Source organism: Cydia strobilella, chromosome 1, assembly GCF_947568885.1.
Source record: "Cydia strobilella chromosome 1, ilCydStro3.1, whole genome shotgun sequence".
In the NCBI taxonomy this organism is placed as follows: Eukaryota; Metazoa; Arthropoda; class Insecta; order Lepidoptera; family Tortricidae; genus Cydia; species Cydia strobilella.
The window spans coordinates 18,940,110-19,084,288 of NC_086041.1; the positions used below are offsets into that span (position 1 = coordinate 18,940,110).

Here is a 144,179-nt window from a genome sequence, read left to right on the forward strand (position 1 = left end):
GTGACAATCTAACACTAAACTCGCGTTTTGTACAAATAGACCCGTTGGGGCCACTTGCACCATCCCACTAACCCGGGGTTACCCGGTTAAACCTGAAGTTACGAAATCGATCCAGCAGTTTGGCTCATTTCCAAAATGATGTAAGGCATTTTTAGCATAAAATGGTTTGTTTTTGCCGTTTTTGACATATGGCGTAAGGGTCTTTTTATTAATTTTTAATTTTTAATTTAAATATCTGGGAGACCGAGCTTTGCTCGGAAAATATAAAAACTCAAAAATGCGGCGTTCCCAGAGATAAGAACTAGCTAGATGCGATTTTTCGCCCCCGAAACCGTAGCAAATTATATTTTATCAAAAATATCAAAATCGTTAGCCGTTTACGAGATCCGCGAAATATATAAATATAATTACACGGTGTTACTTGAGCCACTGAAAACCTGAGCCACCCCAACAGATTATTTTTATTTTAAACTCATCTTGAGTATTTATTCCTTGATCCGATAAATATAAAAAAAAATATTCGTTGTTTAGTTTCCTTAACAATTCTATTCGACTGGTAATTCTACACTAGATACTTCGTTTTAGTGACATCAAACAATTTTATAGCTAGTTACCATCGTAAACACTGTTAACTGACCATTTGCATACCTTACTGCAACGAGATAAGGTTTACCAATGGCCAGTTAAGGGTGTTGCTCATTGACAAATAACGTGTCAAATGCTAGTTATTAATGTTGTGGCATTACAAACTTGTAGACTGAGCGTGTAAAAATAATAATAAAAAAATAAAAAAATTACCCCCATTAAAATATAGCGCAATCGATTCTCCTATCGATTCTGAACAAAGTGTTTTTAGGTTTTCAGTGGGTCATGAAACACCGTGTATATACAAGAATTTGGTCGTTTAAAGGTATAAGATTATTTTCAGTTTCAATTGATGTTTGCTTTAAACTATTGTTTGAGCCAAAACCGGTGTGAAGTTAGCGGCCAAAGTTATCGGCCAACGATAACCCGACCAAATTAAGAAGTCAACATTTTTTACTTGTGCATTTCTATTAAAAAGAGCTTAAGTCGGATATTAAATGGTCAAAAGTGAAGGAAAAAGTGAGGCATCATCCTATTAATAACATATCAGGATACATTTAACCAACTAGGTATCAAAAATGACTTGAACAGATCCCGACATAATGTACTATACAAACCTACTATAAACGCATTTTTAGACACAAAAACGCTTCAAATATATTATTTACAGAAATAAAAAGCTTTTATCAAAGCTTTTAAAACCAATTAACCGCGCTTTTCAGAGTTGTTACACGAAAACTATCCATTGGCCGAGTCAGCGGCCGAAAGCTTCACAAATCACCAATTTTACCCAACTTCTAGAAATAAAGACACTTTCATACTTACTTCAACGTACATAGCTGTCATAAGCTTTCGAAAAAAGCTTTCCGAACCGACTTTCCTCGCTAAATATAGATATTGCAAAAGAAAAATCGTTAGCGGCGGAACGATTCTGAAAATATTTTTTTAAATGATAATAATTTCTAGATATGGAAAGTAATTATTACATCAATGTAAACTGTAAATCAAGAGCTTTTGTCAAAGCTTTCCAAACCCAATAACCGCGCTTTTCACAGTTGTTTAACGAAAAATATCCACTGGCCTAGTCAGCGGCCGAAAGCTACAGAAATCACCGATTTTACCCAACTTCTAGAAACAAAGACACTTTCAAACTTACTTCATCATACACAGCTGTTATAGGCTTTCCCAAAAAAGCTTTCAGAACCGACTTTCCTCGCTAAATATAGGTATTGTAACTGAAAAATAGTTAGCGGCCGAACGATTCTGAATTTTTTTTTTTAATGGTGATACACATCTAGATATGGAAAATAATTATAACATTAAGGATAAATATAAATCAAGAGCTCTTGTCAAAGCTTTCCAAACCCAATAACCGCGCTTTTCACAGTTGTTTAACGAAAAATATCCACTGGCCTAGTCAGCGGCCGAAAGCTACACAAATCACCAATTTTACCCATCTTCTAGAAACAAAGACACTTTCAAACTTACTTCATATTACACAGCTGTTATAGGCTTTCCAAAAAAAGCTTTCAGAACCGACTTTCCTCGCTACATATAGGTATTGCAACTGAAAAATAGTTAGCGGCCGAACGTTTCTGAAATTTTTTTTATTTAAATGGTGCTACACATCTAGATATGGAAAGTAATTATAACATCAAGGAAAAATATAAATCAAGAGCTTTTGGCAAAGCTTTCCAAACCCACTAACCTCGCTTTTCAGAGTTGTTTTACGAAAAATATCCACTGGCCTAGTCAGCGGCCGAAAGCTACACAAATCACCAATTTTACCCAACTTCTAGAAACAAAGACACTTTCAAACTTACTTCATCGTACACAGCTGTTATAGGCTTTCCAAAAAAAGCTTTCAGAACCGACTTTCCTCGCTAAATATAGGTATTGCAACTGAAAAATAGTTAGCGGCCGAACGATTCTGAAAATATTTTTTTTAAATTGTGATACACATCTAATAATGGAAAGTAATTTTAACATCAAGGATAAATATAAATCAAGAGCTTTTGTCAAAGCTTTCCAAACCCAATAACCGCGGTTTTCACAGTTGTTTTACGAAAAATATCCATTAGCCGAGTCAGCGGCCGAAAGTTACACAAATCACCGATTTTACCCAACTTCTAGAAACAAAGACACTTTCAAACTTACTTCACCGTACAAAGCTGTTATAGGCTTTCCAAAAAAAGCTTTCAGAACCGACTTTCCTTGCTAAATATAGGTATAGCAACTGAAAAATAGTTAGCGGCCGAACGATTCTGAAAATATTTTTTTTTAATTGTGATACACATCTAATTATGGAAAGTAATTTTAACATCAAGGATAAATATAAATCAAGAGCTTTTGTCAAAGCTTTCCAAACCCAATAAACGCGCATTCCACAGTTGTTTTACGAAAAATATCCATTGGCCGAGTCAGCGGCCGAAAGCTACACAAATCACCGATTTCACCCAACTTCTAGAAACAAAGACACTTTCAAACTTACTTCATCATACACAGCTGTTATAGGCTTTCCCAAAAAAGCTTTCAGAACCGACTTTCCTCGCTAAATATAGGTATTGCAACTGAAAAATAGTTAGCGGCCGAACGATTCTGAAAATATTTTTATTTTAATTGTGATACACATCTAATTATGGAAAGTAATTTTAACATCAAGGATAAATATAAATCAAGAGCTTTTGTCAAAGCTTTCCAAACCCAATAAACGCGCTTTCCACAGTTGTTTTACGAAAAATATCCATTGGCCGAGTCAGCGGCCGAAAGCTACACAAATCGACGATTTTACCCAACTTCTAGAAACAAAGACACTTTCAAACTTACTTCATCGTACACAGCTGTTATAGGCTTTCCCAAAAAAGCTTTCAGAACCGACTTTCCTCGCTAAATATAGGTATTGCAACTGAAAAATAGTTAGCGGCCGAACGATTCTAAAAAAAAATTTTTTTAAATGGTGATACACATCTAGATATGGAAAGTAATTATAACATTAAAGGATAAATATAAATCAAGAGCTCTTGTCGAAGCTTTCCAAACCCAATAACCACGCTTTTCACAGTTGTTTTACGAAAAATATCCATTGGCCGAGTCAGCGGCCGAAAGCTACACAAATCACCGATTTTATCAATCTTCTAAAAACAAAGACACTTTCAAACTTACATCATCGTACACAGCTGTTATAGGCTTTCCCAAAAAAGCTTTCAGAACCGACTTTCCTCGCTAAATATAGGTATTGCAACTGAAAAATAGTTAGCGGCCGAACGATTCTGAAAATATTTTTATTTTAATTGTGATACACATCTAATTATGGAAAGTAATTTTAACATTAAGGAAAAATATAAATCAAGAGCTTTTGTCAAAGCTTTCCAAACCCAATAACCGCGCTTTTCACAGTTGTTTAACGAAAAATATCCATTGGCCTAGTCAGCGGCCGAAAGCTACACAAATCACCGATTTTACCCAACTTCTAGAAACAAAGACACTTTCAAACTTACTTCATCGTACACAGCTGTTATAGGCTTTCCCAAAAAAGCTTTCAGAACCGACTTTCCTCGCTAAATATAGGTATTGCAACTGAAAAATAGTTAGCGGCCGAACGATTCTGAAAATATTTTTTTTAAATTGTGATACACATCTAATTATGGAAAGTAATTTTAACATCAAGGATAAATATAAATCAAGAGCTTTTGTCAAAGCTTTCCAAACCCAATAAACGCGCTTTCCACAGTTGTTTTACGAAAAATATCCATTGGCCGAGTCAGCGGTCGAAAGCTACACAAATCACCGATTTTACCCAACTTCTAGAAACAAAGACACTTTCAAACTTACTTCGTCATACACAGCTGTTATAGGCTTTCCCAAAAAAGCTTTCAGAACCGACTTTCCTCGCTAAATATAGGTATTTCAACTGAAAATAATTAGCGGCCGAACGATTCTGATTTTTTTTTTAAAATGGTGATACACATCTAGATATGGAAAGTAATTATAACATTAAAGGATAAATATAAATCAAGAGCTCTTGTCGAAGCTTTCCAAACCCAATAACCGCGCTTTTCAGAGTTGTTTTACGAAAAATATCCATTGGCCGAGTCAGCGGCCGAAAGCTACACAAATCACCAATTTTACCCATCTTCTAGAAACAAAGACACTTTCAAACTTACTTCATCTTACACAGCTGTTATAGGCTTTCCAAAAAAAGCTTTCAGAACCGACTTTCCTCGCTAAATATAGGTATTGCAACTGAAAAATAGTTAGCGGCCGAACGTTTCTGAAAAAATTTTTTTTTAAATGGTGCTACACATCTAGATATGGAAAGTAATTATAACATCAAGGAAAAATATAAATCAAGAGCTTTTGGCAAAGCTTTCCAAACCCACTAACCGCGCTTTTCAGAGTTGTTTTACGAAAAATATCCACTGGCCTAGTCAGCGGCCGAAAGCTACACAAATCACCGATTTTACCCAACTTCTAGAAACAAAGACACTTTCAAACTTACTTCATCATACACAGCTGTTATAGGCTTTCCCAAAAAAGCTTTCAGAACCGACTTTCCTCGCTAAATATAGGTATTGCAACTGAAAAATAGTTAGCGGCCGAACGATTCTAAAAAAAAATTTTTTAAATGGTGATACACATCTATATATGGAAAGTAATTATAACATTAAAGGATAAATATAAATCAAGAGCTCTTGTCGAAGCTTTCCAAACCCAATAACCGCGCTTTTCACAGTTGTTTTACGAAAAATATCCATTGGCCGAGTCAGCGGCCGAAAGCTACACAAATCACAGATTTTACCCAACTTCTAGAAACAAAGACACTTTCAAACTTACTTCATCATACACAGCTGTTATAGGCTTTCCAAAAAAAGCTTTCAGAACCGACTTTCCTCGCTAAATATAGGTATTGCAACTGAAAATAATTAGCGGCCGAACGATTCTGAATTTTTTTTTTAAATGGTGATACACATCTAGATATGGAAAGTAATTATAACATTAAAGGATAAATATAAATCAAGAGCTCTTGTCGAAGCTTTCCAAACCCAATAACCGCGCTTTTCAGAGTTGTTTTACGAAAAATATCCATTGGCCGAGTCAGCGGCCGAAAGCTACACAAATCACCAATTTTACCCATCTTCTAGAAACAAAGACACTTTCAAACTTACTTCATCTTACACAACTGTTATAGGCTTTCCAAAAAAAGCTTTCAGAACCGACTTTCCTCGCTAAATATAGGTATTGCAACTGAAAAATAGTTAGCGGCCGAACGTTTCTGAAAAAAATTTTTTTGCTACACATCTAGATATGGAAAGTAATTATAACATTAAAGGATAAATATAAATCAAGAGCTCTTGTCGAAGCTTTCCAAACCCAATAACCGCGCTTTTCACAGTTGTTTTACGAAAAATATCCATTGGCCGAGTCAGCGGCCGAAAGCTACACAAATCACCGATTTTACCCAACTTCTAGAAACAAAGACACTTTCAAACTTACTTCATCATACACAGCTGTTATAGGCTTTCCCAAAAAAGCTTTCAGAACCGACTTTCCTCGCTAAATATAGGTATTGCAACTGAAAAATAGTTCACGGCCGAACGTTTCTGAAAAAAATTTTTTTTAAATGGTGCTACACATCTAGATATGGAAAGTAATTATAACATTAAGGATAAATATAAATCAAGAGCTCTTGTCAAAGATTTCCAAACCCAATAACCGCGCTTTTCACAGTTGTTTTACGAAAAATATCCATTGGCCGAGTCAGCGGCCGAAAGCTACACAAATCACCGATTTTACCCAACTTCTAGAAACAAAGACACTTTCAAACTTACTTCATCATACACAGCTGTTATAGGCTTTCCCAAAAAAGCTTTCAGAACCGACTTTCCTCGCTAAATATAGGTATTGCAACTGAAAAATAGTTAGCGGCCGAACGTTTCTGAAAAAATTTTTTTTTAAATGGTGCTACACATCTAGATATGGAAAGTAATTATAACATTAAGGATAAATATAAATCAAGAGCTCTTGTCAAAGATTTCCAAACCCAATAACCGCGCTTTTCACAGTTGTTTTACGAAAAATATCCATTGGCTGAGTCAGCGGCCGTAAGCTACACAAATCACCGATTTTACCCAACTTCTAGAAACAAAGACACTTTCAAACTTACTTCATCATACACAGCTGTTATAGGCTTTCCCAAAAAAGCTTTCAGAACCGACTTTCCTCGCTAAATATAGGTATTGCAACTGAAAAATAGTTAGCGGCCGAACGTTTCTGAAAAAAATTTTTTTTAAATGGTGCTACACATCTAGATATGGAAAGTAATTATAACATTAAGGATAAATATAAATCAAGAGCTCTTGTCAAAGATTTCCAAACCCAATAACCGCGCTTTTCACAGTTGTTTTACGAAAAATATCCATTGGCCGAGTCAGCGGCCGAAAGCTACACAAATCACCGATTTTACCCAACTTCTAGAAACAAAGACACTTTCAAACTTACTTCATCATACACAGCTGTTATAGGCTTTCCCAAAAAAGCTTTCAGAACCGACTTTCCTCGCTAAATATAGGTATTGCAACTGAAAAATAGTTAGCGGCCGAACGTTTCTGAAAAAAATTTTTTTTAAATGGTGCTACACATCTAGATATGGAAAGTAATTATAACATTAAAGGATAAATATAAATCAAGAGCTCTTGTCGAAGCTTTCCAAACCCAATAACCGCGCTTTTCAGAGTTGTTTTACGAAAAATATCCATTGGCCGAGTCAGCGGCCGAAAGCTACACAAATCACCAATTTTACCCATCTTCTAGAAACAAAGACACTTTCAAACTTACTTCATCTTACATAGCTGTTATAGGCTTTCCAAAAAAAGCTTTCAGAACCGACTTTCCTCGCTAAATATAGGTATTGCAACTGAAAAATAGTTAGCGGCCGAACGTTTCTGAAAAAAATTTTTTTTTAAATGGTGCTACACATCTAGATATGGAAAGTAATTATAACATTAAAGGATAAATATAAATCAAGAGCTCTTGTCGAAGCTTTCCAAACCCAATAACCGCGCTTTTCACAGTTGTTTTACGAAAAATATCCATTGGCCGAGTCAGCGGCCGAAAGCTACACAAATCACCGATTTTACCCAACTTCTAGAAACAAAGACACTTTCAAACTTACTTCATCATACACAGCTGTTATAGGCTTTCCCAAAAAAGCTTTCAGAACCGACTTTCCTCGCTAAATATAGGTATTGTAACTGAAAAATAGTTAGCGGCCGAACGATTCTGAATTTTTTTTTTTTAATGGTGATACACATCTAGATATGGAAAATAATTATAACATTAAGGATAAATATAAATCAAGAGCTCTTGTCAAAGCTTTCCAAACCCAATAACCGCGCTTTTCACAGTTGTTTAACGAAAAATATCCACTGGCCTAGTCAGCGGCCGAAAGCTACACAAATCACCAATTTTACCCATCTTCTAGAAACAAAGACACTTTCAAACTTACTTCATATTACACAGCTGTTATAGGCTTTCCAAAAAAAGCTTTCAGAACCGACTTTCCTCGCTAAATATAGGTATTGCAACTGAAAAATAGTTAGCGGCCGAACGTTTCTGAAATTTTTTTTATTTAAATGGTGCTACACATCTAGATATGGAAAGTAATTATAACATCAAGGAAAAATATAAATCAAGAGCTTTTGGCAAAGCTTTCCAAACCCACTAACCTCGCTTTTCAGAGTTGTTTTACGAAAAATATCCACTGGCCTAGTCAGCGGCCGAAAGCTACACAAATCACCAATTTTACCCAACTTCTAGAAACAAAGACACTTTCAAACTTACTTCATCGTACACAGCTGTTATAGGCTTTCCAAAAAAAGCTTTCAGAACCGACTTTCCTCGCTAAATATAGGTATTGCAACTGAAAAATAGTTAGCGGCCGAACGATTCTGAAAATATTTTTTTTAAATTGTGATACACATCTAGATATGGAAAGTAATTATAACATTAAAGGATAAATATAAATCAAGAGCTCTTGTCGAAGCTTTCCAAACCCAATAACCGCGCTTTTCACAGTTGTTTTACGAAAAATATCCATTGGCCGAGTCAGCGGCCGAAAGCTACACAAATCACCGATTTTACCCAACTTCTAGAAACAAAGACACTTTCAAACTTACTTCGTTGTACACAGCTGTTATAGGCTTTCCCAAAAAAGCTTTCAGAACCGACTTTCCTCGCTAAATATAGGTATTGCAACTGAAAAATAGTTAGCGGCCGAACGATTCTGAATTTTTTTTTTAAATGGTGATACACATCTAGATATGGAAAGTAATTATAACATTAAAGGATAAATATAAATCAAGAGCTCTTGTCGAAGCATTCCAAACCCAATAACCGCGCTTTTCAGAGTTGTTTTACGAAAAATATCCATTGGCCGAGTCAGCGGCCGAAAGCTACACAAATCACCGATTTTACCCAATTTCTACAAACAAAGACACTTTCAAACTTACTTCATCGTACACAGCTGTTATAGGCTTTCCAAAAAAAGCTTTCAGAACCGACTTTCCTTGCTAAATATAGGTATTGCAACTGAAAAATATTTAGCGGCCGAACGATTCTGAAAATATTTTTTTTAAATTGTGATACACATCGAATTATGGAAAGTAATTTTAACATCAAGGATAAATATAAATCAAGAGCTTTTGTCAAAGCTTTCCAAACCCAATAAACGCGCATTCCACAGTTGTTTTACGAAAAATATCCATTGGCCGAGTCAGCGGCCGAAAGCTACACAAATCACCGATTTTACCCAACTTCTAGAAACAAAGACACTTTCAAACTTACTTCATCATACACAGCTGTTATAGGCTTTCCCGAAAAAGCTTTCAGAACCGACTTTCCTCGCTAAATATAGGTATTGCAACTGAAAAATAGTTAGCGGCCGAACGATTCTGAATTTTTTTTTTTTTAAATGGTGATACACATCTAGATATGGAAAGTAATTATAACATTAAAGGATAAATATAAATCAAGAGCTCTTGTCGAAGCTTTCCAAACCCAATAACCGCGCTTTTCAGAGTTGTTTTAAGAAAAATATCCATTGGCCGAGTCAGCGGCCGAAAGCTACACAAATCACCAATTTTACCCATCTTCTAGAAACAAAGACACTTTCAAACTTACTTCATCTTACACAGCTATTATAGGCTTTCCCAAAAAAGCTTTCAGAACCGACTTTCCTCACTAAATATAGCTATTGCAACTGAAAATAATTAGCGGCCGAACGATTCTGATTTTTTTTTTTTAAATGGTGATACACATCTAGATATGGAAAGTAATTATAACATTAAAGGATAAATATAAATCAAGAGCTCTTGTCGAAGCTTTCCAAACCCAATAACCGCGCTTTTCAGAATTGTTTTAAGAAAAATATCCATTGGCCGAGTCAGCGGCCGAAAGCTACACAAATCACCAATTTTACCCATCTTCTAGAAACAAAGACACTTTCAAACTTACTTCATCTTACACAGCTGTTATAGGCTTTCCAAAAAAAGCTTTCAGAACCGACTTTCCTCGCTAAATATAGGTATTGCAACTGAAAAATAGTTAGCGGCCGAACGTTTCTGAAAAAAATTTTTTTTAAATGGTGCTACACATCTAGATATGGAAAGTAATTATAACATCAAAGAAAAATATAAATCAAAAGCTTTTGGCAAAGCTTTCCAAACCCACTAACCGCGCTTTTCAGAGTTGTTTTACGAAAAATATCCACTGGCCTAGTCAGCGGCCCAAAGCTACACAAATCACCAATTTTACCCAACTTCTAGTAACAAAGACACTTTCAAACTTACTTCATCGTACACAGCTGTTATAGGCTTTCCAAAAAAAGCTTTCAGAACCGACTTTCCTCGCTAAATATAGGTATTGCAACTGAAAAATAGTTAGCGGCCGAACGATTCTGAAAATATTTTTTTTAAATTGTGATACACATCTAATTATGGAAAGTAATTTTAAAATCAAGGATAAATATAAATCAAGAGCTTTTGTCAAAGCTTTCCAAACCCAATAAACGCGCTTTCCACAGTTGTTTTACGAAAAATATCCATTGGCCGAGTCAGCGGCCGAAAGCTACACAAATCACCGATTTTACTCAACTTCTAGGAATTAAGACACTTTCAAACTTACTTCGTCGTACACAGCTGTTATAGGCATTCCAAAAAAAGCTTTCAGAACCGACTTTCCTCGCTAAATATAGGTATTGCAACTGAAAAATAGTTAGCGGCCGAACGATTCTGAAAATATTTTTTTTAAATGGTGATACACATCTAGACATGGAAAGTAATTATAACATCAAGGACAAATATAAATCAAGAGCTTTTTACAAAGCTTTCCAAACCCAATAACCGCGCTTTTCACAGTTGTTTTACGAAAACTATCCGGCCGCTAACTATTTTTCAGTTGCAATACCTATATTTAGCGAGGAAAGTCGGTTCTGAAAGCTTTTTTGGGAAAGCCCATAACAGCTGTGTACGATGAAGTAAGTTAGAAAGTGTCTATGTTTTTAGAAGATGCGTAAAATCGGTGATTTCTGTAGCTTTCGGCCGCTGACTAGGCCAATGGATATTTTTCGTTAACAACTGTGAAAAGCGCGGTTATTGGGTTTGGAAAGCTTTGACAAAAGCTCTTGATTTATATTTTTCCTTGATGTTATAATTACTTTCCATAATTATATGTGTATCACAATTAAAAAAAAAATGTTTTTCAGAATCGTTCGACCGCTAACTATTTTTCAGTTGCAGTACCTATATTTAGCGAGGAAAGTCGGTTCTGAAAGCTTTTTTTGGAAAGCCTATAACAGCTGTGTACGATGAAGTAAGTTTGAAAGTGTCTTTGTTTCTAGAAGATGGGTAAAATCGGTGATTTGTGTAGCTTTCGGCCGCTGACTCGGTGAATGGAAATTTTTCGTAAAACAACTGTGAAAAGCGCGGTTATTGGGTTTGGAAAGCTTAGACAAAAGCTCTTGATTTACAGTTTACATTGATGTAATAAATACTTTCCATATCTAGAAATTATCATCATTTAAAAAAATATTTTTAGAATCGTTCCGCCGCTAACGATTTTTCTGTTGCAGTATCTATATTTAGCGAGGAAAGTCGGTTCGGAAAACTTTTTATAAAAGCTTATGACAGCTGTTTACGTTGAAGTAAGTATGAAAGTTTCTTAATTTCTAGAAGTTGGGTAAAATTGGTGATTTGTGAAGCTTTCGGCCGCTGACTCGGGCAATGGATATTTTTCGTAAAACAACTGTGAAAAGCGCGGTTATTGGGTTTGGAAAGCTTTGACAAAAGCTCTTGATTTATATTTATCCTTGATGTTAAAATTACTTTCCATATCTAGATGTGTATCACCATTTAAAAAAAAAAACAGAATCGTTCGGCCGCTAACTATTTTTCAGTTGCATTACCTATATTAAGCGAGGAAAGTCGGTTCTGAAAGCTTTTTTGGGAAAGCCTATAACAGCTGTGTACGATGAAGTAAGTTTGAAAGTGTCTTTGTTTCTAGAAGTTGGGTAAAATCGGTGATTTGTGTAGCTTTCGGCCGCTGACTAGGCCAATGGATATTTTTCGTTAAACAACTGTGAAAAGCGCGGTTATTAGGTTTGGAAAGCTTTGACAAAAGTTCTTGATTTATATTTTTCCCTGATGTTATAATTACTTTCCATAATTAGATCTTTATCACAGTTTATAAAAAAAAAATTTTAAAATCGTTCGGCCGCTAACTATTTTTCAGTTGCAATACCTATATTTAGCGAGGAAAGTCGGTTCTGAAAGCTTTTTTTGGAAAGCCTATAACAGCTGTGTACGATGAAGTAAGTTTGAAAGTGTCTTTGTTTCTAGAAGTTGGGTAAAATCGGTGATTTGTGTGGCTTTCGGCCGCTGACTCGGCCAATGGATATTTTTCGTAAAACAACTGTGAAAAGCGCGGTTATTGGGTTTGGAAAGCTTTGTCAAAAGCTCTTGATTTATATTTATCCTTGATGTTATAATTACTATCCATATCTAGATGTGTATCACCATTTAAAAAAATATTTTCAGAATCGTTCGGCCGCTATTTTTCAGTTGCAATATCTATATTTAGCGAGGAAAGTCGGTTCTGAAAGCTTTTTTTGGAATGCCTATAACAGCTGTGTACGACGAAGTAAGTTTGAAAGTGTCTTTGTTTCTAGAAGTTGGGTAAAATCGGTGATTTGTGAAGCTTTCGGCCGCTGACTCGGGCAATGGATATTTTTCGTAAAACAACTGTGAAAAGCGCGGTTATTGGGTTTGGAAAGCTTTGACAAAAGCTCTTGATTTATATTTATCCTTGATGTTAAAATTACTTTCCATATCTAGATGTGTATCACCATTTTAAAAAAAAAATCAGAATCGTTCGGCCGCTAACTATTTTTCAGTTGCAATACCTATATTAAGCGAGGAAAGTCGGTTCTGAAAGCTTTTTTGGGAAAGCCTATAACAGCTGTGTACGATGAAGTGTTTGAAAGTGTCTTTGTTTCTAGAAGTTGGGTAAAATCGGTGATTTGTGTAGCTTTCGGCCGCTGACTAGGCCAATGGATATTTTTCGTTAAACAACTGTGAAAAGCGCGGTTATTAGGTTTGGAAAGCTTTGACAAAAGCTCTTGATTTATATTTTTCCTTGATGTTATAATTACTTTCCATAATTAGATCTGTATCACAATTTAAAAAAAAATATTTTCAGAATCGTTCGGCCGCTAACTATTTTTCAGTTGCAATACCTATATTTAGCGAGGAAAGTCGGTTCTGAAAGCTTTTTTTGGAAAGCCTATAACAGCTGTGTACGATGAAGTAAGTTTGAAAGTGTCTTTGTTTCTAGAAGTTGGGTAAAATCGGTGATTTGTGTGGCTTTCGGCCGCTGACTCGGCCAATGGATATTTTTCGTAAAACAACTGTGAAAAGCGCGGTTATTGGGTTTGGAAAGCTTTGTAAAAAGCTCTTGATTTATATTTATCCTTTATGTTATAATTACTTTCCATATCTAGATGTGTATCACAATTTAAAAAAAATATTTTCAGAATCGTTCGGCCGCTAACTATTTTTCAGTTGCAATATCTATATTTAGCGAGGAAAGTCGGTTCTGAAAGCTTTTTTTGGAATGCCTATAACAGCTGTGTACGACGAAGTAAGTTTGAAAGTGTCTTAATTCCTAGAAGTTGGGTAAAATCGGTGATTTGTGTAGCTTTCGGCCGCTGACTCGGCCAATGGATATTTTTCGTAAAACAACTGTGAAAAGCGCGGTTATTGGGTTTGGAAAGCTTTGACAAAAGCTCTTGATTTATATTTATCCTTGATGTTAAAATTACTTTCCATATCTAGATGTGTATCACCATTTAAAAAAAAAACAGAATCGTTCGGCCGCTAACTATTTTTCAGTTGCAATACCTATATTAAGCGAGGAAAGTCGGTTCTGAAAGCTTTTTTGGGAAAGCCTATAACAGCTGTTTACGATGAAGTAAGTTTGAAAGTGTCTTTGTTTCTAGAAGTTGGGTAAAATCGGTGATTTGTGTAGCTTTTGGCCGCTGACTAGGCCAATGGATATTTTTCGTTAAACAACTGTGAAAAGCGCGGTTATTAGGTTTGGAAAGCTTTGACAAAAGCTCTTGATTTATATTTTTCCTTGATGTTATAATTACTTTCCATAATTAGATCTGTGTCACAATTTAAAAAAAAATATTTTCAGAATCGTTCGGCCGCTAACTATTTTTCAGTTGCAATACCTATATTTAGCGAGGAAAGTCGGTTCTGAAAGCTTTTTTTGGAAAGCCTATAACAGCTGTGTACGATGAAGTAAGTTTGAAAGTGTCTTTGTTTCTAGAAGTTGGGAAAAATCGGTGATTTGTGTGGCTTTCGGCCGCTGACTCGGCCAATGGATATTTTTCGTAAAACAACTGTGAAAAGCGCGGTTATTGGGTTTGGAAAGCTTTGTAAAAAGCTCTTGATTTATATTTATCCTTTATGTTATAATTACTTTCCATATCTAGATGTGTATCACAATTTAAAAAAAATATTTTCAGAATCGTTCGGCCGCTAACTATTTTTCAGTTGCAATATCTATATTTAGCGAGGAAAGTCGGTTCTGAAAGCTTTTTTTGGAATGCCTATAACAGCTGTGTACGACGAAGTAAGTTTGAAAGTGTCTTAATTCCTAGAAGTTGGGTAAAATCGGTGATTTGTGTAGCTTTCGGCCGCTGACTCGGCCAATGGATATTTTTCGTAAAACAACTGTGAAAAGCGCGGTTATTGGGTTTGGAAAGATTTGACAAAAGCTCTTGATTTATATTTATCCTTGATGTTAAAATTACTTTCTATATCTAGATGTGTATCACCATTTAAAAAAAAAACAGAATCGTTCGGCCGCTAACTATTTTTCAGTTGCAATACCTATATTAAGCGAGGAAAGTCGGTTCTGAAAGCTTTTTTGGGAAAGCCTATAACAGCTGTTTACGATGAAGTAAGTTTGAAAGTGTCTTTGTTTCTAGAAGTTGGGTAAAATCGGTGATTTGTGTAGCTTTTGGCCGCTGACTAGGCCAATGGATATTTTTCGTTAAACAACTGTGAAAAGCGCGGTTATTAGGTTTGGAAAGCTTTGACAAAAGTTCTTGATTTATATTTTTCCCTGATGTTATAATTACTTTCCATAATTAGATCTGTGTCACAATTTAAAAAAAAATATTTTCAGAATCGTTCGGCCGCTAACTATTTTTCAGTTGCAATACCTATATTTAGCGAGGAAAGTCGGTTCTGAAAGCTTTTTTTGGAAAGCCTATAACAGCTGTGTACGATGAAGTAAGTTTGAAAGTGTCTTTGTTTCTAGAAGTTGGGTAAAATCAGTGATTTGTGTGGCTTTCGGCCGCTGACTCGGCCAATGGATATTTTTCGTGAAACCACTGTGAAAAGCGCGGTTATTGGGTTTGGAAAGCTTTGTCAAAAGCTCTTGATTTATATTTATCCTTGATGTTATAATTACTTTCCATATCTAGATGTGTATCACCATTTAAAAAATATATTTTCAGAATCGTTCGGCCGCTAACTATTTTTCAGTTGCAATACCTATATTTAGCGAGGAAAGTCGGTTCTGAAAGCTTTTTTTGGAATGCCTATAACAGCTGTGTACGACGAAGTAAGTTTGAAAGTGTCTTAATTCCTAGAAGTTGGGTAAAATTGGTGATTTGTGTAGCTTTTGGCCGCTGACTCGGCCAATGGATATTTTTCGTAAAACAACTGTGAAAAGCGCGGTTATTGGGTTTGGAAAGCTTTGACAAAAGCTCTGGATTTATATTTATCCTTGATGTTAAAATTACTTTCCATATCTAGATGAGTATCACCATTTAAAAAAAAAAAACAGAATCGTTCGGCCGCTAACTATTTTTCAGTTGCAATACCTATATTAAGCGAGGAAAGTCGGTTCTGAAAGCTTTTTTGGGAAAGCCTATAACAGCTGTTTACGATGAAGTAAGTTTGAAAGTGTCTTTGTTTCTAGAAGTTGGGTAAAATCGGTGATTTGTGTAGCTTTCGGCCGCTGACTCGGCCAATGGATATTTTTCGTAAAATAACTGTGAAAAGCGCGGTTATTGGGTTTGGAAAGCTTTGACAAAAGCTCTTGATTTATATTTATCCTTGATGTTAAAATTACTTTCCATATCTAGATGTGTATCACCATTAAAAAAAAAAACAGAATCGTGCGGCCGCTAACTATTTTTCAGTTGCAATACCTATATTAAGCGAGGAAAGTCGGTTCTGAAAGCTTTTTTGGGAAAGCCTATAACAGCTGTTTACGATGAAGTAAGTTTGAAAGTGTCTTTGTTTCTAGAAGTTGGGTAAAATCGGTGATTTGTGAAGCTTTCGGCCGCTGACTCGGGCAGTGGATATTTTTCGTAAAACAACTGTGAAAAGCGCGGTTATTGGGTTTGGAAAGCTTTGACAAAAGCTCTTGATTTATATTTATCCTTGATGTTAAAATTACTTTCCATATCTAGATGTGTATCACCATTTAAAAAAAAAATCAGAATCGTTCGGCCGCTAACTATTTTTCAGTTGCAATACCTATATTAAGCGAGGAAAGTCGGTTCTGAAAGCTTTTTTGGGAAAGCCTATAACAGCTGTGTACGATGAAGTGTTTGAAAGTGTCTTTGTTTCTAGAAGTTGGGTAAAATCGGTGATTTGTGTAGCTTTCGGCCGCTGACTAGGCCAATGGATATTTTTCGTTAAACAACTGTGAAAAGCGCGGTTATTAGGTTTGGAAAGCTTTGACAAAAGCTCTTGATTTATATTTTTCCTTGATGTTATAATTACTTTCCATAATTAGATCTGTATCACAATTTAAAAAAAAATATTTTCAGAATCGTTCGGCCGCTAACTATTTTTCAGTTGCAATACCTATATTTAGCGAGGAAAGTCGGTTCTGAAAGCTTTTTTTGGAAAGCCTATAACAGCTGTGTACGATGAAGTAAGTTTGAAAGTGTCTTTGTTTCTAGAAGTTGGGTAAAATCGGTGATTTGTGTGGCTTTCGGCCGCTGACTCGGCCAATGGATATTTTTCGTAAAACAACTGTGAAAAGCGCGGTTATTGGGTTTGGAAAGCTTTGTAAAAAGCTCTTTATTTATATTTATCCTTTATGTTATAATTACTTTCCATATCTAGATGTGTATCACAATTTAAAAAAAATATTTTCAGAATCGTTCGGCCGCTAACTATTTTTCAGTTGCAATACCTATATTTAGCGAGGAAAGTCGGTTCTGAAAGCTTTTTTTGGAATGCCTATAACAGCTGTGTACGACGAAGTAAGTTTGAAAGTGTCTTAATTCCTAGAAGTTGGGTAAAATCGGTGATTTGTGTAGCTTTCGGCCGCTGACTCGGCCAATGGATATTTTTCGTAAAACAACTGTGAAAAGCGCGGTTATTGGGTTTGGAAAGATTTGACAAAAGCTCTTGATTTATATTTATCCTTGATGTTAAAATTACTTTGTATATCTAGATGTGTATCACCATTTAAAAAAAAAAAACAGAATCGTTCGGCCGCTAACTATTTTTCAGTTGCAATACCTATATTAAGCGAGGAAAGTCGGTTCTGAAAGCTTTTTTGGGAAAGCCTATAACAGCTGTTTACGATGAAGTAAGTTTGAAAGTGTCTTTGTTTCTAGAAGTTGGGTAAAATCGGTGATTTGTGTAGCTTTCGGCCGCTGACTAGGCCAATGGATATTTTTCGTTAAACAACTGTGAAAAGCGCGGTTATTAGGTTTGGAAAGCTTTGACAAAAGCTCTTGATTTATATTTTTCCTTGATGTTATAATTACTTTCCATAATTAGATCTGTGTCACAATTTAAAAAAAAATATTTTCAGAATCGTTTGGCCGCTAACTATTTTTCAGTTGCAATACCTATATTTAGCGAGGAAAGTCGGTTCTGAAAGCTTTTTTTGGAAAGCCTATAACAGCTGTGTACGATGAAGTAAGTTTGAAAGTGTCTTTGTTTCTAGAAGTTGGGTAAAATCGGTGATTTGTGTAGCTTTCGGCCGCTGACTCGGCCAATGGATAGTTTTCGTGAAACAACTCTGAAAAGCGCGGTTAATTGGGTTTAAAAGCTTTGATAAAAGCTTTTTATTTCTGTAAATAATATATTTGAAGCGTCTTGGTATCTAAAAATGCGTTTATAGTAGGTTTGTATAGTACATTATGTTGGGATCTGTTCAAGTCATTTTTGATACCTAGTTGGTAAAATGTATTCTGATATGTTATTAATAGGGTGACGCCTCACCTTTTCCTTCACTTTTGACCATTAAATATCCGACTTAAGCTCTTTTTATAGAAATGCACAAGTAAAAAAATTTGACTTCTTAATTTGGTCGGGTTATCGTTGGCCGATAACTTTGGCCGCTAACTTCACACCGGTTGAGCCAAATGAGATCAGTAGGTAGTATACAAACAGTACCTATACAGGCAGTATGTAAAGGTGCGTAGTTGTCACTACACCTTATAAAACAAAGTCCCCCGCCGCGTCTGTATGTATGTATGTTGGCGATAAATTCAAAAACTATTGAACGGATTTTCATGCGGTGTTACTTATTAATAATGATTCTTGAGAAAGGTTTAGGTGTATACTTTTTTTAAGGTGTACAAAGTTTAAAGTAACCCGCGCGAAGCCGGGGCGGTTCGCTAGTATAAAAATAAAATCCTTCACCTATTTCGACGTCACATCGTTGATGAGGAAGCTGGGCCAATCTGTGGTCAATCATTTAATTGTAATTGTTCGGCGGAACAGGCTACTCGAGGGGGGCGTCCGGCCAACCCATATATATCCACCTAATAGTTATACCATTATTATAATAGTTATACTATTAAACTGGAGCCTGTACTTCTCAAATGTATAAGAGCTAAAGATACTATATAGATAGGCATAAGTAACTACCTATTGTATGTGCGAAAAGTTTTATATTTATTGTTTTTTTAACCCCCAACGCAAAAAGAGTGTCTGTCTGTATGTGGCATCGTAGCTCTTCAACGTATAGGCAGATTTCGATGCGGCTTTTTTTACGTGAAAGTGAGTTTTCTTGCGGTAGTTCTTAGCTATGTTTCATAGAAATCGATTCAGTAGTTTGAAGAGTATCAGCTCTTTTCCAAAATGATGTCGTAGGACATTTTTGGCATTGGATTTTGTTGGCATAAAGCGTAGGGAGTTTTTTAATTGAATGATTATAGTTTCTTGGATTCATTCAATAACGTTATTATCACGAAATGGTTTTAATTTGGTTTTAATTAAAGTTTTGAGAAGGTAGTGAGTGATTTTTTTCCCGGTTGTATCCCGAAGAAGGCCGGGGCGGTACATATCCCAAGGTGCAGACTGTTGAGCAGTTTAAAGGCGCAGGGCTTTGCGTAGGAGTTCGGCGAAGGAATGTAGTTATAACTTGTCGTCCTAAATAAAAATACATTTCAGCTCAAACAATCATGTATAATAATTATTCAGTCACATATTGGTCACGTCACATAACGGATGATTACAGATTATATACATAAATATCTTATCTAACTAATAATTAAAAGATCACATATTGGGTACGACTTCATAGAGCGAGCAAAGATCAAAAACAAACCGGAAGGGGTTGTAGAGCGGTAGCCATAGATAAATATCAGTGTTGCCTGTAATAATATTTGTAGTTAATGTAAACGGTATACACAATTTCCAACACAGACCAGTTTAGGTTAACAGGGTGGTACTTAGAGCGACTGCCGTATTATCTCCCATAGGTGAACAAGGTCTTGTTGGGATTAGGTATGTAGGTTTTCACAGTGTTTTCTGTGTTTTCCTTTAACGATATAGGAAATGTGTCTGTGTAAGTGTGTATTAACATCCAAAAGACCTTATATATTATTATTTGCCGCATTAATTGCGATTTGTATTACGATATGTAGTTAAATTCTACAGCTTTGGTTTAATTAATTTTTAATGGCAAAATTGCACATTTTGCCACCTATACCGGAATAATAATAAATAGGCGCTATTCAATTCGGAAAAACACAACGCCGCACGATCTGTCCAGTGTTCCCGAAATATTATAAACAACTCATCATCTTACTTGCATTGTCCCGGCTGTTTAGCTACGGCTCACGGCAGCCTGGGGTCCTCTTAGCAACTAATCCCAAGAATTGGCGTAGGCACAAGTTTTTACGAAAGCGACTGCAGAAGTAGAGGGGAAATTAAGTAGTCCAGTTACCTCACAATGTTTTCCTAAAATGCAAAGCGGCTCGTAAATATCAAATTACAATTACAAGTTTCGAAAAACTCATTGGTACGAGCTGGGGTTTGAACCAGCGATCTACGGATTGAAAGTTGCACTCTCTTACAAGGGGCAAACTGATTGTTTTTAGTTGTTATCTAGAAACGTACACGGCTCATTCTCCCAAAGTATTTTTATATGGCGATTTTAGGTCCTCAGAGGTTTAGTATGAAATTAATGAGGTATCCATCGAGATTTATGTTTTTCGACGTATAAATATTCATGTAAGATTTTTTTACTGATATCATAGGAATACTGAAAGTTGTCAGAATCTGCTGATTGCAACTTTTTCGTCTTTTTTACTCGTTATTCATATTTGACATTGCTATTGAATGACATACTTCTCTATGATCAACTGTTAAAGAATTACAAAAGCAATTAAGGTGCAGTAGGTTCATCCTGCAGCATAATACGCCGAGATCCACGTTCGACGTGTTGCCTCCCTGTCACACTTACGTACGAATTAACAAGTGCGACAGAAAGGCAACACGTCAAACGTGGTTCGCGGTAGGCCCTCTGAACCCACGGGTCTTAAATTATACATCGCACAGTAACATATTTTGGTTATAAACATTTAGCGTGAACTTCTTGAGGTTAGATACGTCGTCTTATCTAGTGTAGTAAAATTTATATTATATTTGAAACCTAAATTGCGTACGGGTAGTTAGTTTTTACGCACTTCAATGTTATAAATAGTTGTAGTAGATAAGCCAGATCAGCGACGTAACATTGGCACTTGGGCGCGTTGGCCGGCTTGGGCGGCGTTCACTCACCCGGCTTGGGCGGGCACTCGGGCAGGGAGCGTGAAATTTTAAAGTTTATATTTGAATTCGGTGTCTGTTTACTTGGCCGTTATTTCACTTGCTTTACCTAATTTTAAAGTGTGTGTTTCACAATGGGCACTGAGGACCCGAATCAGTTGTACTCTACGGAGTTTGAAGTATTTGGGCAGGTTCAAGGTGAGTGTTTACCTTACTTATAGGTACATTACTTATGGTGTACTAAGTATAGTAATTAATCTACACTATACCTCTCGTGTCGAATGATAGTCCCTATGACAGAACTTGCTTTAAGTCTCTTCATAATTATAGAAATACTAGCTTTTGCCCGCAACTTCGTCTGCGTGGAATTAGTAATTTGAGTACCTTAATTTTTAAACAAATCTGCTTTTAAATCCATCCTTTTTTCACCCCCAAATTGGTCCACTATAAATTTCCACTCCATTTTTACTCCCTTAAGGAATGATTTCGGGGATAAAATTATTCTATATCCTTCCCCACAGCTCAAACTATACCCATACCAAGTTTTATCTAAATAGGTTCAGTGGTTATTGATTCCCCATCCAAATTTCCACCCCCTTTTCACCCCCTTAAGGGGTGAGTTATGGTATAAAAAATATCCTATGTCCCCGGGACTCAAACTATCTGTATACCAAATTTCAACTAAATCGGTTTAGCGGTTTAAGCGTGAAGAGGTAACAGATAACATACATACAAACTTTCGCATTTATAATATTAAGTATGGATTTTTTTACCGTATTTTTATTACTTAAATGTTACCTACATTCTAAATAAATAAATGTGCCACTTCCAAAAAATGCCTACAAACATTTTATGTGACAGCTACTCCATATAAAAATGACTATTATGGCAGACCATCATTCGACGCAAGAGATGTAGGTACCTGTAGATCTACATATACTTATTTTCGATAGTTAAATTAATGTTATCATTTGTTGTTAATACGTTTTAAACTTAATACCTGTACATACCAGCCGACCTCATTTTCAAGTTTTTATTTGAAGTCTAAACGCCTTTCTAAAGCAAAATGGTTTGAAACATATATATATATATATATATCTATTTTTATTGAATATACTGTACCAAGGACCATATATCATTGTATATGGTCCTGGAATATACCTATTATCTCCTAATATCTATTTTTAGGGGTCCGAAGCCAAAATGACAAAAAGGGATCCGTCTGTCTGTCTGTCCGTATGTCAAAGCCATTTTACTCGAAAACTAGTTGACAAGCCATTTCAGTCAGTAAAAAACCGGCCAAGTGCGAGTAGGACCTCTAGGAAAGGTTCCGTGCCATTACGCAAAATACGGCAAAAAATCACGTTTGTTGTATGGGAGCCCCACTTAAAATTTATTTTATTCGTTTTTTAGTATTTGTTATTATAGCGGCAACAGAAATACATCTTCTGTGAAAATTTCAACTGTCTAGCTATCACGGTTCATGAGATGCCTGACACTGGTGACAGACGGACAGACAGGCAGAACAGACGGACGAACAGCGGAGTCTTAGTAATAGGGTCCCGTTTTTACCCTTTGGGCACTGAACCCTAAAAAAGGCGGCAAATAGCATACTAAAATTTGAATTTCGCACATTTTTCTACAAAAAAAAAGAACTATTTGACAGCTGAATGTTTAGGGTTAGTAAAAATGGTGTAAAAATATCGATGTGGAAGCAATGTGGTTTCAACAAGACGGGGCCACTTGCCACACAGCCCGAGAAACGATGCAATTACTGTATGAAACATTTCCTAGTCGTGTGATCTCTCGATTCGGTGATCAGAATTGGCCCCCTAGATCTTGCGATTTAACGCCTTTAGACTTCTTTTTATGGGGTTATTTAAAGTCTAAAGATGATTCCTATAATATTATTGACGTTTGTACTTTCGTATTTTAATCAACGCAGGCTTCGTCAAGTGGACACAAAAGCAAATCAGCAACAGGCTTCGTCATCTACTTACAAATGATGTAATCCGCAACAGGCTTTGTCAATCTTAACTATTTAGGCTATGGTGCCACCCCGGACCGTAGCCGGCCCAAACGTCCCCATGACACTGGCAGCGTTGCCCCGTTGAATTGCCAAGGAGATCTCTAAGTCTAAAGTCTATGTCAATAAGCCCACAACCACTCATGCCTTAAAAAAGGAAATTCGACGCTGCATCGGAGAAATTCAGCCGCATCTATGCAAAATGGTCATAGAAAATTTTGACAAAAGAGTGCGTATGTGCCAGCAAAGCCTAGGAGGACATTTTAGCCTGACGTATTATTCCACAAATAACCCTATTTTATGTATTTCAAGATTTTGTATACAAATATATTATAACGAAAAAAATATGTGTTTATCATCAATTTTAAATCTTGCGTCCTTTTTGGGACAACCTTTACTATATTTAACAAGGAATGCTTCATATTTTTTATTATTTCATAGAATAAAATTACAAAACTAAAGTTACCTGTTATTTGGCCAACCTGTATCTGAAGCTACATAAACTAATTACAGATCTAGATATAACTTATCTTATTGTAAGTACAAAGTTTCAGAGCAATCTATATGTATAGTCGTTTTAAAATGAGAACGTAACTACGTTTGTATGGAGAACCGAGGTTGCCGGGGACTCTTAAATTAATATAACTAGTATATAGAACTACCTAATTATTAAGCGATGGTTGATCGGCTAATCAGAGTAGTATTATTAGCCGCGGCGCGTACGCATGTAGGTCGGTGTCAGCGATTGGAATTGGGACATTCGATTTGATTAATTCAAAGCACGTGTTTCCTATAAACATAAACAAAAAGTTAAGTACATAAGTATACGAATAGTTGACGGAATATCCCAGTCAGCCTTTTCTTTTATTTTGCTGCAGACAGGTACCTACATAGCTCATTCAACAAAGCTAATTTTTAGGGTTCCGTAGCCAAATGGCAAAAAACGGAACCCTTATAGATTCGTCATGTCTGTCTGTCTGTCCGTCCGTATGTCACAGCCACTTTTCTCTGAAACTATAAGAACTATACTGTTGAAACTTGGTAAGTAGATGTATTCTGTGAACCGCATTAAGATTTTCACACAAAAAAAAACTATAAATTTTGGGGGTTCCCCATACTTGGAACTGAAACTCAAAAAATTTTTGTTCATCAAACCCATACGTGTGGGGTATCTATGGATAGGTCTTCAAAAATGATATTGAGATTATTATAATTTTTTTCTAAACTGAATAGTTTGCGCGAGAGACACCTCCAAAGTGGTAAAATGTGTGTCCCCCCCCCCTGGAACTTCTAAAATAAGAGAATGACAAAGCTGAAAAAAAAAATATGATGTACATTACCATTCAAACTTCCACCGAAAATTGGTTTGAACGAGATCTAGTAAGTAGTTTTTTTTAATACGTCATAAATTTTAAACCGTAAATTGCGGTTTCACTCACGTTTCACATAAAAAATACATTGTTAAAATTATGTAATGTACGGAACCCTCGGTGCGCGAGTCCGACTCGCACTTGGCCGGTTTTTTTGTTTAGTACCTAGGTACATTTTAACAATTAAATACCTACGAGCTACTGTGAATTTCAACGTCACTAATTAACACTGGTCGTCGACATAATCTAGAGTTGTGATAATAATAGCATAGATACTTAACAATACGTTGATTATTTGAGTTTGTCTAGGTTTAAGATAATATGGAGTTTACATTTCGCCATACCTACGAAACCTCCAGAATCTTCTACCAGTAAAATTGCTTAGGTACATATTTCATTATTTATGGGATCCTACATTTGGTGTACCTAGTTTATAACTTTTTTGTTAATTATTTTATAATACCCACATTGACAATAAAATGGTACTAATCATAATCAATCCTCAAGGAAAGACGTACGTAGGGACACGCAGGCCAGCTCGAACGGTACACTCATATCAGAATGAAATCTAACTGATGTCATTCAATTATAGACGCACGATAACTAAATAACATGATTCAAATATCATTCTGATGTCAGTGTACGTTCGAATTGGCCTGACAGTCCGGCTTTGGGATATTGTGAGATGTATTAGATTAGGTATCACAAATCACAAACTTCAGTCAGTCAATTAGTTATGTTCGTTATGTACAAAGACGTTAGAGTGTATTAATTAGGTAACTGACATGATTTAAATAAAATGGCTTCTTTAAGAGCTCCCCAGACCACCCACCTTGCAAGAAATCGCATGCGATTTTCGATACATTTCCGGCTACATGGGTGCAACAACCTACCATTAATGTTTGTGGTATTAAATAAAATTTCTTTCTCTCTCTCTCTTTCTCTCAACAAATTTAATCGATCGATCGAATGCCGTACTATATCAAATATCACTAGGGATTTGTTGCAATGTGAGTGGAGTTCTTTATGTAAATTTCTATCACTATTTCAGGTTGTTATTTCACCAAATACTGCAAAGAGATAGCAGAGACCATCGGCATCGTAGGATGGGTGAAGAACTCGAAACAAGGCACCATCGTGGGCAAAATACAAGGGGTTAAGCCCCTAATGGATCAAATGTCAGTATCTCCAGAGGTTTCTCTGTTTGTTGTATATTAATACAAAGGGTTAAGCCCCTAATAGTTCAAATGTGAGTATCTCCAGAGGTTTCTGTGGGTTTCTCTCTGTTTGTTGTATATTTATTTCTTGCTACAAACTCGCGCGCTGGTGCACACTGTGCAAAGTACAAAACAAACATATATTAACTTAGATCGAGTCTTAGGTCGAGCTAAGATCTTACATTCTAATAGGGGAGCATTGTCTCTTCTCACGACAAGCTTTGTAAGTACCTATAGTCTACTTCTAACTAATATAACATAAATCTAGGTACAGTATAGTTTGAACTAGGGGTATTGTTGAGACTAATATTTTTTTAGTTAATTTATTGTTATATTAGTTGAACTAGGGGTATTGTTGAGACTAACATTTTTTTTATTTCATTTAAGTATTTATTTCATTTATATTAGTAAGCCCAAGGAGTTTTGATACACTCTCTGATATACAACTCTGTTTTGAAGAAGTATGTTCGAGTGAGGTATTGCTAACATCATCCATTTATATCATGTTTTTGCCTGAGGTCTGCGTTATTTCAACTAATACCTACTTCACAAAAAGTGACACCTAATCGAATATTCTATTTAGTGTTGAGATTTTATAATAGAATCGAATGGTTTTACGGTACTTAACTTAATAATAAAGAAACATGTACCTATATAGAGCAGGTAATGAAAAAATCTGATACACGTAATTTTTTGTCATAAAATATGCGCCATTATTCGAATATATAAAATTTAAATATAGTAATTATCATTGAACTAGAAACATCAAATATGGCCAGTAAAGTCAAAAGTACGAAAACTGTAAAATTATAATTTTTCTTACATAAAAAAATTGTAGTTAATGACCTTCCAGCGGTAGTTTTTAACCGACTTCAAGATTTCAAAGGAGGAGGTTCTCAATTTTTTTTTTAAATGTTTGTTGCTCCATAACTCCGTCATTTCTGGACCGATTTTGGAATTATTTTTTGATTATAAGTATATACATACAGATTGATCCCGTTTTTGTCAAAAAGCAGTTCTGATGATGGGATCCATGAGGAATCGAGGGAACTGCTCAAATATTAAAGGCATACATATAGTGATTTTAGTATTTTCATCAAAAAATCAAGCACTTACATTTAAAAAGTGACATTTGATGAAGTGGAACTGCTGATGATGATCAGAACGGAACTCTTCTATGACGCATAGGTCACGTTTGGCGATTTGTCCTCTTCGTTATGTTTGTTAAGCAAGTTAGGATTTCAAGAAACATTTTTGTCGAGTTCGAGTTCTGATGATGGGATCCATGAGGAATCGAGGGAACTCCTCAAATGTGAAAGGCATACATATAGTGATTTTTGTATTTTTATCAACAAATCCAGGATTTCCATTTTAAAAAGTGGCATTTGATGAAGTGGAACTGCTGATGATGATTAGAATGGAACTCTGTAATGACGCATAGTTTACGTTTGGCGATTTTTCCTCTTCTTTATGTTTGTTAAGCAACTTAAGTTTTTAAGACATATTTTTGTCAAGCTCGAGTTCTGATGATGAGACCCACGAGGAACCGAGGGAACTCCTCAAATGTGAAAGGCATACATATAGTGATTTTTGTATTTTCATCAACAAATACAGCAGCCGTCAGGTCTGCTGGTACTGCCGCGGAGTATGCCGCCAAAATGAAGCATGCCAAGTACTCTGCCCTGGAACTAACGTACGACTTTGTGCCGGTTGCAGTCGAGACTGCGGGACCTTGGGCTGTGGAGGCTAGGGACTTTGTGAGGGATTTGGGTCGGCGGCTGAGGGACAGGGGGTGCGACCCTCGGTCCGGATCGTACCTGGTCCAACAGATCTCGTTGGCCATTCAGCGCGGTAACGCTGCCAGCGTAATGGGGACATTTGAGCCAGGTGCGATTCGTGACGGTTATTTTATTTAAACAAAAAAAAAGTGACGAAGCCTGTTGCGGATATCATCATTGGTATTTTTGGGACGAAGCATGTTGCTGATTTTTATTTGTGGCCACCTGACGAAGCCTGCGTTGCGGATTTAAAAAAAAATGATGTCACAAAATTAAATTGAATTAATAATATAAAAATCAATTTATTACACAAATGTTCAAAGGTAATAAAAATACAGCATTTACATTTAAAAAAGTGACATTTGATGAAGTGGAACTGCTGATGATGATCAGAATGGAACTCTTCAGTGACACATAGTTCACGTTTGGCGATTTGTTTTCTTCCTTATGGACCCAGACCTAAACATGGACCCGGACTCGGACTCGGACCCGGACCCGGGTCTGAACATGGACCTTAACTCGGACCCGAACTCGGACCCGGATCCGGACCGAACTCGGACCCAAACTTGGACCCGGACAGCCGGACACGGACCCGGACACAGATCCGGACCCAGACCCGGACCCGGAAATGCTACTAGAAAAGTGGGTTAGGTGGGTGGGTGGTTTTTGAACTGCGATTCTCACAGAACAGAACTGCTATCAGAAAAGTAGGTTAGGTTAGGTTAGTGCTGTGACCCTTACAGAAACCAAAAGCTATCAGAAAAGTAGGTTACGTTAGGTTAGAACTGCGACCCTTACAAAAACGAAATGCTACTAGAAAAGTGGGTCGTTTTACCTCCTTTTCTACATAATTAGGCAAAAGATGCTGTCTTTTTCATTTCATTGTCTGGAATCTAAGAGTGCACCATCAACAATAAGTGAACTTTCAGCGGCATCCCCCATTGAAGTCGGTTTTTTTTTTCTTAAAAATTATAAGTTAGTACATTTTTCATTTCAGTTTTTCTTTTTAAGATAATTCGTAACATTCATAACCCTCGGTGCGCGAGTCTGATTCTCTCTTGACCGGTTTTTTGGATTCGGTCCAATCCGTTGTAGTTGCAAAATTAACATTTTTAACACGTCGCAGTCATGTCCCTAAACAAGCGTAATTAGATGCAGCTCGTGCCAAATATACCTAATTAATTATGTTGCTTATTTTAAAATGTGGTCATTAATAGTTTTTAATTAAACTAGTTAATTAATTAAATACAGCACAATCGAAACCAAATTAATAGTCCAACCAAGCAAATATCATACTACTTACTGAACATTTATAAACTATTTATTTTTATCGCTGGTTCAATCTTTATCAGTAGTTCGTAAGGATCCAAATAAATGCAACATCTGTCTTTACAGACTGCTTTAAATAATTGCTGCATCTAATCGCAATTATTATGATGTCTACATCTCTAGTTTGTCTTTGACAGAAGTCGAATATCTCCTCAATAACAACCATAGCAATTATTTTGCTATGCCGCCTATGAGGCAAATAGCTTGTAACATACAAAAAGGCATCAAAATGATAAATTACTTATAAACTGCAATAAATGTCATATACGAAGGAAAAAATGACCAAAGCCTCCAGTGTCCAGAGCTGGAAACGAACCAGCGTACCCCGTTTACCGGACAGGTGCCTGAACAGGTGTCTGGTTTATTTCAGTTTATAGTTTAAATAGTAGTGTGTCTACTTGAAAAACCAAATAGAGAAATTACTTATATTTTATAACTGATAAATTTCCTAGGGCCATAACCTGTTTAAAAGGAAACATAGTGGTCTCAGACATGAAACCGTATTTAAGTTTTGTAATAAATACAACAGACATAAAATTATGTTGTCATAACTTTTCTGAAAGTTGCAGGTGTTGAACCTGCTATGCATGGCTGACTTTTTTATCATCTGTTAAGACTGTAAGACATTTGTTCCAGGACCGAATGGCTGAGCACCGTGGGCTCGCCCGGCAGCAAAATACAGAAGTGCGACCTCACAAATAGTCAGCAGCTGGCCCGCCTCGACTACCACGACTTCACCATTAGATTTTAAAAGGTGCAAACGAGGCTAAATTCTTACAGCAGTAAATTTAAATGTGTGGATTCTTTTAAAATAAACAAGAGCAGTTTATTATATTGTTCAAGTTGTCCAACTATACTGACAGCATTATAGATACGTAGGTACGTGGGCAAGAGACGTTACGCACGGCAGTAATCTACATTTACCGTGTGTGTGATTTTATTCGGTTCATTCATCGTTAGCATAGTCTGCATATTTCAAAATCTCTTATAGCAAAGTGACTTTTCTCTCATAAATATATGTATGTGTATGTTGTATTTAGGTATGTATTTTGTAAAGCTCTTTAACCTCTAATTGGATCCTATTGATCAATAAACTGCTGAACAAGTAACCGAAATTAACAACTCCTATTAAACACAGCCATCGATACGATTAAATAAATAAACACAGTAGGAAAACAAGCAAATGGCATTGGATTTTTAGTTCGAATCCGGTTCCCAGCGCTTAGGTTTTTCACTTTGCCATAGAAAATCAAGCTAATCATAGCATGTGTATTACCGAACTAGTGTATAAATTGCCAACAGTAATTCCTTTTTATATTTTTCTATTTATGAGTCATTTATGTTTTGATGAATATAATCAAATAAAATATATTTTATGAATCGTAATGCCTAGTATTTTTTTGTTGACCTCATTAAAATATTGTGATCAATGATCATTGTGTCTCTCAGGCTCAGCTCACGTCTTTCTCCTGGACTTCATACATTACCTATTCAATATCACACAGACTACATTATGCACTTTATGCAACGTTTACGAAGACGATCGATCACCATACTTTAGGCTTTTTTTTCCTCGCAAAATCCTACTATGCTACATAAACGGCAAACGAAGACGCATCCATCAGAAGACGGCGTCTCGTTTGCGTTTCTCATACAACTATTCGTCTTTATCCTTCACAATCCTTCATTCATGTGGCTTTGTTTATTGAGATATTTTGTTTGGAAGATTTTTATCCATCTAAGTTAATTTAGTCTACTTGTAGTAGGTAGGTTTTCAAGGGCCAAGCAGGCTACTTACAAACTTTTTTGGCAACATATATATTTGTTTAGCTGGAAATTAGATCGGCTTCTAGCACTAATTGGCCACACTGTATCACCTGCGCTAAGCCGCGAACGGACTGACACTACGGACAGACGGACAGGCAAAAAATTTGATAAAAGAAATCTAAAAATAACCTTTACTTTGTAAATAAAACACTTAGTTTTAATTTAAATATCCTTAAGACCACCCAGTTGCGACATTTATTGATGTATATAGGTACAATGGCACATAGCGCGTAAATCACATGTGATAGCCCTTATCACCTCGACGTTTCAATGAATATGCAAACATGTTGGCGCAGTACTAGATACCACTCTAATTTCAACCCTACGTATTTAAATATATGGAAAAGCTTGTAGAATTGAACATATTGTAAGGGCAAGGGCCATTGGGTTTCTTCCAGGATATAAGTATTAAGATTTGTTTTGTCTTTTGTTACTTAAAATCTTTGCGCTTGCACAGATACCTAGGCATATTTACGAATTCCGATGACAGAGCAGAGGGCCTACCGCGAACCTGTCGCAGTTGTAAACTCGTACGGTGTAAGTGTGACAGGGAGGCAACACGTCGAACGTGGTTCGCGGTAGGCCCTCAGGGAGGAAAATAATCTCAATAAACAACCCTTTTCCAGGCATACCTAGTACGATTTATCGACTACATACGCGCCAATAGAATTTCAACCTTAGCTATCCGCTTTAAGGTTCAAATTAGATTGGACTTTCGGAAAATGTAATTGGAAAAAATATAGATTTTATAGAAAAACCTTGTAGGTTGGTGCGGACTGGAAAAGAGTGAACAGAATTAAATAATAAAATAAATAGGCGAAAAGACGAATTCTGTAGTAAGTATGAATAAGTTACAATTAATACAATTAATTTTGTCCACTTTTGTCATTATCTAGGCATTAAATTAATCTGCATTTTATAACTACCGTTTTACTTATGAATAGAAATATCTTCAACGGCTTACGCCGCCCTGATTGTATTTTTGTTAATTGACAATAATGAATAAAACTTCAGATAACGTAATCATTTGTTTATTTATTATTTACTTTTGTCACAAGGACAGCTTAATAATTACAATAAAAATCTATGTACACGAGAGACTTAGCATTAGTCTGTCATAAATTTATTTGTTTACATAAATATAAATGTATCGACGTGTATTAGTTTTCCTTAAAATTCACGCAAATAGAAAACGGAATTTTTACAACACCCGACATTTTGAAATGGTTCCTTCTTTGCGTCAGCGTTAGTTTAGTTAGATTATATTTGTAAAATCATTTTCTTCTATTTTATTAAAATACCTTTTTACAAAATTTCAACTTACTATTTCAAAATAAAACTTGAACCCCATACAAACTTTCATCCCCTTTAACCCCCCTAGGGGTTGAATTTCCAAAAATGTTTAAATCCCTTTTCTTTTAATCAGCCTTTCTAACGCAGCGTCTTACGTTAGCGAACAACTCGCGAACGCGAAGCGAAGCGGCGCGGCGCGGCGGGCCCACGGCGTTCGCAACGAGATCGCCCACGTAGGACACTTCTATAGGTATTCACCCCGCGCCGCATATCGCTTCGCTTCGCTTCGCTTGATCTCCATACAAACTTTCAACCCCTTTTTCAGCACCTTAGGGAATGAATTTTCAAAAACGCTGAAATGTTTTTTTTTTTTAATAAAATACCTTATTATTTAATTTCAAGCTCCCAGCTTAAAATAAAAGTTGAACCCCATACAAACTTTTATCCCCCTTTTAACCCCCTTAGGAGTTGAATTTCTCAAAATCGCTTTTTATTTCTTGTACACATTACAAATGCAACCGTATGCAAATTTCAACTTTCTAGCATTTGTAGTTTCGGTTCTGGTATGAGTCAGCCAGTTAGTCAATCAGTCAGGATACACGCATTTATACGAGTATATCTTATACCTTTAAACGAGAATTCTTGTATTAATCTATCTATATAATTATATATTTCGGGGATCTAGGAAACGGGGGTTTTCGGGGGCGAAAAATCGATCTACCTAGGACTTATCTTTGAGAAAACGCGCATTTTTGAGTTTTTATATGTTTTCCGAGCAAAGCTCGGTCTCCCAGATATTATATATAAATATATATAATATGTAGAAGATAGATTAACATATGCTGAATTATGTGAAAATGCCAGCGGTTACTTACGTACAACTTACGTATAAAAATGTGTATCTATAAGAAGCAGGTAGGTACCTAATGTTTAGTTATGAGTTATGAGCAGGCATCGTAAACTGCGACTGCGAGCGAAATCCATTGAAGTACTAGGGTTGTCAAGTCAAGTCAAAGTCACAGAATAAGTAATAGTATTATCAATAAATTATCATCATATATCCCCGCGACACCAGATTGCTGGCTTTTCGCCGGCCGCTCAGTTCGGTTAGCGACGCGGTCACGCGATGACGGAACGTTCAAAATGCCGATGTATTGTGCGATGTATATGTGCCTATCAAATTGGAGAAATAAAGAAGTTTATTTTTATATGTACTTAATAATACTTATACCTACGTGTAGTGTACCTAACATGTACCTATATAATACTGATAATACATCAAATAACGCGTTTTCTACAATCACATTAATTTAAACTAAAATTTGTCGAAAACCCAAATATGTACCGTACGTCAATATAACAGTGTAAAAGGTGTGATAATATTTAGATAGGTACGTTGAACTTGTGAATGTTAGCTAACATTCAACTACCTATACTTAGGTACAAATATATTGTTCCTTCGTAAATATTTTGTTTTTTGTTACACTTTTATCGTATCTGAAAAAATATAATATCTATATGACGGGCAGAAATGGCAAGAATAGAACCGCGTAATGTAAGTTTTGCGAACTTAAAAATAGTTTCTTTAAATAAAAATATTTCTATTCCTTAGATATTTTTCATTACGAGTATTACGACAACGCTCCGTGAACTCAAAAACATGTGAGTGGCAGCCCTAAGCAGCTTACGCACACAAAGACGCGTGTACAAACGTGCCGTTCACACATATAAACGCAAGCGAGTTCAATGGATTTCGCTCGCAGTTTACAATGCCTGGTTATGAGTGAACGTATTGGGTATATTCAGGTCGTCATGTAAATCTACATAACAAGTAATACGTAGTTATTATTTGATAAATAAAAAATATAAACTATCCTATGAAAAAAAATGCATGGTGACAATAAAGTAGGCACTTAAAAGATGACTAGTCACTAAATTAGATTAATAAATTATAAATACATTCTTTGTGTACTTTAATTGAATAAGTCTGAAAATCAACATCAAAAAGGTTTTAAAACATGGATGTCAAGAAAATAAGCGATTTACAAGTAAATCCAGCTCAGCTGCCAATAAATATGTATAGGTACATAGGTAGGTATGTGGTATAAGATAATTTTATTCGAACTTTAAGAAAACGGAATTAACGGCAGATTAGTGTAGGTAGGTAATATTTTGACAATTTAGTATGGTTTGACATAAATTATTTACAGATTTTAAAAACAAAATGTCTGTATACAGGGAAGACTTAAATAACTCGGCTAACTGACCACAAAAATAAATTTTGGTTCTGATAAGCAATCGAAAATTTTCATTATCTAGTAGATGAAAACCGCTGAAATTAGTTTACGATACATTCCTTATTTTCCAAAATAAGCAAGTGAAATAATTTCTACTCAGACTGATTCTAATTACCTAATCTAATGTCCCTGACTGTAACTGCGCTGCTTTGTGATCCAAGGTATTGTTTAGAAAAAACTACTGAAAGAAATTTAATTATTTTGTTACAGAAAATACTAAACTATAATAACAGAATTTTATTTTGATAGAATATTTTTTTCAACACACTTGCTCGTAACATGCAAGTTATTGAACCGCTTTTAGGCTCATAATCCTAGATATTAAACACGCGTGACTGTGACTGATCCCTATCATTGCTAATAATATGTATGGAAAGGGAGCCTTCTTAAATTTGTCGAGCAGATTTTACAACACGGACTGGCGGGCACCGGCGCCCCGCCGACCGCCTGCCGCGGCCCGGCCGGCCCGCCAGCGGCAGGGCCGAGGGGCGGCAGGCAGTATGACAGATTTTAGACTTACTAACTGTTTTAAGAATTAAAATTTGAATAATATGACTTTCTTTTTTTTTCCTCGCAAGTGTGTTGAAAAACGTCGTATGAAACGCGTGTGCATTGGTCATTACACACATCGGCTTTCTTATTGCGCGCTCGCTTACAGCAAGCGCGCACAATATCGCCTCGTGTGTAATCGCCAACGTAGCATACCTACTTGTATCACAATGTACTATATTCGTAATATCGTCAGGAATACACATGTTCAAAGTCTTTCGGGTTAAATGTTCGAAGTCTTTCTGATTATTGACATAAAGTGTATCATTGAAAATACAATAATACTCTTAAAATACTGTTTTCCTATTTGAAAGAATTATGAATTTCTTATCTACATATATTCAAATAGTACCGAGCTCTCTTGGGAAACAAGAACACTTTGTAACCTATAGCTACATTTCATAGATCATATTTACAAATACCTACTTATAGCATAATATCTCACAAATGATTTATTTAAAATCTGGCTACATAAAACCAATTTAGTTAATAAAAACTATAACTGGTAAATTAAAAATAAGTCTTCGACCGATCTAGCTAATAGATCTGAAAACACTTTTTATAGCCTAGGTATATTAAATAAAAAAATATTTATTTAAATCGGTTCTGAAGCGAATGAGTGAATTGCTATTAAAACCCCGAATTATTTATTGAGTATCTTCTTCTACGATGCAAACATAACGAAAACGAATTACAATATTTATGAAGATGTTTTGATAGCAGACAAAATGAAGTGTAAAATATAAAATTTGAGGTATTCTATTATAAACTGAAATAGATGTCATATTATATTAAAGAAAAAGTGACAAAGCCCCCCAGTGGTTTGATTTGCTCCCAAAGTTGTGTGTAGGGTGTAGGTATTCTATTGTTTCACTGGGTAACTGACGGCTACAAATTCGTTACAACTAAACAACAATTATTTAATATTAATATTTAATAAGACCGACCTTTCGCCTTTCGTCGATAACCGAAATCTCAAAAAGATAAGTGTACCTAAGATTTGGCTGTCTTTTCTATACTTTTTCCTCCGGCATTTGTAAGGGTACGCTGGCTTCTTCTATCTTCCTGTTGGCCGCAAGAGCAGCCGCGGCTAGTGCTTGTCTGTGTCTCTTTTTGGTTCTCTCTTTGTGGAAGAAGAGCCTTAGATAGTGGCACGGGAAGACCACGCATTCGCCGGCAGGCTCCTCGCCGTCGATGTAGACGCCCCGCACTATAATGGAGTTGGAGCAGTTCAGAAGAATGAGGAGTGTGAGGCTCACGATGTGTGTGCACCAATTACTGATCTTTGGTGAATCTGTTGAAAAAAACATTGTTAATATTATTTGAAGATTTTCCTTTTTGTCCTAACCTGTCAGCAGCAAAAACCTAAACACGCTGAGTGTTAAATAGTAGATTGTTAACCAAGGGTTGAATGGTACCCGTTTCTGTCGAGGTAGTTTGGCGCTCTCACTGCGTTCGAGCGCCAATAGTCCGAGACGGAAATGGTGCCTTTCACCCGCGTTAAACACTCTATTTTTCATTTCGAATGCGAGGAAACAAAACAAGACAAACGCAAGAATTTTGCAAAATCAGTAATTAAAGTACCTAATAGACCTACGGCCATGATTTTTTTTCTTAGGACTTACTTACTTAGGACTTACTTAATCGGAGACTTTTCATGTGTGAAGATAAATAACCCCTAGCGAAAACATTTAGATTGCAATATTTACGAAAACACACATATTTTAACAAACTGCAATTTTAACTGTAATTTTAATAGTTATTTGTTATACAAGGGTGCAAAGTTGTATTTTACCCGCGAGTGTGGAATTGAAACACGAGCAAGCGAAAGGATTCTATAGTTGAACCACGAGCGAAGCGAGTGGTTCTAAAATAGGATCCTGAGCGTAGCGAGTATTTCAACACACGAGAAGTAAAATACATTTGCACCCGTGTGTAACACAAAACTTTTCCCCTCACTATAGCGAGGAAAGTGCAACATCCACAGGCGTTAACTTAGGTCACCTTCATCACTGGAATCACTTATTTCTGTACGATATTATAACAGAAAACACTGGAAATTCTGAAATTTTACGTGAGTCGGTGAGAAGTGTTTTTAAGTAAAAATTTTGTTGACAATGTTGACATTTCTGTTCTGACGTATGAAATGTCAACGATGCGTTTTGAAATTGCATCGACTCAACTTGTGCGTTCAGAATTATATTTAACATCATTATAAAAAATCTAACGTTTCTTATGGAATTTTAAGGTTTATGACTTAAAATCATTAAATAAAGCTAATTATGGTATTTTTTATTAGATTCTCAAACCATTTATTTAATGATAATTAATATCGAACGAACGATACTTATGAGCGTTTTACGTTTTGTTAACTGTCAAGCTACTTAAACACGCTCCATTCAAGGTCAAATTACTTTCCCCACTAGTGGATAAAATGCGTTTTTCCCCGCTTGTTTTAAAGGATAAAAGACGGCTTTCCGAGCTAGTGAGGGGAAAAATGATTTGTTTATAACACGAAAATCAGCGGATTAGCCTCTTAGTTTTTAATTTTTTACTTTTTCGGTCTAAAACTCCCAAAAGGTCAATGGCATCCCAGTCATTTAGCCAACATAATAAAAATATTTAAAAAATGTAAATATTAAATTACAATTCAATGAATAAAATAAGCAATTCATCTTATATTTTATTTTATTTTTATGAATTTTTTTTGGTGTATTCCTTTCAGGTTCCCTCCTTATGAAATCGAGTAAATACAATTCAACAAAAGAAATCAAGAATAACTTATTTAAACAATTTAGGTACTGTTGTAGGTAGTTCAATAACGAGGTATCTACCCGTTATTGTTTTAATAAACAGTTGTCATCTGAGCTCGGTGTTTGATTTACAACATGGTGACAGCGGTAAAAAATAAATATTTTTTATACAGTTATCGGTGACTGTTAGTGAAAATATTGGAAGTTATTGTGTTTGTGCTAAAGTGTGATTCAAATGGAACACGCGAGACCGCCATCCGAGCTCAACACCGACGGGAGCCTCGTCAGCCGGACTGACGCGTGGCAAACTTGGAAGATACAATTCAATTTATTTCTCAAGGCATCCGGAGTGGTTAAAGAAGACTCAGCGACAGGCCAGTTTACTTATCAACTTAATTGGACCCGAGGGGTTTAATGCATATCAAACATTCGAGTTTGACAAAGAGAGCAATCGCAGACATTTAATTAAGTGCGAGCCGGATGCGCCACCGCCACCGACCGCGCAGCCGCCGGACCAGGGTTCGAGTCCGCTCGATGTAAAGTGTGCGCCTGCGCCTGCGCCTGCTGTCGAGCAGGCTTCGAACCCGTGTACAAGTGATACTACCCAGACTACTCAGCCAAACGAGCCCAAAATGACTCGTAACAGAGCTCGTAAAATGGGTATTGATATCAATGCTTTGTTTTAGGTCTACCAATTTACTTGTACTCATTTAAAATAACTTAAATAAGTATAATTATAGTCTATAGGTATATTATGTAGGACTGTAGGTACGCTACTTTTATCTATAATATTATTATCCTCTCTTCTCTTTGTTTAAGTTTTTTTTTAAATTCCTTTTTCCTTTTGAAACAAAGAAGAGAGGAATGATTGTGTAATTCTTCTTGAGTTTACTTTAGTTATATATACCTACATAAGTTTATTATGCATGCTTATTATTTTTAAGGGAAAGATGTTGTAGGTAGTTCAATAACGAGGTATCTACCCGTTATTGTTTTAATAAACAGTTGTCATCTGAGCTCGGTGTTTGATTTACAACATGGTGACAGCGGTAAAAAAATAAATATTTTTATACAGTTATCGGTGACTGTTAGTGAAAGTATTGGAAGTTATTGTGTTTGTGCTAAAGTGTGATTCAAATGGAACACTCGAGACCGCCATCCGAGCTCAACACCGACGGGAGCCCCGTCAGCCGGTACCTTACATCATTTTTGATAAAAAACGGTTCAATGCGGGATTAGTAAAATTAGAACAATTACCAATTGTTCCAGGGGGGAAATAAAGACACTATTTTTCAAATTTGTTTCCACCCAGTTGCTCGTGGGACGGGGACGCAGAGGAGTACACCACTTTTCTGCACTAGAGGTAGAGGTAGAGGTATTACTTTCTGCGCACTTTTTAGAACAACAACGACCCACTTTCAGAGCATGAGATATGAAAAATAATCTACAGCTATAGTCTTTTGTTTTCAAGCTGGCGATGGCGGCTAACTCTTGTCTATTGTAAGCACGAGTAACACCGCACTTACCTGTATAAAAAAAGGTTGGGTCAAAAGTGATCCAACCTTTCAATAACCGGTTAGGCGCCAATCTAGACACGCGGTAGCGTGTCCAGCCAAGTTCATTAGAATTAAACGCCAATGACCGATCCTTTTATTGCAGGTAGAAGCACGTGCGGTTTTACTTACAGTAGACAAAGGATTAGCCGTTCGGAGCCAACTATAAAACGAACGACTATACACGGATGTTAAGAAAGAGAGAGTGCACTTCTGCAAGGGAACGCGTCGTTCACTTACCAACTTAGTCACACCAACTTTGCATAAAAAGGTTGTTTTTATGTCTGTCTTACCAGGGAATAGATATATATCTAGCAAGCCCCACACGCCGCGCCACACGTTGACCGTGGCGAGAAAGGACACGAGATGGTACACGTCGGCCAGCAGCAGCCGCGCCGCGCCGCGGAGCCGCGCCGCCGCCCAGCGCACCGGCGCCTGCAGGGCGAATGTGGCTACCACTAGCGCGTACCCCACCAACTGTTGGAGAATTATAGAAATTGTAACAAAAAGGAACCTACTTAACAACACACGTTACCATTTTACAATCAATCATTACTCATCATGACCCTTCATGACGATCTTGCTTAAAGTAGGTAGTTAGGTACGTGATTAAGAGACTAGTGGACGACCGCTTCTTCATACAATCGTAGACCCCATTTTCCTCTCAAGATATTGATATTATGGAAAACGTTTTTACACGATTATATTTTTTGATTATTATAAGTTAGGAGCGAATACAAATTTCATAAAAAAAATTAAAATCTAACATTTATAATAACTTAAAACTCTAAAAAATCAAATGAAAGGACAGAGCTCTAGTTAATATACATCAAATTGTGTAAAAATATTTTATACTAGCTGTTGCCCGCGACTTCGTACGCGTGGATTTGTATGTTGGTGGTTGAATTCTATTCTACATGAGCATAATATAGAACATTATGCAGCAAAAGATATCAGTAGGGACGGTTAATCATTTGTTAATAATTATACAACGCATGAAATTTGTCTTTCACAAACTACGAAGTTTCAAGACCCTAACTGAAAAAAAATTGTTCCCGATATAATCCCTCTCGACCCTCTTAGAAGATTTACAAGTCCACTATTTAAAAAAAAATTCTAAACTTTTCAAAAACGGTTAAGCTAGGAACTTGAAACTTGGTAAAAAGGGCATTATATTAAAATAGACGAAAACTAAGTAATCAGTTTTCGTCTATTTTAATATAATGCCCTTTTTGCCAAGTTTCAAGTTCCTAGCTTAAAAGAAAATTTGTACCACATATAAACTTACATCCCCTTTTTAACCCCTTTAGGGGTTGAATTTTCAAGAACGTTGAAATAACTTTTCTTGTATTCTAATAATATGCCTTTATACAAAGATTCAAGTCCCACACTCACAAAAATATCTGATCTCCATACAAACTTTCAACCCCTTTTTCACCGCCTTGGGGGATGAATTTTTAAAAACACTGAAATGAGTTTTCTTGTTTTTTTATTATAATTAATAAACATTTATATATTAAAATTTGAACCCCAAGACAAACTTTCATCCCCTTCAATGAATGAATTTCCAAAAACGTCAATTTTACTTTTTTATGTAATCGGCTATTATGCCTTTCTAGGAAGTTTCAAAGTATTTGTAATGGATTAAAACTTTCAACCCTTTTTTAACCTATATAGGGGTTGAATTTTTAAAAACGCTGAAATTACTTTTCTTGTATTTTAATAATATGCCTTTATACGAAGTTTCAAGTCCCGCACTAAAAAAAAATTATGATCTCCATACAAACTTTCAACCCCTTTTTCACCACCTTAGGGGATGAATTTTGAAAAACCCCTTCTTAGTGGATACTAACGTCATAAAAGCTATCTATTGTGAAAAATTCAGCTCTCTAGGTCCAACGGTTTGGGCTGGGCGTTGATTTAAGTGAGTCAGTCAGTTAGTCAGGACTGTTACGTTTATATATATAGAAGATATAGATAAAGTTAATATCCAGAGAGGAAACTGGGGAGAGAGGAGAAGGGTCGCGCGATCTTCCTTCTTGTCGTGGCGCCGTCATTGTACATTATGATAAAATGCGTAACCGGTTGAACCTTATAATCGCGGCAGTAATGTGCAAACAACGCTACTCATTTTCAAGAATTCTCTCGATTTTCAACAATTCTCAAGTTTGTTTTAATTTTATTTGAATGTGTTTATTAAGCACTATTTTCATGATTTTTTCATATTTTTTGGGTCGATGGTTCAAATGTTAGAAGGACAAACCCTTTTTAGGGTTCCGTAGCCAAATGGCAAAAAACGGAACTCTTATAGATTCGTCATGTCTGTCTGTCTGTCTGTCTGTCCGTCCGTATGTCACAGCCACTTTTTAGGGTTCCGTACCCAAAGGGTAAAAACGGGACCCTATTACTAAGACTCCGCTGTCCGTCTGTCCGTCCGTCTGTCCGTCTGTCTGTCTGTCACCAGGCTGTATCTCATGAACCGTGATAGCTAGACAGTTGAAATTTTCACAGATGATTTATAGACCTGTACCAATAACTTCTGAGGTTATAAGAATATTAATGTTGCTTATTTTTTATATATAGTTTCCAGACCATATACTAAACCTAAAAAATATATTTTGTGTCATCCTAGGTATTTGCTTAGGTAGAAATTTAGGTATTTCTTTTTTCAATCAGCATTCTGTAAAAAAAAAATTAGAGACGAAATCCTTTGTTTCCCTGTAAAGGCAAAGTGGCTTCCGACGTACACACGCATTTTGTGTCATTTTCATCCACGGGTATAATGGCATTTAATAAATACCTAATATTGATCCTAAAACGCCTAAAAAAATATTAGAGTCGGTAAGTGAAGTGTTGTACTTTACAGAATATTGTTATACGTTATTCAAACAAATCTGTGTCAAATTCATCCACCGCTTTTATTTAAAAAAAATTTTTTTCTAATTAACACCCTGTATCTGCCACAAAAAAAAAATCATATTATTAAGTTTACGTCTACAATATTATAATACCACATTGAGACATCATTCATAATTTGGGTCATTTTGATCCACGGTTTTTTTACTATCTGGCAAAATAAAACTCAATTGAGCAAGAAGGGCGTGCGCGGGGAAGGGTACCTACGCGGGTGGGGTGCTTATTATACTTACCGCAATATCAGCTTGCGACTGAGATCTTAATACTATCTCCTTTACCCTTGTTAAGACCAACCAAGAGTGAAAGAGATGGCATTATGAGCTGTCTCGCCACTTAGTTTTGCGATACAGTGTATTTATTTCATTCGGAGGCATAATTACATTGTCTTATCAATCTTACCGTAGTAGGTATATAAATATAATTAAAAATAAACTGTAGGCTGCACTCCTCATACTGACCAACATTTGTGACGTTCCTAATCAAAAGGTACCACTTTCACTGACAGGTTATTTGTATAAAGATATAATCAAATTTCGTCTTTATGGTAAACGACAAAGTGGTACCTACCTTTTGATTGAGAATGTCACATCAGCGACTTAAATTACTTTTGTTTCGATTTTTAGTAGACTTTTTAAGTTTATTTTAAGACGCAATTTATTGTGATTTTTGTTATGTTTAAGCGTGGCAAGCAACATTAATTACATTGATGATGATGTTCATTAAATACAATATTTTTTCATACTATACTGAACTGTCACCCTATACATGAGAATGAACAGCGCCCTCTTGACAATGATCATATATTACTGGTCAGGCTTTAATATGTGTCATAATTTAGTAAAGTCCCCTTTGTGGATTCTAAGTTTCCGAGTTACAGCAGTTTAGTGAAAGCGTTTTTTTTTTAAATATAAATTAAGGGTTGAATAAAGAGGAAAGAAAATTTGATTATTTTTGCGCTACGACGCACGGTTTAGGAGATACAGCCCTATAAAGTTTTTTTTATTTATTTTTTCTTTTTTTCTTTTTTACATTGTGTTTTTTGTATATTACTTTGGGGTTTCATAAAGGGGAACGAAAATTTAATTATTTTTGCGCTACGACGCACGGTTTAGGAGATCAAGCCCTATAAAAAAAATTCTCTTTTTTTTGCGTTTTTTTTGTATAAATTAATGGTTACATAAAGGGGACCGAAAAGTTGATTATTTTTGCGCTACGACGCACGGTTTAGGAGATACAGCCCTATATAGATTTTTTTCTTTTTCTTTTTTACGTTTTTAAATCTTAATTAAGGGCTTCTTAAGGGGAACGAAAATTTGATTATTTTTTGCTACCATGCACGGTTTAGGAGATACATCCCTAAAGTTTTTTTTGTTGTTTTTTTTTTTCTTTTTTTGTCATTGCGTTTTTTGTTATTACTTTGGGGTTTCATTAAAGGGAACGAAAATTTTATTATTTTTGCGCTACGACACACGGTTTAGGAGATACAGCCCTAAAATGATTTTTTTCTCTTTTTCTTTTTTGCGTTTTTAAATCTTAATTAGGGGCTTCTTAAAGGGGAACGGATATTGATTATTTTTGCGCTACGATGCACGGTTTAGAAGATACAGCCCTATAAAGTTTTTTTGTTATTATTTTTTTCTTTTTTTTTCTTGTGTTTTTATATATTATTTTGGAGCTTCATAAAGGGGAACGAAAATTTTATTATTTTTGCGCTACGACGCATGGTTTAGGAGATACAGCCCTATAAAGATTTTTTTTTTAAATTTTGCGTTTTTTTAAATATAAATTATGGGTTGCATAAAGGGGAACGAAAATTTTATTGTTTTTGCGGTACCACGCACGGTTTAGGAGATACAGCTCTATAAAGTTTTTTTTCCTGGTTTTTTGTTTTTTTTTTTTTAAGTATTAATTACGGGTTTCTTAAGGGGAACGAAAATTTGATTATTTTTGTGCTACGATGCACGGTTTAGGAGATGCAGCCCTATAAAGATTTTTTTGTTGTTTTTTTTTTTCATTGTGTTTTTTGTACATTACTTTGGGGTTCCGTATAGGGGAACGAAAAGTTTGTTATTTTTGCGCTACCACGCACGGTTTAGGAGATATAGCTCTATAAAGATTTTTTCCTGTTTTTTTTTAAAGTATTAATTAAGGGTTTCTTAAAGGGGAACGAAAAATTGATTATTTTTGCGCTACGATGCACGATTTAGGAGATGCAGCCCTATAAAGATTTTTTTGTTTTTTTTTTCATTGTGTTTTTTGTATATTAGTTTGGGGTTCCACAAAGGGGAACGAAGATTTGATTATTTTTGCGCTACGACGGTTTAGGAGATACAGCCCTATAAAGTTTTTTTTGTTTTTTTTTTTCATTGTGTTTTTTGTATATTACTTTGGGGTTCCGTAAAGGGGAAGGAAAATTTTATTATTTTTGAGCTACGACGCACGGTTTAGGAGATACAGCCCTAAAATGATTTTTTCCTCTTTTTCTTTTTTGCGTTTTTCAATCTTAATTAGGGGTTTCTTAAAGGGTTTTTTTTTTAATTATTTTTGCGCTACGATGCACGGTGTAGGAGATACAGCCCTATAAAGTTTTTTGTTATTTTTTTTAGTATATTACTTTGGGGCTTCATAAAGGGGAACGAAATTTTTATTATTTTTGCGCTACGACGCATGGTTTAAGAGATACAGCCCTATAATGATTTTTTTAAATTTTTTTTGCGTTTTTTTAAAATATAAATTATGAGTTGCATAAAGGGGAACGAAACTTTTATTATTTTTGCGCCACCACGCACGGTTTAGGAGATATTATATCTATATATATATAGCTATAATAGCTCTATAAAGTTTTTTTCCTTTTTTTTTTTTTAAGTTTTAATTAAGGGTTTCTTAAGGGGAACGAAAATTTGATTATTTTTGTGCTACGATGCACGGTTTAGGAGATGCAGCCCTATAAAGATTTTTTGTTGTTTTTTTTCATTGTGTTTTTTGTATATTACTTTGGGGTTCCGTATAGGGGAACGAAAATTTTGTTATTTTTGCGCTACCACGCACGGTTTAGGAGATATAGCTCTATAAAGATTTTTTCCTGTTTTTTTTTTGTTTTTTTTTTTTTTTTTTAAGTATTAATTAAGGGTTTCTTAAAGGGGAACGAAACATTGACTAGTTTTGCGCTACGATGCACGATTTAGGAGATGCAGCCCTATAAAGTTTTTTTTTTTTGTTTTTTTTTTCATTGTGTTTTTTGTATATAAGTTAGGGGTTCCATAAAGGGGAACGAAAATTTGATTATTTTTGCGCTACGACGGTTTAGGAGATACAGCCCTAAAAAGTTTTTTTTTAGTTTTTTTTTAATTGCGTTTTTTTTAAATATAAATTAATGGTTACATAAACGGGACCGAAACGTTTATTTTTGCGCTACGACGCACGGTTTAGGAGATACAGCCCTATAAAGATTTTTTCCTCTTTTTTTTCTTTTTTGCGTTTTTAAATCTTAATTAGGGGCTTCTTAAAGGGGAGCGAAAATTTGATTATTTTTGCGCTACGATGCACGATTTAGGAGATACAGCTAATACAGCCCTATAAAGATTTTGTTTCTTTTTTTCATTGTATTTTTCATGTATTACTTTTAGGTTACATAAAGGGGAACGTAAATTTTATTATTTTTGCGCTACGACGCATGGTTTAGGAGATACAGTCCTATATTTTTTTTACAATGCATGTGCTCGAAAAGTGCGTTTCCTACGGAGCCATATCGTGCGGAAAGTACTGCTTTTCCGCACTAGTGCTTTTTGTTTTCAAATTTTTTTTTACAGTACATATGGTGCTACTTTCTCGCACTAGTGCGGAAAAGAGCACTTACCGTGCATATGTCGAAAGTTTAAAGGGCCATATGTACTGTAAAACGTACGATACACGTGCGAATAGGTAATTCGCAACTCGTGTCGATTTAAAACACTCCTTTTAATAATTAAACTTATTTGCCATGATATGTTTTTTTATTTACTCGCACAATGCATAGTAAAACATTGTATGATACACGTGCGTAAAGATGATTTCCGCACTTGTTGCATAAATAGCCATTTTTTTTATCAAAGAATGAAAGAAAGTCACGGTATTAATAACCAAATTTTACTTTAGTGGTACCTTTTCCCTATCACTGTCACAAATGTATGTGGCGTTCACGTAAACGCGATATTTTTAAGATTTCCCTGCACAATGTTGCCAGCTTGCTCGCAAATCAAACATGTACTTACAGTTCTGTTGCATAATGGTGACATTGTACAATATCTATAAGTTTTAAATAGGTAAAAGATAATTCGACGCATTCTTTGCTTGCTTGTTGCTTGTTGTTGTGTTGTTTGCGTAACTTCTTTGAATAAGTTGCGTTAATTTGGCGCACAGGCGAAGTAAACATGCGTTGCGTACGGCAAGGTCACGCCACGGCCCCACCCTGCACGGCCTCCGTTGCCCATTCAGACCGCCCGCTAGCTTCGTTTGAACGCAAATAATATTTTTGTAATATTTGTTTATGCAGTGGATGCAAGTGACACAAATTCATACATCTTATTTATCCCGCATTACAAATTAATAAGATGTAAACTCTAGTATCTTTAATATTCTTTTGTAACGGTGACAGCCTGTTACGACAAAATCATCAAATATCTTATGAAGCTATGCCTTAATAAGACACAAAATCATTTAATGGACCTATTTAAACGATTAAATTCGACCTAAGTAATTTTTTTTAACTAATTTTTTTTTGTGTCATTTAGAATATTATGACATAGTATCAGATTGCAGTGGACGTAATTGACACAAACTATGTTTTCACACTAAAAACACTATCCTAAATGCAACACAGTTACATGTTTTCTCTCGAATATTTTTTTCTCCAAAATAATTCAAAATAAAAAATAATTACCACAAAATAACAAATTACTAGAAAAGCAAATTATATATATGACACAAAACAAAATGTAAGATTTACATCTTAACAAAGTATTCATAAGCGAAAACAGAATTGACTTTAATATTTTTATAACCTAGGGGTCAAAATATAGCCAGCGGTACAGGTCTATTATTTCTGTTGCCGCTATAACAACAAATACTAAAAACAAAATAATATAAATATTTGAATGGGGCTCCCATACAACAAACGTGATTTTTTTGCTGTTTTTTTCCGTATCGGTACGGAACCCTTCGTGCGCGAGTCCGACTCGCACTTGGCCGGTTTTTTTCTGAAACTATAAGAACTATACTCATGAAATAAAACTATGAAAACGGATTATTTCGCGTATATTGAATTTATAATACATCCCGACGTTTCGAACTCTTTACAGCGTTCGTGGTCAACGGGTGACTGAGGAAAAATTACAAAATGCAAAAATACCCACATACTAAAATAATGAACAATCATAGACTACAAACTTTAAGGCTGGTTGTACATGCAAAATCGGTTCATAAGGCTAGTTATACACTATAATTATTTTTCAAGTAAAGATATATATATATACGCGATAAAAAAAAAAAAAAAAAAAAATAAAAAAAAAATAAAAAAAAAAAAAATAACGCGAAATAATCCGTTTTCATAGTTTTATTTCATGAGTAACTATCGCGGTAACCGAAGACAATATTAAGAACTATACTGTTGAAACTTGGTAGGTAGATGTATTCTGTGAACCGCATTAAGATTTTCACACAAAAATAGAAAAAAAAAACTATAAATTTTTATAATACTTGGAACTGAAACTTAAAATATTTTTTTTTTCATCAAACCCATACGTGTGGGGTATCTATGGATAGGTCTTCAAAAATGATATTGAGGTTTCTAATATCATTTTTTTCTAAACTGAATAGTTTGCGCGAGAGACACTTCCAAAATGGTAAAATGTGTGTCCCCCCCTGTAACTTCTAAAATAAGAGAATGATAAAACTAAAAAAACTATATGATGTACATTACCATGCAAACTTTCAGCGAAAATTGGTTTGAACGAGATCTAGTAAGTAGTTTTTTTTAATACGTCATAAATCGTAAACCGCAATTTACCTTTCACTCAAGTTTTACATAAAAAATACATTGTTTAAATTGTGTAATGTACAGAACCCTCGGTGCGCGAGTCCGACTCGCACTTGGCCGGTTTTTTTCTGAAACTATATAAGAACTATACTGTTGAAACTTGGTAGGTAGATGTATTCTGTGAACCGCATTAAGATTTTCACACAAAAATAGAAAAAAAAAACTATAAATTTTTATAATACTTGGAACTGAAACTCAAAAAATTTTTTTTTTTCAAACCCATACGTGTGGGGTATGTATGGATAGGTCTTCAAAAATGATATTGAGGTTTCTAATATCATTTTTTTTCTAAACTGAATAGTTTGCGCGAGAGACACTTCCAAAGTGGTAAAATTTGCCGTTTGCCGAGCGATGAATACGCTCAATAAGCTCGGTGCTGTGCAACACTCCTGCGATCTGTTTGCGGACGGCTGGAAGGTTATTGAGAGGGATTGTTTAAAAATATGCGAGTCACTGACCTAATTATTGAAATGATTTAATGTATCTTTGACATGATCTTTATGTACTCAGTCCATAAATTTATTATTATTGTTTATTTTATTTTATTATTATTATTATTTATAATCGAACCTAGATATGTAATGACTTAGGCTAGTACTGTAAAATTGCATTTTGTTTTAAATAAATTGAAATTTAAATTGAAAATGTGTGTACCTTTCACTCACGTTTCACATAAAAAATACATTGTTAAAATTATGTAATGTACGGAACCCTCGGTGTGCGAGTCCGACTCGCACTTGGCCGGTTTTTTTTCTTTCCAAATGATATAGGGTAGAAACTATAAAAAAATTGTCACACAAAATGTTGTTCTAAAACCCCTGTTTATTTTCAAAGACCTTATATATAGGTCACCTATCCAACGACATCTCTCACATCATCGGGTTAAAACGAAAAAAAATCCTCACATACATTTTGTTTCTTTCGAGGCGATTATTTCCAAAAATATTAACTTTATTAAAAAATGTTCGATTAAAACCCCTGTTCATTTTAAAAGACCTGTCCAACGACATCCCACACCATAGGGTTAAAACAAAAAAAAACTTCACACATTTTGTTTCTTGCAGTGATTATTTCCGAAAATATTCAATATATCAAAAAATATATATATATATCAAAATATGCGAGTCACTGACCTAATTATTGAAATGATTTAATGTATCTTTGACATGATCTTTATGTACTCAGTCCATAAATTTATTATTATTGTTTATTTTATTTTATTATTATTATTATTTATAATCGAACCTAGATATGTAATGACTTAGGCTAGTACTGTAAAATTGCATTTTGTTTTAAATAAATTGAAATAAATTGAAATTTAAATTGAAAATGTGTGTACCTTTCACTCACGTTTCACATAAAAAATACATTGTTAAAATTATGTAATGTACGGAACCCTCGGTGTGCGAGTCCGACTCGCACTTGGCCGGTTTTTTTTCTTTCCAAATGATATAGGGTAGAAACTATAAAAAAATTGTCACACAAAATGTTGTTCTAAAACCCCTGTTTATTTTCAAAGACCTTATATATAGGTCACCTATCCAACGACATCTCTCACATCATCGGGTTAAAACGAAAAAAAATCCTCACATACATTTTGTTTCTTTCGAGGCGATTATTTCCAAAAATATTAACTTTATTAAAAAATGTTCGATTAAAACCCCTGTTCATTTTAAAAGACCTGTCCAACGACATCCCACACCATAGGGTTAAAACAAAAAAAAACTTCACACATTTTGTTTCTTGCAGTGATTATTTCCGAAAATATTCAATATATCAAAAAAAGGTTTTTTTAAAACCCTATATGTTCAATTAGGCTGGCGTCCATTAAAGTCGAATCGCGTCGAATCGAGCCACGTTGAATCGAGTCGCATTTTTTCCGTGTGCGTTCATCACAAACGAATCGAAGCGAGTCGAAGTCACGGGCGCCTGTGCTGAGGTCGTGCTTGTACAGTTTGTCGGTGATGGATAGTTCGGACGAAGAAATAGAATAGAATAGAATAATGTTTATTCAGGCAACACATCATTAGTTACATTACAAAATGCATTTAAACAAACATGTGAAAGAAGAAGTATACAAAACACAGATAAAGACAAAGATGTGAGGCTGAAATGGTCTCCACTCAGCATTGCAGTTGGCACGACTAGCGTTGTCAACGGTGCAGGTTTTCTGCGGAGCCAGCGAGGTGTGCAGTGCGGCGCGGGCACAGATTAATAAATAGTTGGCGCGGGGCAGCACACTACGCGATTAAACTTGTGTGTCAGAATAAATAATATGTTTTAGATAGGAATAATATAATAACAATTTGTAATAATATTATAATGTTTTACTTTATATCATCCTATGTAAAAATGAACATGGACGAAATAAAGATATATGAATATGAGCTACCAATACTTATTGTTAATATACAAGAATATCATACATATAATTTTATTATTTGGTGGTTAACTAATAGAAATCGGCTTTGGGGTTAAAGAATTGGAGCTAATACCGATATTTTAGAGACTGATCCCTTTAGGCAGCAACACCTTGTTGAGCCAATAGGTGTTTTTTTTAGTTTGGACTTGAATCCACTAACAGTAAAATAATGCTCTCCCAAATTGGTGGCGGAAGATTATTCCAGCACTTCGTGGCAGCATTGCGAAAACTGCCACGAAATGCTGCGGTGTTGTGCCTTGGGCAAATCAGTCGGGAATTACGCCTGATACGACGCTGATAGAAAGCCACCTTATCATGCAAATATGTGGGTTTTTTACTATTGCAGATACCAAATAAAAGCGTGGCAAAATGTAGGGTACGTCGACCATTCATATTTAAAAGTTTGTTAAAGTTTAGATGCGGAGTAATATGGGATCGAGGGGGTATTGGGAAGCAGAAACGTGTGCAGGCATTTTGCAGCGGTTGTACGACTTTCTTGGTACGAGAGAGTAGGCAGTCACCATATACTGTATCCGCGTAATCGAGTTTGGACAGGATGAGTGTGTCGCACAATTCCACACGCATATCTACACTGAGATAATTACGAACTTTGTAAAGGACTGTTAGTCTATAGAAACAGTTTCTTACAATTTCTAAGATGTGGTTTTCAAAGTGGAGAGAGCTATTCATAAGCAGGCCAAGGTTGCGGGCTTCCGAAACCATTTCCACATAAATGCAACCTAAACTCAAAAACGAAACCACCCATTATCACTCATCCGCTACCCCGCGTCCACTGAGGCGCGCCGAGTCGAGTCGAAACGCGTAGCCGCAGAAATTCGCCTGACGAGCAATGCGCGCGGTAGATTCGAATCGGCGCCCCGCGGCTCTTCGTCATGGACGCAGTTGCATAGAAAATATAGGAGGCGAATTATTGCGATTCCATTCGATTCGCCTCGGCGAGTCTAGTGGACGTCAAACGACATCCCGCAACATAGGTATGAAAAGAAAAAAATAATGTGTGTATTTTTTTTTCGCTTCAACCCTATGGTGTAAGCCGAAATAAATTTTGGCTGTTTCATACATTTTGGCTGGTCCATTTTCTATGGGAGGGTAAACATTTTTTCGCGATTTCGTGGTTGGTCCCATAGTAAAAGTTGCTCAGTATAATCCCAAAACCTCCCTGGCAACGGGAATGCACATATTTTTTGGCCATTCTGTATATGATAATAATTGTGTGTATAGAAATTTTTGACACGCTCTTTGTTCTCATGTATGTGATAGTTGCGTTTATAGATATTTTTGGCACGCATTTTGTTCTCATGTATGTGATGGTTGCGTGTATAGATATTTATGCCCCCCTATTTGCCTACATATATTTAACTCACATAGTCCATTTATTTATGGCCATGTGTCAGTCTAGATGTTTTTCACCCTTTAAATGCTTATTTATTTATTTATTTTATTTAAGTTCCACTCAGATTTTGTGACGGGTCGAAGCTAGCGCAACATATTATTTAATCTAGGTATATATATTACGCGAGGCCGATTTTTGTTCATCCCACCAGATCTACAGTTATGGTCCGATTTTAATAAATTATATGTCATTTGATTCGTCTCATGCTACAGATTTGCAATAAGCTCTTAGTTTTTTGATTTTTTGCCGAAAAAGTACTAAAAAGTTAATTTGAAAAAATGTACCACGTGACCTTTGTTCTGACTTGAGATTGAATTGAACTCAAACCTATATCCAATGTTGTAAGGTATTCAATCCATTTAAATATTTGTTTTGAGACTGTAACATGCATACACCACACTAAAAATTATATTAAAACACCATAAAATTTTATTATTGTGTTTGATAACATGTCAGACATGTGTCATCCACATCGTACTCATCAAGATGACACATGTTAATTTTATTGTTGCTTTGGCACATAGAGGTAGGATCCTATAGAAGTGGCTTACCGCGTGTGCCCGTGAGGGACAGGATTTGTAGCCCGCCAGCCCACCAAACCATACAAAACGGTGGGGAAAAGCATCTATATTTACTTCAAAAAGCACGTACGGCAAGGTTTGTTCTTATGAGGGTGTTAAATGATGTCGGATCTTTAAGGTAAACGGTCAGCCAATGGGGTTGGCACCTGTCAAAGGTTTGCAGAGATGGCGCCATCATAGCTTGCCCCTTTTTCTATGAGATTTGGCTTAAAGGGCTGGCATCCAGGGAATTTAAAAAAACAAAAATTTGTCTCAATTGTAGGGATTGACAGGGAAAGCTATGCTGGCGCCCTCTGCTAATTATGTCGACCGGCCAACCCCATTTTCCGCATCGGTCCGCGCCCTTGGTGCGGTGCGGCGTATGTGCGATCGTATGTAAAAGCCGTAACAGACTACCGCACCGCACCGCGATCTTGGTGCGCCACACCCATAAATGAGAGCGAGAAAGAGAATATTTCGAAAAGCCGTATTGGTGCGGTCAAAATCTCTTACTCGCTCTCACTTATAGCTGCGTCCTTAACGTATGTACAGTGACAACCTTGCACACTATCGATACGTGCGCCGCACCGCACCAAGGCCGCGGTGAGGTGTAGTAGTCTCTAACGGCTTTTACGATAGTCTGTTAAATACGGCTATAATAGTCCTTTCTCGCTCTAACTTAAAGCTGCGTCCTTAACGTACGTACGGTGACCACCTTGCGCACTATCGATACGTGCGTCGCATCGCACCAAGGTCGCGGTGAGGTGTGATAGTCTCTAACGGCTTTTACGATAGTCTATTAAATACGGCTATAAAGCGGCTAACACATTACCGCACCGCACCAAGGTCATTGTGTGACTTACTTATGGGTAAGTAAGACCGAGAAAGCAATATCACTTTCTCGCTCTTACTTATAGGTGCATCGCACAATGACCGGTGCGGTGCGGTAATGTGTTAGGCGCTTAAGGTGGGGGCCGTACGCCGAGAGCGAGAAAGAGATATTTTGACGATACCAAGGTCGCGGTCCAGTCGTTGTACAGACTTTCAAAAAACTAAATTTAAAAAAACTAAATTAGGTTCAAGGACTCTTTGATAGAGAAAGATAGTCTTATTGCGATTCCTATAAGAGGAAAGAGAAAATAGTGCCATGCTTTATTTTCATCACCGACTGGGCATTTTTTCATGGTCGGGTTTGCTATGATGGCATAACCCGACTATGAAAAAATGCCGAATGAAATGGAGGCGATGGCGAAATACCGAAACTTATAAGAGTGAAAGAGTAAAAACCGGCCAAGTGCGAGTCGGACTCGCCCACCGAGGGTTCCGTACTTTTTAGTATTTGTTGTTGTAGCGGTTCGTGAGATACAGCCTGGTGACAGACAGACGGACAGCGGAGTCTTAGTAATAGGGTCCCGTTTTTACCCTTTGGGTACGGAACCCTAAAAAGGATTATGCTGCCATACATGAAACTGTCAATACATGAATATGTCTTTCTCTTACCCCTGGTCCATGGAGACTATATAAAGGAGCCAAATCTCTATGTACGAAAAGTGTCCATCAAAAAACAGTAATTAGGCGGCGCCACCATACACCGAAATACTACTAAAAACAACCTACGTAATTTGGTCGGGTTATTTGTTGCCTTATATGGTTCATGTTATACACATGTTCCAGAGCCTAACTATCGACACCGGAGAGATTAGGAACTATTATTTAAAGCTGAAAGCGGTCACTTTTGCAACAATTCTGCTTCTCCTTTCTATACCATCCATACCCTGGTCCCTCGGTTTCATGGTTATAACTACGTGTATATACTATGTCTATTATTAGGTCAGAGGGTCTACCGCGAAAACCGAAATTCGCAAATTGCGGGGATCTTTCTCTTTTACTCCAATGAAGGCGTAATTAGAGTGACAGAGAAAGATGCCCGCAATTTGAACTTCGATTTTCGCGGTATAGCCCAGACACGGAATGTCACGGAATGTTTGTAAAATGTTTGTAAACTTCAGTCTCATGAATAATAGGAAAAAGAGAATTAAATATAAATTATACTCTAGCCCTATGAAATTTTAGGCATGCGAGCCAAATGACAAGAAGGCATCTTATCCACGAAATCTTGATTTACCGTATCATATCGCGGTCGCGTATCATGATTTTTAGTTTAGAAAGATGCGAAAAGATAGACAATAATTATGTCTTTTTTGCATCAAAACTAACTATCACAAAACATGCTGGTAGGTGCTACGCGACCGAAATATAATACGCTAAAATTATACAAACGTGTCGCCATTTTATAAGAAATAATTATGTGTAAGATTTCATATTCTGTGGGTATAGTCAGCATCAAATAGATAGTGACAGCCAGTGATTCATCTGAAGATGTCACATTTCCTGATTTCATTAAGCGTTCAGTCTTAGGCTGCCTGTCCACAGGAGCGGAGCGAGGTGGCGGAGCGATGAGCGAGGAAAAAATCCACCGACTGAATGGCATAAAATCTCCGCTCTGAAATTTTAATGAAATTCTATTGCTGGATTTTATCCCCGCTTACCGCTCCGCTTCAGTGGACAGGCAACCTAACTTTTAGAACCATACTCTAGCGGCGTTTTGACGCCGCAACAGGTCTCTAGTTATAACCTATTTGTACTCGGCACATACTGTTAAATGGTACTATACCTACAAACAGCAACACTCCTAACTGTCCATTGGTGGACCTTATTATAAAAGGCATAAGGTCCACCAATGCACAGTTAACAGTGTGGGCGATGGTACTAAAAAAAGTGACGTACTCAGAAAGTGACCTACTCAGAAAGTGACATACTCAGAAAGTGACGTACTCCATAAGTGACCTACTCAGAAAGTGACGTACTCCGAAAGTGACATACTCAGAAAATGACGTACTCCGAAAGTGACGTACTCCGCCCGAACCATATTTTAATATACCTACATTATTGTGATAAATTACTCATTTGCTATATCTATGTTATTGTTACTAGATTTTGTTATAAAATTCAACATGTGTCATCATTCCTATAATCATAATAACATAATTAGTTAGGGCGAGCGAAGCGAGTCCAATCACTATTCGACAATCTATGCATTCTTGTGGTACACTTTACAGAAAAACTATAGCACTGTTAGCTTTGATATTTAACATAGTCATTTAAATTAATGTCTAGATGTGTTATCAAACATAAAAATATCATCTTAAAAACATAAAAAAATAGAATAAAGGAATAACACTTTGTATGACTACTAACGCCATCTGTTAGAAAAATAATGAATTAACATTCGTACCTACTAATGTTAATTCTTTATTTTTCTAACAGATGGCGTTAGTATTAAGAAAACTGAACAAGTGCGAGTCGGACTCGCGCACCGAGGGTTCCGTACTTTTTAGTATTTGTTGTTATAGCTGCGACAGAACTACATCACCTGTGAAAATTTCAACGGTTCATGAGATACAGCCTGGTGACAGACAGACAAACGGACGGACAGAGGAGCCTTAGTAATAGGGTCCCGTTTTTACCCTTTGGTTACGGAACCCTAAAAAAGGCAAGGACAAAATAAAATCTGTAACAGACAGGCGTACCGGACAGCGACCGTGGTCCGGTCACTATATTTCTTTCTAGCTCTCAGCTGCGTCCTTAGAGTCCGCAGCAAGCTCGGTTCTCCATACAAACGTAGTTACGCTCTCATTTTAAAATGACTAGCTAGATTGCTCTGAAACTTTGTACTTACAATAGGATATGCCTGTAATTAGTTTATGTAGCTTCGGATACCATAGTTAAAAAAATACAGCGAATTTTTTTTTTTTACAAAACTTGTTTTTGCTCTATTTCATTTGTTTTATAAGCTGGAGCTATATTAACTATAGTTTGTCAAAGGACTGTCTCATTTCAAACATAGACAGAGAGAATTATACTATCTTTGTCTTACACTAGTACTAGCACCAACTATAATTACACGCATAGATATACCTTATGTCATTGTATGTGTCAAGTTTCGTTACGATTCAACACGTAGTTTTAAAATGAGAACGAAACTCCGTTTGTATGGGAAGGTGAAATTCGGCCGAACTTGCTGTCTCTATCACTCTTCCATATTAGTGCGACAGTAAGAGCTGCGTTTCCTTCGCTACGTATCGGAAACGATAGGCATGCGGGTTACGCACCCTGGTTACAATAATAAACAAATCGTTAAATATTTAAATGTGAAGTTAAAGGCGTTATAATTTTTTGGCGTGAAATAGAAAAACTTTCTATTGGAGCGTCAGTCATCATGAGGTACCTATCTATAAGTACCTTTAACAGAAGCATAGAAAACTGCTGTCTAAACGCGAAATACTTAAGGCATAACTTGGTGAAAACATGAAAAATTTAAATTATGCTCTCAGCCACCGCGGAACAATGGTTCTGGACACTTAGAAGGTTGCGTGGAGCCGAAGCCAACACGTAGATGCCCTTCTGACACTTACACCGAGCGATTGCTGGCAAAGTGGTACCTTTTGATTGAGAACGCCACAAATATTTATTTTATTCTGTTTTTATTAATATTTGTTGTTATAGCGGCAACAGAAATACATCATCTGTAAAAAAAACAACTGTCTAGCTATCATGGTTCATGAGATACAGCCTGGTGAGAGACGGACAGACAGACAGATAGACCGTTTTTACCCTTTGGGTACGGAACCCTACAAAGGGAAAACTCAACGTCGTCTTCGCGCCGTCGTATCAGGCTGACAAGGAGAAGGCAGAAAACCGACATGCATGGAAATCGCTTCACCGACAAGAGTCTAACTCTTAAATATATGATCATGAGGAAGAAAAACTCCGCGAGCCCTTAAAAAGCTCTGCTTTTTGCTAGTTATATTACTGGGAAGGCTTACAGACCAAAATTTATGGAACGTCAAACTTAAGCAGCTCTATGACTCTTGTTTATGGTAAAGCCTGACCAGAAATATAGTATGATCATGCGCCATGTTGCGGAATTTCATTGGAACTAATTTCTTACACTGGCAATATTTATAATGATAGGTTGTCACTGTTGTCAGTGCTCAGTGTCATTGTGGCGGTTTACTTGAATAATGCTTGAGTGTTGAATATTAAATAATAAATGACAAAAATGCACAAAACTATACATAGTTAGGAGCGGAACATTGTTAATAATGTAAATACTAAATGACTGGTAGAGAATGCCTATAATGGCATTAAGTCCGCCTGTTGTACACATTTTATGTGCAATAAAGTTTAAATTAATTAAATAATAAACTGCTGGAAAATAACAGTTCGGGAAATTAAACTATTTCGTTACGAAACATTTCCATATTATCATCAGAGCTGACAGGTAAACAAATCAAAATGTCATTATAGTCTGGTTACTACGACTTAGTTATTGTAGTGTTATGTCAAGCGTGGAAAGACTGGAAACACAGTAACAAAAAATTAGTTTGAGTGAAAAATATTTTCTATCATCATCATGGTGGCCTTTTGGTGATCCAATCTTGGATGTAGGGCTCTTCCCAGAATGGAGTAACATGATAGACGAAGTATTTTTTCAACTATAGAGCTGAGCTGAGCTGAGCTGATGGTGTGGCTAATAGTAATCACACCATCTGGTATGTTACGACTAAATTAAATACATATATGTAAATTTATTTAAATTTCTAGGTAAATCGGAGGCATCGATTACGCGGCTTACGAAAGGAGATACACCTCCTGAGGTTTTATACAAACCAAAAATAAAAAAGAAGATGCAATTAGACGATTTTGACCTATGTGTGATACGTAAGAAAATACATGCATTTTATACGGCAAAAAGAAGTACCGACTATTAAAAAACAGTGTAGACACCAAATAAATGGGTTCTGATTTTTATTAAGGTGAACAAAAGTAGATGTAAGTCAAACGAGTTGCCAATCCACATTGTTCAGACTATACTGAACTGTTGCCATATAAATGAGAATAATAGCGCCCTCTTGACAATGATCATATATTCCTGGTCAGGCTTTAAAATGTTGCCAGTGTTTAAAAACGGATGTTAAAGTCTATCAAGCCATTTCCGTCAGGCAAATTTAACAGGCGCGAAAGGTAATCGTCTCATTGAAAATTTTAACTTCGCGCCTTTGGCTACTGACAAACTTATTTGATAAATACTTATTTTATATGATTTATGAGAGGCAACTCCCACTAAGGGCGTTTACCTATTTGTGAGTTTATCACAAATATTTGTTTCTGAATTATTTTGCTGTTGCTTTTACTATTATTCAACTATCAATGAAGATTTCCCAAGTCTTACGGTTTTTTATACAATACATTTATTTTTAGGCATATGCAAAGGGAGCAATACCAGGTCAGTAAACTATTAAGACCAGCTATAAGACACCTATAATTAGCTGCCACAGGTACTTGGCATATATTTATTTACCCCTCACTAGTTAAAATCTATAAACTAATGGCGTTGTACATAAACGTAAATATATCTGTTTTAATCTGTCATTTTGACTTATGTATAGTATTTAAAGAGATTAAAAATAAAAAAAACTAATTTAGGCTGGTATAAAGTTTTATGAATAAATGGGGGTAGATATATGGCCAATTATTATGTGATATTTAATTTAACCTTTTGGTAAACATACCTAATAAAAGTAATAAATTAAATGATGACTTATATTAATAAGGTATGTTTAGGAGCCTGATAAGTCGTGCGACTTGTGGGCTTAATGATACTTAAGTAGGTAAATATGATTGCCTAATCCATGTTTGCACTTCTATAATAAAAAATGCTTCTATAATAAAGAGTAATTTTCCGAGTGCCTACTCAGAATTGATAAACATTTAAGTACATTTTTGACTAACTTGTTTATTTACCGCAAGACAATCTGGGGGCACGGCAGTGCCCCCGCCAAGACGAGCAAAGCGAAGCGCAAGGGCACTACCTACCTTTTCTCGAAGCACTTCGTCGTTTTTTTGAACCCTCATAACTTGGGTTTGGATTACACCAGATAAACAAAATTCTCGGGATATGATGTCAATAGTGGACTTATTAAGCATTAGTATTTTATACAATCGTGATATAATAGAGAGCTTTTCAGTCGAGTACCGTGTTTAAGCAACGAAGCTTGCTGAGTTGCTGAAGTTAAGGTACGAGATTGAAAAGCTTAATTATATCACTATTGTATACAATACTTTTTCTACAAGACAAAAAAATAATACTTTGAACTAGTAGAATCATATAGGTAAACAAACCAAAAGTATACAGCTAAGATACGCGAGCTACCGCAGGCCACGATACCTTCATACTCGTACGCGCCCCGGCCGCTGGGCCCGGCGCCCACGGCGGGTTGGTCAACGACACCTCCTCGTAACTCATGAGGCCCTTGTACCTGCTCCTTGCGAAATTCAATTTTAAGACAGTTTTTTTCTCGATTTTGGCCACCGTAGCCTATGGAGACTAACAAGCAACGCTAAGCGGTTTTCGTAGGGTATGGATGTTGCTATATGAAGGGTGTCACATGCGCGTTTCTGACTTATGAAGCAATTGTTTCTACTACAATATAAAATAAAATGTTTTTGTTGGCCACATCACATCACATCATCACACATCACAAAGCTGATGCGACGCAGCAGCGTGTTTAAGTAGGTTATTAATTTGCATTGAATCGAGTCTCCTTAAACAAGAAATATTTTATCGAAATGTATGAAGTTCTATTTTCAAAATTTTTATAATTGACTAAACCGTATCGATAAAATTCTTATGCTTGAGTCGGAAGTGCCATAGACTATCCAACGTTGAAAAGAGTAAGGTGTAGTGTTGCATATGAAGTTGTAATACACAGATTATACTCGACGAGTAGAAAAAAAAATCAATTGTATAGCTCTTATACTTTAGATTTTATTCATATCTAAAAAAATCCCGATTTCGTCACTCACTCACTCACTCATCAAAACCTTTAGGGTACTTCCTAAAGTCCTAGGAAGCTGAAATTTGGTATGTAAGATAGTCTTAGTACACAAACAACAAAAAAATTCAAAAAAATAAAATTTTTAGCCCCTAAGGGGGTGAAAAGGGGGGTGGAATTTTGTATGGAAAGTCAATAACCGCTATACCGATTTAGTTTAAATTTGGTATGTAGATAGTTTTTGTTATGAAGAATGATATAGAATAGTTTTCAACCCCAACATCACCCTGTAAGGGTAAAAAGGGGGTGGAAAAGGGCGTAATCAGTAAAAAGCAGATTGTATAAAAGATGCCCCCAGATATGAAATTTCAGGATTTTTAATAGTAAATTACCCCTAACCCTTTAAATTAGGAGATGGAAGATTGTCATAAGCATCTTACAAAAAGAAGTGAAATCCCATCAAAAATATTTCATGTAAAATGTTGCCAAGACGAAACCATAAGGCTCGCACTGCCAAAAAGTTATCAGATCTTTTGTAGAGCCAAGCTTCTAACTCTACAGGCCCTAACTTCGCAAACTCTACACCTTAGTTAAAATATGTGGCTTGGCCGTTTTGTTACAAAATAATTTATAGTGAATACATTTTACACCTTACGCCCATGTGACAGTAGCGAGGCTTTTCCGTAAACCGGTTATTTCCAAACTTAAAAAAAATACATTAAGCGATACTAACTATAATATTTATTAGTGTATAGAAGTCATTTATCTGACCATCCGTTGCTGTTTGCTCTTGGTGCTGTGTCGTAAGACTCGTAAGTGTACGAGTATGTGTGTTGTGATCAATAGGTATCAGAGCGTGTAGCCAACGTGCCAATCGTTAACGCTGTAAAGCCTAGTTCATATAGAATTGGCACATAATTAGTTGTTTTTTTTTTTCATGGCGGAAAAAAATTGACAATTACAGTTCAATCACCAACCTTCAAAGTATTCATGGTGAAAATATTATTTTGCTAGCTTTATGCATTTTATAGTTTTCGACCGTGTAAATGGAGAAAAAGAGAATGATCGTGCACAAATACCTCACAAATTCTTACTGGTGCGGGACGAAGACAGCAAAGTCGCTTAAGATGCTAAAAACTAGTGTCTGTAGGGTCATAAAACGTTGCAAGGAGACTCTATCCGCCAACAGGAAGATACAAACTAATCGGAGGCCTGGTACAAGTAATAAGATTTTGAAAAAAAGGGGTAAGGTCAGTCAAACAAAATCCAGGACTGCCTGATTACGATTTATCACGAAAATTCATAGAATGTCGTAGTACTGTAAAGATGATTCGCCTCAGAGGTGGCTATTAAGAGCTTTCGAGCAATTAAACATTCAAATTGGACTGTTAAATAGAACCAACAAGCTAAAACACGAGCTCGACTATTGTGCGACCGAGTTTTGACAAAATTCGAAGGTTGCTTGTTGTTGGACGACGAGACGTATGTAAAACTCGATTTTAATCAACTACTCGGTTCGAAGTTTTATATTGCCGATAGTAGAGGAAATGTTCCCGAAAAATATAAGTTCGTGAAACTTGACAAGTTCGCAAAAAAATATATGATAAGATTAGATGACAAGGAATTTGAAGTTGCGCCCTTAAGACGAAAAGTTTTATTACATCGTCAACAATGAAGTCGGACTTTTATATTAAAGAGTGCTTAGAGAAATGAGTTTTGCCATTTATTAGAAACCGATAACAGTCCCGTGAAATATTGGCCTGATTTAGCCAGCTGCCACTACTCAAAAAAAGTTTTGGCATGGTATACATATAATCAGGTTGATACATACCCCGCGAGATGAATCCTCCGAATTGTCCCCAATTTCGATCTATCGAAAACTACTGGGCAATTAAACATGACTAGTCAAATTGTCAAGGATATCAATTCGCTGTGATCTACATGGGATCAAGAATGTCGAAAAAAATGTTGTGCAGAATATGATGGGGTCCATTACGAAAAAAGTTCGTAATTATTTACATAACAAAGATTTTTTATTTATTTATGCATATTTAAAAGCTAAATACATTACTACTTAAAATTCACCCGTCATAACTTTTTTATATCGCTTGCTTAAAAAAATATAATTTTTTTAGTGCGTACCAATTCTATATGAACTATGCTTTAGCGTATCGTAGTCATCTCTCTCTATCACTCTTCCCCACTAGTGCGACAGTGACAGTTGCGTTTCGTTCGCTACGGAGCGTTAACAATTGCAGGTTGGCTACGCACCCTGGTTGAATTAGATACCTACCTATTGATCACAACACACATACTAGTTGGTGTGTCTGTTTAGTGTTTTTGAAATAACTCAGTATAGGTATATAACTTAAAATGACAAGGAGGAAAAACAAAAACGGCCAAGTGCGAGTCGGACTCGCGCACCGAGGGTTCCGTACTTTTTAATATTTATTATAGCGGCAACGGAAATACATCATTTGTGAAAATTAAACAGTTCATGAGCTGGTGGCAGACAGACAAACGGACGGACAGAGGAGTCTTATTAATAAAAAAGGCAAGGACAAAATAAGCTGTAACAGGCGTACCGGACAGCGACCGTAGTCCGGTCAGTATATTTCTTTCTAGCTCTCAGCTGCGTCCTTAAGGTGGGTCCACACTTGTGACAATTTACCGAACATTATCCCGTGACCGTATCAGAAACACGTGTCAGTACCATTAAGAGTCCGCACTGTCCGCAGCAAGCTCGGTTCTCCATACAAAAGTAGTTACGCTCTCATTTTTAAACTACTAGCTAGATTGCTCTGAAACTTTGTACTTACTATAGGTAAGTTACTCTATGCTATAGGATATGCCTGTAATTAGTTTATGTAGCTTCGGATACCATACTTAGTTAAAAAAATACAGCAAATTAGTTTTTTTTACAAAACTAGTTTATGCTCTATTTCGTTTGTTTTATTAGCTGGAGCTATATTAACTATAGTTTGTCAAAGGACTGTCTCATTTCAAACATAGACAGAGTTAATCATACTATCTTTTGCATTAAAACAAATACTGTGCACAACACGTATAATTTGATAAGCACTTCCGAAAGTCACTAAAAAAATCTACACATGGAATTAAAAAAAATAATGTAACCAAAACAAATTGTTTTTCTGACGGTCCGCTTTCCGCACTGGCGTGAACTGGTGTACGTGCGAAAGATTACGGCGTATAAATTTAGCTGTAGAATGAAAGAAATGGATTAATGAGATGGAGATTATGGACGATAATGGCTGTTTCAACGGGTGATAGGTACCTAAATTTATTGCCGAATATTAGTTTCGCCTGACAATTAGGGGCAATTAGAATTTTAAAAATAATGCCTTAAATAAATGCGGAATACGGATAACAGCGGCTTTACAGAATTAAAAGAAATATTGCACAAAAAATAACAATGAACCGGGATAAAAGATAACAATTAAACGGGAACCGATTCCAATACGTTAAAAAAATATTCAAGCTCCGTAGATGATGACAATTTGTTCGGCCAACCGAAGCTGTACCGTGACCTTTCGAACCGCGCTGTATGCGGGCTCGTGTCCTCCGTGGGTCTGATAGTTCCTTTCCAAAGCAAACGTTCGGCCAACCAACGCTATCGAACCACGCAGTATGCGGGCTCGTCTCCTCCGTGGGTCTGATACCTGACCGCTGACTGATGGGGTCGACGACCATCCACTGCCGACTGCACGTCGGCGGCTGCGCCTGTCGTTGATACGGCCACCACGCACCACCGGAGCACTGCTCCACGGTGGCTTTAAAAAGGTCCTGTTGCAGGCAACTGCGGCCAACAAGGCCGCGGAACGACGGGAAGTATATAAAGCGCACTTGAAGTTGTTATTAGCAACCTCAGAAGAAAACGTTCCTCTTCAAGCTTAAAAGGTTAACTTTGACGAAAAAAACCAGGAAAAAATCTAATATATCACAAACAGATCTTTACACGTCAATCCCAAAATCCATCTGAAGTACCCCGAAGAAAACAAATTTCTCTTTCCGAATCAGAATTGAAATTCAAAATTCAACGCAATTGTAACCTGCCAATCTCGAAAATATCATCGTCCAAAAAAGGTTCCATGTGTTTCTTTAAACCGCCATCTAACCGTAATTGCGTGAATCAATTCACACTATACGACACGACTAAACAAACAAGCAAACTAGACATGACTGACAAGCAAGTAGTTTCCAAAACAAAACGACAGATGTAGCGTCATGCTACACTTTGTCTTACACTAGTACTAGGACCTTATGTCATTGTATGTGCCAAGTTTCATTACAGTTCAACACGTAGTTTTACAATGAGAACGAAACTCCGTTTGAATGGGAAGGTGAAATTCGGCCGAACTTGCTGTCTCTCTATCACTCTTCCATATTAGTGCGACAGTAAGAGCTGCGTTTCCTTCGCTAGGTATCGGAAACGATAGGCATGCGGGCTACGCACCCTGGTTACAATAATAAACAAAATCGTTGAATATTTAAATGTGATGTTAAAGGCGTTATAATTTTTTGGCATGAAATAGAAAAACTATTCTATTGGAGCGTCAGTCATCATGAGGTACCTATCTATAAGTACCTTTAACAGAAGCATAGAAAACTGCTGTCTAAACGCGAATTATACTTACAGCATAACTTGGTGAAAACATGAAAAATTTAAATTATATTATTGCTTTCACCCATCGCATCACACTTAGGAGGCTTGCGTGGAGCCGAAGCCAACACGTAGAGGCCCTTTTGACACGTACACCGAGCGGTTGCTGGCAAAGTGGTACCTTTTGATTGAGAACGCCACAAATATTTATTTTATTTTGTTTTTAGTATTTGTTGTTATAGCGGCATAGCTGTCTGTTCATGACGATACAGTGACAGACGGACAGACACACAGACAGACACACGGACGGTCAGCGGATCTTTGGATACGAAACCTTAAAAAGGAAAAACTCAACGTCGTCGTAGACAGGCTGTCAAGGAGAAGGCAGAGAACCGACATGCATGGAAATCGCTTCACCGACAAGAGTCTAACTCTTAAATATATGATGATGAGGTAGAAAAACTTCGCGAGCCCTTAAAAAGCTCTGCTTTTTGCTAGTATATATGTATGTCGATATCATTTTTGACAGGTTAATAAACTAAAATCTGTTTGAACACAACTTGAAACCAAGTGGATCTATTTAAGGGAGTCGAGTCATAAATGTTCTTATCTGTGAACAAACTCGTGACGTAATTAGCATAATTTTCCGTCAACGTAGTTCGTATACTCTTTACAACCAAGCTTAGGCAGTAAACAGCTGATTCTATTAAATATATAAGTACGTTGTTTGCTAAAGAACGGAAACTCGCCGTTTATAGTCATAATAAACTTTAATGTTTTATTGTCACTGGTTTCAACGAAAACACTATTGTGAAGTGTATTTACAAAATGATTAAGAGCTAGAAAAAGTGTTGAAAATTGTAATTTCATCAAAGTTAGCGCGTATGAAATGATTTAAATAAAAAGAAGTGGTTTATTGTCATTTAACCTGCAAATATAAACATTAAGAGGCCGGTCGCCGTATTTTAGTCGCAAAAATGTAATATTGATAAATTTAGTCTGTAAAATTGTACACTTTTTGTTACCTAATTGAAATAACAAGTACTGGTTTCTATTAGCACGTCCTCTTATCTTGCCTTTTATTAGATCAATTTTTTGAAAACAGACTCACAAAATTAGTGATGTTTTTTTTTTCTGATGGACGTTTAGGTAAACGCGCATAAAGCACTGATTTTGTCGCTCTTATTTGTAAATTTCGTAGTTTGCACTGCTAAAAATGGTAAATTTGTATTACACATATTCTGTACTTGACCTTTATCAGATTACAGACTTAGAGTTCGAGAAAATGAAAGTTAAACGAATTCAATTTTCTCCAGAAATGACCTCAAAACAAGTGACAATTTCTCCGAAAATCTACTTATTTTCGACGTAATTTTGATACTTTAACAATCTAGAACATTTGCTGAAACTATTCTTGTACATCAATTTGTATAATTTACCACCATAATTTTTTGATGAATTTTTAAAAACTGCCCCTTCTCTTCATATATTACCGGCGACGCACGCTCGCGACCTCATTATTAAAAGGCAAGATGAGAAGACGTGCTAATAGAAACCAATACTTGTTATTTAGATATTACGTAACAAAACGTGTATAATTTCAACGACTAAATCTATCAATACCTAAAACTAAATCTAAATCGTTAAAAATAATCAATAAACTAAAACTAAATCGTTCTGAGAATGAGAACTGCAAAGGTTTTTAAAAAATCTTCAAGTTATCTTCTGCTGTATAAATCACTGGTTAGACCCCACTTAGAATATGGCTCTGTAATTTGGAATCCACTATATAAGAAATATGCAAATGCTATAGAAATGGTTCAAAAAAAGTTCTTACGGGCATTACATAGACGATTGACAGGAAAACGTCTTCCGTACGTTGATCTGTTGCGCTATTATTAATTGCAGTCATTAGATACCAGACGCAAATGCTGTGACGCAATTACTCTCTTTAATATCTGCAAAGGTCACTTTAACAGTATAGACCTGCTGGAGCTCATACGGTTCAGAGTCCCAGCTCGATGCGGCTCGCGCTCTAATGCTTTGTTCTCGGTTTCCACCGCCTCTAGTAACGCCGGTTTGCGAGCCCCCTTACGTCGTATTTGTAATACTTACAATAAAGAATTTACTTCCATCGATATATTCAATGTCGCCAAGCCCAAATATCGTAATCAAATACTCAATATTCTCAACGGCCAACATAGTGTTCGTCAGTAATGTGTCGTCATCATTGCTATAGTATCGCTTATTTATTAGTATCGCTACTGTCATTGTACTTAATTGTACTTAATGTTACATATATTGATTAGATTGGTTGTCAGTATTTCCAAGTTTTTGGTATTTTTGTTTTCTTTTCTCTTTCATTTTAATTGTAGTACCTATTTACAGTACACATACGCATGGTCTGGAACACTTGGTAAACTTGTATGTAAACATACCTCTTAGTTAAGTCCGTTTATTTTAAGTATGTTTTAGTGAGAGCGTTTAAGGAAGTAAGTGTCATCTCAATCATATATGTACCTAACAATGTAACCTATTATCCTGTCGCATACCTCTGTTGTTTCTCCAATAAAAAAAAATAAAAAAATAACATTTTTGCTCCAAAATCGACACCGGCCTCTTAAAGCATAGGTAGGTACATAGGACTGGCCGTCGTGTTTGATACGTTTACATTGTTACCTGAGTAAGTAAGTTACTTAAGTTTTTTCTACATGATGATGTCAATTATATTATTATTATTAGTATTTACCATTAAGAGTCCCCGGCAAGCACGGTTCTCCATACAAACGTAGTTACGCTCTCATTTTAAAATGACTCGCTACATTGCTCTGAAACTTTGTACTTACAATAAGATAAGGTATATCCAGGTCTGTAATTAGTTTATGTAGCTTCAGATACCATAGCAAAAAAAAATACAGCGAATTTAAGTTTTTCATACAAAACTTGTTTTTGCTTTAAGTATTTCGTTTGTTTCATAAACTGGAGCTATATAAACTAATAACAGACCTTGATATACCTCATGTCCTATATATGCAAAGTTTCGTTACAATCCAATCCGTAGTTTTAAAATGAGAACGAAACTCCGTTTGTATGGGAAGGTGAAATTCGACCGAGCTTGCCAGTACCGTGTTAAGGCCACGAATCTTGCTGAGTGGCCTTATTGGGTACGAAATTGAAAAGCTTGATTATATCACTATTGTATTCAATACCTTTTCTGCGAGTTAACAAATATAATACTTTAAACTAGTAGAATCATACAGGTAAACAAACCAAAAGTATACAGCTAAGATACGCGAGCAGCCGCGATACCTTCATACTCGTAGGGTAGACTGGGTACTGTTGTGACAGTTTTGGTTTGATCGCCCATAATTTTGTAAATTTACCAGTTAGCTGGGAGAAAAGTGACTTAAATCGTAATTTGAATATTTGCCTACGTAAAAATACTATAATATTGTCCTTAATTACGCTGTATTAGAGATTAGCTCAAATAAAAAAAAAGGGAAATTGTCACAACCAGCCACACCCCAAGGACGGTTGTGACAGTGGTTAAGGTCGGTAGTGACATGCATACAAATACATCCAAATAGTTTGTAATGACTTTTATTGTTAGAAATATTTAACAAAACACAACATAATCTTCTTCTTAACAAAGTGAACCATTACTTTGTGGCAAAAACCTAGAATCTGTGATCACTTCTCTTCTTAAAACTAATAATGCACTGTAACATCTAATGTTTTACAAAACATAACATACCTAATCTTCTTTTAAAGAAAGTTAACCATTACTTTATGGCAAAAAAGCTAAAATCTGAGATCACTTCTCTTCTTACAATTAATAATGCACTGTAACATCTAATGTTAACATGTAATATATAACATTTAACAGTCTTCTTCGTCACAACCGTACCCACAAAATTTGTCACAACGGTACCCAACGCACACTTTCGAAAACAAAAAATCACCATGACTGAGCCAAATGAACTGCGTAAAAAGTAATTACTCGTAAGTATAATATTCAACTATAATATTCAAGCAATAACAAAAAAAATACAAGGTAATCTATCTGTGTACAAATAACAGTAATTACAAAAAGAAATCGTACAAAAAGACTTACTTTTGACTGTCGAAAAGCAATGTGGCCTCCTGCTTATGTTACCGTCGCGCACCGGCTGACGCAATACTGGGACACGCGTTCAGACTTGCATGCTGGTTGTCTTTCCCCTTGCACCCCTCCCCGCGATCCATATAGTTTCGATGTTATAACGACTGTCACTACCGTACCCTGGCACAATCGTACCCAGTCTACCCTAAGCGCCCCGGCCGCCGGGGCCCGGCGGGTTGGTCAACGACATCTTCTCGTAACTATGAGCCCCTGGAACTTGCTCCTTGCTAAATTCAAATTTTAGACAGTATTTTTCTCGATTTTGGCCACCGTAGCCTATGGAGACTAAAAAGCAACGCTAAGCGGTTTTCGTAGTCTATGGATGTTGCTATATTAAGGATGTCACATGCGCGTTTTACTATACAACCTAAAATGAATAATTCATTTGAGCTATCGTTTTGTGTCGTCCTCTTGACCGCGGCGAGCTGTGATTGGTCAATTTCATAATAGTGACTAAACCGATTCGATATGAATATTTAGTTTAATTGGGAGCCCATACATAAATACTTTTTATGTAAATTTACAGTTTGGCATTCGAAATCTTAATTTAACCATTACAGTCGTCGAGCAGAAAAAGTGTTTTTTTTTTTTCATGAAGAGTTAGAGAGAGCACAGACATTCCATAGGACGATTGAAGGATGAATTTGAATTAGGACCGATTTGAAAATGATAATTTTATCCTTTGTGATATAAAATCATCCACGTATCGAACATTGTTCTAAAAAAAAACTTCCTAGTTCCAAAGACCCAGACCATCAAACCAAATAATGTTATCAAATGGGCAAATAAACTGCGAGGAATATTCTGTGACATACTTTGTGTATTGATAAATGCGTCGCATGATACATTCGAATTCCGTAGAGCTATGTTAATTAATCGATAACATTATACGCGAGTAGATAGATACTCTTTAATTACATATGCCTAAGTATTACTTAATGCTGCGAATGATTTCAATGTATTCTATTAACCCACCTACATCAAAGTAGTAAGCTGAAATTCATCAAAGTAGTAACTTATTTTACCTGACCAGGAAAAGTGTGCTACTTGTAGTATGAAACGGAACTTAAAAGTGTATCAATAAACCATGAAGTTATACCTAAGTCATACTTTATTAACTATCCTTACATCCGTGCAATAAACTTAAAACTAAGGTACTTTCGAGTGCCGCTTTTCAATTGTAGGGCCAGACAAAGATCACGCGTTATTCAGTTTCTTTATACGTGTAATTCGTGTAATTCAGTTTTAATTAATAATAAGTGTTGAAATCATGGAAATTTAACAACAGCGCACTAGTTTCAGTGTTATAGGCGTGATTGTATCACCTGCTTATTAATTTCACTCTCATAACAATGTTTCAAGATGAACAGGTACACAAACCTATCGCAGTGCGTCTAGTGCATAATCAAAACAATACATCATCACTGATGATTATCAAAACCTTTAGGGTACTTCTTGAAATCCTGCTGAATTATTGAATGCTTGCAAAGCTGAAATTTGGTATGTAAGATAGTCTTAACATAAACAACAGAAAAATTCAAAAACTTGAAATTTTTAGCCCCTAAGGGGAAGGGGGGGGGAGAATTTTGTATGGGGAATTCGGGTTAAAGATATTTTTTTATTTGTCTCAAAAGAAACATTACATTTCACTTAATGAGATAGGTCGATACATGCAAAAATTATGTTGGCTACTGAGCGTTAACAGTAAGTAATGCAAAATACATATTATGTTTGCTAGAGGGACAGTAATAACAAAATGAGCAAAACAATAAAAACCGACATAAGCTAATTAACAGATAATATCTTCTTGTGATGTTTTTATATTCCCAAGTGTGCGATTCTAAAACACGCGGCGGGTAAGCATAGATTCCTTTGTTACCGGCTCAAGGCGAATTCATAACCGATTTCGTTGAAATTTGGTATGTAGATATTTTTTGTTATGGAGAAGGATATAAAATAGTGAAAAGAGCGTTAGGGGGAAAAAGGGGGTTTTGTTTGTATGGGGAATCAGTAAAAAGATGCCTCCAGATACGTATTTCAGGATTTTTAATAGTAAATTACGCTGAACCCTTTAAATTAGCAGATGGAAGATTGTCTTAAGCAACTTACAAAAATAAGTGAAGTCCCACCAAAAACATTTTCAATTTTTCATGTAAGCGCGAACAAATGGACCCTAATGTCCCTAATCCCTCACCGGCGCCGAGATAACAGCAAATATCCAACGTGCAAACAAAGAGACAAATTTATCCCACCAAAAACATTTTCATGTAAAATGTTGCCAAGACGAAACCATAAGGCTCGCACTGTTAAAAAGTTATCAGATCTCTTGTAGAGCCAAGCTTCTAACTCTACAAGCCCTAACTTCACAAACTCTACACCTTAGTCAAATTATGTGGCTGAGGCAACGCCAGGTTACCCACGTGGCCCATTGTAAAGTCCAGCTATCGCTTTACAAGAGCTAATCGTCGAGCTATCGCTTAACCGTACAATATTCGTCGTATATATAGCTCCCAATACCTTGACACTGGCTAATTAGTCCCAATTAATTTAAAAAAAACCGGCCAAGTGCGAGTCGGACTCGCCCACCGAGGGTTCCGTTCTTTTTAGTATTTGTTGTTATAGCGGCAACAGAAATACATCATCTGTGAAAATTTCAACAGTCTAGCTATCACGGTTCATGAGATACAGCCTGCTGACAGACAGACGGACAGCGGAGTCTTAGTAAGAGGGTCAGGTTTTTACCCTTTGGGTACGGAACCCTAAAAAAACTGAATTACTACTTCTACTACATGCGAAAATTGCGAAAAGGTTACTTGTTGGGTTCTTCTAGCCAAAATTAGCATTAAATTTAGATCCCCATATTTACTAGAGGTAGAATTAAAAAAACAGTTTCGCGTTTTTCACTAAACATAGTGAGATGGGAAAATATCCGCAAGATAGGAAATATACTAAAAATATAGCAACCTATCTAGACCTCTAAGGAGCCAGTTAACCAGGATGCTTCTCGGTTTCACGTTCATTACCACGGTGACATTGAGCAGATTGCCACGTGGGCAGACGGGCTGACTCGTTTATTAGTAAACATGAGGACCGTTTACCCCATTATACTCTGGCTGGCGAATTGGATAATTGATCAGTGGAAAGTTATTTTTAGAAATGATACCTGACAGAAGCTGTTGTGAGGTTTTGAAAAAAGAAATTGATGGTAATAACCTAAATAATTGCGTTTGTTAATTTTGTTTGCGTGTGCAATTGTACGTACTACTAGGTATGTTTTAATACTTCTAACTATTATTCTCGATATCATTGAAAAACAAAATTGGCCAAGTCAGAATAGGCTAAACAGGGGCTATTAGTAAGTATTTACGAGTATCATGTACACACAAGCAAAAGGGAGTGTTACTTACAAGCTTAGCCTACAGCGCGATGTTAAGGTGACCGATGGATCAATAAGCAAGACAAAAACGGGGAAGTAAAGAGAACCTTGTTCAAGTCCTTCTGTCAATCGTTCTACACCAGCGGCCTGTGGGTTAGTTATACTCAGAGAGCCCTCAGCGCCTTACGAGTCCTCTATAATAACATGTTTAGGGTGCTGATGGGGCTCCCTAGATTCTGCAGTGCATCGGGCATGTTCGCCGACGCACACGTAGAGGACTTCCACGCCATTATGCGTAAAAAGATCATGTCCATCAGAAGCAGAATACAGGGGAGTGCCAACAGCATACTAAATATGTTAGCGGACAGGCCAGACAGTCTTTTACAAAGACATTGGATGTCCTAACTTATAAACCCCCATTCAGGGGATATATATATTTTAAATTAGTGTGTAATAAAAATAGTTTTAATATAAATAACCTAGCTTTTAAGTAACAAACTAACAAATTTGGAACACCGTATCTGGATAAAGAAATTATTTATTAATTATTATTATTTATTTAAAAACTGTAAATTAGAACGTCAATTACTAAATAAAAGTGGATAGTTTAGTCAATATTGACCTAATGTTACTATGTATTAATAGTTAAAACCGGACTTTACGGATATTGTTAATAATACATATAGAGTTAGACCAAGATAAGTCTGCAACGATTTTAATAGCACACGCAGACTGCCTGTGACCACGAACGTAACGTCACGTTCGAAACGTCAGGCCATAACGTAAGTGTAAATAAACGTAAGTTTTTACGCGATAAAGTCCCGTGTTAGTTTTAAAATTATGAGTGAAAATCGTGTTAGTTTAAATCAATATAAATATATACAGTGGTACTACGTAAACCAAATTAATAACTAGCTTTAATCTAAAATAGGCCCTTGGGCATTGTACCAAGGATGCTGGCGGCATTTCCTCGCTGTATCGCAATGCAGATACGTTGAATTATTATAATTATAAGTGCCAAAATATGGTCAGGTACTTATGTACGTTTATAGGTATTAAAATTTAGTATAGGTATGTATATTTTTTGCGTTTGTGGACAGATCACGATGTTGTTCATATGCAACGGAAGTCCCTGGGGTTTGCCTCAATGGTACCCCTATAGATAGAGTGGACCATTTTAAGTACTTAGGCCATGTGATCGCGACCGACCTCAAAGATGACAGGGACATAGAAAGGGAACGAAGGGCCCTGTCGGTCCGGGCGAATATGATCGCTCGCAGATTTGCAAGGTGCTCCAAAGAGGTGAAAGTTACATTGTTCAGGGCGTTTTGCACTTCCCTCTACACCTGCAATCTGTGGGCTCAGTATTCGCAACGGGCATATGGGGCTCTTAGGGTCCAGTACAACAATGCGTTTCGGGTGTTGATGGGGCTGCCTCGTTTCTGTAGCGCATCGGGGATGTTCGCGGCGGCGCGCGTGGACTGTTTCTACACTACCATGCGTGCACGCGCGGCATCCCTGGTGCGCCGGGTGCGCGGCAGTCCCAACAGCATTCTGCGATTGATAGCGGACAGGGTTGACTGTCCCTACTTGTCACACTGCGAGGGATTGCATTCTCCCGTAAGTGTTATTTTGTTTTAAATTTAAGTCTAGCTGTACCTACCTACTAACCCCTTAGTCTTGTAAGTGTTACTAATAAAATGTGTCTTTGTTACATGAAATAAATGTATTGATTTGATTTGATTTGATATGATATGAACCACATGTAGATATGTCCCGATCATTTACTTACATCGATTACCATTGTTTTAATACTCTAGGTTATACTTAATTATTTATTTTTACTATCCATGAACATATGTTATTATGATTTTAAACAACAGGTTGTACTAGATATTTGTTTCTGTTAGGGGACCAAGACGGCCGAAAGGAAAGAGCCAATTGTGCCGCTAGTAAGTGGTCACTGACTCAATGGCACGCCGTAGTAGATATGACCCACATGCGGAAAGGATTATAGGTATGTTAAAAATGTTGTGCGACACCTTATTATGCAATATAGATGGATTGCATGTTTTTAAAGATATACTAAATACCTATAAATACTTAAATACCTCAGACATTGATTAAGTATCTTCACAGGGTCACGGTATCTTTGTTCATAATTAGTATACGAGAATTTAGTTAATACTAGTGGTTTAAAATCTTGTATGATTCATTTTTCAAAAAAACGTGAATCATAAAAGAAAATCAGTCGTTACTTATTACAAGTTAGTCTAGAACTAAATATATATCTAGTTTAGTAAAATATATCCCAACAAAAACATAAATGTGAAATGGAAGCCAAGTTCAATATATACCTAGACTATGTGTTGTATGCCGACTTGTCGCTTGACTCGCCGATAAAAGAATTGATTTCTATATGGGTGCCAAGTTCTGTGCTGTGTAGAAAATCCTGAAATTATAAAGGATTTGTCTTGGCTAGTTTTTACGTATAAATAGGCTATTATATTTGTTTGTTACATTTCTAAAATTTGGTTTGTTGGTAAAAACTAGCCAAGTCTACTTAATCCTTTATAATTTCAGCAAATAATAAAAAAAATAATAATAATAAAAATAAAATAAATAAATAATTAATAATTTCAGTAATTTTTTAATTTATTTTTTCCACTTTTAAATTTATTCTAAGCTTAATAGCATCGATCGCAGACGTTTCTGCTTGTTAAAAATTAATTTACGCTGTATAGTTTTCTTTTTAGGGTTCCGTAGGAACTTCAAACGGAAAAAGTAAACCTTTATAGGATCACTTTGTTGTCCGTCCATCCGTCCTGTCAAGACATTTTATCTCGGGAACGGGTGGAGGTATCGAGTTGATTTTGAAATCATATAAATACTCAGGTCTACAGCCCCTTAAAGCCGTGAAAAAAAAAGCCGAAACCGAGCTCCGCGTAGTGCCGAAGGCCCGGAGCATCCTGGATGTTAGTTCTTTAATACAGAATAATAGTACAAGTGTCTAAACGCGAAAGCCGAGCTCCGCGTATGCTCGAAGGCTCGAAGCGTCCAGGACAAGTGCCTAAATGCGAAGGCCGAAGGCCTTACAGACCATGTGAAAGTTAAGAAATTTCTTAGGTACCTACATAACTCTACTTCCACGACCCTAAGTGTGGTTTGAAAATTATATCTTCTGTTTCTTATTATTATGCTACATTAATTGCTGACGTGAATCAAACGTTTCTTACTATCAAATAATATGAATATACGAAGAGAAAACGGTGGCGGTTGACAATGTTTAGAAAAATATAGCGTACAGACCAGCGAGGTCCAGCAGGAGCGGAGCTGGTCGTCGGGGAACAGGAACATGTCCAGCAGCGCCCAGGAGCCGCGCCACACGAACACCACCAGCGACCCTACCACAGCGACGGAGAACACGCAGTCTACCACGAATAGCGCCGTCTCTCGTGTACTCTGTAAAACAAACAAACGAACCATGTGTCAGGATATAATCTCCTTCGCTTCGTGTTTATGTTAGTACGTATTAGTACCAAAACAAGTACAACTCGCGAAGGACAACATTGACAATATCATTGTTCGTGACATTACGTAACAATGGGGAGGGATATGATAACTCTATCACCCGCTGGTTTTACCAGTGCAATCAGCTCTACCCTCAGCCCTCACACCAGTGTTACCCTTGAGCCATCTAAGATGTCGCTTTATGTGGGGGCCCATCTTGTGGGAGCGAGTCACCGTCTGCCGGAAATGAAATTGGATACCATTTTAATAGGCTGGTGACGGTTCTCTATCCCATAGCCTAGTATTTAGTCCATCACTTTCACCAAATAGCGTAGTTCATTTTGGATTCCATCAACTCAATAGTCCTTTCACCCTGGTGGGTGCTGCCTCTGCGTGCGTCCCATGATACGGGCAAGGGCAGCATCCGCTCGGTGTACCCCTTACATCTCATTAAAGATTCAAAAGGGCCTCTAGGTGCTTCGGCTCCGCTCACACCTCCCAAATGTCCGGAACACCATTGTTCCATGATGAATAAAAAATAATGAAACGGGTACAAAAACACAACAAATAACACCAAATAACCTCATCTCAGCTTGACGCTGACGTTTGCCAGTGTTGATATGTGATGAGACCTCTATGTAGGTATATTCACTATTCACCAATAATTCCGAGTGCCAGTGTCCAATTGCAATATTGATTTAAATCTCTTTCATTCTATTATTACAACTTCTCTGAAGTCACTATGACCGAAATATGAACTTTCGTTTCCTTTTGTTACTATTTGTTAAAAAAAAATGTTAAACTTAGTTTCAATGTAGGTATAAATGTCAACTGTCAAATAACAAATCCCAACCCCATCTAGTCAATTTAATACGACGTTCTTCGTGCTTAGCGTTGTTACTTTATCGAAAAGCTGTATCTGCCGAATCCTACACCAGCGCGCACTCCATACATCTAGCGCGACTTTAAGTACCTATGGACTCGCGCGTGAGAACGCAACTCGTGCTAGGCGGTCAGAAAAATTATTTAGGAAAATTATATAGGATTCACTCGTGCGTCTGTCTGTCCGTTTTTCGCAGCCTATTTTCTCCGAAACTACTGGAACAATTAAGTTGAAATTTGGTACACATATTTATGTACCTAACTTTGTGACCCAAAGAAGGACATGTAACGTAAACAAATGAATTTTAAAACACGGGAGCTATTTTTGGGGGGTAAATGAGATAATTAAAAAATTAAGTTTTTCAAACTAAAATTTATCGTGTTACATATCAAATGAAACAGCTTATTGTGAGAATCTCAATTTTTTTTTGTAATTTTAAAATAAATAGTTCATAAGTGAGTCGGAATTTATTACTTAGTTTTTTATTCGACATTTCACGACTTTCACGTGAGTAAACGTATGTGAAACGTGAGTTACACATACCTAAAAAATTCATTGTTAAAAATTGTATAATGTACCCTTAGAACGCGAGTCAGACTCGCACTTGGCCGGTTTTTTTAGTATTTAAGATTTTTATTATTCTATATGTGGTATTTTCTATAAAAAGGGACCTTATTGTCGATGGCGCTTACGCCATTATTAACGATGCTCCGATATAAATACAATGCCGCGCGACGCTGTGCGGCGTAAGCGCCATCGACAATAAGGTCCCTTTTCATAGAAAATGCCCCATATAATTATGTTAGTTTGTAAGGTATGTATCTATCGGCCTTAGTATAATCAAAGTATAATATAGGGCCTGAAAATAAATGATTTGATTGATTGATTGAAAAGTATATCAATTGCGATACACTTGCGCTGCAATGTATAAAATTGCGGGTGGGTTTAAGTTATTAAATCTCATTCCAATATGATACTGATATAATACTGATCTGTCTAATTCAAAAGTGACGTTTTTGCACGTTTTTGGTTGAAGGTTGACATAATGCGCAATTCAGCAGGTCCTATAAAGGAGATTGGAACCATCTCATATTGGAATGATGTCAGATCCATGTTAGATACAACCTGTAAGCCTGATACAAAAACAATATGTTTATTTTTGTAAGTTATCATCCACCGATGAAAAAAAGTCTATCATACCATAACCATACAGTTATAACATATACTAATCTATGAACATGACATCATAATATATTATGCATAGACTGTCAAATAACTGGACATTATTATATTAATAAATAATTGGCCAGTTGATTAATTTCGCGAATAACATGTATTACAAATTTTATGTTATGTGTCATAATAATAATCTACTTATACGAAGTTAATTAATTTTATAATGAGTATTGGCCGAATGTTGGTTGCTATAGTAGACGATGATTTATATGCGAAATATGCGAAAAGTTGCTTGGAAAGTGAAATTTGGACAATAGAATTTTGACGAAAAGGCTTTCACCAAGGTCAACACCTATGCAAATATGCACATAAATATTGACTAGAGTGAACACCGTTCAATATCATAAATAGTATGCAACTATGCACACAGAATAGTTATATTTACATAATATAATTTAAGTGTAGTGTACGTTGGCGTTGCAATAAGCTAATATAGCGAGGTGAACGGACACCCTTCGAAGGCCGAGTGCGCGGCCGCGCTCGTTTCCGTAGCGCTACGAACTACGGCGTAACGCGTAGTGCGTAGGCGCCACCATAAGCGGTTTCAGGAGGCCTATCCGAACTAGAGTGGGATTCATTTTTGGAGTTCCAATAGATGTCATGGCTTCTTTTTGATGATTAAGATTAAAAAAAGTGATTTCGTGTGAAAAACCTTGCATGCAGAAATTATTAGTTAAGTACCTATTATAATATTAAGAGTCCCCAGCAAGCTCAGTTCTCCATACAAACGTAGTTACGCTCTCATCTTAAAACGGCTAGCTAGATTGCTTTGAAACTTTGTACTTACAATATGGTAAGGTATATCTAGTCCTATTCGTACTATAATTAGTTTATGTAGCTTCAGATACCATAGTTAAAATAATGAATTTAAGTTTTTCATACAAAATAGGCCAAGCAATAAGAAGGTATAGAGGGAAATGCTAGGAACACAATTTTTAACTCCGTAAATTTGTTTGGACTAGTTAGGAGGTAAACATATCAAAAGTCCCCGGTCGTAGCCCTGGTGCCGCGGGAGAGAGAGGGGTTTGAAGGTTCCATTTTTCGGTTTTTCGATTATATCTTGGATAGTATGGGTCTGAGCGACATGGCCACTTCCACTTATACAAAATGAAAAGTGATTTAATGTGTTACAAGTTATATTAAGTCAAGTTTTTCGATACCTTGTATAGTTTTTGAGATATCCGCTCTTGAAGGTTTATTTGGGGCTCTCAATTTTATTTAGATATCTACATCAATGAAGCTACTAGGCCATGTTTGGTATCGGTTTCGTATAAAACGGGAGTGCCAAATTCATGTATGGTATCACATTGACACCATTCCGAAGTAAAAACATATAAACTTTAAACAAATAACTTTTTTTTACTCCTCATGACGCTTAAACCGCTGAACCGATTTGGTTGAAATTTGGTTGGAAAGATGTTTTAAGTCCCGAGACAGGACATAAAATAGTTTTTATCTCAAAAATCATACTTTGAAGGTGTGAAATTTGGTGTGAGGGGAATTCAGCTTCTTCGCTGTAGTTGAATTCCTGAGGTTAATACTGTTTAAATTTAGGTTTGAAATCATGTTTGGTATCAATTTCAACTAAATCAAACATGAAGACCATCCCAAATAAAATTTAAATCGGTTCAGCGGTTATTGATTCCTCATACAAAATTCCACCCCACTTTTCACACACTCAAAAGATGATTTTGGTTATAAAAACTATCCTATGTACTGTCCCGGGACTCGAATCATCTCTATACCAAATTTCAACGAAATCAGTTTAAGCGTGAAGAGGAGTTAAAAAAATCATTTTTTTTTTTAATTTTGTTTTTCCTCAGGAAAGGTGTCAATGTTGATACCATAAATGAATTCAGCACCCCCAATTATACGAAAACGATACCAAACCCGGCCTAGCAGCTTCACTGATGTAGCTAATTAATATAAATTTACGAAACATATGTAATTCTGTATATTAAGTATCCCGTAGAAAAATATTGTTACAATTGTTACCTACTAATGTTCTTTTGTTTATGTTAATTGCATAGTTTCTAATAAAATCTTAATACCTTTCCAATTAGCTGACCAAGGGCGGGTTTAAATCCAGCAAGCTGTACCCGCACCTTTTTCATTACTTACACCAATAAATTGTTGCATAATGTATAGATAAATACTTACCTAATACTTGCTCTTTATACCTATACTTAAGATCGACTAATTACCTACCTAACCCTTATACTATAACTAAGAACTGCTGTAAAAAGTAATGAAATAAATTAATTTGTATTTGTATTTGTAAAAATGAGAGAATAAAACTTCGGAGCGAACCAAAAGAGCGGATATCTCAAAAACTATACAAGATATCGAAAAATTTGACTTAATAAAACTTGTAACAAATTAAATTACTTTTCATTTTGTATAAGTGGCCATGTCGCTCATTCGCATAGTTTCCGATATATAATCGAAAAACCGAAAAATGGAACCTTCAAACCCCTCTCTCCCCGCCAGCACCATGGTTACGGCCGGGGACTTCAGATATGTTCACCCCCTAACTAGTCCAAATAAAGCTACGAAGTCAAAAATTGTGTTCCAAGCATTTCCCTCTATAACTTTTTATGGGCATTCATTTCCTGGCCTAAAACTTGTTTTTGCTGTATTTCGTTTGTTTTATAAACTATGTTTTATGTGGTTGCCGTGTTTAAACAGGTGAGTTTTTATCGATAATTGCACTCATCTGTCTGACGCTTAAATTATATATCACAATAGTGGTAATTTTATTACGAATACAGTGGTATAAGTTCGCCTCGGTTGTGGTTCACACGGCAACACATAATAGTGACCGGAAAAAGATAGGCAACCTAATTTATTCATGTTGTACAAGTTGTATACTTTCCATTGGAACTTATTTCGTTAGTCAGACAAGTCCGTGAAATTTGAAGAAAAAAAAATATATTTTTCAAAAATTAATTAAAAATAGTCTCGACCATATTTCTTTAGGCAACCCTATTTATTTATGTTCAGGAACATATTTTATTTCATAAAATATAAGTTTCATCCGTCAGACGTATTGGTAAAGGTCAACCATATATAACGTATCTTAGGCTATAGTATAAGCCCAATAAGAGCGTTTTCACATTGTCCGATCCGATATCGGATGTCGGAAGGAAGTAAAATGTAAGATATATGTGTTTCTCTACCTATTTTTTTTTGTATGCATTTAACAAATCATTATTACTAAAAAACGATAAATAACGCAAAAAGGCGGACTTAATGCCAATGGCACTCTCCTGCAGCTGTTGTTGTCATAGGCGCCTTCCGACATCCGATATCGAAACAGCCATGTCGGTTCCCCCCGTCAGCTGTCGGACCGATAATATTTGTTTGTGTGCGTATGTGTACATATGCGTAGGCATAATGCTTGTTGTACTCGTAGTGTGCGTGACCGCTAAAGACGGCGCCCGGGCGGATGTCGGATGCTACATCCGATATCGGATCGGACAATGTGCAAAACTCTCTAATGGCTTCGATACGATGGTGCATCGTTATTACTTACTTACTTCATAAACAGTTTCACATGACATCAACGACTTATTTAAAATCATAAGTTGCTTAGCCTTGACCAAAATAGTACATTATGATACAAGTGTGCATATGATACAGTTGGTCATTACACACGACGCGATATTGTGCGCGCGAGCTGTAAGCGAGCGCGCAATAAGAAAGCCGATGTGTGTAATGACCAATGCACACGCGTTTCATACGACTTTTTCATCACACTTGCGAGAAAAAAAAGAAACTTTCATATTAATCAAATTTTAATAGTTAAAACAGATAGTATTGTGTGTTTCATCTGTCATACTCGTACTGCCGGCCGGGCCGCGCACTGCGCAGGCGGTCGGGCGCGCCGGTGCCCGCCAGTCCGACCAATTAAAGAAGGCTCCAGTCGTATAATATAATGAAAAAGCACGAGTGGAATAATACACTGAAAGAGCACGCGTGTTTAATATCTAGGATTATGAGCCAAAAATCGGTGGAATAAAAACGTCGTTTTGAGCAAGTGTGTTGAAAACGAATATAAAGAGATCCCTTCTGTTCTATTATCCGAAGTTCTACTTCATGTACAAATTATTTGAATTTTCTCGGACCGGAGGTGGATTTAAAGATGACTCACGATAGACCGCGGGCCGGTGCTTCCAGCGCTTCGTTTTCTATGGATAGCACCACGTGATCAGCCGTCATAGGAAATGACATGTCAGACGCCTCGGCCCGGACCCGGCCCGGTCTGGCGTGAGTCATCGTTTATACGGATAAAGTACCTCGCCTATATTTTCATCCCCTGAGCATTGCCAAATTTTATCACCATCGGTTTAGTACTCGTATCGCTCAGCTGTAGGTAGGGTTTGCGGCATGAGTATTGGAAGACTCAATTCATAATAATATATGTAGATAGATAGATGGATATATAAAGCATTTATTTGTTTGCTGCAAATACACACAATTTAGAAATATCGGCAGACAGAAAAATACACAATTAACAAAATGCACAATCGATTAAAACAAAATACAAAATCTTATAAATATTAGAGACATAACACCAACAGGAAAAGCGGAATGACTATAATATGTATATAAAAAAACCGGACAAGTGCGAGTGCGATGGTTCTGTACGTATTTGTTATTATAGCGGCGCTTGTTGAAAGCATTATTTCAGACGGTCTAAGTAGCTACGGTCGAACCTTTAAGTCTTACCTTGACAAAATATACAATTTACAGGTTAGGTTACTTAAGCTTGTTGTACCTCTCAACGTTAAAAATAATCGTAAATCTGATAAAGACCTCTTTAGAATGTGCAAAGTTATACCGGTAAACATGAAATTTGAATATCAAATGCTGAAAAAACAATATTTTAGGATCGAAATACAGCATACAGTTGATCACCCAAAAACGACCAGGCAAGTTACAAATTGCGTGCTAAAGAAACCTCAATTTAAAAACTTCTATGGACGAAGGACATCGCAATATATAGGTAATACCAGACCTCATAAATAAACTCCCAACTGAATGGAAGGCAGAAATCTCATCTAATAATATTGCAAGCTATCTTAAAAGAGCATTGTTGGATCAGCTGTAAGAATATTAGTCGTAAATTTACAGACAGAGTTAATTTCGCATTTACATTATTGTATAATAATATTTAATAATTTCGTAACATAATTGGAGCATCCTGTACTCGAGCGAGTGCAGAACCGGTCCGAACAGAGCGGCCGGCCGGCAGAACAATAGGATAAGGAAAAAATGTGTTAATCTGCGCTCAGTGCAAACGGTTTCGAATTGTTGTAATTTAAATAATAGATTACTTAAATTGAGCATGTTATGAACTTTCCTATGTTGTTGTTATATTTTATTATTGTATCAAATCTACTGCGGATGGTGTACCGAGACAAACCTTACTGGTTTAACGGTACTTTTGTAATTAAGTTGTATATTATGTGTATTTACCTGATTAAAATAAAAATAAAAATAAAGAAATACATAATCTGTGAAAATTGCAACTGTCTAGCTATCACGTTTCGAACAGACGGACAGACGGACAATGGAGTCTTAGTATAATAGGGTCCCGTTTTTACCCTTTGGGTACAGAACTAAAAAGAAAATAATCCGATTTTTTATTCTCTTTTCGCACATCTGCCGGGCTAGCTAGCACATGATTGGCGCGAGAGTATCTCGCCGCGACATAGACCACCCGTCCCCCTTTAATTCATACAGTTAGTAAAAGACGAAATCTATCTCGCGGCAAGATACTGTCACGCCAATCACATGCTCGGCCTACAGACACTAATTTTTCACATAGGTAGTTAGTTTAGGTACGGTAACAGCTGTCACCGTACTCAAACTGTGTGAAAAATGCAATAGTAACTCTCATTACGTCAAAACATTATTTTCCAATTAAAACCTATGTTTAATGTGCTACTATTAAACGCATAATTAAATAAGGTATGTGTTTTAATTTATTATCCGCGACCTGTTAAGATACAGTTTATTTTACGTTTTTTACTAATATATATTTTCTTGCAAAGGATGCCTAATTGCCTATCTACTGATTACCACTAGTGATGACACCTATTTTGTACACACAGCCGAACTATTTTGAACACTATAGGTAAATGGAATTTATTTATAAAGTGGGTATTCACTGTTGCAGCTCGCTGTACATAATTGTCTCCGTTATTTTTTCTTGGCATATTGTTTTTTATTTATTACAAAAAGGCAAGCATTTGACCGCAATCTCACCTGATGGTAAGTGCCGATGCGGTCTAGGGTGGATCATGCTTACCTAAAAGATGTCTATTCACTCTCGATTTAAAAAGATCCAAGTTATAGTGGACTGGGAATAAATTTGCAGGAAGTGAATTCCACTCCTTAGCCGTTCGCATCATAAAGCTGGATGCATAGCGCTTAGTACGAATCAGAATCGAATTGAGCATGCTAAAATTGAAGGCATGTTTACCTGTACCATTACCATCACTATAAATATGGTCGTTTGTAAAGATACAATGTGTAATTTATTTTCCTATTTACTTCTTCTAACTTCTTCCTAGGATTTGTCCCGGCTTAATGCCACGGTTAATGGGAGCCTGGGGTCCGCTTGGCAACTCATCCATAATAGATTGGCGTAGGCATTATTTTTTACGAAAGCGACAGACCCAGAGGGAAAACCTAAACTTAAACAGTTATTAACCTCAGACGTCGCCGAAGCTGAAACCAAAGCTTGTTTAACCTCCGTGCCTTATAACCCTCGTAACGCTCAAGATTCCACTATTTGAACAACTCGCTACGCTCATGGTTCTATTTTGGAATATTTCGATTGCTCGGGTATTAATATTAGCACGAGGGGTGAAACAACAACTACCCCGTGTAAAACAAATAAACAAGAACAAGAATATACATTTTGGAATTGGTGCTTAACGTTATGCCGCCTATCGTCATACTACACAATCATATTTTTTTTTTAAACTAATTGTTTGATTTCAAATTGGCAATTTCAGGTCAACTGTGAAGGTAAGGAGGGAAAAATTATGTGTTATGTGTGAGTAAGGCCTTTGGTAAGGCCAACAGTATTATAACGCAATGACCTGACAGTAACATATTCTACCTATCATAATGAATATGTATTTTGTCCAACGATCATCACAGACCAATCTGCTTTTTTTTTTAAATGGAGATGGTAGAGGTATGGTACAGGTTATTATTATCAAATGAGATATATTGTATTTGCGATACCAACCGTTCTAAACATGGTTGGGACATCAAAGTAATCCTGTGGCGTGTCCACGGCCACCGCGAACGGCGCCGCGCAAATGTTGCGCAGCGAGCGCAGCGCCGCCAGCGACAGCGTCGCCGCTGCCGTCGTCGACAGCAGCGTCTTCGCGCTGTCGCCCGTGCACTCGTTCAGCAGGTTCCACGCCCCCCGCCACGCCCCGACACACGCCACCCCGGCCAGGCAAGTGTACAGTCTCGACAACACATAATACGTCAACCTGCCCCGGTCCGGGCACAGGTACCTGCTCAACTGATTCTGCGTTAAGCAAAACAACAAGTCACAGCAAAATCCGAAGGCGGTGCACATCGCCGCGGAGCCGACACTGTTCTCCGGTAAAACGTACAAGTCCATGAGCGTCCATGTCGCCTTCCAGTAGGCGACCACGGCGGGAGCGACGACGATGCTCGCGAAGAGCGCATCAGCCAGCTCTAGTAGGACGGCATGTGCGCGGGACCCACTGGCGAGAGTGTCCGCGAGGCCGGCGGTGCTGCCCCGCATGTCTGCGGCTCTCTAGGTTCTAAACGCGACTGTATTTCAACTAGTAATTCTAATATCACCGCGTCCCGCCGTGACGCACTACAACTAACTTGTTTGCTGCGACGCGCCGCGCGGTTCGACGCGATAACGACTCGATCCTAGTGAGCTGTCGGTACACTTCGGAGATAAAGGTTCGACGGCTGGTTGCAACTGCACAAGACGGGATATCGGCAATTAAATAGTTTTCTTCTAGTTTACTTCAATTGAATGGCCTTTATCTCAGCCTTATGAATTACTTACTTAATAAGGTGAACGGATTAGGGTGCGTCTTTTGCGGTCGTCTCATAAATCAGACGATGCAATGGGTATTTTTTATTTTCCGCTTATTGTTCAATACTTTCGAGCTGCTTGCAGTTCTGGCGTTTCCTAATTATTTGGTAATTTAGTTAAGTATGCGGTTTTCGTTAAATAATATTAAAGTTTTTCCGTCAGGGATTTAATAAATACCGCTGCAAAGAAACTAATCGAATATACCTCTATACATATCCGGCATAACAATATAGTCTTTAGCGGAACGTTGATAGAGAGCGAGAGGTAGGTAAAGCTAGTAGTGACCCTCAGACTAATCGAGGTAATAGCAAATCGGGACTAGGGAACGACAACTAACTGCTTCCTAACCGCTGGCTTCAAGTGGACATCATTAGGACCTTGACCTTACTGTCATGCCTAATATACAGCCAATTATATAGTTATTGTGATTAAGTGTACGTAAAGTGGATAATGATCGATTACGTAGAGATATTGCAAGGAAACGCACTGTACCTACCTGTATAGCAGTCATATCATACTTGACATTGTTCCCCAACTAGCAAATTATGTCGTAAGAAAGGCACCATTACGTTTCTCTTTCAGCTATTTGGTCGAGAGATAGCTGTGTAAACGGTCGAAAGAAGGATCCGACGACGTTCTGTCGACGCGATTTGGGCGCACTTCTTTCAGCTTTTTAGTTGAAAGAATATCGTAAGAGTGTCATTGAATAGCCAAATAGTTGAAAGATACGAGTAGTCATCAGAGTCGCTTTCATTCGACTTATTTATCGTAAGATAGCAGCGCGGTTGCAATCACTCGACTTATTTATCGTAAGATAGTCATCAGAATCTCTTTCATTCGACTTATTTATCGTAAAATAGCTACCGCGTGACGGCCGGGTTGTCAAATTTAATTGGAGTGACAGAAAATAAAAGTAAAACAACACAACATACCTTTGTTAAATTTTACGCCAGTCATAATGATATTAGGTAACTTTGACGACACTAAGTCGTAGGTCTTACTTTCACGTGCGGAATTAAATTTTTCGTCTACATTTCTTAAATGTTAGTTAAAATTTTCATGGGCCGCAAGATTATTCAATGGAATATTAGTCAGAAATAATATTAATTTAAAAGTTAATATGAATTCGCCATTTTGTCATCTCACTTGTCATCCTAAAAGCCTTCTTTCAGCTTTTTAGTCGAAAGATAGATTTGAGAATACCTTTTTTCAACGTAAGTAGCGACATTTTGTGTTAGTTTAGGGGTCTTTAGGGTGAATGTTAAAAGTAAAACCATTATTATCCAGCCCGTACTGGGCGGGGACCGTCTGATTTCAAACTCAGATTTCTCGGTTCGGGCGGAGTCACTTTCTGAGTATGTCACTTTCTGAGTACGTCACTTTCGGAGTACGTCACTTTCGGAGTACGTCACTTTCTGAGTAGGTCACTTTTGGAGTTCGTCACTTTCTGAGTACGTCACTTTCTAAGTACGTCACTTTCTGAGTATATCACTTTCTGAGTAGATCACTTTTTGAGTATACCACTTTCTGAGTAGATCACTTTCTGAGTAGGTCACTTTTGGAGTTCGTCACTTTCTGAGTAGGTCACTTTCGGAGTACGTCACTTTCTGTGTATGTCACTTTCTCAGAAGTCAGTCACTTTGTCAGAAAGTAACATACTCAGAAAGTGACGTACTCCGAAAGTGACGTATTCCGAAAGTGACGTACTCAGAAAGTGACATACTCAGAAAGTGACGTACTCCGAAAGTGACGTACTCCGTCCGAACCGATTTCTCACTGCCATTATCACTATTTTCAATATTAGGATCCGAGTCTTAATTAATGGGGATATTTCCGGTACAAGAACTAGTAGACGCTTCAGAAATCATGTTCAGGAATATCGAGAATATTTTCTACTGAACCCTCGTTCAATTTTTTTGATGGCACTTCACCCGCGGCTGCACCCAATGTCGCTGTTGTATGATCCATACGAGTGTACAATTTATAAACTTTACGTCGGAAACCACCACTTCTTTTAATTTTCTTCCACCTGTTGTAATCCATTTTAAATTGAACTAAAGCCAACGCGGTTTTTATTGTTATCATCAACAAAATGGCGATTAAATGTTGTAAAAGATTTCAAATAGCTTTCTTTCGACTTTTCAGCTGATTGATAGCCGTCAAAACAGCCTTTTCTCAACCTCAATATTCAAGTCGAAAGAAAGTCTTGCAGATAGCCATTATACGACTATTTGGTTAAATGAACCGCTTTAACTCAACAATTCAGCTGAATGATAGCCGTCAAAACAGCCTTTTCTCAACCTCAATATTCAAGTCGCAAGAAAGTCTTGCAGATAGCCATTATACGACTATTTGGTTGAATGAACCGCCTTTACTCAACAATTCTGTTGTCAGAACTGAATGTCGAAAGATGGCGCTATAAAAGCTGTTTTGATGACAAATTAGCAATTTGGTTACTTTTATACAACCTTCTTACGACATATCAGTCGTAAGAAGGCGATCGAGAGATACCTTTATACAATTATCGAGTAAAAGCGATATGAGTTGGTCGAGAGCACGTTTACTCGACAAGTTTATGCGACAAAAAGCGTTCAATGCTAAACAGTCGAGAGAGTTGCTTTTATACTGTTTTTCGACTTAATAGTCGAAAGAGTGAAGCTTATTCGACATAATTTGCTAGTTGGGTCGTCTCTGAACTCGTTAGGGCAATAATTTAACCACTGGAATGGATTCCTTACAACTATTCCGCGTATTACGGAATTCAGCGTCGTTGTCAGTGGAGACAGCACTTATCAACATATACCTATATACATATCAACATATACCTCGGCTTCCTAGCCTAGTTGGTAGTGACACTAGTGACCCCGCCTCCGAAGCAGTTCAAATCCTAGTAAGGGCGTTTATTTGTATGTTTACCACATTACCACAGATAAGGCCTGTCCTGTTAAGTTTTTTTACAAGGACTGATGCTGACTTTCGTAGGTATTTCTGGTTTATTTACTTTAATATTTTAACATATCATATCGTATCTTAAGACTTGATTTACAACATTTATCAATTATTTTATTTTGTAATGTGAGCAGGAGCGATATTTTTCCTTCAAGACTCATATAAAATTTTGCGAGGAGGAGAAGTGGGAGGAGGAGTGGGAGGAGGACACTGAGGAATATGCTGACCCACCCTAAAGCTGAAATGCCCGCACGTTCAACCCGCATCTTATATACCCATTAATAATTAATTCTTATATTTATATTTAATGACCCACTTTCAGAGCATCAGAAATGAAAAAAATGAATATTATTATTTACTAGGTACTTATTACTCTTATTAGCTTTGGCCTCTATCTAACACGTTTCGCAGAGGAGTTAGGTAGCAGGTGTACGTATTTTAAGCCCAGAGTGGCGCCTATCGTTATCAACTTACTGTAGTCTTGAAACGCGTAGTAAAGATGTATGTGGGCTCCTTGCCGTCCGTGACTAGAAAGTATGGGGACGCTAGTATATTCTTTGAGGCCCGCAATGCCAACGCGCATATGTAGAATAGCAGCGTTAAAGCGGCGATCACGACGGGCCTGAAACAATTTTGTACATTGAAAACGTTAGTGTTAGTTCCTTATTAAATTTTTTATTTTATTTTATTCTCATAATTTGTTGTTGTAGCGGATATAAAAATAAACACTGAGTAAATTTGAACCATCCTACTATTAATGGGTCTTAAGACAGTCGCTGACATACGAACTGACAGCCAAGCTTAGTAAGAACTTGGTAAGTAAGAACCAAGTTATACCTATGGATGGCTGTAATCCTTTGGAAGCATTCTAAAATAGTTATTTGTTATACAAGGGTGCAAAGTTGTATTTTACCCGCGAGTGTGGAATTGAAACACGAGCAAGCGAAAGGATTTTATAGTTGAAGCGAGTGGTTCTAAAATAGTATCCTGAGCGTAGCGAGTGTTTTAACACACGAGAAGTAAAATACATTTGCACCCGTGTGTAACACAAAACTTTTCCCCTCACTATAGCGAGGAAAGTGCAACATCCACAGGCGTTAGATCATCTTCATCAACTGGAATCACTCATTTTTTTTACGATATTATAACAAAAAACTCTGGAAATTCTGTACTTTTACGTGAGAAGTTTTTAAGTAAAATTTTTGTTGACAATGTTGACATTTCTGAATTATGAAATGTCAATGATGCGTTTTGAAATTGCATCGACTCAACTTGTGCGTTCAGAATTATGATCAACATCATTATAAAAGAACAAAGGTTTTTATGGAATTTTAAGGTTTATGACTTAAAATAATTAAATAAAGCTAAATTTGGTATTTTTTATTAAATACTCAAACCATTTATTTAATGATAATTAATATCGAACAAACCATTATTATGTGCGTTTTACGTTTTGTTATCTGTCAAAAGCTACTTAAACACGCTCCATCCAAGGTCAAATTACTTTCCCCACTAGTGGATAAAATGCGTTTTTTCCCGCTTGTTTTAAAGGATAAAAGACGGCTTTCTGAGCTAGTGAGGGGAAAATATGTTTTTCTACTCGTCAATTGTAATGGTTGAATTAAGATTTCGTATGCCAAATAATAATAATGGTGTAATTGGGTACTTTTCATGTATGGGCTCCCAACTCAACTATAATATTCATTTCGAAATGTTTTAGTCAACTATAATGAAATTGACCAATCACAGCTCGCCGCGGTCAAGAGGACGAAACAAAACGATAGCTCAAATTTATATTTAATTTAGGTTGTATAGTAGAAACAATTGCTTCATAAGTCAGAAACGCGCATGTGACACCCTTAATATAGCCATATCCAAAGACTACAAAAACCACTTAGCGTTACTTGTTGGTCTCCATAGGCTACGGTGGCCAAAATCGAGAAAAAACACTGTCTAAAAATTGAAGGAGCAAGTTCCAGGGCCTCATGAGTTAGTTACGAGTTACGAGAAGGTACATGTCATTGACCAACCCGCCGGGCCCCGGCGTCCGGGGTGCGTAGTGCGTACGAGTATGAAGGTATCGCGGCTGCTCGTGTATCTTAGCTGTATTGTATACTTTTGGTTTGTTTACCTATATGATTCTACTAGTTTAAAGTACCTATTATTTTTGTTGACTCGTAGAAAAAGTATTGTATACAATAGTGATATAATCAAGCTTTTTAATCTCGTACCCTATAACACGACGGTACACGACTGAAAAGCACTCCATTATAAATAAATAATAAATCATTTATTCTGGCGAATTAAACCATTACCATACATTTACTTATTCTGCCAAACTGCAAGACAGTTTGTTGGCAGAGGGCCCTTAAAACAGATGGGTAGTCTTAGCTAATTACATACTAAGTACATAGCATACATAGGTACAACTTAGTGTTTACGGTAGTAACTTCAATTTAATTTTGTCTAACAGACACATTTTTATTTTAAACTTAAACATCCTAAATGACTTACATTTCCTTATATCATACGGTATGTCATTACCGTAAAACGGGGTGACCAGAAATCGCAGGGTGAAAAGAGAAAATTTCGGTACTTTCCTTTACATTGTAATATTTTAAAAACTACACTAACATAGCAAATTCTTTTGAGATACAATTATAGTAGAATATTCATTCTTTAATCTGGTAACACGGATCAAGCATGAACTTGGTCACAAGTAATAAATATTTTAGTTTTTAGTTTGAAGTGAGGCCTTGTGGAAGTAACACATATTGCCTGTCTGAACTTTGGTGTAGCAGTGAAATACAGGTTAGGAATTGCAGGCGCGGATCCAGGATTTCATTCGGGGGGGGGGGGGGGGGGGCAAATTCTTGCCAATTACAAAAATGGTAGAAATAAAAAGTAGGTAAAAGGATTGGGTGTGTAATAAAAATTAAACTAACAACAAAATAAAAATTAATTTATCAAGACGAGACGATTCTTATGAGTGTAAAGTCAAAAGCGTTGCGTTATTGTATATGCATACTCATACTCGTATATCCGCAGAAACGTTTATGTTTAAATAATTTCTCTTCGCGCGGCTTGTGGGCACTGTTTTGTCAAAACCCGAGCGGAGCCGCGGGATCAAATCAAACGTAGGCATGGAAATATGCGCCGCGCGGTTTTCTTTTAAGGTCAAATCTGATTTGGATTCAAATTTTCACGCGCTTGTTCTTTATTAGGCCAGGAAATGAATTCCCAAAAAAAGTTATAGAGGGAAATGCTTGGAACACAATTTTTAACTTCGTAGCTTTGTTTGGACTAGTTAGTACTATTACTTATTCTGTGCTAGTTATGAGGTGAACATATCAAATGTCCCCGGCCCCGGCCGTAACCCTGGTATCTCGGAATCTATGCATCTGAGCGACATGGCCACTTATACAAAATGAAAAGTGATTTAATTTGTTACAAGTTTTATTAAGTCAAGTTTTTCGATATCTTGTACAGTTTTTAAGATATTCGCTCTTGAAGGTTTATTTAGGGCTGTCATTTTTATCTTTATTGTCTACATCAGTAAAGCTGCTAGGCCGGGTTTGGTATCGTTTTCGTATAAATCGGGGGTGCTGAATTCATTTATGGTATCAACATTGACACCATTCCTAAGTAAAAACAAAATTTAAAAAAAATGTTTTTCTTTTAAACTTATCTTCACGCTTAAACCGCTGAATCGATTTCGTTGAAATTTGTATTATGTAAACCAGTTCTTCTAGTATTTAAATAATAAAAGGTAACGCCGATTTTCCTTATTAATTAAAGATAAATGTGCAAAAAACAAATCATAACCGTTTTTACTTCCCAACGGGTTGAATAGACACGACAACAGGGTGAAGAGACACGCCATATGGGGTCAACAGACACGTCATATGAGGTGAAAAGACACCACTGAGGGGTGAAGAGTAACGAATGGGGGTAAATGGAAATATTTATGCTATGGTGTCTGTGTCTCACGGAAGTTTTGTTATTAAAATTTATGCTAGGGTTGCCAAAACGTATTTTCTCCAATTTTTTAATTAATTTTCTATGTAGATATGTCAGGTATGTTGTATTGTGTGTATGTATGTATGTAAAATATCTGCGAGTATATTATATGTATACGTGTGGGTATGTAAACTGTTCCTTAAATAATAGGTAGGTCTAGATTTTTTTACTTTTTACTTAAAGAATACGCTTCAAATGTAACCTAAATTGATTTTTTTACATACAATTCTCATACGTATCATGAGTACTATGTCAAAGTATAATTATGTTTGATTATTAAAGAAACTGATTTGTAAGCTTATCGTTTTTCTTTTATCCTAATATAAACCTATTGTGTTAATGACAGCCCTGACTGGTTTTTCTAATCACCCCATATGACGTGTCTATTGACCCCGTTTTACGGATATGACGAAATCTGGCAGTTTTTCTCGATTTTCTCTAAAATAAGCGGGTTTAATTTAAAATTACGTATACATAATTTTTAAGAAAAAAAAAACCGACTTCAATGGGGGATGCCGCTGAAAGTTCACTTAAGGTGACAGTCCATTTCTGACCGCAGCTGCGCGACTGCACCGACACTACTGCAGCGGCCTGAACGCGTCGGTGTTATTGTCAATTTCCATAGTAAAATGAATGACGTTATCGACTGCACGTAATATGGTGATTTTAACGTTTTCCCGACCGCAGCTGCACTACTGCTCCGACACGTCGGTGTTATTGTCAATTTCCATAGTAAAATGAATGACAAGACTGACCGCACGTAGCATGGCCATTTTTGCGTATTTGGTGTATTATTGCAACTGCGGCTGCAGACCGCACGTCAAATCTGTCACCTGCACTGAAATGTCTTTGGTCACAGATATTAGTAGTTCTAAGCAAAGAGGATATAACCACTACGTTCTAAGGAGCTTATTACACCCACGGACAAAGAATCCCGATGGTACAGTCGCCATATATCGCAGATATATCGGGGCGGCCAAGGAGCTCACACATATCTAAACACGCCTTTATTGTCAAGGCGCTAGAGTGCATGTTCAGATATTTCTAGCACCTCGGTCGCTCCGATATATCCGATGGCGACTGTAACTTTTTTGCTAATCTATATTGAGCCCTAGGAGGATATAACAAAACGGAGTAGGCATTGGCATTCCCCTCTGTCGAAAACAGTCGGCCAATGGTCATACACAATGTATGGACTGACGTTTATCTGACATGGCTATTTTGACGTTACGTATACATTTGACGTTCCCCTCCCCCGCAAAAATTGGCAGACGTTTTTGTACCGCAAATTACAGACGTGGCGGCTCCGTTTGGTAATATCCTCCTAGATTGAGCCATGTCACAGAGCCAGTCAGGAAACTAGAATGATAGGTCCGAAAAGAGAGCGTCAAATTCGGAAGTTAACTATAGTCTGGCAAACACTTCGAGCAACACCGGCTTCCGACACGTCGGAAGGGAGGAGCCCAAGCGATATCTTACCGTACAAATCGTTCTGCCATTTTTTACGGAGGAAAACGTGCACACAGTCGCACTTCTCACTCACTACTTACAAAATCCAATCTCTAATGATGACACAAATACATAGAAAATGACACACGTCAAAGACAAGTCTTGCACACCTCGATCTCTTTATAATAAAGAGCGCATTACACAATTATTGTGTGCAACACGAGGTGTGTGTTGTACGTACCGCGCTAGTTGTATGCATGCACAATTGATCTTGTACCTCGACAGAGGGGAAATAGTGCGAATGCCGACTCCCTTCCGTGTTGCTCGAAGGGCAAACCCAATTTGTCAGTAAATAAGAACAACCAAAAATCTACTCATCCATTTCCTTTGGGTGCTATAGTATACTAGCCCAAGACAAAGATAGTATATGATTCTCTCTGTCTATTTCAATTGAGACAGTCCCTATATTTTCCTATGTGATTTTTTTAACATTTCATGATAAATTCATTATATAAACTGTTCTTATATTTTTTCGTAGTTTTGCGAAGATAGCCATAAAGCCTATAAGCTCGACAGGGCACGAGCGATAGAGAGGCAAATAGAATACCGAATATTCGGCAAAGTGGCCGAATAGGCCGAATACCGAATAGTTGCGAATATTCCTGGCAACTCTAGTCGTAATATCATAGTATAGTTGGTCATCTAATGTTTGAAATGAGACAGTCCTTTGACAAACTATAATTATATAATGTCGTTTATGGTGACACTTTCTCATTTTGTCATTGCAAAGCCATTCCTGAGCTAAATAAAAGAAGCAATCGTTAATTTTTATTACAAGGGGCAAAGATGTTGTTTAATATTTCATGGTATTGATACCCAAACGTACGAATGGATACAAAATTGAACTACGAGAGAAGCGAATGGTTTAAAATTTAGAATATTGACAGTTGCGGGGATCTCAAGGCATGAGGGTTAAACAAACTTTGTTACAGTGCAACACGTAATTTTTCATTACACGAACACGAGGAAACCATTTATTATTCAAATTAATATATTAATAGTTCTTTCTATCGGCCAAGGTGAGGCAAATAGCTTAAGGATTTCTTGTCTCGCCCGTCAAGTTTTATATGGATGGTGCGGTCATATCATGAAGAGTGGGACACCTGCAACACGAGAGGAATTATAAGATTTAAATTTGTGTTTCAGTTTGAAATACGAAACTGGACAATATGAAGTGTAAATTGCGCAATTACTTATAGCTCTTACAAATTAGTTTTATTCATCATACTTCACTGTTAGGTACCTAAAGAAAGTAAAATTTACTTAATATGGATACTTAGAAAGATAAATCTGTAATATTTTGCTAATACGGAACGACTGTCTGCCCACCATTGGATAATTTATTGTTACGTGTCGCATCGCCATCTCCGGAACCCACGAATCACTGCAGAAATCAATGAAAGACCTGATAAAGAGCCTACTGGCATGGTTTTGAGGGGACGTTTATCACAGACTTCTAAATCCAGCCGCACGTTTCTGACGGCCGAGTAGGTACCTATACTTGATGCAGGTGGATTAAGTAGTATATATCACGATCTACATGAGTCCCGTTTGCGTCGGCTTGCTGTGTGCGGTGGTCACGCATTCAGGCAAGAGGATGGGGAAGAAAATTTCACAATGTGATCTTACCTTAATGTTAAGAATAATATTTTTCCTCTGCATTAATTTCATTTGAGGAATTTGGTTGTATTTCGTCAATTATTAAGTCTCATTCAATGTTGAATTGCTTTTCGTTTAATGGGCAATATTCCCTGAATAAACGATCACCATTAAATATCAGATTTTATATTAATATTGCGTAGCTGCCTTCGTCGGACTCTGACTATTGTACTATTGTAGAAAGGCAAACTGGTCTTCTTTTTCATGTAACATGTAGCATTATCGTCACTCGCTTCTTCTCGTAAAAAATACAAAAATAAAATAAGTATTTTATTTGTACGTCTGCCATTATATGACTTGACATTGACAAGCCATCAACGAACGCTGTCGCGACTGCACGCCGCAACAGCAGCAGTCGTGCTGCTACAGTAGTGCTGGACCGCGTAACGTCGCAACTGCAGTGCAGCGGCAGTCATAAATGGACAGTCACCTTTATTGTTGATGGTGCACTTTTTATTAGATTCCAGACAATGAAATGAAAAAGACAGCATCTTTTGCCTAATTATGTAGAAAAGGAGGTAAAACGACCCACTTTTCTAGTAGAAAATGGAAATGCTGGATTTGTTGATAAAAATACAAAAATCACTATATGTATGCCTTTCACATTTGAGGAGTTCCCTCGATTCCTCATGGATCCCATCATCAGAACTCGAACTTGTCAAAAATGTTTCTTGAAAACCTAACTTGCTTAACAAACATAACGAAGAGGACAAATCGCCAAACGTGAACTATGCGTCATTGAAGAGTTCCGTTCTGATCATCATCAGCTGTTCCACTTCATCAAATGTCACTTTTTAAATGTAAGTGCTTGATTTGTTGATGAAAATACTAAAATCACTATATGTATGCCTTTAACATTTGAAGAGTTCCTTCGATTCCTCATGGATCTCATCATCAGAACTGCTTTTTGACAAAAACGGACCCATCTGTATGTATATAGTACTTACAATCAAAAAAATAATTTTCAAAATCGGTCCAGAAATGACGGAGTTATGGAGTAACAAACAAAAAAAAAAAAACAACCGAATTGAGAACCTCCTCCTTTGAAATCATGAAGTCGGTTAAAAATTGAAGAACCAACCAAGACATACAAAAAAGTTATCTTTATTAAGATACTTAAATTCCTTCTGAAAATCGAGCTAGAAGTTCAAAATCTAAAAAAATAGGGTATTTGACAACATTAAAAATATATAACGAATTGCTGTCATCCTGAAAGATAATAAAGTATATTTCACTATATTTGAATGTAAATTATGTTTATTTTTTTTAAAATAAACGAAAGAAAATTTAATATTTTTTGAAATTTCATCTAAATCGATTCAGCGGTTTAAGCGTGAAGAGGGAACACACAGACAGACAGACAGACAGACTTTCGCATTTATAATATTAGTATGGATTTATCGTGTAGTAGCACAATATTCATAAGAATCTCAAAATGGAGCCGAAATATGTGAAAGCTGATAGCGGCAACCTACCAGACAGACGCATCAATGGTTGCACTTTTCTTTAAAGATAATCCGGATTACTATGCTGCGGAGCTTAGAAATGTAAAAACAGCTGTGTGGGTATACGTAGAAATTGTTTATTTACGAACAATTCGATTTCGATGATACGAATACGACGACGATATATATATATAGAATACGATGACGAGAATAGTATCTCCATACTGCACTTTAGTTTGAAAGAAAAAGTATGCTACTAACTAACACAAATACCAAAACAACAAAAACCGCTGCTTTAATTACCATATTTATTTACAGTTAAATATTACTTCACACATAAAAACATTTGTATGCGCTAAAATGCTCTTTGGGGTCTCTTCGCGCTAGTTTTAAACACATTTTTCTTTTTTTGGGATTCATTGGAATGGAAACAAACGATTTGTCTGGATTTTTTATAGTCGTACTTGAACATTGCGGCACTATACACCATTTATATACCATTTTACAGTGAAATAATGAATTCAATGCACATAAACCATAAGATTAACTATAAGGTCATTGACTGAGTTTACTTGCGCGTGACGTCTCACGTGTCACGTGATTAGCCCCTTTGCGAAAACAGCGTTTAAGGCGCGTTCAAAATAAATAAACTTTAACATTGTTTTTTTTTTTATATTTAATACAGGAAATTTCACGGAGATATCAATGTAGTGTCATGATTAAGTCATAAACAATCAATTAAAACTATTTTCAAAAATTAGTCAAATAGCCTATTTGGGGACCAAGTACTTCCTACTTCTTTTTCCATAATAATTATTACCACACGACGGAACTTCTAACATTTTTTTTACTCATTGTTCTTGTTAATCTAGGGCGATTTATATAAGTTTTAAATTCATCTTTACTGAACTGTTCTAATGCCAGCAACCTGCCCACCTCCTCATGCACCGGCAACATACGGCATTCCACATTCGACTTCAGTCACTTTTTTTACAGCGAGTTTTAGTTTTTTTTATCGACTAATTGTTTCATAAAGCGTATTTGTAATGATTTAATCCTATCTAGATAAGTTTTAAATGCCCTACCATAGCATGCCAGGCCATAAGAAAACAGAGAGTCTGCCAGCGCATAGTATAAGGTAAACATCGTGGCCCTGTCCAATACATATTTTAACTGGTGTAGTTTTACTAGTACAGTTCTTAATTTGTCACATAATTTATTGATATGATTTTTCCAAGAGAAATTGTAATCTATTAATAACTTGTACTCTGACACAATCTCGATACTCGCACACTCACAATTCTGTAGCGCGCTGTGCAGTGTGCAGGTACTCATACGTGTGGCCAATTATGCGCGGCGGCCGACTAGCTTGCGATGTCTATTGTACGGGGATCGCACGTGCATACATTTGGTTTTATTTACATATATCATCGGTATTATTTATATATATCATCAGTTTTATATATATCACGGTTGTATAAAATACTACTTTATTAAACCCTCACCTCCTTGATTTTTTATTGACATGTGACCTTTGCGTTTGACTATCGTTTGACGAGTTAGTGACACGTGACATTATACCTATCATAGACATAGTATATACCTGCCTACCAAATAAAATAAGTAAAATTGGTAGCAGAGAAGTCATTATTACGAATAAAAAAAAGTACGTATATTATTTTGCAGTGCACTCAGACTGGAATCCCATAGGTATACAAGCCTGACTGCTCTCAATTACCTGTTTTTATCGTCTTCTGAAGTTACCATGAGCGCCACAGCGCCATCAAACAGTCCCCAGCCGCCGCGCCAGTGCATAACGTTGGCCAATATGAAGACGTAGGAGTACAGCCGAGACAGAGCGCGCTCTCTCAGCCACCGCCCCGCGCGTTTCTCTTCACCCCAGGCTCCAACTGATCGGTCTAGCAGGTATGATCTAATGACAGAACAGAATGTTTGTTAATTTCCTTACATTCACATCGTGCAGGTCTGATTCTTTTCGGCCTGCTGCGTCTGTTGCAAAATCTGCAAAATTCGACAACGAGAACTTTAGAGATAGGTGAAGAACAGACTCCTGACCTGAGTAACGCGAAGCATACGTGCACCATGATGGCGAGCACGTAGGTCTACACGTAGCGCGTAAGGGAAGCAGTTCGGCGCCAGGCCCATCAAGCCCCACGTCCCGTGCCAGACACCCAAGACCAGCGGAACCACTACAAGAACACTGTTTCCTCACCTCAGTAACGCGAAGAGCACGTGCACAATGATGGCGTCCACGTAGGTCTGCGCGTAGGGGAAGTAGTCCGGCGCCAACTCCATCAAGCCCCACGTCCCGTGCCAGATACCCAAGACCAGATACTGAAGAATTGTTTGACATGATGCCAGCGGCCGCTTTCTATCACCGCACCGCTCGCCATCGGCAGGGTATTCATCCTCACACCCTAGCACCTAAATGGTCACGTACTGTGCGGTTTAAGAGGAATTTCCTCCCGCGGACGCTTCGGCTGTGGAATGAGCTCCCTGCCGAGGTTTTCCCGAGGGGCTACAGTATGGGGTTCTTCAAAAAAGGAGTGTACAGGTTTTTAAAGGGTCGGCAACGCGCGTGTAATATCTCTGGTGTTGCAGGCGTCCATAGGCTACGGTAACTGCTTACCATCAGGCGGGCCGTATGCTTGATTGCCACCGACGTGGTATAAAAAAAAAAAAACAGCGGAACCACCACAAGAACACTGTTTCCTCACCTCAGTAACGCAAAGCACACGTGCACCATGATGGCAAGCACGTAAGTCTGCGCGTAGGGGAAGTAGTCCGGCGCCAGCTCCATCAGGCCCCACGTACCACGCCACACACCCACAACCAGCGGCCCTACCACGAAACACGTAAACACCGCGTCTCCTGAAACACAAGGAATTATACGGAGAATAATAATAAACGCTGCGTTAAACGATCTCATACGTAGGGCCTTCGGTACCGACCCTATACCTACCGGCCAACCCTAGAGCCAGGTCTGTCCACGGCGGATGGTAGGTAAAATGCCTGAGGGCCTAGCCAAGATACATTAGCGTATTGTTCGATACGGAGCGAACGATTGGCATCTTGGTCAGGCACCCTAATGGATGTTCGCTAGTGATGTAGTGATATCGCTTGGCATGGGACGTGACTTGTGTAACTAGATACGCTGGCCCCGTCTTATAATAATAATAAATCATTTATTTCAGACCGAGCTGATCCGAGCTAAGCTGTGCGTTCGGCCAGAAAGCTAGGTTCAGCCGCAGACGACGCCCAAACCGCCAATTTTTTCTTGTTTTTAAATTCGCGTGAAAATATAAATTTTAAGCGCCATTTTAACTCCCCTACATTGACATTATATTACTTTATAAAAATTATAGATATAGGATTATATTGTAGGAATAAAAACGGCTTTATAATGATTTATTGAGTTTTATATTTATACCTGTGGGTACAAGTCTCGCGCAGCTAAGGTGTAAAAGGGCATTACGTGACTTACATACTTTTACACCTGCGCTGCCCGAGGCTTGTACCCTTTTTCACTAGGGCCACACTTACTTGTATTGTTATTTACCTATTCACAAAACGAGCATGACAGTAAAGTGAATGCAGAAATCATCTAAAATTGCTAAACAAATGTGATTTTTATCATTGACGATCTTTTTGTGAAATTCTTAGTATTAAATCTGATGGAATAATATTAACATTAAGATATACACGGAGTCTGAGCCACTGAAAACCTGAGACACACCAACATTTTATTTTATTTTAAACTCATCTTGAGTATTTATTCTTTAATCCGATAAATATTTAAAAAAATATTCGTTGGTTACTTTTCTTAACAATTTTATTCGACTGGTAATTCTACACAAGATACTTCGTCGTTTTAGTGGCATCAAACAATTGCTAGTTACTATAGTAAACACTGTTAACTGACCATTTGCATACCTTACTGCAATGAGATAAGGTTTACCAATGGCCAGTTAAGGGTGTTGCTCATTGACAAATAACGTGTCAAATGCTAGTTATTGATATTGTTGCATTGCAAACTTGTAGACTGAGCATGTAAAAATAGTAAAAAATTACCCCCATTAAAATATAGCGCAATCGATTCTCCTATCGATTCTGAACAAACTGTTTTTAGGTTTTCAGTGGATCATGAAACACCGTGTACTTATTTGTACATATTATTCACCATTCATAAGTGCTTGTTGCTAGGCCTACATGAATAAAGTATATTTGAACTACCTATTGAACTATTGTTGAGTTTAATTTTCAATGCTATAATTCATCATGCAAACAAAAATTCTGTAAAAAAAAAATTAGGCCTAAGTAACGGCATATACTTCGGACCTACCTCCATTAGATACAATACAATTTACGTGCGTGTCTAATAGATAAAATACATAAATATTATAGGACAATTTTACACAGATCGACCTAGTCCCACACACAGTACCTAAGCTCAATAAGGCTGCCCTTTTAATGAGTTCGATTTACAGTACAATTAATTGATGGATGGCTTTTTACCTGCTCCCAATTCCATCTCTCTGCAGGTGCATTCTGTGATCCCAATGTCCTTGCAAGACTCTGTAGAGGCAGCCTTTTCTAAATCCGCGGCTGGCGGTGGACTCCTCGCCTGCTGCACTTGAGAAGGTTTCTGCTGCGGCAGCAGGGTGTCCGTAGCATTCGGAGACATCTGACAAGTAAGTAAATGTGGTATGTATTTAAGTAGGGCTCCTATATAACAAAAGTGATTTTTGTGCCGTGTTTTGCGTACAGAAACCTTCGTGCGCGAGTCCGATTTGCACTTGGCCGGTTTTTAGTTTGAGTTTTTGTTATGAGTGACGCAGCTATTTGCAGGACTTGTTCCGTTTGAAGGATAAAATATTATCCCGCTTTAAATGCGCTAGCAACTGAAACGTTTGAAGTCGGTGCCAACCCAAATAGTAACAATAGCAATACGGGTTATATACTGGTTATTTTCTTCCTTATCAAACTACACCAGGGTTGGCATTCGATTTGACGGTTTTGACGCTTTTAAAATTTGGCTTGGCACCGACTTCAAACGTTTCAGTTGCTGGCGCATATAAAACGGGATAATATTTTATTTTATCCTTTTTAAAGTCGGTTTTTTTAGATTTGTTTTATTTTTCCATTTTTAGTTTTAACAAAGAGGATATAATAAGATAGAGTGGTACTGTCATAGTAAATTTTGTAACCGCTGTAAATTCACTGCCATCTATCGACATACTTTAAAACTAAAAATGAAGATTTATAAAAATACGTTAAAAGGTATTTAAATATGGATAAATGATTTTTTTATTTACATTAAATTTTTTTATTCAGTTTTTTATTCATTAACTTGATCTATATACAAATGTTTCTTTAGAACTTACTTGCCTAACAAACATAACGAAGAGGACAAATCGCCAAAATCGAAATATGCGTTGTTAAAGAGTCCCATTCTGGTCATCTTCAGTAGTTCCAATTCATCAAATGACACTGTTTATTATAAAAATGTTGATGAAAATACTAAAATACGAATTCGGTTAAAAATAAACCTGTTCCAATCTATCCTATGGACAACATAAAGTTAAGGTCTATAAAACCTAATTTAGAGAGGGGCCCACTGACTATCAGTCCGCCGGACGATATCGGCCTGTCAGTTGTTCGGAACTGTCAAATTTTTGTTCTAACTGACAGGCCGATATCGTCCGGCGGACTGATAGTCAGTGGGCCCCGGGAAGCCTTATTCGGTAATAAGTTTTTTTATAGCCCACGTGTGTTTACTTGTTTTTAATAATTGTGGTCTAATATTTCTAAATTACACTTTCCCCGTCTATTTAGTTTTAGATCGTATTTTCTGTATTTACGCCACCGTTACTACACTTACCACTAACACCTTTAGATTGTCCTTTGTCAGCGTCGCCCGACCCCACTGGTGAATCGAATTCTAATGAAAATCAATATGTCTAGGGTACCTTTATACCTACCTCACGTTAAGCGAGTTATCCGTAGATAGGTACATTTGTTGTTCATAGTGAAGGCTTTAATAACACTTTGACAAATTGATGGATATTAAAAGGTAATAAAAATGTATAAAGGTATTTCGTGATAAAGTTAGTGGAGTGGAGTAGACGATTAGCGGAGCCTTTGAACCACCGCATCGTAATGCAAGTGTGATTTCAGAATGTAACCAGGTAGTAATTTTATTCTGCCAATTGTTTTGTATAACGTACATATGTCACGGTGTTATTGAGGTTTTTTTGGGAACATACCTAGATACATTCTTTCGAAGTACAGTTCTTCAAATTTTAAGCGTCCTTCGGAGTCATACTTTGCAACTCAACAACATTTTTTATTTGCAGTTTTCGTATTTTTCATACGATAAATATAAACAAACGAACGGCCCGATAGTAATTTATATATTTATAACTGCAGATATATAACTTGCTTGTTGCCAATTAAACAATAACAGTCAGCGTCAAATAGATAGTGACCGCAATAAAGTGGCCAAGTATATCGTAACGTAACACATCTTTGTTATGTTACCATAGAAATAACGATGTCTCCCGATACATTTGGCCACATTGGCAGTCGCTAACTACATATTTTGGCTAAGTAACGATGGAGAATTGTTAAAAGCGCTTTTCCATAATACCAACCGTTGGCTACCATTGGACAAACCGAGCATGGGATACTAGGGGCAAAACCGACAGAAGCAATGATAAAGAAAGAATATATCAAACTTTTAAAATTACTTTTCATCACACTTGCTCGAAATCGTTATTTGTGCAACAAGAGAGGAATGTTGATTTTTCTTGCGAGTGTTTATTTTGAGTCCCGAGAAAGCGAAAGATCTTGAATCTTGAGCGTAGCGAGGGCCTCAAAAACACGTGATGAAAAATAACTTTGCTCACGTGTTGCACACATAATTTTTCACCTCAGTAGTGAGAACATATTAAAGGTTAGTGTATTTCGAATTACACACAATAATACAGAAAAAAAAAACATTTTGTAATAGAAGTATGAAGTGGCAGTTCATGGCCTTCACTAAATTAAAAAGCTACTTTGTTTCACTCCCTGCAGTGAGGAAAGTCGCACTTTCCTTACTCCAGGGAGTGACGAAAGTAGGCTTGTTCGAGCTGCTGAGGTGAAAATAGTTATTTGTTATACAAGGGTGCAAAGTTGTATTTTACCCGCGAGTGTGGAATTGAAACACGAGCAAGCGAAAGGATTCTATAGTTGAACCACGAGCGAAGCGAGTGGTTCTAAAATAGAATCCTGAGCGTAGCGAGTGTTTTAACACACGAGAAGTAAAATACATTTGCACCCGTGTGTAACACAAAACTTTTCCCCTCACTATAGCGAGGAAAGTGCAACATCCACAGGCGTTAGATCATCTTCATCAACTGGAATCACTCATTTTTTTATATTATAACAAAAAACTCTGGAAATTCTGTACTTTTACGTGAGAAGTTTTTAAGTAAAATTTTTGTTGACAATGTTGACATTTCTGACGTATGAAATGTCAATGATGCGTTTTGAAATTGCATCGACTTAACTTGTGCGTTCAGAATTATATTTAACATAATTATTAAAAACAAACGTTTATTATGGAATTTTAAGGTTTATGACTTAAAATCATTAAATAAAGCTAAATCTGGTGTTTTTTATTAGATTCTCAAACCATTTATTTAATGATAATTAATATCGAACGAACCATTATTATGAGCGTTTTACGTTTTATTATCTGTCAAGCTACTTAAACACGCTCCATTCAAGGTCAAATTACTTTCCACACTAGTGGATAAAATGCGTTTTTCCCCGCTTGTTTTAAAGGATAAAAGACGGCTTTCCGAGCTAGTGAGGGAAAAAGATCTTATTTCTTGCAGGTGTAATAAAGGACAAATGCCTATATTGTTTCATCGAGAGTTATGGAGTGTGAAAAAAAGCTATAACTCCCCAGGGAGTTATAGCTTTTTTTTTATTATGTCTAATTCACACGACCCAAGTAGGTATAAATGAGTTATACTTTTAAAAATACTGTCGTTTATAATTTAATATTTTTGTTTATGTTTGTAATGAAAAACATTGTGTGTAACTACAGGAGTAAGAATATTGGAAACTTGGGCCTTAAATTAAAACGCAAAAATAAGACGCAAAGTGCGTGTCTGACCATAATCCAGCCAGGTACCACCTTCGTACGATAACTAGAAACAAAGCAACAAAAATACCGTTACTTCCGCAGCGATTTTTGGTAAAATTTTAACCTATCCATGAGCCATCGCTGGTTTATCTTTACCTATAATAAATTCTTTTCAGAAAACAGCAATTAAACGGGCCCAGTTTAGAAACGCTATAAAGACTTACAAATAGTACTCACTCCTCGTTTGAATATAACCCGTTTTCTTTCTCTGTGTTTTCACACCAAAATATTCGTTGTAGTTGTTTATCACCCACACATGCCACACATGTCCCAATAGAAAGAATGCCACACTAATTTTGCATTAATTATGTCCGCATTGCCATGTACAGTTTTGAATTAATTTAAGATTTAAGATAAATGTGTTAATGCCGAATAACAATGTTGTATGTAATAAAACTAATAAATTTTAACATCACATAAACGTTAACTTAGCGCCTGCACGCCTGAGAACTGGAAATGCTTCAAGCTCGCACATAGGCTTAAATACCTTACCTACGGCAACCCGAACTCAATCCTAATTTATCGCTTCAACGACCACCATTACGTATGTTAAATAAACAACCTACCACAATTTTATGAATTTTAAGAGCACACGTTATAGGGCGGTGAATGGTTTTTAAAACAAGGTCAAAGTTCAGTTGAATTATCTACAGCTGCAAAATAATGAACAAACCCGCAAAGTGCGGGTCAAACTCCGCACAAATCAAGAGTTGTGTGCCTTTACAGCGTATCTACGAAAATAGTCAACAAAGGAAGTAGCAGCCTTTGAAAAATTGCCCCCAGAGATTTTTGTTCAAAATTATTACCAGATGATGCCCTGTGAGGAGAAAATATTTCATACAAATTTTTAACCCTCTACTGCCCATTGAAACCTCGCGGCATCCATTTAACCCTAAAACATTTTTATTTAATTTCTCCTTAACTATGTAACTGACGGATTTCATATTTTGTACAAATATTACTTCAACCTAAAAGTATTGTTAAAAAAATAAGAGCCTTCTAAACCTTTTCCTTCTTAAAATTAAAAAAAAATGTAGCAACCTGTATAACAAGTTAGGATAGTGGTACTAACGCCATTTTTTTTTCTAAATGTGAACCAACATCTCATCTACATTATATTCAAGTTTCATCAACCTAGTAGTGGAATACTGCAAAAAAAAATTACCTTGGTACCTTCTCTATGTAACCCGTCGTAAAGCCTTGCAATAGGTATTAAGTGCGACATAAAATATGCAGTAGAAATTAAATAAAAAAGAACTAAAAAAAAATCATACGAAATTGTTGTTAGAATTTTAGTCGGTTCGATTCCCGAGCGAGACAAGCGAAGTTTAAAAAATCTTTGAATGCAGTTTTGTTTCTTTTTAAAAATAAAAGAATGTTTCCTGTAAAATGAGCTAACTTAAGGTTTTCCCATAATTTTTTTCCACCCTGTATATACTAATAATATAGTCGGACAATAAATTGTAAGAAAATTATTGAGAGCGCCACTTCCTACGTAACTGTCACATGTTTGACGTAAAAGGCTTTAACATGGCAACAATTTCGTATGACTTTTTTTAGTTCCATTTTATGTAATTTCTAGTATTTTATGTCGCACTATACCTATTGCAAGGCTTTACGGATTACATAGAGAAGGTACCAAGGAAAGGAATTTGTTTTTCGCAGTGTTCCACCTTTACTACGTTGATGAAATAAAATAAAACTATGAAAACGGATTATATCGCGTATATTGAATTTATAATACATCCCGACGTTTCGAACCCTTTACAGCGTTCGTGGTCGACGGGGACAACGGGTGACTGAGGAAAAGAGCAGTAGAGGGTTAAAAATTTGTATGAAATATTTTCTTATCACGGGGCATCATCTGGTAATAGTTTTGAACAAAAATCTCTGGGGGCAATTTTTCAAAGGCTATCCTGCTACATACTTTAGTCTTTCAATTTTAGTAATAATGTTTTACCCTTTTTTTAACCGGACGAAAAACTCCAATCATTTGTATTTCTTAGTAAGAAAGTGTTAGTCAAAAAAACCTATACGCATTGTTTTTTAACCGACTTCAAGATTTCAAAAGGAGGAGGTTATCAATTCGGTTGTGTTTTTTTTTTTTTTTTTAATGTTTGTTACTCCATAACTCCGTCATTTCTGGACCGATTTTGAAAATTCTTTTTTTGATTGTAAGTATATACATACAGATTGGTCCCGTTTTTGTCAAAACGCAGTTCTGATGATGGGATCCATGAGGAATCGACGGAACTCCTCAAATGTTAAAGGCTTATATATAGTGATTTTAGTATTTTCATCAACAAATCAAGCACTTACAAATTAAAAAAAGTGACATTCTATGAAGTGGAACTGCTGATGATGATCAGAACGGAACTCTTCAATGACGCATAGTTCACGTTTGGCGATTTGTCCTCTTCGTTATGTTTGTTAAGCAAGTTAGGTTTTCAAGAAACATTTTTGTCAAGCTCGAGTTCTGATGATGGGATCCATGAGGAATCGAGGGAACTCCTCAAATGTGAAAGGCATACATATAGTGATTTTTGTATTTTTATCAACAAATCCAGCATTTCCATTTTAAAAAGTGACATTTGATGAAGTGGAACTGCTGATGATGATTAGAATGGAACTCTTTAATGACGCATAGTTTACGTTTGGCGATTTGTCCTCTTCTTTATGTTTGTTAAGCAACTTAAGTTTTTAAGGCATATTTTTGTCAAGCTCGAGTTCTGATGATAAGACCCATGAGGAACCGAGGGAACTCCTCAAATGTGAAATGCATACATATTGTGATTTTTGTATTTTCATCAACAAATCCAGCATTTACATTTAAAAAAGTGACATTTGATTAAGTGGAACTGCTGATGATGATCAAATGAAACTCTTCAATAACACATAGTTCACGTTTGGCGATTTGTTCTCTTCCTTATGGACCCAGACCCAAACTTGGACCCGGACTCGGACCCGGACCCGGGTCTGGACATGGACCCCAACTCGAATCCGGACCCGGACCAAACTCTGACCCAAACTTGGACCCGGACAGCCGGACACGGACCCGGACTCGGATCCGGACCCAGACCCGGACCCGGAAATGCTACTAGAAAAGTGGGTTAGGTTAGGTTAGAACTGTGACCCTTACAGAAACGAAATGCTATCAGAAAAGTAGGTTAGGTTAGGTTAGGTTAGAACTGCGACCCTTACAAAAACGAAATGCTACTAGAAAAGTGGGTGGTTTTACCTCCTTTTCTACATTATTAGGCAATATTATAATAATTAGGCAAATAGGCAAAATTAGTCAAAAGATGGATTAGGATAATTACGCAAAATATGCTGTCTATTTCATTTCATTGTCTGGAATCTAAGAGTGCACTATCAACAATAAGTAAACTTTCAGCGGCATCCCCCATTGAAGTCGGTTTTTTTTTCTTAAAAATTATGTAATTTGAACATTGACGTAACATATACTAGTTTTCGTTGCTAAAACTTGTTATACAAAGAAAATGGAGCAAGTAGAAGTTTTGTATGTAAAATTTCTACTGTCACTACTGATTTCTTTTGTATTACAATTTCTGGCAGCGATAACTAGTGTCGGTCATAATGTTACTTGAATGTTCATGTCAAATTTAATGTTACCTATTTCAGAATGTCGATTAAAAATCGCATAAAACATCGCTAGAAACCACAGGTCCCAAGTTTGGGTAAGGTCAGTAAGACTTGTGTTTAGGGTACTAGACGAGGTCACACATAGGTATATATTTATATATAAATACTTATAAGTATACATAGAAAACATCCATAACTCCATAACTATAGAAATATTTGTCTTAAACACACAAATGAATGGCCTTACCAGGATTTAAACTCGGGACCTCCTAGAATAAAAATAATACCTCCTAGGATAGGGATTAAATGAAATTCACAAATCTCAATATAACATCATATAATATATTTACAATACAAATTTAGCATTACAACTAGTGTCAACAAAGCCTGTAAATAAACCTTAACCAGGTCAAGTGTTGTCACACCTAATTTCTTCAACAAACAGAGCATATAGATATAAGCATTATGATTATGTTGATAATTGTTGCACATAATAAGTAACATGATATAAGATTAACCTCTTTATTAATAAGACATGGAAGAAATTTTACAATATTAGTGTACCTATTATATCTGACAAAGGCAACACATAGGCGGTTTAAAAAAAGAAACAGTATGCAGCGTTTCCGTCGGTCTTGTCTCCTTTGCCTCTCCGCTATATATTTGAAAGTTGGAATCATTTCTGGGTAGGTACCTACTACTTGACACCCTTCTATACTAAAAATTTATTTCGAGTAATTAAAATCCTCTTCCTACTTTTAAAAGTCGGTTATCACAAATAAATTTAGCTAAATACAAACCGCAGTCAGTTTCGTCTTAGAATTAACCTGTTGGCACAATGTACCATACATACCACGTACATGTTACATAAATTATATTATTTATAAGATCTTGCTTAAAATCAATAAAATGTCACTCAACTAAATACACGTACTTACGAATTTTTAAAACCGGTCCACTCAGGTAGAAATTACGAGTATATTATCGATTTTGTAAATACTTACAGGCCAATTCGAGTTTTAGATATTAGATCTGATTCCTATATGATACTGATCTGTCAGTGCCAAAAGTGACTTTTTTCGTTGAAGAAATTATAGTTTAAGAAAATAATAAGTTGGTAATAGATTTATCTACCGAGTGCTGGCCGCGTATTTAAAAATATGTTCATCTCGCTCGCTCCAAATTTAATATCAAATCATAATCATATTTAAATAAATCTAAATACGCCTCTAGTATTTCTTAACAGTGCATACACAACGCGTGATACTTTACATAAATTCCCTTCAGAATACTACTGAAAATTGAGCCTTTACAATAATAGAACTTAGGTACGTCATGCATTTAGTACTTTTTTGTAGGTATGTGAAGTAAATATGTATGTATATACCCAAATAGTATAAGTAGGTACCTACATCAAAATGTGTGCTAGTAGTCAATTAGACTAACAAAATTGTTTGTTCTTTTTTTCTCAGGATTAACTATTACTCAACTTACTACTTTCTTCTCTCAAAATACGTTTTATTCCTCAAACTGGTTAGTTTGCTCAAACCAGTTATTAGTAAAATAGAAACAAAAAGATACAAGTCGCAGACGAACTTTAATTTTCAATGTTAATTACGAGGATGAAATTGATTAGGTTCATTTTGATCGATTTTCGTAATAAGTTAGTAGTAGTTTACTGTTAGTAGTGTAACGAATGTTAACTCAAGAAGAAAGAAGTGATTTCTTGAAAATTGGACTATTTTCCAATTTTCTGCCTACTTTTATCGGTTTTCAATAGGAGCGAATTATATTATATCTTAATATTTACTATATTAATGTAAAGTTAGGGGTATGATTAAAGTGAATACAACGTGAACAAGCTATTTATACTTAAGCGTTAAGACAGTAAATAGAGAAAGGCACACATTTGATAAAATATAGACCTATAACAAAACGGAAAACGGGACCTTTAATTCTGTACCACTGATTTTGAGGCTGTCAATAAAGCACATAACATTTTAACAAACAGCCCGCTTTCAGATTTGTTAAAATATGGGTATTTATTTTATTCAGAAGGGTTTTGCGTGTTTCTACCCGCATATCTTCGTCTTGTGTGCGCATATGCCACTAAAGACATTTTTACGTAAGTAGGTACAAGTACTACAGTAAAAACGAAACAATTAGCCAAAAATTAGACGCAATATTGTAAAAAAAGGTTCAACAAATTGAGAATCTCCTTTTTTGAAAGGTATTAAAAAAAATACAAGGTACAAACATTTTTCCTCCATTTATTTTAGTAAATTTGTATTGCATATCACTCGTGTACCGATTATGGATCTACTGATGTTTATTTTATTGAAATCCACTCAATAGTTTAGGCGCTAGAAATAAAAATATGATTTAATATTCGGCATCCTCTCAAGGCGGCTGTATTGATTTTTCTTTAATAAAACAAGTGTAAACAGGTTGTGAAGGGCAAGAGGAATCTACCGATATGCCATTTAAAAAAAACCGTCCAGTATCCTGACCTACAGGGTGTACTGATTTTCAGTATTTAAACCCATAACCCTACTTTCTGTTTAAGTCGCAGTCGAGTAAAATGTTGATATTGGGGTAGAACGTGTACAAATGTATGGACAAAAGTGGAATTCATATTCCTCCAAGTTTCATATTAAGAGAATATCCCCTGAAAGGGTATAAGCGCTAAATCTGGATTCAGCTATTATTTTCTATAACAAGATGTATTTTTTCCGCAAAGATATCTAGGACTGTTTTGTATAGAATTTAATAAGCTTTAATGTTGCCTTACACCATATTTTCATAGAGGACGTATATTTCGAGTAAAACGCAAATTTCTCCAGGATATTACACATTTTTGCAAGACGGCTGCGAATCCTCGAGGTCCCCAAATGTCAAATAGTGTGGACATGAAAAAGAGACCTTTAATTAACATACATACCAAATTTCATAACTTTGGAAGGATTTCGAGGTTAGACTTAATCCGATTGTGCTATTCACTGATTGGCAATAAAATTGTTTAAAGTATTTTAAAAACAATATATAGGTATATAAGTAAGATTTTGTAAAATAGTGCGAATACCCTAAGTTATTATTAACGCTAAATTTTCTCCGGCCAAAGAAAATAATGATCTTGCGAACGATTCAAATAGTCCGTCACGTCTCAATGGCATAGTTGGAATAATGATCGACCTTGAACTTGGAATTATAACGACAAACCACAATACTATCAGACTATCACAGATAAAAACGGTTATTGCTATCATTACAGCGTGAGCTACTGGAAAGCAGAGCCGCTCTGTTACTTGTGACTATTTTATTTAATTAGTAAGTACTACCTAGTATTTCGCCCCGAACTGAGAACTCGCGGTTCGCCAAAACGTTAGATCAATTGAATGCACCTACCTAGTCGGCAAAGGATTTATTGCAAGGTCTGTGGAGCCCTTAACTGATAGATTTAAGTACCCATAGAGATTAAAATAAACTGTATCTGTGGTAACCCGTAATCTTTCTTGTGAAATGTCAAATAGCTACCTATTTTGTTAATTTTAGTTCGCTTTTATAAATCTTGATTATTTTTTATCGTACATTAAAAAACGATATTATAAATGTGTAAACCGAGCACTTTCATTTGAAACCAAACTCGAACATACGTTCTTGCAAATAAGATGACCAGAATAGCAAAGCCCCTCACAAATAGCTTTTTGGCCTTCTAGGCTCTTCTAGCTTCATAACCCCTTAATCGAGCCTGCTCATAATTTAATGACTACAATATCCTGCCTGCATCTACACGTTTACTCAATTTCATTTAAATTAGAACAAATTTACTTAAGTTATTGTCCATCAAACTATCCTCTGATAGTTCAGCTTAAAAACATCGAAATGCCGGTACGTGCCCCTAGCCGGTCGTGTGTTCCAAGTTGAATGTAAGATGAACTTCACTTCACTTCGCTCGCTCGTTCGAAATAATAATAATAGTACATTGTGATACAAGTGTTCTAAGTTGGTCATTACACACGAGGCAATATTGTGCGCGCGAGCTGTAAGCGAGCGCGCAATAAGAAAGCCGATGTGTGTAATGACCAATGGACACGCGTTTCATACGACGTTTTTCAACACACTTGCGAGGAAAAAAAAGAAACTTTCATATTAATCAAATTTTAATTAAAACAGTAATCTGTCATACTGCCTGCCGCCCCTTGCCCCGGACGCAAGTCCGCGTGGTAAAATCTAGATAATCGACCAATTTAAGAAGGCTCTGTTTTTATACATATTATTAGCAATCAGTTACCTTCTTAACTCAGTTGGATAATATAATAAAAAAGTACGAGTATTATAATATACTGAAAAAGCACGCGTGTTTAATATCTAGGATTATGAGCCAAAAAGCGGTGGAATAAAAACGTAGTTTTGAGCAAGTGTGTTGAAAAAAATATAAACAACGCAACAACATGTCGCGCGAGTGACTAAAACAAGTAAGTCTAAACCGTAAAATTATTTAATGTTAGTATGTCTCACAATAGTTTAAATTCGATAAACAACACGGTTTATTTAATAAGTGAAAAAATAATATTTAATGTTTACCTCAACCAGGGCTAACATTCCTATCTTATGTATTTTGGCCGCTTTGCTCTCCAGTGGACCGTCTGTTTTATGTAGGTAAGTTTCATAGAATTCTCTCGACGACATAGGAAAAAAAATCTATTGTTAACACACAAACCTACTTAAACCTTTTTACATGAGCACGATTAATTTTTTGTACTTACCAGTTTATCCAGCAAATAAACTTTTTGTATGATATATATTGTACACGTTTTTTTGTTTACAAAATTTGGTAATTTCACCAAATAAATGTTGGTTAAATGCCAGAATAAAGACATAAAGGGGACCATCTACATCTAATATAGTATTCTAATCAAATTTTTTTTTAAATTCTAAGCTGCCTCATCAATAGAAATTAGTGATCATATACAATTTTGAAATGTTAATACAATAATAAATTAATGTAGGTTTGGGACTTCTACTACTTAAATGTAAAATCATGCCAACGATTCGGAAGGTCATATTACCTTGGGCTCTCATAGCTCCTTGTAATAATTATCATTTATACAATAATAGTATGTTAGACCGCTTCTCTATCCCGGGAAAAATACAAAAATCCTAAATCAATCAACCCAATATCAATGAACTTTTTTATAGATGGCTCCCTTTATACACTGCATGTATGCCTTAACGACATTCTTAATCTTTTTAATGTTAGTACTTTGAAATCTATATCTAACATTCTACAAGGAAGACCGTCTCAAGTTTTTTTTATCTGCGTAGAATTAATGGAATAAAATGTAAAAATGTAAACATCAATCCTGTCTGTAAATCATTATATAATAATTTACGTTTACCTATTTATACATAATACTCGTAAGTGTCCTATTTTCTGTAAATATTCTCTTTAGGTTATTGATTTTTTTGTTTGACTAATATTTAACGTCCTACAAAAATGATATTTTATCATGGTGATATGGCTCTTGCTCTCAATTTTAGGTTTAAAAAAGTTATTGTTTGATTAATTTAAGCGAAGACAATTGTAAAACATGTAATGTGAAAAACAGCAGGTATACTTATATCTATTTATCCCATAAATATAGTTCTGATTCCGGAATAATGTAAAACTAACCTAATCGAGGACTTACTTAGAAAGTAGTAAAATTATCTATTTATTTAGAACATCACTAGCTATCTCAACATGTAATCAACAAAGTCGCTTTAACATCGACAGACATACAAACTGGCATCTTATCAAAATTACTGAATAAGCTCTGAATCTTATTTTTTTGCATTGTGTTACATATCCAAAACGTAGTTACTTACATTTCCGAAATAACATTGACAGCGTACCTAGTACACATGAAAATAAACTACGAATCAAAAGAAGTGACTTTTTCTTTTTGTGACTATATTATTTTATGATAAACAATAGGTAACGATGTTTACTTTTTACAGTTTACATTTCATGGAGTATGCCATGTATTCTTGTAATTATGAATAATTTATCCACAATAGTATTGTTAATCATAAACAAAATTGGCAACAAGGTAGAAAAACAATATCTGTCACGTTATAATATTTTAAAAATGCACATCAAAGTTCCCATTTAACTGTTGGTACTTATTAAACACCAACCTGGCTTAAGAGTAACACCAACCCGCCGCCAAAAAGCCGCTCACTATACAATCGAAGTTACGCTCTCATTTCAAGGACAAGCTCAACATTTCTTGAAACTTGGCTTCTTGAAAAATTTGTCACTAAATAAGAACAAAAAAAACAATACTCATCCTTTATCTTTTTGGTGCTAGTACTAGTGTAAGACAAAGATAATATGATTATCTCTATGTTTGAAACGAGACAGTCCTTTGACAAACTATACTTAAAACTTCTACTAGCTCTAAATTTCTTTGTGTTACAATTTGTAGCATCGAAAACCTGAATGTTCATGTCAATCTTCATGTTATTTCAGAATGTCGTTTTAAAATGGGAGCGTAACTTCGATTGTATGGTGGCCACTAGGTTCATGTGACTATTAAATTAAATCTTGAAATGTGCTCTACACATTTCGTCTCGGTGATTTTAGAGACATGTAAAAGGCATCAATACTTTAAGTTCATAAAATCAGCCCTAAAAGTTAAAAACCTAAAGGGCCAATTAAATCCACACTGGCTAATGGGCCCGATTTACCTAGTTTTCCGTTTCACAAAATACTAGAACCTCTTTAACAATATTTGACATGTAAAAATTGTTTGTCTCTAATTGCCAAGATTTTTAAATGTTTGATATTTTTGCACTTGAACTATTTTTCCACATTTCGAATATTGTTAACGATGTGCTGATATTTCCTGAAACTGCAAACAACTCGCCCGACGTCGGGCCCGAGATCGTGCCCATGAGCAAGTAAAGATCAAATTGGCTCTTAAGTCTAATACGGTAATATATTTTTTTCAGGGAGAACAACTTTAGTAAATAAATTAGATGGTACCAGTATTTATCGTCATTTTTATTAAATGTACCTTTGAAATACCTAAAGTGCAAAATTATTTGAGATTTGAAGATCACCAAATGAAGGTACCTACCTACTTATCAGCTCAAACTGAGATTGTTTCTTTTATGACGTGTACATTGTATGCTAGAAATAGGTAGCTAATCAAATAAATTTAATCAAATGTCTTGCTCACAATTTTTATACAAAAATAATTGAAGGTCATGAAACTCGTGAGTAAAACGTTATTTATTTATTAATATCGGTTTAGCGATAGGTAATTATTTAAAGTACCATATTCATTTTCAGTAACGTTGGCGACACAGTACTTGCCTACCTAGTTATACATACGTATAATCGTATTTAACCGTATTTTTATTATCAGCTACTTCTAGCCTTTTGACTGATATTTAAAACGTTGTTCTGTTTAAAATCTAGTCGTACCTACACTGCCGTTCTGTAACCAGAATTCACAACTCGAATAAGCTCAATCCTCCCGTCCTCTGCTAATGCTAAACCTACGATGGAACTTGAACCCTTTTTTCTTTTCCTTTTCTTCGGGTTTACCTTCCAGAATATTATCTGCACTTTTAGCGACTTGGACACTCTTTCTTCTATTCTTCATAGACTTTACGAGTTTGTAAAACTTCCCCTTCTTTTTAGTCGGGTCTTGGTTCAAGTCCGCCGGCTCTTCTTCCACCTCGACGCTGAATTCTGATGATATGTCTCCCAGGTCTTCGATACTCTGACTTTCTATCTGTTTCTGTGGCAACTCCAGTTTGGCTTTTGAAGTCTCTGGTTTAGGCTCCTGAGCAGGTGGCACTGGTGCGTCAGGATCGACACACTGAAATATAAAAAAACAATATTTTTTTTATTCATAGAACTTCGCCATTGGACATTTTTCTGTAAAGTGATGCACTCGTTTAGGTAAATTTAATTTTATTTCTGCTCAGAATCATGAGCTGATTCCATCCCATCCTCCTAGGAAAAAAATGACACAAAATTTACATATATTTTACGTACTCTCCATTCCGTTACCGCCGTACAGTGTTTGAACGATGGTAAAAGAATGGAAAAATAAAACTTGGGTCGATTTTTTTCTTCTAGTAAGATCGAAGGAGCTCGTGATTCTGAGTAGGAAAAATATTAAATTTACCTACTTTGGAAAAAAGGTCGTGTGTATTACTTTACAGAAAAATGCCCAATGGCAATAATTATAGTAGGTGAAATAATAACACAAATAAACCTCATTGGGTTAATATACCTAATAACATTTAGATTTTTTTAATGAAAAACCAAAGAAGTTATTTCAACTAAAGCTTACTGTACCAACCGAGGCGCCAGCTCGGTATGATATATAAATAAATAAATATTAGGGGACATCTGACACAGATTAACCTAGCCCCAAACTAAGCAAAGCTTGTACTGTGGGTGATAGGCGACGATATACGTACAATAGATAAATACATACGTATATACTCGTACAGTAGCGACCAAAAGTATTTTGACAATGATAATAACTTTGTTATTGTATGAACACAATAACAATTGTTGGTTTTTTCACATACATTTTTGATAAGGTAATTACTGGTTTAAAAGCTCCTTGAAACACTTGCTGAACTTGGACTGCTCTTGCGGCAAGAGCAAGAAGACAAACCATTTTTCTATCTCAGAACGGTCTGTATACCTATACCCAGCTTGATATTCTAAGAATCTATTTTATAAATACCTTAGAAACCTGATTGCAATACTCAGTACCTCGTCTCTACACCAGAAAACAAGAAATTTAATAGATAAAAATAGAAATAATATTTTACAGAAAGCATTAATTCGTTACCCCAGATAAATTACTAATTAGGAAGATTTTGGCAATTGAACCATTTCCTTTTTAAACACACAATTTTAGAATAATGAAACCATATTTTTAAGTCCTTGAAAGAGAAATATATCAACCATATCAGATTTCTAGACCAAGCATTAAAAAGGGCCCTAATTCTCAACAAATAGTGTGTGAGATTCTACCCTACTCCTACCCTTTGACCCTAATCTAGTATATCCAATCAAAACCACAGATCGAACACCATTACACAATGTGTGGAATATACACAACTGTTTTCCCTATGATAAGCTATAAAGTTCGGCAGGCGAAACCGAGAATGCAACCTACAGGCCGGTGTATTGGCTCCCCCTCCTACGCCGGCGGGCATGGTGGTAGGAAGTCAGCCGCCCTATTCCATGTACGGAAGTGGATCAGTACCCTTAGCACAAACCCGCACCAATCACATGGGGTGGGAAGCACTGCCGCGACTAAGACTGTAAGTGTATGATATCAAACACGACAGAATTCTTCCCTGCAATCAGCACTAGTATGAACCGGAGCACCGAAATATATAAATATATTTAAAACGATACCTAGCCTCAATTACTGCCGACTTCAGTAAGCAAGGATTACTCCTAATGGCACGCACGTGATGCCCTCACATCCACAACAGCTGGACTTGGAGGCCACCTGGTTGGAGTTTACCTCTTATGTTGATATAAAAAAGGTGCCAAGTCCTCTCAAACTTGGAGCAAAAAACTCCTAATCATCCACTCCATTTGACACCGTTAGGCGGAATGCATGCTTAGCCAGACAAATTGTCATTCATGGCTTCAAAAATAACAAAAAGACCCCAAACACTAAAATAACTAAGTTCAATTCTACGAAAAGGTACTTCTCGCGAAATCAAACCAGTTAAACAGACAGGTGAAATTCCCTTAGACACCATTATCTAAGTTTAATGTTACGAAAATTGGTTTCCGTAAAATCAGACAGACACAATTCCAAGTCCCTGCTGTGCAACGATATTGTCCCTGTATAACGTGGAGGCACTTAGAACAACAGTGTAGAAAACTTCACAATAAAACAAATCCCATACATGGCAGCAAAGAGTCTCCACAATAGTCTAAGTTCAGCGTTACGACGATATTGTCCCCGTAAAACCAAACACAGACACAAATTCTAAGTTTAAATTTACCAGGATAATTCCAAGTAAAAACAAACAGACAAAATAGCAGAGAAACTTCACTTACCAGTATTACTCCCAAAAGCCAGAGTCACGACTAGTCCGATAGTTGAAGAATGAATCAATCGCCGACGGCCCGCTCCGGCCTTTTATACCCCTTTCTAGCGACATACTAGCGACATATTGAAGGCTAGCGACATACCGGCGACTTGCGACATACTGACGACATATTGGGGACATATTGGCGACTAGCGACATGCTAGCGACATAACGGCGACATACTGGCGACTAGCGACATACCGGCGACTTGCGACATACCGGCGACTTGCGACATACCGGCGACTTGCGACATACCGGCGACATATTGGGGACATAATAGCGACATAACGGCGACTAGTGACATACTGGCGACATATTAGTGACATATTGTTATCCAAAAGTACCAGGATACCAGAACTGAGGAAGAGGTTGTTTGCCTCGTGGCATGTAAACACCGATTCTACCGAGATCTATCCCTTGGACGTGGCGTTGGGAAAGAGAGATATTTTCAATTACATCTTTGCTCTACACACACATGGGCAGTAGTTCAGTAGTAGTCAGTTCGAGTAGCCTAAGCAAATAATAAAAAGGGAACGTTCTAAATCCCATTACGCACGAATTTGAAAGCATCATTTTTCTTTAAGATATTTTTACTGAAATCTACGCTCGTTTTGACGTATTTTACGTTTACTAGTAACAAATATATTTAAGACATATCCGGGAAATTAAAATTTAACTATCATTTCTATATATTTAACGAAACCACAAGTGGTGAAATATGGAAACGTGTGCTGAGTTGTTATTGTTGTGTTATTCAATGGAAACACGATTGAAATAGGTAACTGAAGAGGAAATGTTTTGTCTACCTGTAGCGCAAATTATTAGTTTTAATTCTAAAGGGGCCCACTGACTATCAGTTCGCCGGACGATATCGGCCTGTCAGTTAGAACAAAAATTTGACAGTTCCGAACAACTGACAGGCCGATATCGTCCGGCGGACTGATAGTCTGTGGGCCCCTTTAGTCTGTTGTTTAGTTTTAGAAATTTAAGTGGAAACGTAACAAATGAAGGTTGACTAAGATACAATCGTAACGTAAAGATTAAATATTTACCATATTCATAAACATATTGAAAGAGGTTCATTTTTCAAAATACTTTTGATACGCTACTGCACATAGAAAACACTCATGACTCAGAAACAAATGTCTGTGTTCATCGCACAAATAAATGTTCTCTCCGGGATTCGAACCCAGTATCATCGGCTTCACAGGCAGGGTCACTACCCACTACGCCAGACCAGTCGTCATTTCATGTCATAATATGGTAGGTATATAGACTATTGTGGACACTCACGTCTTCCAGCTTAATCCGATAGGCAGGGACCTGCTCCGGGTGGCGCCATGGCTTGTGGTGAGGGTAGTCGGTGAGCGCCTTCCAGCCGGGGTAGCGCCGCGCCGCCGCGTGCAGCTGCTGTACCAACCGAGGTGCCAGCTGAGCTGTCACCCTGTACGACCACGATTTATGATTAAATAGGCGGTTCCATAGACGATACAAAGAACGTGCAGTCCGTATGCACATATCAATAGTGTTACCGAAGGGCAGGGTATATATGAATCTACTAGTAATAGTAGGTACAGTCGCCATCAGATATATCTGAGCGGCCAAGGTTTTAACAATATCTGAACACGCACTCTAACGCCCTGACAATAGAGGCTATTGTTAAAACCTTGGCCGCTCCGATATATCTGATGGCGACTGTACAATTTTAACATCACCAATGTTTACAAATATATATGTCATCATGCAAGGAAGTATAGTTATTTACAATTTCCTATATAAAAAGTAACTTCGTTTTATAGAATGTTAATAGATTATACACGTATAGATTTATAGTAGATTGTTAACCAAGGGTTGAAGGCACCCATTTTTGTCGAGGTAGTTTGGCGAATAGTCCGAGACGGAATTGGTGCCTTTCACCCGAGTTAAACACTCTACTTTTCATATAGAATGCGAGGAAACCAAAGAAGACAACTCAATTTTGCAAAATCAGTAGGTAATTAAAGTACCTAACCTACCTACCGCCATAATGATTTTTTTCCCTAGGACTTACTTGCAATCGGAGACTTTACATCATCATCATCATCTTCCTCGCGTTGTCCCGGCATTTTGCCACGGCTCCATGGGAGCCTGGGGTCCGCCTGGCAACTAATCCCAAGAATTGGCGTAGGCACTAGTTTTTACGAAAGCGACTGCCATCTGACCGTCCAACCCAGAGGGGAAACTAGGCCTTGTCGGGGATTAGTCCGGTTTCCTTACGATGTTTTCCTTCACCGAAAAGCGACTGGTACATATCAATCGGAGACTTTACATGTGTGAAGATAAATAACCCCTAGCGAAAAACATTTAGATTGCAATATTTACGAAAACATACTTATTTTAAGAAACTGTAGTCATTTTAAAATGATTTGTTCATTATAGTATCAAAATATTCAAAATCAGCAGGAATGCCTCTTACTTTTTATTTTTCTTATTTTTTCGTTCTAAAACTCCATTCTGCCAACATAATAAAAGTATTTTAAAGATTTTAAATTAAATAACAATTTAATGAATAAAATAAGCTATTTTTATCTTATATTTAATATTATTACTTAAAAAACCCATTTAATATCGTACAAACGTTTAACTGTAGCTGTATAAGATTCTGCCTTTGCTCATTTACGCAAGTGTAAGATTAAAAAAATATTTTTGTTGTATTCCTTTTGGTTCCCGCCTTATGAAATCGAGTAAATACAATTCAACAAAAGAAATCAAGAATAATTTATTTTAACAATTTACTTATAGTTCGACAGCGACAACGACATTCTGAAATAACATGAAGTTTGACATGAACATTTAGGTTTTCGATGCTACAAATTGTAACACAAAGAAATTTAGAGCTAGTAGAAGTTTTAAGTATAGTTTGTCAAGGGACTGTCTCATTTCAAACATAGACAGAGAGAATCATACTATCTTTATCTTACACTAGTACTAGCACCTAAAAGAAAAGGATGAGTATAGTTTTTTTAGTTCCTATTTACTGACAAGATTTGCTTGACCTTGAAGATTTTTTGATAAAAAAGATTCAATGCGGGATTAGTAAAATTAAAACAATTACTAACTGTTCCAGGCGGGGAAATAAAGACACTATTTTTCCATTTTGTTTCCGCCCAGTTGCTCGTGGGACGAGGACGCAGAGGAGTACAGCACTTTTCTGCACTAGAGCAAAACGTATCACTTTCTGCGCACTTTTTAGAACAACTACGACCCACTTTCAGAGCATGAGATATGAAAAATGTAGTAACAAATATGAAAAATGTGATGGTTGCAGTAAACGATAAGGTACATGTTAAGGCTCCTTATTTGCACTTTAACTCCCTCAGCAAATTTAATTCACAGCGGGTTTTTTATAGAGTTATTGCGACTAGACTGTAACAATTATAATTTTACAATACGACACGGCACGGCACCTAGTTATAAACTTTAGCAACGAGTTTTGTTCAAACAAGTGGTGGCCCTGTAGAACAAACTTCAGGCGCCAAACATTTGCGTTCGAGGTTCTGGTTTTGCTTGCGCAAACACAATATCTTTTTGTCGCACGGTTTATATTCTCCCAGTTCCATTATGAATAAATCGGGAAAACGGTTTAGCCTTGGTACAATTCCTCAAGAGCCTATTTTAGATTTAAGCTAGTTATTAATTTCGTTTACGACTTTACGTAGTACCACTGTATATATCTTGTATGTAAATAAATGATTGTTTACTTTTTAAAAAATTACATGACATCATTAAGATATCAAAATGTACGTTCAAATTGACCTCCTTGGTAATAATTCATTGACCCATGCCTATAGGGCCGATACAGACGGACTGCAACCCGACTGCAACTTGTAGGGATGGGAACTGCACGCCGACGTTGCTGTTGGCGTGCAGGCGGCGTGCAGTCGGCGTGCAGGCGGCGTGCAGTCGGCGTGCAGTTCTCATACAAATTGTAGTCGGGCAGCACATAGCCATATTTGCCCTAACTTTACTTGCCTGTTGACAAGCCAGGCGGGCAGCGCTCCGCGTGGGTCGGAGCGCGACACGTAGCCCAGCAAGCTGCCGCCGTTGCCCGGCCGAGTTCGCACCACGAACCCGGTGAGGAGAGACAGGGCCCTGGAAACATAACCAACCTAGTATTAGTCTACTATTGCAAAAGAGACATAGGCGAACATCCAAATTTTCATATATGTTTCATAGCGCGATAAACAAGCGCGATCGAAATGCAAGGGGAGTATACGAGCACAGATTATATAATAGCTATAGATTAATCATTTCATCCCGATATTCAAAAATTCAAAAAAATCATAATTCTTTATTGCGTAAGACACACTTATTTCATAATATAAGGTGATGGAGCCACCCGGTAAGCAAAAATGCCTGTGTTGGGTGGCGCCGCTCTTCCTTCAGGTTACATAACTATATTATAAGTATATTGTACTTATGCTAAACTAATTAACTTTAATTAACTTTTATTTACTTACTGGCTAACATTCTAGTTTATACTATATTCCTAATATTCCTATTAACAAAATAGCACGATTATATGGCAGCTTTGTTGTTACGCTGAGTAAGTAATATATCGTAGTAAAACTTCTGTAAGCTTTGACACATCGAGTTAAATTAATTGACTTGAAGAATTTTCTTGCCCAATTAAATACCTATAATTGTGGATTGTTTACATTCTTTTATATACCTTAAGATACAGACTATAAAGAGGTTAGTGCTGCACTCTGGTGGCAGAACATTGCAGTAATACCCCCTATTGTCAGAATTTGTCTAACCGATGCGAAAAAGGTATACCTAATACCTACATCTCGCGCAGTCTGGAGGGCGTACTCTGGAGTACCAAGTGGCCGAAGACTGTCTGGACGCCCTAGGTACCGCTGGAGAGACGAAGTGCAGAAAGAACTCAGCGAACTCGGCGCCGTCGACTGGACAGAAACGGCTTTGGACAGAGTAGCATGGCGGTCTTTGGTGTCGGAGGCCAAGATCCACTTCGGGTCGTCGCGCCACAGCAGTAAGTAAGTAAGTAATACCTACAGGGGGGGGGGGTAACAGGTTTCCATCGCCATACAGCGTGGTAATGCTGCAAGCATAATGGGAACTTTTGGGCCGGTCATGGTGCAGGGTGGGGATGGGCATTAGTTTATGGTTGTTTTTGACGAAGCTTGTTGCAGAAGTTATGTTTTGTATTAGTGTTAATATAGAATAAGGTCAGGACGAGGCTTGTGCGGATTACGTTTGTGTTTTGACGAAGCATGTGGCGGATTACCTTTTTGTATGATTTAAATAATAAACTATCTTTGATACCTTTAAATTATTATTAAAAACTATTTTACGCGATTAAGTCCCGTGGAGATAAATAATGAGTAAAAATCGTGAAAGTTTAAATCAGTGTGTTGACCTACATATTTTTCTATAGGTACGACTAAATGTACGTTAGTATTTTAATCATGAAGATAAGACAATGTACACCATTTTTTACGGTCAAAGTTTAAGTGCGCGGTACCAGCAGGTATGTATCGATGTACATACCTACACTCACGAAGCACAAAAATGAAGATTGAGTTTGTATAGAAATCTCTATATAAAGTTTTCCGTTTTCATTGCTCTTGAGTGTAATTTTAAAGATATTTCACGTCTAAACCTACGCAGTCTCAGAGGCCTTTGAGATTTAGCAGCCTCAATTCAATCAAGTCGCTAGAATCAGTATACCTACGAAGACTCACTTAACGTAGATGAAATCCTTTAAAGCCATGCACACCTGTCACGGGTGACCCGTGGGACTGGCAAGCTGGCATGTAATATTCGCCATAGGATATCCTTTTGGCACAAGTTTTTGTTCACCATACCAGCTCGGAGATTCTTTAAAAACTGCGGGAATATTCATTTCATGAGTGCAAATAATGTTTAAAATTCGGATATGACTGACATTGGTTTGCATTTCGAATTCTTGGCATCAACTCGCAGTAGGTAAGGATGCCACAACCGAGTTTATAACTGTCTGGGATGATGGTGCAAGCTCGCGTGTAAATAGCGGTCCGTGTGAGTCGGTTTCCTATAGACTGAGTGTCCCAGCATGCCACAACCTTTAGCATTCAGTCTCACATCAAGAAACACGTTATCATCAGTTAACACGTTCCCTGTCCGGGTGCCCCCAATGTGGGGTCATCAATTTTTTCAGGAGTCCGTGCTTCCACTATGGTTTCACAACTTCAAATAAGTGGAAGCACAATTGGACGTGTGACTTTGTCATATTTTGTATAGGGACGCGGACAGTGGACGTGTTACAGAGAAAATTACGTTTAGTTTCCGTGTCACTACGCCCCTGTATCGGCTGTATCTATGCTACGCTCGACTGAATATACAGCTTGCAACGACACGTTACATGCATCAGATGCATCGCAACGAGCGTCCGGACTCCGGAACTTGCGCCAATTTCCGTTCCGTTCCGAACTCGCTACGCTAAGTGCTACGGGCTGCGTCGTGCTGAAGTTACACCCGTTTCTTACTTGCTTGATGCGTACATGGTATCTAAGCATGCTAAGGTTATGAATTGCAATTGTTATTAAAAAGTTCTTTATCTTTATAATTGAATTATTGCTACAGATAATAAACAATGAATTCTTACTTAAATGTCCTGAACGCGACTCGTTTCAAAAGGCTATTTAACGTAGCAGCACCTTCTGCAGTTAACGGGTCCGGGGTAATCTCTGATTTATTCCACTCGAGGCCTGCCCGGTCATTAGTATATTTGTCCGCTGATAAGATACCGTGTGCGTCAATCCGCAGCGACCTCGCAAACACTGCCACTCTTATTTCATCGATGTTTGTATGAATGGTAGATAAATAATGGGTTGTATCTAAAGGCCCCTCCAGACTATGTGGGTGAATCGCGGCGCGGCTTCGCGGAGAGAACATGTCGCGACGTTGACGTATGACTCCACACTCGCAAACTTCACGGCATGAGATATGAAAAGTTATTTTTAGGGTTCCGTACCTCACAAGGAAAAATCGGAACCCTTATAGGATCACTCGTGCGTCTGTCTGTCTTTCTGTCTGTCTGTCTGTCCGTCTGTCACAAACTATTTTCTCAAAACTACTGACACTTAAGTATTTGAAAGAAGCGTCGGCAACCCTAGCATTATGCCGGCGCGCGCGGTGTGGGGAGCGGCGCGCGGCGCCTTGAAGATCACTCCATTGTATTTTTGTGTAGGTATCAAAACGGTAGGTATTTGCGGTTTCTTTGAGAGATAAGTATCTGTTCGTAAGAACTATTATATAATCTCACTGTGAGAATTACAAATATATATTTTTGGTAATTTGAAAATAATTAGTTTTGAAATTGGCTATTTAAGAAAATAGCCGAAAAATAACCATTCCCCCTTTATCTCTCACTTATCTCTGAAACTACTGTGTCTAAAATTTTGAAAAAATACACAAAATAGTTATTTACCTATAGCTTAGGTTTAACACTAGATAAAGAACTGAACTAGAAAAAGCATGTCGAAACTACCATAACCAAGGCACTGAGGGTGTTTGGAATGTGTAGAACGGCATATGGCAAAACGTGGGGTTTAAACCCAAAGGTACTGAGATGGATCTATACCATGATGGTAAGACCTATCATTCTGTACGGATGCCTGGCATGGTGGCCAAGGACACTAAAGAGCACATGCAGGGATGCCCTTACGAAAATACAAAGAACGGCGTGCATGGCTATTACTGGCGCGTTTAGAACGACGCCAACAGCGGCGATGGAGGTACTACTAGACCTCCCGCCGCTACACCTAGTGATACAATCTGAGGCGCGGAAATCGCTACACAGGCTGGCTTTGACAGGCCTCTGGAGCGATAGCAAGCCAAAGACTAAACACACAAACATGGAATGTGACAATTTCATGAAAAGGATTACGAATATGGGCTGCGATAAGATGCAACCGAAGTTTGTGTTCCGTAAGAATTTTAATGTTAAAGTTCCGACAAGGGCTGAATGGACCGAAGGTCTTGAAGCACCAATGTCTGATGAAAATGACATCATATGGTGCACAGACGGGTCCAAGACAGATTCTGGTACTGGGGCAGGCATTTATGCAAATGACTTTAGTAGTAGCATAAGCATGGGCAATTACGCCACTGTCTTACAAGCCGAGACATACGCTATAATTGCCTGTGTCCATGAGAATATAGTTAGGAAAACCCAAGGGAAGAATATCAGCGATAGTCAAGCTGCACTCAAAGCGCTTAAGGCGCCCAGAGTTGACTCTAGACTGGTATACAATGGCATCCAAGCTCTGAACAAGCTTGGAAGGCAAAACAAAGTGCAACTGGTATGGATCCCAGGGCACGAGGGATTCATAGGCAATGAAAATGCAGATGAACTTGCCAGAGCCGGATCTGCAAACAACCTTATAGGTCCGGAACCATTCGTGGGGCTCTCACAGGGAACCATCACAACGGCTATCAAAGACCTTACTAAGACCAAACACCAGGAAGAATGGGACAGTCTGACGGGTCTAAAGCACTCAAAGCTCTTTATACAAGGGGTATTAGACTCTGGTTGGAGCAAAAAGCTTTGGAAACTTAGCAAACGGCAACTCCAAATAATAACGGGGGTGTTTACTGGCCATTACGGGGTCAAGGGAATCCTGGCCAAGATGGAGCACGCTGACAACACCGATTGTCGTATGTGTGGCGAAGAGGAAGAGACAATAGAACACCTTATGTCTGAATGTCACGCCCTCGCCAGACAAAGAATGAAGGACTTTGGAACAGGCTATCTGGAACCAAAGGAATTCAAAACGCTACCCATAATGTCCATCATCCGGCATATAGAGATAGTGGGGAAAGCTCTTGAGTAGCGGACGGATCTTTCCTAGGGGGTAACTGCACAAAAGATCCCTATGGGTCGAAGTGTATCCGCAAGGGCCCCCGAAATTATAAGATAAGATATTTACCTATAGATTACAGGAAAACCCATAAGAACACTGTTTTAAACTTTCACGATTGTTACACATTATTCAATTGTAAAACCGGACTTAATCGCGTATTTAAGTATTTGAGTCTTCTCTGAGGCCACGGCGACAACGCTGTCCTCGAAACGTCGGAGGTAAATCTTAAAACTTAAATATGCGATTAAGTTCCGTTTTACAATTTAATAACCTATACAAAATGTAAGAAATTTTTTACAAAAATGTATTCCAAAGTATATTGTGACATATCAAAAGATAGGAATGTAAAAATATATTTGTTTTTATAATTTTGGGTAATTCGAAGAGCAAAACCTATACGAATATGTCGTGTATGGTACCTAGTAACATGGCAAGTTTGCAATATTTGTGTGTATGCATTTTATCTGCAAATCTCCGAGCAATTTGCTTCATCTACAATTATACTAGACCGTTTATCTATGACCTTATTCCTTACAATAAGGTTTATGAACCGTCAGTTCTTTAACATCTACGACGACGACGAGTAGATCTTTTTTTTATGAAATAGGAGGCAAACGAGCAGACGGATCACCTGATGGTAAGCGATTACCGCCGCCCATGGACACCCACAACATCAGAGGGGTTGTAAGTACGTTGCCGGCCTTTAGGATGGGAGTACGCTCTTTTCTTGAAGGTTTGAAGGTCGTATCGGTCCGGAAATACCGCAGGCGACAGTTCATTCCACAGTTTAGCTGTGCGAGGCAGGAAGTTTCTAGAGAAACGCACAGTTGAACACTGCCAACAGTGCCAACCATCTAAGTGGTGAGGATGGTAATGTTGTCGCGTAGGGTGATGGCGAAAAGAAGCGGCAGGGATTAATCCGAACAATTCTTCGGAGCACTCTGCCAACCAAAACCGGTGAAACTATAAAGCTTATAATAGGTAACAGAAAAAGGAGAAATTAGTGCCTGTGTATAATACCGACTGTGAAATTGTGTGCGTATTTGATTAACAGATAGCCACCAGGGAAATAATATAAAAAGTTACATCATATATATACTACGATTATGTTGGTTACGCCATTCTGCGAAGGGCAAAACGCATTTTTTTTTAATCCGCTCAGTCATTTTTCTAACCAATATGGATGACAGATTACAATTTAAATTTCCCGACCCTATGCCTCGTTTCCCTTTCCTTCCCTCATACCTACTTACCTACCAACAAGCGACACGGCCGATGTTTACCGGCGTATGGGAACATACATTGGGAGCCTAACGAAAATGACAATCCTTGATAGAAAATGCCAATTGAAACTTAAATAATTAATAGTCACGTGACTTTTCATATTCATCCCGGTACATTTTATTTGTTTACTTGTTTTGTTTGTTAATTGATGTACGATTGTCATCTGGACTAGGCCCCACGGAGTCCTATATTTCCATCGCAAAACTAGATACATAAACAACCGGCAGAACTCTCATTTCCGATTACGCATAAGTAGTTATAAATTATAAAGGATCCAAAGTTGTCGATTATACTGAGATTATCACGTAGGTACGCTGTAAGTGCCTACACAGCGATAATAATTTTAGTCCTGACGGGTTTCGTGACGCTTTGAAAAGCTAACGCAAAAGTGTATATACCTGACCACGGAGGCCACGAAAAAAATGCTCTCAACGTCATTTTACCACTATTTTAATTGTTTTTAATTGTTTCAAATTGTTCGTTTGTCGTGTCGATGTTCTTACAAATATATGGCAATCGAAGTCGCCAGGGTCAGCATGGTGAATCCGCACGGAGCGGTTTTTCATAGCCGAAGCACTAGTGCTTACGGCTTACCTTACGGTATATATTATTATACTTACTATGAAGTTTGAATTCGTTTCATTAAACATTTATTCATTTATTTATCGTCTCTCGTAATCTCTCTTGTCAGGCCTGTGATAGACCGCGTCAGTCTCGCAACCCTAGCATCGGTCTATTCAGCCACCAAAAACGGTGTATCTCCGGTGTTACACCATAAATCGTCTGCAATAGACGAAAAGGCCAATGATGTGTATGGACTAGAAGTTGCATGTAAGTAATTTTCCAATTGCTCACCTGACATATCCTTTCCTGGGTGGGTAGTCCTTGTGGAAGACCGAGTGATTGAGAATAAGCTTCTCCTCTCCAGTGTCCAGCCAGGACCGCTGCAGCACGAAGTCGCGGTTCTTGAGCGGCGCCGGGCATGACACTATAACAATTAAGTACTATTTATTAGCACTGAATCTGAAAAATATGTTAACATTTATAGTTAATTTAAAAGTGGAAAAATTACTGCCTTGGGTGAGACTTGAACTCACGGCCTCTGGATCGATACTCCAGCGCTCTGCCAACTGAGCATAATAAGCTTAATAGCATCGATCGCAGACGTTTCTGCTTGTTTAAAATGTATTTATAGAGTTATTAGACCAAGATAAGTACGTAACGATTTTGATATCACACGCAGTGCAAGTGTTATTTTAATCGTCAAACTTCTATGAAATTATGACGTAATAACACTTGCACTGTGTGTGCTATCTAAATCGTTGCAGACTTATCTTGGTCTAACTCTAGGTACTCGTAATTGAATCAATGCTGAATTCTATCAAGTTAAAAATCGTAAGCAAATACGTCACAAAAATACTATCCGCTATACTCCACCACTACCTATAACAGCCGTAAATTTAGTGTCATTCGAAAAAACATTGTTAACCATATTCTAACTCAATAAATTGCATGTTAAAACTGATTTTCTAATAAACTTCCGGTTGTCTTGAGCGGCGGCGCTGTATGTACCTATAGGTACGTGTCAGGGATCCACTCTGGGACTAATCCTACCGGACAATAAATGAGGATTCATTTTATTAATTTTGTAAGTACCAATACTTATATTCAAATTAAATACACAAGAAGGTATAGAGGGAAATGCTCGGAACACAATTTTTGGATAACAATACACAAACTTATTCAATAACAAAATATAATGATGATAATCGTTATACTTCGCGTATAACACTGTTAACCTTATCTCGTAGCCCTTCATCGTAGCCGTAGCGAATAGATGACCGTTTGTATTGAAACCTCGTATTAACGATATTACCGGAATATAATTTAATACACAGAGCTAAAAAAGACAAAAGAAGACGAGTAGCGTAGATATAAAACATACTCTCAAAGTTTCTGTAATCTATGTATCTACGTATAGTACTATGCCTTATGGGAAACGGTCGAAGAGATAGTTCATATCCGGAAACCGCTACCAAATTTTAGTATGTTGTTGGGCATGGTACTGGGTCTCCAAAACTGCCGGGAGACAGCGGCGCCGACCATCTACTTCAGCGGAATGACGTCATCAAAATGACTCCCGCCTCGTTGCGAATATTGCATTTTGCACCCAAACTATGCATTTCACATACACGTGTGAGGTATTAAACGAAAGCCAATAAAATATTATATACTAGCTTTTGCCCGCGACTTCGTCTGCGTGGACTTAGTAACCCCAGCTAGAGTAAGAATAGCGCCTGGAGAGTCTTATAGCAATTATTCAATTTGAGCATATTATGCACACAAATTAGCAGACTCTTCATTAATTATCTCAATTCCACCCCGCTTTTTACTTTCTTAAGGGATGATTTTCGGGATAAAACTATCCTATGTCCTTCTCAGGGACTCAACCTATCTCTATGCCAAATTTCATCTAAATCGATTCAGCGGTTTAAGCGTGAAGAGGGAACACACAGACAGACAGACAGACAGACAGACAGACTTTCGCATTTATAATATTAGTATGGATTTCACTAATACACTATGTACCAAAATATACAACAGTTTAAGAGAAATTTAAAAATAAATAAAAATTATGATTTTTTTTTCGATTATTTGGGTTTTTCAACCAAACCAAAAGTCGGACGTTAAAGCAATGTACTACAAAATGAATTTATTCATGTAATAACAATTAGAAATACATATAAAACTTAAAAAACTAAAAATAAATAAAACTAATCTTAAAATAAATACCTAAAAACTAATGCCCTACAAAATTAAACCTGATGTCTCAAGCCATACACTAATCAAAATAATCAAAATCAGACCAAAAATGAGAAAATTATGCATCAAAATGTAGGTATTTGCTAGAACAAATGCATTATATGCAGTCCAAAGGCGCGCTGTACGAATCGTCGACGATCCCAAACTCACAAGCGGTATTGAACCTTTAAGTCTAAGGAGAGACTTCGCCTCCTTATGCGTGTTCTACCGCTTGTACAATGGGCTGTGTAAAAGATTTGTTTGACATGATGCCAACGGCCGCCTTCTATCACCGCACCGCTCGCCATCGGCAGGGTGTTCATCCTCACACCCTAGCACCTATATTATAATTCCACTCCAAAATATCGCTTTTATGTGTTTTATGTAATGTTCTTTCATTTAATACCCGATAATTAGGACTATTCTTTGCATAATATGAGCGCATTAAGGTAGAATTGTTGGCGCGCTTTAGTTTTTTTATAACTTCGACAGTTTTTATCAGAATAAGAAAAATTTAAGCTGTGACGTATATAGTTCAATAACTGGTTTCTTTTATATAAAGACGCAACATTGTTATACACGAACTTTTCTCTGAAAGTGGATTTTCTTTGTTTGTAGCTCCTAAAATATACATTGTTTTTAACCGACTTCAAGATTTCAAAGGAGGAGGTTCTCAATACGGTTGTGTTTTTTTTTTAAATTGTTACTCCATAATTTTTGATTTTGAAAATTCTTTTTTTGATTGTAAGTATATACATACAGATTGGTCCCGTTTTTGTCAAAAAGCAGTTCTGATGATGGGATCCATGAGGAATCGAGGGAACTCCTCAAATGTTAAAGGCATACATATAGTGATTTTAGTATTTTCATCAACAAATCAAGCACTTACACTTTAAAAAGTGACATTTGATGAACTGGAACTGCTGATGATGATCAGAACGGAACTCTTCAATGACGCATAGTTCACGTTTGGCGATTTGTTCTCTTCGTTATGTTTGTTAAGCAAGTTAGGTTTTCAAGAAACATTTTTGTCAAGCTCGAGTTCTGATGATGGGATCCATGAGGAATCGAGGGAACTCCTCAAATATGAAAGGCATACATATAGCGATTTTTGTATTTTTATCAACAAATCCAGCATTTCCATTCTAAAAAGTGACATTTGATGAAGTGGAACTGCTGATGATGATCAGAATGGAACTCTTTAATGACGCATAGTTTACGTTTGGCAATTTGTCCACTTCTTCATGTTTGTTAAGCAACTTAAGTTTTTAAGACATATTTTTGTCAAGCTCGAGTTCTGATGATGAGACCAACGAGGAACCGAGGGAACTCCTCAAATGTGAAAGGCATACATATAGTGATTTTTGTATTTTTATCAACAAATCCAGCATTTACATTTAAAAAAGTGACATTTGATGAAGTGGAACTGCTGGTGATGATCAGAATGGAAGCAAATCGCCAAACGTGAACTATGTGTCATTGAAACACATAGTTCACGTTTGGCGATTTGTTCTCTTCCTTATGGACCCAAACCCAAACTTGGACCCGGACTCGGACCCGGACCCGGGTCTGAACATGGACCCCAACTCGGACCCGGACCCGGACCGAACTCTGACCCAAACCTGGACCCGGACAGCCGGACACGGACCCGGACTCCAATCCAGACCCAGACCCGGACCCGGAAACGCTACTAGAAAAGTGGGTTAGGTGGGTGGGTAGCTTTTGAACTGTGATTCTCACAGAACAGAACTGCTATCAGAAAAATAGGTTAGGTTAGGTTAGAGCTGTGACTCTTACAGAAACGAAATGCTACCAGAAAAGTAGGTTAGGTTAGGTTAGAACTGCGACGCTTACAAAAACGAAATGCTACTAGAAAAGTGGGTCGGTTTACCTCCTTTTCTACATAATTAGGCAAAAGATGCTGTCTTTTTCATTTCATTGTCTGGAATCTAAGAATGCTTTCAGCGGCGTCCCCCATTGAAGTCGGTTTTTTTTTTCTTAAAAATTATTATAAATAATGTATTAACGAATCATAATATATTTAATAACCTTTCGTTTGATATAGCACACGTGTATGTATGACTCATGGTATAGTTATAGTTTAGATTTTGCAAATTTCGGCAGCGGTCACATGTATGACGCCATTATTTGTTACTCAGGCACTATAGAGATTGTCTCCCAGCAGTTTTATGATCCTTTTTATATTGCTAATAACATACTACAAGCTTATGCGGATTATCCTGAAAATTACCAATTTCGATTTTTTTAACTTTAATGCATTTGTTCTAGCAAATACCTACATTTTGATGCATAATTTTCACATTTTTGGTATGATTTTGCTTATTTTAATATCATTGTATGGCTTGAGACATCAGCTTTAATTTTGTAGTTCATTGCTTTAACGTCCGTATTGGTTGAAAAACTCAAATAATCGAAATTTTTGTTTCATAATATTTATTTATTTTTAAATTTCTCTTAAACTGTTGTATATTTTGGTACATAGTGTATTAGTGAAATATATAATATTTTATTGGCTTTCGTTTAATACCCCACACGTGTATGTGCAATGTATAGTTTGGGTGCAAAATGCAATATTCGCAACGAGGCGGGAGTCATTTTGATGACGTCATTCCGCTGAAGTAGATGGCCGGCGCCGCTGTCTCCCGGCAGTTTTGGAGACCCAGTACCATGCCCAACAACATACTAAAATTTGGTAGTGGTTTCCGGATCTGAACTATATTCCCATAAGGCAGTGCACTAGTATACGTGTGGCGAATCAGTGCGGAGCGATAATTAATCAACATCGCCGGTAAGTCGCTCGCCACCAGCTTGTGGTTGCCCTAATCTACGGTCAACTGAATTAAACAATATCAGCATCCGGGTATTTTATCGAACGCTCAAATTGAATAAGGATTGAGCGGGTAACGTTTCTCGCTCTGGCTCACGCGTGACCAATTTAGTAGAACGTGATGGAGGATATTGCGAATCCAGTACGTGTTTGATTTTAATTCAAGTAGTTTTTTGATTTGAGCGAACTCCATTTTTGCCCTTTCACTCCACGTGATCTGAGCGCAAGCTGAGCGCCTATTACGAGTAGTACAATTAGTATAAATATCAACGCTTTTTATGATATATTATTCACCTTGATTAAGATCTATGATTATTGATTCTAAATTAACACAAGAGCTCTGTGTATTAAGAGGGGGCTAACGCAAAATTGAAGTTTTATGTTGAACTTTAACACGTTGGTAAATGCCATTAAAATTTACACGGAATAGACTATATGCGCAATGGCACACTCCAAACAAAATCTTAAAAGGTTAAAGTTGGTTTAATGTCTAATTTTCATTTATTTATTTATTCATCATTTTTAGCATAAAATAGCTAGTGATTATATACCCTAGCCGAGGGATCTGTAGAGCAAAATTTCAAACAGTAATTTATTTTCAAAGTTATTGAGATAAAAGGTAAAACTAAAAACCCTCTCAGTGGTCATATATGTTTCATATCTTTTGAGTCCTTCTAATTTCCTAGCTTTACACCCCCTCTTAAGGATGACTCACGTTAGACCGGGCCGTGTCCGGGACGGAGCTTCCGGCGCTTCGTTTTCTATGGAAAGCATTACGTGATCACCTGTCATGTCATAGAAAAGTAAGCGCCGGAAGCTCCGGCCCGGACACGGCCCGGTCTAACGTGAGTCATCCTTTAAGCTTCTGGTTTTACTACGAAGAGGCTAAGAGCTCTCTAATCGACCACGCCACGCGATTAATTAGTACGTGAGGTCATCATATCTCGGAAAATTCTGATTGAAATATCTGGCTGGGACTACCGGGAGCGTTTCTAAGATAGAACCATCGATTTTCCGTAAGTATGATAAAAGATCGGCTTTTAATTAACGCAAATACCAGTATCAATGCCAAGTGTTAATTTACTAGCTGTGTATTAAGAAACTATGTCTAAGTTAAAAAAACCGGCCAAGTGCGAGTCGGACTCGCGTTCCAAGGGTTCTGTACATTACACAATTTAAACAATGTATTTTTTATGTGAAATGTAAGTGAAATGTCTTTAAAAAACCCGTAGGGGTCGGATCAAAAACTAGTAATTAACTCCGACTCACGCTTTACTACATATTTCTAATAGGTTTTCCTGTGATCTATAGGTAAAAACCTATTTTGTGTATTTTTTTCAAAATTTTAGACCCAGTAGTTTCGGAGATAAAGGGAAGGGGGAATGGTTATTTTTTGTATAGTTTCTTGAATAACTTCTAAACTGTTTATCCTAAAATTATAAAAAAAAATATATTTGATTTTTTCACAATGAGCTCTTTCATTTGATATGTAACACGATATAGTTTGAAAAACTTTATTTTTTAATCTTCTCATTTGCCCCCCAAAAGTGGTCCCCACGTTTAAATTTTATTTGTTTACGTTACATGTCCATCTTTGGGTCACAAACATACATAAGTATACCAAATTTCAACTTTATTGGTCCAGTAGTTTCGGAGAAATTAGGCTGTGACAGACGGACATACAGACAGAAAGACGCACGAGTGATCCTATAAGGGTTCCGTTTTTTCCTTTTGAGGTACGGAAGGTAGGTATCGATATTTTTGACATAAACTTACAATCGTTTTAAGCATGTATATTAATATTGTATATTTAATTTTATTAATTTTGGTAAAATAAAATCAGTTATTGACTTTAGAAATAACTATATATTATATAATACAATTAACTATGAAATTATTAAAAGTTAAATAAGACACTGTCAAATATATTGTACATATATAAATTAATCTTTAGATTTAAGATAATTGCCTTGCCCTACCAGGGCCCATGTGAAACTATTATATATGTAACACCTGTGTACCTTGGATGCAATAAATAAATATGAATATGAATATGAATAAAAATAATTAAATAAAATAATAAAGAAGTTATGTAAATGAAAAACACAGGATACAGAGGAGAATTTAATTTCGACTATTTCTAATTCTCAGTGGCCTCAGGGTCTCACAACCTTCTGGACACGCCTCGTATCAAAGCATTAAGGGCGTCCGCTAGCTGGCGCGGTTACACGGAGCGGATGAGCGGGTTACCGAAAAATTGTATGAGCAACACTAACTGGCACGGACGCGTGCAACGGATTTTACCTACAATTGCACACGCGTGTGTGCGCCCGCTCCATGCACCCGCGCCAGTCGGACGCCATTAAACCTCATGGCGATTTTATGGTCTTCATATAAAGCTCCCTCCACACTCGTGCGCGAATCGCAGCTTCGCGTCGCGTAGTCTCGAGCGGACTTAACATGACTGACGGTCATATTACGGTACCAGCCCACATATGCCACATTTCCCTTTAACCCGATTCACACAAACATTGGTCTGATACGGGTACGGGTATTCATCCCAATAGCGAACGCCAATGCTGGCCGAGAATCTTGTCGAATCAAATATTTGATGAAATCATAACGAGTAACGTCGAGTCGAGTAACGTGGCATAGTTTCACGGGCTCTGGTTATCCATGGCGCGATCCGGCGTTATCCGACGGTTTCATGGGCATATAGGGGAGAGCGGGGTTACAAAGTGGGATTTAATTTTTTGTAAATAAATCGCCCATGTTTGTTCAAAGATTTAACAGAAAATAAAATACAAATAAAAGCTGGACCTGTTGTCGCCGCGAGATGGCAGCACTTGGTGACGTCGGTCGACGTCACATCCGAGCAGCAAGCAGTGGGGCCGACGGGTTCTCACGCCACCATGTTGCGATGGAAGGGAGAAGACGGGCGCGCCTCACTTTTTAACCGACTTCAAGATTTCAAAAGGAGGAGGTTATCAATTCAGTTGTTTTTTTTTTTTTTTAATGTTTGTTACTCCATAACTTCGTCATTTCTGGACCGATTTTGAAAATTCTTTTTTTGACTGTAGGTATATACATACCGATTGGTCCCGTTTTTGTCAAAACGCAGTTCTGATGATGGGATCCATGAGGAATCGAGGGAACTCCTCAAATGTTAAAGGCATACATATAGTGATTTTAGTATTTTCATCAACAAATTAAGCATTTACATTTAAAAAAGTGACATTTGATGAAGTGGAACTGCTGATGATGATCAGAACGGAACTCTTCAATGACGCATAGTTCACGTTTAGCGATTTGTCTTCTTTTTTATGTTTGTTAAGCAAGTTACGTTTTCAAGACACATTTTTGTCAAGCTCGAGGTCTGATGATGGGATCCATAAGGAACCGAGGGAACTCCTCAAATGTGAAAGGCATACATATAGTGATTTTTGTATTTTCATCAACAAATCCTGCATTTACATAAAGAAGTGAAACTGCTGATGATGATCAGAATGGAACTCTTCAATGACACATAGTTCACGTTAGGCAATTTATTCTCTTCGTTATGGACCCAGACCCAAACTTGGACCTGGACTTTTTTTTGGACTGCGATCCTCACAGAACCGAACTGCTATCAGAAAAGTGGGTTAGGTTAGAACTGTGACCCTTACAGAAACGAAATGCTATCAGAACATTGGGTTAGGTTAGGTTAGAACTATGACCCTTACAGAAACGATATGCTACTAGAAACGTGGGTGGTTTTTCCTCCTTTTAGTTAGGCAAAAGATGCTGTCTTTTTCATTTCATTGTCTGGAGTGCACCATCAACAATAAGTAACCTTTCAACGGCATCCCCCATTGAAGTCGGTTTTTTTTTCTTAAAAATTATGTACTTTGTACTTGACTTCGAGCGAGGAGGTTGTCTTGATAATTGTTAATATTAATTGTACTTTCGTTGGTTCAAGTTAATTATACTGATTATTTATTGCTACCCTTGGCTTTCATTTTATAGACCATCTACAACAATAGGTCCCTGTAACGTAAGTAGCTAGTATTTAAATGTTGATTAGGTGCTGACAATGTAAATGACTTACATACCTAATTGATACTAGTCACTATTGCTCGAACCGGCTATTAAATTATTGTTATGTAATTTTCAATCGGAACTACTTGCACTAGTAACAAAACCTCACTTCCCCCTGCCATTATGATTCTTCACACGTTGCGGAGCCCAACGTCTAGTTTGCTTTATGCTCACGGAATTCTATCATCACCCTGTAGCAGTATGTGGTTATGAAGATGGATAATATAATCGTTTTGCTTTGAAATACTTATTATGAGATATTAAATTAAATTGGTGTAGATTAAGCGGTAATCCAGTACATTTAATATTTTAACGTAAAATAATCAGTTTTATATATCAGTAGGTGGTAACTCTAGAGTCTGACACGACGAGAGCGTTAATCGCTCTAATTCTGCCATTTTATTTTGCTATGTTATGAAGCAGTTTAACATTTCCTATGCCTATAGGTTTTCAAAAATAGTGAGTGAGATTTTAATGCAAGGCAAATAGTTTATGAAATTATGTATCAATTTAGATTAATTAGCTAAAGTATAATATCTAATATTATCTTAGGGTACCGCAATAGTTACTCATAAAAAACTATAAATTGGTTTATTATTTTTGTATGTGGGTAGTTTTGCACATTGTAGTTTTTCCTCAGTCACCCGTTGACCACGAACGCTGTAAAGGGTTCGAAGCGTCGGGATGAATTATAAATTTAATATACGCGTTTAGTTTAATTCAAAAGTATAATATCGTTATCTTGTTGCTGCTCGTTGGAAAAAGGCATAAACACATTAAGTCTAAAAAACACCGTTAAGCAGAGACAATAGGCATTAGATATAAACGCTCTATGTTTAGTTGAACGCTTGATTTTCAGCCAACACTTACGAGTAAATCTAAGTATTATAATAAAATCTAAGTATACTTGACAACATAACATACATAGGGATAAGTTCGCCTTTGTACTTCCGTTACTGTAATTTATTTTTGTAAGCCTGTGTTGTGTACAATAAAGTGATTACTACTACTACTACTACTACTACTACTACTACTAGTAAAACATTTAAAACAAATACTAACAATACCTACCGCGATATAATACCAATAACAAAAACAATAAGCTTCAATGGGAAACTTGTCAATCCACCTCAAATTTTAAGGCATAAATAAGAAATAATTCTTTCAGTCTCTATTTAGATACTCACCCTTTGCCCTTTCACGGTCACCTGCTGAGTGTATTTGAACTAACTTTTAGAAAACCAAGGTAATGTGCAGAGGTCTCCGTGGGCAGTAAATTACATTATAAAGGGAAGGGGTGGGGTATAATGCCTCTCGCTCGTTCGGCTCGCTTTGCTTTGTGAAGACTAATTTATAACACGCAAAAGTTGGCTTGTGTGCGTGTTGCCAGTGCCACCATTCAGTACCTACTTACCATGAAACATTTATAAATTTAACTATTAGACTTTGCCCGCTACAGCCAGCGCCCTCGTCTGCGTATAAATCGTTAAATTAAATTGCAACCCCTTAGGCGATTCATTCTGAGATAAAGTGTCTTGTATCCTTTTCCAAGATATAAAACTGTCCATGTAACATCTAAATTTGTTCAAGCTTTTTTGCGTGTAGGTTTAGGTAGGTGCCTACTTAACACATTCACTGCCAGCGCAAGCTACGCGCTACGAGCGTTGTCGATAACTCGGGATAAACCGTATGTCGCGAAAAGCTCCTACCAATTAACAGAGGAACCGCCTAGCGGGAATATGTCCTAAGTAAAATGTCAACATTAAGATATAAGTTACCGTACAAAACCCTACGTATGTTGTACTTAGCCCTTGCTGACTGTGATCGGTTACGCTCTGAGTACTTATGTTAAACCTATAAAACATATATAGAAAAAATATATAACTTACAAATAAGATTATTGAAGACACTTGTACCTAAGCATATCAAAAAGAAGTACGAAACAGACTATTCCCAACTTTTCAAATACTGTAATTTACTCCCAGTTCAAAATATGTGTAAACTAGCCATACTAACAGAAGAATATCACCATGTTACTAAACTAAAAGAACACAAAAGATGTACAAAACTAAGAAGTCTACAGAACCAAAACAAATATTGTATACCCAAATATAACAACATATTTGGCACTAGGCTGTACACATATATATTACCTAAAATATTGAATGATCTGCCAGAAGTTGTTTGTGCTAAATATTTAAATGGTAAACATATAAAAAATGTCGTTAAAATGCACTTATTAAAAACTAACGACACAAGCTATGTATACTAAGAATCATATTTTTGATAAGATATAGGATATAATATTGTTTTTCTTTATGTTATTCTCGAACTCCCCATCGGCACACAAACCTCCATAAGGTTTTGCCTACGATGGGTTTTGTAATGATCTAAAAAACTGTAATTTGCTTCCTTATTCAATAAATAAAAAATAAAAAAAATGTAAAATGTTTATATGTAATATGAGTCTTGTAGTGCATGAACGGCGCCTGTCAGACATTGTACTTACTGGCGTAGTAGCCCACGTCGTTGTCACCGTTGATGTGGCCAGCGTCTTCGGCGGCCAGCATGCACGTGTTCCACACAGAGCGGTGCCGGATCGTGCACGTGTCTGGTATCCATCGGACAGTGTACTCACTGGCGTAGTAGCCGATGTCGTTGTTGACGTTGATATGGCCCGCGTCCTCGGCGGCCAGCATGTGCGTGTCCCACACGGAGCGGTACTCCGGGTCGTGCAGCACATCGTACAGGGCATCCGGCTCCACATCATCGAATTCGGCTACCACCTGCCACAATCGAAATTGTATTCCATTACAATTCATTTAGAGCACAGTAAGTACAATTTACAGCTGGTATCGTCTGGCATGTAAACACATATGGTTTGAATTTGAATGAGGTAGGTTGTACAATCAAGTTACATACATCATAGTGGCCACGTGGTGGTAGTTGGTAAATAACTAACAATTACTTGTAAGGATAGTTTCGTAAATACCTAACTGTTAATTAAAAACAATACCCATGTTGATTTTCAGACTTTGTCACCACATTTCCCCCTTTTAGGGGGTGAATTTTCAAAAAACCTGAAACACGTGTGTATTCATTTATCGTACTCCCGTGAAGTTTCGAATAAAATAGTCTAACTAATCTTGTTTCCCCATACAAACTTTGGACCCCCGTTCCATCCCCTTGGTGAATTTTGAAAAATCCTTTCTTAGTGCACCCCTAGACCTTATAACAAACCTAGGTGCCAAATTTGGAATCTCTATAGAACTAGCGGTTTGGGCTGTGTGTTGATATCATCATCATGGGCAGTCAGTTTCTTCTTTTATATATTTAGATTAGATTAGTCCTAACAAAACATGAATTTCCATTCCTTCCCGTGAAGGTTTCAGTCCAACTTTGTAGCCGACCTTCACAAAAGAAATTCTGTCCGGGGACTGGGACTGAGGACGTCATGTTCCGGTATTTCCGTCGACGTTTAGGTATTTGATAACACTAATTTACATAAGTAATGCCTCTTGCAAAGAATGAGTTTCTTTTTTCACTAAAGTTTACTTTTTGTTTCTGAATTAGTTTATGTAGAAGTTGCATTTGTGTTATTTTATTTTTATTCTAATAGTTTGTTGACTAAAGTAATTCATAAATAAAGATATATTTATTCAAATACTTTTTTATTTTCTTCAAAAAGGCTTAGGTGTCCGCCACTAGGGGACTTCCCCCTATACTCGAAACAATTTGCCATATCAAAATCATGTAATATGAAGTGCTGCTCAAAGCAATGTAATTTCGACATTAATGAGATAATGAGTTATAATATAACTATAGGTAGGTATATATTATATACCTACCTATAGAATTGATAACACTAATTTTCAACACACTTGGTCAAAACGACGTTTTTATTCCACCGATTATTGGCTCATAATCCTAGATATTAAACACGCGTGCTTTTCAGTACTATATATTATAACACTCGTGCTTTTTCATTATATTATCCGACTGAGTTAAGAAGGTAACTAATTGCTAATGATATGCATGGAAACGGAGCCTTCTTAATTTGGTCGAGTAATACATTTTTTAACCAACTTACTATATACTAGGTTTCAAATGTTAGTTCAAAGAGGTTTTATCTCACCAAACATAATTTATAGATTAAATTATCTCGTTAAATTGCATTAATGAATAAACATAACATTTTATCGATTTGATCTCCATCCGTCGGTTAGAAATACGAAAATATTCGCTTTTTTACATTTTTTTTATTGGCTGTTTGTCAATTTCGTTCGCGCCTTTGCCTTGCTCGCTTACAGCTCGCGCGCACAATATCGCACCGTATGTACCATGACCAATGTAGCACACTTGTA

At 36.8% G+C, this 144,179-nt stretch overlaps 4 protein-coding genes across 4 annotated transcripts in view; 1 reads left to right on the forward strand and 3 right to left on the reverse strand.

Annotated features, from left to right (window-relative positions):
• The first annotated feature begins 21,236 nt into the window (after positions 1-21,236).
• Positions 21,237-29,702, forward strand: LOC134746627 (acylphosphatase-2-like). Its single transcript, XM_063681069.1, has 3 exons — positions 21,237-21,383; positions 25,633-25,759; positions 29,542-29,702. The coding sequence occupies exons 1-3, from the start codon at positions 21,320-21,322 to the stop codon at positions 29,654-29,656; spliced, it is 306 nt and encodes a 101-aa protein (XP_063537139.1). The 5' UTR covers positions 21,237-21,319; the 3' UTR covers positions 29,657-29,702.
• A 2,079-nt stretch (positions 29,703-31,781) lies between these two features.
• On the reverse strand, positions 31,782-86,176 carry LOC134746303 (uncharacterized). The gene is made up of 4 exons (XM_063680686.1): positions 85,516-86,176; positions 75,929-76,081; positions 39,471-39,654; positions 31,782-36,165 (listed from the first exon to the last, which is right to left on the reverse strand). Exons 1-4 carry the CDS (start codon positions 86,047-86,049, stop codon positions 35,885-35,887), a joined length of 1,152 nt encoding a protein of 383 aa, XP_063536756.1. The 5' UTR covers positions 86,050-86,176; the 3' UTR covers positions 31,782-35,884.
• A 13,480-nt stretch (positions 86,177-99,656) lies between these two features.
• LOC134741231 (uncharacterized) lies at positions 99,657-102,645 on the reverse strand. Its single transcript, XM_063674326.1, has 3 exons — positions 102,477-102,645; positions 100,679-100,832; positions 99,657-99,873 (listed from the first exon to the last, which is right to left on the reverse strand). Exons 1-3 carry the CDS (start codon positions 102,643-102,645, stop codon positions 99,675-99,677), a joined length of 522 nt encoding a protein of 173 aa, XP_063530396.1. The 3' UTR covers positions 99,657-99,674.
• A 7,436-nt stretch (positions 102,646-110,081) lies between these two features.
• The window catches only part of LOC134746653 (START domain-containing protein 10), a 50,446-nt gene continuing 16,348 nt past the window's right edge, over positions 110,082-144,179 (reverse strand). Inside the window, exons 2-6 of the mRNA XM_063681158.1 lie at positions 142,454-142,601; positions 130,944-131,076; positions 123,907-124,026; positions 121,189-121,339; positions 110,082-117,635 (exon numbers count right to left, since the gene is read on the reverse strand). Coding sequence (XP_063537228.1) covers positions 117,279-117,635; positions 121,189-121,339; positions 123,907-124,026; positions 130,944-131,076; positions 142,454-142,601 — 909 coding nt within the window. The 3' untranslated portion in view covers positions 110,082-117,278. The remainder of the gene's footprint in view (positions 117,636-121,188; positions 121,340-123,906; positions 124,027-130,943; positions 131,077-142,453; positions 142,602-144,179) is intronic.

Coding starts and splice junctions, on each gene's coding strand:
- LOC134746627 (XM_063681069.1), top strand. CDS start 21,320: ATGGGCACTGAGGACCCGAATCAGTTGTACTCTACGGAGTTTGAAGTA. Junction 21,384..25,632: donor AGTATTTGGGCAGGTTCAAG/GTGAGTGTTTAC, acceptor TCACTATTTCAG/GTTGTTATTTCACCAAATAC. Junction 25,760..29,541: donor AAGCCCCTAATGGATCAAAT/GTCAGTATCTCC, acceptor CATTTGTTCCAG/GACCGAATGGCTGAGCACCG.
- LOC134746303 (XM_063680686.1), bottom strand. CDS start 86,049: ATGCGGGGCAGCACCGCCGGCCTCGCGGACACTCTCGCCAGTGGGTCC. Junction 76,082..85,515: donor TCCCAACCATGTTTAGAACG/GTTGGTATCGCA, acceptor TTTGTTTTACAG/AGTACACGAGAGACGGCGCT. Junction 36,166..39,470: donor AGATATATATCTATTCCCTG/GTAAGACAGACA, acceptor TTTTTTCAACAG/ATTCACCAAAGATCAGTAAT.
- LOC134741231 (XM_063674326.1), bottom strand. CDS start 102,645: ATGTCTCCGAATGCTACGGACACCCTGCTGCCGCAGCAGAAACCTTCT. Junction 100,833..102,476: donor AGAGATGGAATTGGGAGCAG/GTAAAAAGCCAT, acceptor CTTGTGTTTCAG/GAGACGCGGTGTTTACGTGT. Junction 99,874..100,678: donor GTGTGCTTTGCGTTACTGAG/GTGAGGAAACAG, acceptor TTCTGTCATTAG/ATCATACCTGCTAGACCGAT.